This window comes from Xenopus tropicalis, chromosome 7, assembly GCF_000004195.4.
Source record: "Xenopus tropicalis strain Nigerian chromosome 7, UCB_Xtro_10.0, whole genome shotgun sequence".
NCBI classification, from domain to species: domain Eukaryota; kingdom Metazoa; phylum Chordata; class Amphibia; order Anura; family Pipidae; genus Xenopus; species Xenopus tropicalis.
Window position 1 is genome coordinate 120138934 of NC_030683.2, and position 144179 is coordinate 120283112.

Below are 144179 nucleotides of genomic sequence, written 5' to 3' on the forward strand. Positions count from 1 at the left end.
AGGAACAGAGAACAGGGAGCCGGATTTACTCACATCAGCTGGGATTCTCATTGGAGGATTATTTTGCATATTAATATATGTGCATAACAAGCAAAGCAAATAAGCCCTAAGTATCATTTACATGTTAGTGTCACAACATGGCCGCCCACACTGGGAGCTCCCCCCTGTTGCTGGGGGCAGAGTGCCCGTTAGGAGAATATTTTGCACAAAATGGTATTGTTTCCCCCAACCAGAGAGTGGGCTCTATTAACCGGCACAGCCAGTGGGGTACCTATAGGTGCCCTTTAAGTGCAAAAAACCCGAAAACTCGAATGTAAAACTTTGGCATCTAAAATATTGCGAGTTTATGTAAAAGTCAATGGGACTTGTCATTGGCAAAATGAAGCCATATTTTGAATAGGGAAACAATCAAGTTTTTTTTTTTTTTTTTAAATGTCACCTTATAAACCCATTTCTGAACTCCCAGAAAGCACCAGGGTGAGTTGTACCTGACACAATAGCGGCCAATGCCTTGAGTACTTCAATTGTACTACCTCTTCCATCACAATGGGATGCAATCACGCGGAATATTTGCAAAGTCCTGAGTTCAATCCCAGCTAGGGCACTATCCGCAAGGAGTGTGTATGTTCTCCCTGTGTTTGCGGATACTATGCTTTCCTCCCACCAACAATTCATTGGTTTCTGACTAAATTGACCATAGTGTGCATGTGAATGGGATCTTTGATTGTAAGCTCCTCTGGGGCAGGGGCTGATGGGAATGGTGTATAATCTCTGTAAAGTGCTGAGGAAATGGGTTGGCACTATATAAATACAGGAAATAAATAAACAAAGTCAGGTCTGGCATTCAGCACATTTAGCACAACCGTTGACTGATGCAAGTCCCCATGGGAACCCAGGAGATACTGTTTTGGAGTTGGTGGTACCCCAAGGTTTCCCTGGGCCAATAGGTACCATTGCGCTCTATTTGAAACAGGAGGCAGAAAGAACTGATAACTGCCAAGTGCAGCTATGTGGAAGTGTAAAGAGCGCCCTTTGACACAAGTACGGATGGGAATGACCGCTAATTTGCCTTGATTCTGTAATAATCAAGCAACCTACGATTCAGCATTAATCAAGCAACCAATGACTATTTATTATTAATCAGGACATGGCAATAAGAATGATGGGGAAAAAAAGAGGTTCACCATGATAGATGACTGGCAGATTCTCCCCATGTTGCTATTTAAACCCATATTTCTGTCCAAGAGCCACAATGAGCCAAGAGCCAAGAGCCAAGTGTTTGGGATCAGAAGACTCATTATTTGTATGCACAGGGCATCCCAGGAGAATGGAAATGCCACAGGCCATACAGGGCATGTATTTCCGAAGCAGATAGTACTTATTAACCTTACCCTTATACATCCCAACTGAGCATGTTTCTAGGATATTCTTCTCCATCCATAGTACTTATTAACCCTACCCTTATACATCCCAACTGAGCATGTTTCTAGGATATTCTTCTCCATCCATAGTACTTATTACCCTTACACTTATACATCCCAACTGAGCACATTTCTAGGATATTCTTCTCCATCCATAGTACTTATTACCCTTACCCTTAAACATCCCAACTGAGCATGTTTCTAGGATACTCTTCTCCATCCATAGTACTTATTACCCTTACACTTATACATCCCAACTGAGCACATTTCTAGGATACTCTTCTCCATCCATAGTACTTATTAACCTTACCCTTATACATCCCAACTGAGCACATTTCTAGGATACTCTTCTCCATCCATAGTACTTATTACCCTTACCCTTATACATCCCAACTGAGCACGTTTCTAGGATATTCTTCTCCATCCATAGTACTTATTACCCTTACACTTATACATCCCAACTGAGCACATTTCTAGAATACTCTTCTCCATCCATAGTACTTATTAACCTTACCCTTATACATCCCAACTGAGCACATTTCTAGGATACTCTTCTCCATCCATAGTACTTATTACCCTTACCCTTATACATCCCAACTGAGCACGTTTCTAGGATATTCTTCTCCATCCATAGTACTTATTACCCTTACCCTTATACATCCCAACTGAGCACGTTTCTAGGATATTCTTCTCCATCCATAGCACTTATTACCCTTACCCTTATACATCCCAACTGAGCATGTTTCTAGGATACTCTTCTCCATCCATAGTACTTATTAACCTTACCCTTATACATCCCAACTGAGCACGTTTCTAGGATATTCTTCTCCATCCATAGTACTTATTACCCTTACCCTTATACATCCCAACTGAGCACGTTTCTAGGATATTCTTCTCCATCCGTGGGACTTATTAACCTTACCCTTATACATCCCAACTGAGCACGTTTCTAGGATATTCTTCTCCATCCATAGTACTTATTAACCCTACCCTTATACATCCCAACTGAGCATGTTTCTAGGATACTCTTCTCCATCCATAGTACTTATTAACCTTACCCTTATACATCCCAACTGAGCACGTTTCTAGGATATTCTTCTCCATCCATAGTACTTATTACCCTTACCCTTATACATCCCAACTGAGCACGTTTCTAGGATATTCTTCTCCATCCGTGGGACTTATTAACCTTACCCTTATACATCCCAACTGAGCACGTTTCTAGGATATTCTTCTCCATCCATAGTACTTATTACCCTTACCCTTATACATCCCAACTGAGCACGTTTCTAGGATATTCTTCTCCATCCGTGGGACTTATTAACCTTACCCTTATACATCCCAACTGAGCACGTTTCTAGGATATTCTTCTCCATCCATAGTACTTATTAACCTTACCCTTATACATCCCAACTGAGCACGTTTCTAGGATATTCTTCTCCATCCATAGTACTTATTAACCTTACCCTTATACATCCCAACTGAGCATGTTTCTAGGATATTCTTCTCCATCCATAGTACTTATTACCCTTACCCTTATACATCCCAACCGGGCACGTTTCTAGGATATTCTTCTCCATCCATAGTACTTATTACCCTTACCCTTATACATCCCAACCGGGCACGTTTCTAGGATATTCTTCTCCATCCATAGTACTTATTACCCTTATACATCCCAACTGAGCATGTTTCTAGGATATTCTTCTCCATCCATAGTACTTATTACCCTTATACATCCCAACTGAGCACGTTTCTAGGATATTCTTCTCCATCCATAGTACTTATTACCCTTACCCTTATACATCCCAACTGAGCACGTTTCTAGGATATTCTTCTCCATCCATAGTACTTATTACCCTTATACATCCCAACTGAGCATGTTTCTAGGATATTCTTCTCCATCCATAGTACTTATTACCCTTATACATCCCAACTTAGCACGTTTCTAGGATATTCTTCTCCATCCATAGTACTTATTAACCTTACCCTTATACATCCCAACTGAGCACGTTTCTAGGATATTCTTCTCCATCCATAGTACTTATTACCCTTACCCTTATACATCCCAACTGAGCACGTTTCTAGGATATTCTTCTCCATCCATAGTACTTATTAACCTTACCCTTATACATCCCAACTGAGCATGTTTCTAGGATATTCTTCTCCATCCATAGTACTTATTACCCTTACCCTTATACATCCCAACTGAGCACGTTTCTAGGATATTCTTCTCCATCCATAGTACTTATTACCCTTACCCTTATACATCCCAACCGGGCACATTTCTAGGATATTCTTCTCCATCCATAGTACTTATTACCCTTACCCTTATACATCCCAACCGGGCACGTTTCTAGGATATTCTTCTCCATCCATAGTACTTATTACCCTTACCCTTATACATCCCAACCGGGCACGTTTCTAGGATATTCTTCTCCATCCATAGTACTTATTACCCTTATACATCCCAACCGGACACGTTTCTAGGATATTCTTCTTCATCCATAGTACTTATTACCCTTACCCTTATACATCCCAACTGAGCACGTTTCTAGGATACTCTTCTCCATCCATAGTACTTATTACCCTTACCCTTATACATCCCAACTGAGCACGTTTCTAGGATACTCTTCTCCATCCATAGTACTTATTACCCTTACCCTTATACATCCCAACTGAGCACGTTTCTAGGATATTCTTCTCCATCCACCATTGGATCAATAATCAGGCTGGTCATTGTTATGTTTCTGCCGTCCACTACTGGGGTTCGGCGGAAATCAAAGGATAATCAGCTGTCATTAACCATAGACTAAGGAAGGGATTATGGTTATATAGCTAAAATAGAATCATTTTAATTTGCCCAGTGTTTTGCTGGAGACCGAAAAAGGTCAAGCTTAATTACTAAACATGGTCCCCAGTGGAATTGTGGTCACCAATACATTGTGACTGACAGAGGTATGTGTCTGAGCATTAGTTCCATCTTTCCTGTGTAGGCGCTTCTTCTCTGGGGTGGCAGGGCCTATCATTATTGACCTGTGGGATTGGGTGGTCCCACAGGAACTACATCAGGGACCATTAAGCTGGCAATTAGGGGGGGTCGTTAGTGTGTCCAACAAGGAAACAGAACGAGGCACCTCTGTGGGCATTAGTTACCCAGCTCTCTTTTAAATATAGGGAGAATGAGGATTAGTCATTTGTGTAGGTAACTGGTGTGTGGGCTTATTGGCTACACCCGTACCCAGGCACACAAAACTTAATTTTACCCACTTGAATTAATTATTCTACCTCGGATCTGCCAAGAAACTTGGAAGTAGCATCATTATAAATATGGAAGTGACTTGTGTGCCTGGGAAGCAGGGAGATACAGAAGTTGAAGTGAGACCAACAAGGCAATTTGACCTGCATTTACCAACCACTACCTGCATTACACAGTTATAGGTATAGTTGGTGGAGATCACTTCTGGATTTGATGTTCCCCACAGTAGCTGTCTGGATTTCCAGGTCAGGCTGATACCTCGTTGACGTTGTTCTTTCTCCAGATGGAGAGAAGTGGATCCATTTTCTTCTGCAGCTCTTTGTAGCTGCACTAACAGGCACAGTGTCGACCTGCCCGAAAAATGGAATCAGGCGTTTTGGGGCTGATCTCCAACCTGTGTAGCTACACTTGGGCTGAAGCTGTGTCTGTCATTATTTATATTAATAACATTATTTTTTTCAAAAACCCATCAGTTAATAGAGCTTCTCCAGCAGAATCCTACACTGAAATCTGTTTTTTAAAAATGCAAACAGATTATTCTATATTTCATTTTGGAATTTCACATGGAGCTAGTCATATTCTTCATTTCCCATGGTGCCACAGCCATGTGACCTGTGCTCTGATAAACTTCAGTCACAGTTTACTGTAACGCTGGAAGTTGGAGTGATATCCCCCCCCCCCCCCCCCCCCCAGAAGGGAGCAAGATAGCAGCTCCCAGTAGGTATCAGAATAGCACTCAATAGTAACAAATCCAAGTCTGGCTTGGGACTCCTCCACTTACATGGGAGTAGGAGAAACAATAGGTTAGCTGAAAGCAGTTCTAATGTGTAGCGCTGGCTCCTTCTGAAAGCTCAGACTCAGTCACACTTTACTGCTGCGCTGCAACTTGGAGTGATATCCCCCCTCACCCCCAGCAGCCAATCAGCAGAACAATGGAAAGGGAGCAAGATAGCAGCTCCCAGTAGGTATCAGAATAGCACTCAATAGTAAGAAATCCAAGTCCAGCTTGGGACTCCTCCAGTTACATGGGAGTAGGAGAAACAATAGGTTAGCTGAAAGCAGTTCTAATGTGTAGCGCTGGCTGAAAGCTCAGACTCAGGCACAATGCACTGAGATGGCGCCTACACACCAATATTACAGCTAAAAAATTCGTTGGTTCAAGAATAAAATGTTAAAATGAAAAAATAAAAAGTACACCATAAAATTATGACAGAATCCCTGAAAGTAGAGAAGAACAGACAATGGGCCGGATTCAGTTCAATGAGAAAAAGTCATCTCATGGTTTATCATGTGAAAACTCATGGACGAGAGTCAATTCCAGGAGAAAAGACTTTTCTCCTAATTTAGTTCCAGTTTTTTTCCCATAGACTTCAATACAGTTTTCACGTGATATAAGTTTTTCTGAATTGAATTGCATCTCAAGTTGAGTTTTCACATTATAAACCTTTTTCTCACTGAACTGAATCCTGGCCCTATGTGAGAAATAGAAAAAAAGACGCCTGGGACAGAGGTTGGCAGAATGCAGCATATGAAGACAACTGGAAAGCAAAAGGGAAGATGAGTAGAAATAAAATAAATAATAATAATAATATATAAATAATATATAAATAAAATAAAAAGGGGCCTTCCGCATCTGGCAAAACACTTTAGGAACAGTATGGACTCCCACTTATTTTTGGTTTGTGTGTGTGTATATATAGCTTAGAAATAAAGTAACCAGCCATGTTGGCTGGCCCTCCATTGCATTTGGCAGTTAGTGAATCTCTGTACCAGATAAGATGCAGGGCAGGACTGATGTACATCACTATAATTAATAACAGACAAAAAGGTGTTGTTATTTTGCTTTATTACACGTAATACATGTAATGCACACTAAGAAATGAACGTTCCCATAATTCACATGCATGCTTGGTGCATCTACTAGTATATCCAATATATCATTAATATCCCAATTATTAGCTCGTCTTTTTGTATGATCTGGGTTCCCAACCTGTGGTCCACATCTCATGGGCCACTCCATAAGCCCATCCTCCTGGATACACCCATGATGGAACATGTGTAAGTAACATTATCCATTGCATAGCTGATAGACCCTAATGGCCTAACTTCACTATGATTAATATTATATACAGTAGCACACATCAAGGGGATGCAAAGCACAAGATATAAGAGCATACACATACAAACAATAACATTGCAATTGCCTACTCTTAGAAGACAGTAGGGGGTCAGCACTGCTCACAAGAGCTCACAATCTTAAACAAAAGGGGGGGAGTAATACACAAGGTGGGGTTTTATGTAGCTTACCGGCATTAGATGAGCTGCTAAATTGACTAGCACAGGTACAATTTGTATCGAAATTGGATTTAATTGGGATTTCTTTGCATCCTTTATCGATCAGTGGACCCTTCATAGAAACGTGATGGAAGATGTTTTGTTGGGTGAATATAAAATTCAGAACTGCTTGGGGTATTTATGTTGGGTAACGTGTTGTTTGTGCGGTCTGTGCATGGCGTCCAGCTCCTCAGAACCTCACCTGTGACATATGTCTTCCTCACAGGTTAAGGGTCTCAGGGACAGAACATCACACCATTAATTGGACCTCACGATGAGAGATCCTCAGCAACCCCCCTTACCTGTACATCCTGGGCAACCTAGCGAGAGAGAGAACATACACCATTACAGATACATGGACCATGATAAACACCACTGCTTAGGCCTTGGGCCCTAAAACCATTTATTGTTTCCTGAAACCGTTGGATCAATGGATCTTAATGTTGGTTTTATTGTTGGTTGGTATTTATATTGGTTGCATTAATATACAAAATATTGGGATGGAGAGTTCATAGAAAATAAAAGTTCAGGTCTTGTAACGCATAACAACCATCCATGCACATCAGATGTATCAGCTGACCAGGAAATGCTACCTACTGATTTGTCAGAGTGACTAGTAACAAACTTTGTGCCCCTTTATGACATTACTATGCTAGGCAACACTTTTTCAGGAGTTTGGTGGCATTCCCAATATACTTTGCTAACTCTAAACTTAATGTTAAATCAGAATACACATAGGCTGGGATATAAACAAATTGTGATGGGATGAGTAAAAAGTTAAGGAAAAGGTTCCCATGATTTCCAAATGACTATGGGACTACGTGTGTATGGACTGGATTCACCAAATCCCCCGTTTGGTACAGATATTTAGCGATATTTGCTCGCCAGGCAAACAGAAGGCAGATCGCTTTTTTGCCCACCCTGTTCAAGGTCGGAATACGTCATTATTATTACATTGTAATAAGAGTCTATAATGTAACCCTACTGAACTAGTTATTCTTTCCCGCATTTTCACCCCCCCATGACATATTTGTAATTCCTTGTTTCAGTGCAAATGACATATTTTTTGTAGCATGTTTCCAATGCTGCAGGCCAGTGAACACTGACATGTTCTTAACAGTATTCTCCATTTTCTTTCTCGCTGCTCGTTACTATGGCGATCACATACACACCGACTTCAAGCACCCTTTGCTCAAAGTCATGACACAGGAAATGATACGTGACGCACATTGTGCTGTTCAATCACTCTCAAACAAAGGCAAAACCATCAATATTATTTTCTCTATTGGAAGCATCAGTGGTGCTCGGCGCAATCTATATAAGGGGCTATGGCATTCTGCGTAAAGGGTCCTATTATTTCTAGTGGGTATTGTTCCCCTGCTCTGCTATTGTGGTCTGGCTCTCTTGAATTTATGAAGATTTACTTGTTAAGGTCAGTCATTGGTCTAAGAACCTTAAGTGCATTGACATAGTGGATAATATTTATCTGAGACGTAAGGTACAAATGTTTTTATTGTCCCTCAGACATCGATGCAAGGTTTCATGACGGAGAGCCACAGTCGGTATTGGAATACGATTATCAGATCAACTGAGTAGAACATGTAGAAACGCCATTCTGCACTATTGTGTCCCTTCTCTTTAGCATAATATCGTAACCTTAAATGTAGACAAAGGAGTCCTATACTGGACTTGGAACACCCAAAGACTGCGGCTAATCCTAAAGCGTAAGGCTGCAAGGAGACTGCCACGTTTTGAGCATTACCTTATAATCTCCTTAAGAATATCGGGTTTTTATGGAAAAATCTTAATATATGTTCAGAATTGCCATCAAATCTGAGCACAGTTGGAGTTTTAAGGATGGTGGACAAAAGAGGACAATGATTCGCCGCAAGGTGTCTGGGTAGAGCTAATACACATGTCTACAGGTACTGTTTTATTATTACAGAGAAAAGGGAATCATTTAACCATTAAATAAACCCAATAGGGCTGTTCTGCCCCAATAAGGGGTAATTATATCTTAGTTGGGATCAAGTACAGGTACTGTTTTATTATTACAGAGAAAAGGGAATCATTTAACCATGAAATAAACCCAATAGGACTGTTCTGCCCCCAATAAGGGGTAATTATATCTTAGTTGGGATCAAGTACAGGTACTGTTTTGTTATTACAGAGAAAAGGGAATCATTTAACCATGAAATAAACCCAATAGGGCTGTTCTGCCCCCAATAAGGGGTAATTATATCTTAGTTGGGGTCAAGTACAGGTACTGTTTTATTATTACAGAGAAAAGGGAATCATTTAACCATTAAATAAACCCAATAGGGCTGTTCTGCCCCCAATAAGGGGTAATTATATCTTAGTTGGGATCAAGTACAGGTATTGCTTTATTATTACAGAGAAAAGGGAATCATTTAACCATAAAATAAACCCAATAGGGCTGTTCTGCCCCCAATAAGGGGTAATTATATCTTAGTTGGGATCAAGTACAGGTACTGTTTTATTATTACAGAGAAAAGGGAATCATTTAACCATTAAATAAACCCAATAGGGCTGTTCTGCCCCCAATAAGGGGTAATTATATCTTAGTTGGGATCAAGTACAGGTATTGCTTTATTATTACAGAGAAAAGGGAATCATTTAACCATAAAATAAACCCAATAGGGCTGTTCTGCCCCCAATAAGGGGTAATTATATCTTAGTTGGGATCAAGTACAGGTACTGTTTTATTATTACAAAGAAAAGGGAATCATTTAACCATTAAATAAACCCAATAGGGCTGTTCTGCCCCCAATAAGGGGTAATTATATCTTAGTTGGGATCAAGTACAGGTACTGTTTTATTATTACAGAGAAAAGGGAATCATTTAACCATTAAATAAACCCAATAGGATTGGGCGGCAGACTATGTCTATCAACGTAACACTCTAAGTACGCCTGTAAATGATATTTTGCGTATTAAAGGTCAGTTGAGACTATCAGTGTCTGGAGTACATACAAATCCCTCAAAAATCTGAGTATTGTGGAGCTGATATTTCATTATGAAAGATTAATCCATGTGTAAGTGTCAGGGCAGCTGACATCCCTAAAATTCAAAGTGTTTGTGGAGCTATTTTGTTTCGCCGTTAGATCCATATCCAGTTATCAGTGTCTGGGTGCTGTGCTATGAAGATAAGTCTCAAAAATTCTCGAGCACTACTGAGCCCTAAACATCTCAGTACTGTATTGGTGGAGGTATTATATTTTAATATTAAAGATTGGTTCCAACCATGAGTGTCTAAAGTGCCAACCTTTCATCCATAATTATATTTTTTGTGAGTAATAAAGATCAGCCAAAGCATGAGTCTCGCTGTGCCCGACTATATACAAATTGCTAATCGTTAAGTATTTCTGAGATTCGGACTTACCTCTGTATATGGGTGCTCCGGCTCCGGGGAATATTCCTGGAGTCGCTGCCGAGTGCTTATACTAAGAGACACAGAACAGAAGAAGTTATGCTTTTGCAGGACACAGAAGACTAAATGGCACTGCGGTATAGCTATGTGGAGGTCCACCTTCAACAAAGGGATTTATAATTTGGTCGCCACGTCTACTGTCTGCATAAGGATGATCGAAAACCGTGCCTTGGTATTCAGCTGATCCAGTATAAACTGATTTGCTTGATAGTGTTTGGTTATAGTATAAAATAGAGCAGGGCTAGACATGCACCACCATAGAAATTGCAATTGCGGCTGATAATGCGCCAGTGCCCCTCGCAAATGTGTCCTTATTTCGCCTTGCCTCTCGATAAGAGATTTAGGGAGTGGTGGCAGAGTGGTGGCTCTAATTGGATGGCCTAAAGCCATCCTCTTGCCTCTCGCCACCTGAAAAGTGTCTAGGTCTGAGAAGACCTCCCAGACTGTCTGGGGTGATAGAAGTGCATAATGCACGGGAGACTTGTTGGTCAGCCCCCATCAATAGCCATTAGCATGGCCGCAAAACCGACATTCACTGTCACGCAGACAATGGTGAGCTGCAGGGAAACCCAGGGTGTCTGGAAACATTGCTATTATTTATCTAATGAGAACAAAAGGCAAAACTGACATGATATAAAGCTGAGAGTGTATGCACAGTGGGTGTGTATATCAGGGATGAATGTGTAGCATGCATTTGGACATACACACTGTACCACAATGGGCTGTACAGATAATCAGGCAAGACATGTCATTTTCAAAGTGAAACTATTTAAAACAAGCCAAGATATGGCGTATGCATAAACCCTCCGGCGGCACACAGATTCATGCTCTTATAATAGTCATATATATATATAAACTGTTATACCGACAGCCCGATACACACACATACACTACACACAAAGAAATGAACAGTTGAGGAGCAATAATCTGTTTAGCTTGTTGCTGATCATGATATATAAAGCAGGGAAAATGCACACAGAGAGCAGCAGAAAGCCACGATAAAACCACAAAGAGATGCAGCAGAAGGCACTGACACACCTAGGCACACACAGACACAAAAGATGCAGAAGAGGAGACAAGCCGAGTGATATTGCTCAGCAACAATATAGAGACACTCGCCAGGCATAGTATCCATGTTTGCCTTTGACAGACTCAAGAAAACATAGCAATAAAGTGCAAAATATCTATAGGCTATATATATATATATATGTATATATATATGTGTGTGTGTGAATGGCAGACTGGCACAAAGACATACCGTACTATGGCACTGAGAGTAATGTATACTCTAACTTACACCTACAGAGCCCTCTTATGGCACAGACCCATACTTACTGTCCACGTCTGTTGAATAGTAGTAGAATAGAGCACAGATGAACGCTGGACTGCCCTGTATATACATACATGCCTATAGAGAGTGACCCAGACAGCCCAGTGCAAACGTGCTCAGCCAGAGCCATGCAAGCAGACAGAGGCAGCCATGTACCCCAGAGAGTAACCCCAGACAAAGTATGCCCACACTACAGGCACACAAATGTCGCATTGATACATATAGCACTGCGGATGGACATTTTTGCCGTGACACAATGGCGCATATACTTAGCACGCAGGCACTCCCTGGCTATCGGGCACAGAAAGGTGGACACAGAGATAGAGACTACGTCTTCAAATGCCATAGAATTTCTGGCTGTAAAAATAAATAGACTGTTTTCTGTAAAGGGATTGGCAGGTAGACATTGGCACTCAGTGGTATATACACACACAGACACCATGCTGCACAGACAAAGTGACAGTTACGCAGACAAACAGCTGCACTCACCCCAGCGGATTGACAGTCAGTCAGTGACCTCCAGCTGCCAGTGCCACTCTCTCGCTCTCTGCTGCTGCTGCTGCTGCTGTCTGTCTTCTCATCCACTGAGAGCGGTGGGAGCGTCACTAGAAAAGCTACTCTACCCCTCCTCCTCTGCCCTCACTTACACTCTCACCCCTCTCCATGCAGCCTGCTCCCCCTCGCATAAACCTGACAGCTAGAGACACATGCTCAGCCCAAACCTCCATTGCTGCTCCAACAGGTAGTAGCCTGGTACCTGCATGGTATATAGCTAGTAGCCTGGTATCTGTATGTTATACAGGTAGTACCTTGGTGCCAGTATATTATACAGGTAGTGGCTTGGTGCCTGTATATTATACAGGTAGTAGCTTGGTGTCTGTATATTATACACGTAGTAACTTGGTGTCTGTATATTATACAGGTAGTACCTCTGTGCCTGTATATTATACAGGTAGTAGCTCAGTGCCTGTATACAGGTAGTAGCTGGGTGTCTGTATATTATACAGGTAGTACCTCTGTGCCTGTATATTATACAGGTAGTAGCTCAGTTCCTGTATACTGGTAGTAGCTGGGTGTCTGTATATTATACAGGTAGTATCTTGTGCCTATATATTATACAGGAAGTAGCTTGGTGTCTGTATATTATACAGGTAGTAGCTCAGTGCCTGTATACAGGTAGTAGCTGGGTGTCTGTATATTATACAGGTAGTATCTTGTGCCTATATATTATACAGGAAGTAGCTTGGTGTATGTATATTATACAGGTAGTAGCTTGGTGTCTGTATATTATACAGGTAGTAGCTCGGTGTCTTTATATTATACAGGTAGTAGCTGGGTGCCTGTATATTATACAGGTAGTAGCTCGGTGTCTGTATATTATACAGGTAGTATCTTGTGCCTATATTATACAGGAAGTAGCTTGGTGTCTGTATATTATACAGGAAGTAGCTTGGTGTCTGTATATTATACAGGTAGTAGCTTGGTGTCTGTATATTATACAGGTAGTAGCTCGGTGTCTTTATATTATACAGGTAGTAGCTGGGTGCCTGTATATTATACAGGTAGTAGCTCGGTGTCTGTATATTATACAGGTAGTATCTTGTGCCTATATATTATACAGGAAGTAGCTTGGTGTCTGTATATTATACAGGTAGTAGCTTGGTGTCTGTATATTATACAGGTAGTATCTTGTGCCTATATATTATACACGAAGTAGCTTGGTGTCTGTATATTATACAGTTAGTATCTTGTGCCTATATATTATACAGGTAGTAGCTTTTGCCTGTATATTATACAGGTAGTAGCTCGGTGCCTGCATATTAAACAGGTAGAAGCTAGGTGCCTGTATATTATACAGGTAGTAGCTAGGTGCCTGTATATTATACAGGTAGTAGCTCGGTGTCTGTATATTATACAGGTAGTATCTTGTGCCTATATATTATACAGGAAGTAGCTTGGTGCCTGTATATTATACAGGTAGTAACTTGGTGCCTGTATATTATACAGGTAGTAGCTGGGTGCCTGTATACAGGTAGTAGCTCGGTGCCTGTATATTATACAGGTAATAGCTCGGTGCCTGTATACAGGTAGTAGCTCGGTGCCTGTATACAGGTAGTAGCTCGGTGCCTGTATACAGGTAGTAGCTCGGTGCCTGTATACAGGTAGTACCTCGGTGCCTGTATATTATACAGGTAGTAGCTTGGTGCCTGTATACAGGTAGTACCTCGCTGCCTGTATATTATACAGGTAGTAGCTCAGTGCCTGTATATTATACAGGTAGTAGCTGGGTGCCTGTATAATATACAGGTAGTAGCTCGGTGCCTGTATATAATACAGGTAGTAGCTCGGTGCCTGTATATTATACAGGTAGTAGCTCGGTGCCTGTATACAGGTAGTAGCTCAGTGCCTGTATATAATACAGGTAGTAGCTCGGTGCCTGTATACAGGTAGTAGCTCGGTGCCTGTATATTATACAGGTAGTAGCTCGGTGCCTGTATATAATACAGGTAGTACCTCGGTGCCTGTATAATATACAGGTAGTAGCTCGGTGTCTGTATATTATACAGGTAGTACCTCGGTGCCTGTATAATATACAGGTTGTAGCTCGATGTCTGTATATTATACAGGTAGTACCTCGGTGCCTGTATAATATACAGGTAGTAGCTTGGTGCCTGTATATAATACAGGTAGTACCTTGGTGTCTGTATATTATACAGGTAGTAGCTCGGTGCCTGTATAATATACAGGTAGTACCTCGGTGTCTGTATATTATACAGGTAGTACCTCAGTGTCTGTATATAATACAGGTAGTACCTCAGTGTCTGTATATTATACAGGTAGTACCTCGGTGTCTGTATATAATACAGGTAGTACCTTGGTGTCTGTATATAATACAGGTAGTACCTCGGTGCCTGTATAATATACAGGTAGTAGCTCGGTGCCTGTATATAATACAGGTAGTAGCTCAGTGCCTGTATATAATACAGGTAGTACCTCGGTGCCTGTATATTATACAGGTAGTAGCTGGGTGCCTGTATATTATACAGGTAGTAGCTTGGTGCCTGTATACAGGTAGTAGCTGGGTGCCTGTATATTATACAGGTGATAGCTGGGTGCCTGTATATTATACAGGTGATAGCTGGGTGCCTGTATATTATACAGGTAGTAGCTCGGTCCCTGTATACAGGTAGTAGCTGGGTGCCTGTATATTATACAGGTAGTAGCTGGGTTCCTGTATATTATACAGGTAGTAGCTGGGTGCCTGTATATTATACAGGTGATAGCTGGGTGCCTGTATATTATACAGGTAGTAGCTGGGTGCCTGTATATTATACAGGTAGTAGCTGGGTGCCTGTATATTATACAGGTAGTAGCTGGGTGCCTGTATATTATACAGGTGATAGCTGGGTGCCTGTATATTATACAGGTAGTAGCTGGGTGCCTGTATATTATACAGGTAGTAGCTGGGTGCCTGTATATTATACAGGTAGTAGCTGGGTGCCTGTATATTATACAGGTAGTAGCTGGGTGCCTGTATATTATACAGGTGATAGCTGGGTGCCTGTATATTATACAGGTAGTAGCTCGGTCCCTGTATACAGGTAGTAGCTGGGTGCCTGTATATTATACAGGTAGTAGCTGGGTGCCTGTATATTATACAGGTAGTAGCTTTTGCCTGTATATTATACAGGTAGTAGCTTGGTGCCTGTATATTATACAGGTAGTAGCTCGGTGCCTGTATATTATACAGGTAGTAGCTCGGTGCCTGTATATTATACAGGTAGTAGCTCAGTGCCTGTATATTATATAGGTAGTAGCTCGGTGCCTGTATATTAGACACAAAGATGTGCAGGCCTCACAGGGTAGAATAGTGAAGCGTACCCACTGCCCTCTCCCCAGTTATTGAGCGGATTGATTCTGTGCTCTCCCTTGCTGCTACCTTGCTATTCTCTTTTGTCTATTTGATCTTTTCCCTTCCATTCAGCCTTCCCAATCCTCCCTCCTTGGCGCTGCGAGCGCTCGCATGAATTCATCATTTTAGCCGGCTGTTCTCTCGGATCCCTGGCCATCTCTCGCTGGCTTGGTGCTCGCTCCGTACCTCTGCCTACCTGCTGCTCATTCCCATTGCCTCTTTGTCTTCTCCCATTTCATGTCTTGCTGCTTTTGTCTGTCTCTACCTTGCGCTTCTGTTGCGTGACACTCTATAAGCCCAGTGCCTGCCAGAGCAGCAGTTAAGCCCAGGGCAGGTGTATATCTCATACACTATGCTTTCTGTGTATCTATATACATAACCCAAACCTGTTTCACTATTTTGCTCTCTTTCCTAGAGTCTCTGTTCTGCTTCTCCCCCTTTTATGCACATTTTCTACTCCTATTCTCCCTTTCGTGCCACGACATAAGCCATATACCCCTGATCTCTGCCCATTTCTGCCCATTACCTTGTTTTTACCTATTTCCTTGTCTGTCTGCCCATTCTCTCTTCCTTCTTCCTCACTGTTCTTTTCTCCATTCTCTCTCTCTCTGTCCCCCCCTGCTCTGTCTCCATTCTCTTTCGCTCCATCCCTCCCTCCCTCACAGCTTTCTCTCCGCCCCTGGGCTGCCTTTCATTTCCAGACAGGCAGAAAGCGCAATGCGGCTCTACTCAGGATGGGGGAATTTATTAAACTTGTCTGGCTGAAGACATAGCGGAAGGGAGGGCGCGTGTGTGTCTGTGTGGGGTGATGGGATAGAGGAGACACTAGTACAGGGAAAGGGGGGGGCAGGTGAAGGAAAAGGGGGTGATGGAAGTGTGTAGAGGGAACTCTTTAGGTTTTAGCTGCCTTTAAAATGATTAACCCTTTTACTACTGAAGAATAAGGAAAAGGTTCCGTCTCTGCTGTCAGCTTATGTATAGAAGGAAATACAGTCTCTAGTACAAAGAAATACTTTTCATTTGAGTTTTAGGTTTACCTGTTTGGCTGACAGGTAGTGGCCCCTATTTTACAAAATGTACAATGGATAATGGATAAAGACCATGCTTTGCCAGCTTCAGTCTTGTAAAGGAGGTAACTACATAGGTTATACAGGTCATACACAGAGTGACAGTGAGATAAATAGATTAACTAAACAGACAGACAAAAAAGGTGGCGGATAGCGAGACAGGTAAAGCCCCCCCTCAATTACCAGCAGTCAGACTGCATATACACATAGTGAGTCCATTGTGTCCCTACTTCCCTTGTACAAGTGAGGTTAAAAACAGAATACTAATACTGGGCTATGTCCCTATGTCTGTGTGCAGTCTCACACTCTATCTGTGCTCAACTTGTCCCATTGCCTTTTGTCTGCAGTCACTTGGATCAACCTTCAGGGAATACACACACACACATATATATATATATATACACATATACAGCGAGGGCTCAGCCGTTTTACTGTACAATGTAGGTCAATAAAAGATAATGAGAGAATGCACAATATTCACAAGCCCCATTGGAAACACAGTTTTTTTTTAAATAATGATACATCAACATATCTATATATATATATATATATATATACATACAGACACCTAGACATACAGACAGAGCTCAGTGTATTGCTACATAATTGAACCTTCCACAAATGTTCTATAAAAACATATTAGAAATGAAGACTGATAGGTCGGGCAATCCCTACTTCCAGACATCCAAGGAAACCCAGGGTTCAGTTAGGTCTGGTGTGCCTATAATACCTGGCTACCTATGTGTTATCCATATATCCGTTTGTCTAGCTCTATTTCCCCATCGTCTGTCTTATCTACCCTTCTGTCTGTCTGTCGCGCTCAGTGCTGACAGACAGAAGCCCAGCAGTGCGACAGTAGGGTTCAAATGATAATATAATAGTTACATTAAAAAACATTTCAGGTTGGAAAAGAGCAAATATAAATACAAATCTTTAAATAAAATACACACACATGACATAAATCTTTATCATACGATACCTATCCTACTGAGAGGTGCGCTTTAAATAGCTTTAGGTGTGATTACCAAAACCATGTCTGGATGGACACAGTAACTGATGTGTTGCTGTCTAGACGCTGGCTGCTCTACGTGTGCATGTAGAAAGGCAGATATGTAAATAGATGAGTAGTTTACATGCCTGTTGCTGACATATGTTCGTGCATTTGATTGTAGGAAGGAGTCCCAGTGTGAGTCTGGCAGCTCCTGCATTCTCCTGCCTCCTCCCCAAATGGTGAGACTGTATTTGCGGATAACTGTGGGGTATTTCCGTGATGCACATCCCAAGTGAATTCATGCCAATACCTAATGAAGCTTATACAGAATGGACACGTCTGTAGGATTGTGCCATAGCTGTGTATAATTATTTACCAAAGAGAAATGCCGGCTGTGCACTATGAGGGTCTTGGGGGCAGGAATTTATGTTATCTCATTCTTTGGAGATACCTACATATTGGGTGTATTTGCTGGCTGTTATCCACACCCCAATAAACACTCCAGATATCATGTGATTGTGTTTGTCTGTAACTGTATGTGCATCTTTAAGTGTCTGGGTATCAGGGAACAGCTGATGGAGGGGCAGGGACAATCCAAGCGGTGGTCACGCAGCAGATGTTCCTGTAGAGGGCACTGCAAGACTAGAGTCTGGTTAGAAGTGCTGTTGTGCATAATTACACACGGAACAGCTGGGGGCGCTTTAGAACATCTCTAGGAATAAGATCGACATGGTCACTGAGAAAACCTGCAGCCTCCCCCTGCATGGTGTCACGGGCAGACAATGCTTGACTAGAGTGACACTGCGGATGAATATGGCACTTTGTGCCAGGAATCCCTAGCAGAAGAAAGAAACAGTCAACAGTAGAGATTCTGATGCTGTTAAATGTTTATATGTGTAATGCAGGGACAGGGACAAGCTAATGGACTGTGAGTGGGAAAAAATAATGTCTGATGAGCTACTCTTGCCTTATTGCCATAAGACCCATTGTTTTGCGTATATCCTTCTCTTACTATGGCGTTGAGATAAGACCTCCAACCTCCTCCCCCATCAAAAGCTCAATAAGGACACGTTCAAAACCTTGGATCTGTTCCTAAGCTCACCTACAACCATACCACTTAGCAACACATCTTTGTCCTCTATCTGCTTGTTTAACCTCAACCTCATAGCTTGACCACCACACGTCAGCCTCCTCTTCTCCATTCATTCAGTCTGGCACCACCTGCTTTTACTTCCCAAGAACATACCCATCCCTTGTGCAAAGTGCACTCTTCGCAGTCAGGTGACTGATACATGGACGCTTCTCTTTGTGTTTTTCAGTTCTCCATCATGGCCGGGGAGGTGGTAGAGGCTTTGTTGTTATGGCAAAGCCCCAGGGAAAGATAGGAGGCTGTACAGTTATCTCCTTTGGTGTTATCCTCAACTATACAACCTACTACCTCAGCCTGGAGCCCACCGAGCAGAAGAAGCCAGGGTGCCTGGCAAGGAGCCTGGAGGGCGCACATAATTCTTGTCTATCAAGGTGGTACAAGCCAGAAAATATTGCACACACACATCCTCACTCACAACTGACAATAGCAAGGGAAAGCAAGAGACAGAGGATGCCCACCCATTGTGTATTAAAATGTACAGACTCTGCACAATTCACATTTAAAAGCAACAATAGGATAAATGTGTATTATTGCTTTGGATTTAATGCATAAAGTAACACATAATGCGCCAAGAGTGGATAGCAAGAGTGGGCACCATGACAAAAATATATTAATTGCACATGGAACACAAACAATGTCATAAATTAATGGCGCAAAAGCACTGCCCAACCCATCAACAGTGAATGGCATACAAAGAGAGGAAAGAGACACTCCACATGAGACATTAAGGAGAAGAATGTTGGCACCATATATCTTACATGGTGGAATGTGGCCATACATCTCAGAACAAATGTGGCCATATATGTCTTAACAAGTGTGGAACGCCAACGTGGCAATATATCTTAGAATAAGTGTGGAACACTGTGCCTTGGACACCTCACATCTCTGGTAGAACACTGTTCCTTTGGACACCTCACATCTTTGGTAGAACACTGTGCATCTGAACACCTCACATCATGGATGAGAGACAGGTGCCTTTGGACACCTCATATCTTGGGTGAAACATTGTAACTTTGGACACCTCACATCTTGGGTAGAACACTGTGCCTCTGGACACCTCACATTTAGGATGGGACACTGTGCCTCTGGACACCTCACATCTTAGGTGGAACTCTGTGCCTCTGGACACCTCATATCATGGATGGGACACCTCTTAGGTGGAACACTGTGCCTCTGGGCATCTCACATTTAGGATGGGACACTGTGCCTCTGGACACCTCAAATCTTAGGTGGAACTCTGTGCCTCTGGACACCTCATATCATGGATGGGACACTGTGCCTCTGGACACCTCTTTGGTGGAACACTGTGCCTCTGGGTACCTCACATTTAGGATAAGACACTGTGCCTCTGGACAGCTCACATTTAGGATAGGACACTGTGCCTCTGGAAACCTCACATTTAGGATGGAACACAGTGCCTCTGGACACCTCACATTTAGGATGGAACACAGTGCCTCTGGACACTTCACATTTAGAATGGAATACGGTGCCTCTGGACCCCTCTTAGGTGGAACACTGTGCCTCTGGACACCTCACATTTAGGATGGAACACGGTGCCTCTGGACACTTCACATTTAGGATGGAACACAGTGCCTCTGGACCCCTCTTGGGTGGAACTCTGTGCCTCTGGACACCTCACATTTAGGATGGAACTCTGTGCCTCTGGACACCTCACATTTAGGATGGGACACTGTGCCTCTGGACACCTCATATTTAGGATGGGACACGGTACCTCTGGACACCTCACATTTAGGATGGGACATGGTTCCTCTGGACACCTCACATTTAGGATGGGACACTGTGCCTCTGGACACCTCACATTTAGGATCGAACACGGTGCCTCTGGACACTTCACATTTAGGATGGAACACAGTGCCTCTGGACCCCTCTTGGGTGGAACTCTGTGCCTCTGGACACCTCACATTTAGGATGGAACTCTGTGCCTCTGGACACCTCACATTCAGGATGGGACACTGTGCCTCTGGACACCTCACATTTAGGATGGGACACTGTGCCTCTGGACACCTCACATTCAGGATGGAACTCTGTGCCTCTGGACACCTCACATTCAGGATGGGACACTGTGCCTCTGGACACCTCACATTCAGGATGGGACACTGTGCCTCTGGACACCTCACATTTAGGATGGGACACTGTGCCTCTGGACACCTCACATTCAGGATGGGACACTGTGCCTCTGGACACCTCACATTTAGGATGGGACACTGTGCCTCTGGACACCTCACATTCAGGATGGAACTCTGTGCCTCTGGACACCTCACATTTAGGATGGGACACTGTGCCTCTGGACACCTCATATTTAGGATGGGACACGGTACCTCTGGACACCTCACATTTAGGATGGGACATGGTGCCTCTGGACACCTCACATTTAGGATGGGACACTGTGCCTCTGGACAGCTCACATTTAGGATGGGACACTGTGCCTCTGGACAGCTCACATTTAGGATGGGACACTGTGCCTCTGGACAACTCACATTTAGGATGGAACACGGTGCCTCTGGACCCCTCTTAGGTGGAACACTGTGCCTCAGGACACCTCACATTTAGGATGGGACACTGTGCCTCTGAACACTCCACTTTCTTATATCGGGAAAGAAGAATGGCACTTAACATCTTGCATCTAAATGGGAACACTATGACAGAGAATGCCTGTTATTGGCATGGTCTATATCTCATTCAGCATGGAACATGGTGGCATCGATCATCTCATCTGAAATGTTTAACTGTTGTGCAACACACTTCACATCAAGGGTGGTCCTAAGTGGCACCACATGGATTAAACCAGGTTTGGAAAATGATGGTACCTCATCTTTTCCACCAAGAGCAGAACAAAGTCACACTGTGCATGTCACATTAGGAACAGAACACTGTGGCATAACATGTATAAGAAACAAGGGAATTAGATTGGCACTGAACATCTCACATCATGAGAAGATCACACACATACTGCACATTTTACATCAAAAAAGATCAGAATGGAGACAGTGCATATCGTATATCATCACATGAAAAATGCATGTCTCATTAAGAGAGTTTCTCAGAACCCAGACAGAATACTGACCTAATGATGAGGTTTAGCTGTTCACACAGCAAGGGATACAAGTTGCTCTGGAAGTGCAATGATGGAACAGGAGCTTAACGCACTCACTCACGCCGCCGTAGCCAAGCCGACACAGACCCGCACACTCGAGCTTGTGAGAGGGGCACAGCACAAGTTCGGATCTACGGGTTTATGGCAACCAGCAATACATGTACAATACACAGACAGCCACAGTGTGTACCTAGAATTATACAAGGAAAGGAGTCAGACTGGCTGCAGCTAAATACAAGTAGGTATAAAGAGAATGGACAATTTAGCACTAAGGTCACTTAATGCGCTATGGTCATGGTTGGTATACAGCAGTGTTTCTCAACCTTTAATACAGTTCCTCATGTTGTGCTGACCCCCAACCATAAAATTATTCCTAAGACCATCGGAAATATGTTTCCGACCCCTGTGAAAGGGTTGTTCGACCCCCAAAGGGGTCCCGACCCACAGGTTGAGAACCGCTGGTATACAGGATGGAGGGGCTCATTCTGGCCCTGCTCTATAATGCGCCTGAGAACAGATTAGTTTGTATTCTTGGCATGCTTGCTCAACCATTACTGTTATTTGTACGCTATGCCGGGAAGACAAGGGGGTAACAAAACAGGGATGGGCAACATTAGTTATTCCAGCTGCTGCATTGCTCAAAGCCACCCCTGCTAGGGGCACTGGGAGTTCTGCCACATCTGGAGCGAAAAAGTTACCCATGTCTGATTAGAAGTGGTGCTCTGGCTACGGTGTTTAAATAAAAGAACCTAACATTGCTGCATCGGGCAGCCTATCCTTCTCAGCTGGATAACCCCCAGCAGTGACCATGCCAGGCAGCTGTAAATCTATATTCAACCTAATGCCTGACGGCTGTGGGTGGAGGCCCTGGAGTCCCTGCCACGACGATGGGAACGGCTTTGCATTTTCGTGGCCCATATTTTGCCACCTCCCACTGAACAGTTTTTGTCGCAACAGAAAGGAACAAAAGAAGAGAAGCGAGCAGGCAGAGGCAGGCTGCAGACTGACGCAGGGCAGCAGCGGATACACGCAGTGGGGGGGGTTACATCCACGGCATCTTTTCCCCTGTCACCCTTCCATCACGGGATCACACACCCTGCTTTTGCTCAGTTTTTCTCATTCCTGACCTCTCGCTCACACTCTGCCACAAAATGAATCCCTGTCCTTATCTGACAGTCCCTTCCTACATACCCTCCATTCCACTGTAACCCCCACTGCTCCCATTTCATTCCTGCTTTATACATTTTGCATCCACAAGATGTTTCCTTTTCTTTCTTTTGTGTTTATCTCCCTTATCTTGCCATTAATTCTGTCCTTTGTTTGCTATCACCATTCATCTGTATAGGCTTATCTCCATTTAACATCTTCATCACCTTCCTTTCTATAATATTTTCTCCTTTTTAAGTCTTTTTATTCTTTTGTCTTTTTTCCTGTGCACCTATACTGCCCTGTCTTCCAAACTCTTTTCTTCCTTCCCATGGTCTCTCTCAATTTATTCTATTTAAAGGGGACCCTAAAGGTGGGCAAGCGAGCAGATCTTCTCCCGATATCCCCACCTACGGGTGGGCGATATCGGGTGAATTTAGGCTAATTCGGTCGTCTGGCCCTAAGGCCAAACGTTCGAATTATAACAATGGTAAAGGGCGCAGTCGGTTCGGGGACCGCATCAACGAGCCGATGCATTCCGCGATCCAGAGGCGGGCCAAGCCAACCAGGCGCCCTAGGCAACCCAGTCGGCCGCCACACCCCCCACAATATGCGATGGCTCATTGCCCCAGCCACTAATGACAAGTGGTGGGGGCAATGGCAAAGAAGGAGGACTAGGAGTAGGCAGGAGAGACTCCTGCCTGGCGCCCCCTAATAGTTGCGCCCTAGGCAGCTGCCTCTTCTGCCTACCCCTAGTTCCGGCCCTGCCCCGATCAGACTACATTTTTTATGGGATGATAAGCTACCGAATCGGTCTAAGGGACCGATATCAGCAGCTACAATGGTTCCGTGTATGACCACCTTAAGAAATACTTCCAAATCCTTTTCTATCATGTTAGTAGAGCAAAATAAACATTATTTACACAATATAAATTATTCATTTTTTTCCTTTCAGTCTTGGAATTTACAGTCACTGCAAGCAGGGAGGCGCCATTTTGCGTACACTGTATATAAGTGATATAGAGGAAGCGTTGAATGGAAAGTTAAGGAAGGTAATTGTAATTGAAAATCTGGCCTATCAATCATATATTGCCTGCCTCGCCTTTATGCCGGAGGCACAGAGGCGGGGCAGGCAATATATGATTGACAGCTCAGCTTTTTAAATACATTTATGTATGGATGATTTAATTAAAAAAAGAATTTGGGTTTTATATTTCATTTTTAAAGGACTTTTTTATGTGTAGGTGACAGGTCCCCTTTAAGCGATGCGTTCTTGTCCTCCCTCAGAGTTCTTTCCTCCACCGACTCTTTCCGTCCCTGCCTTTCACCACCTGTCTTTGCTCTTTTCCTATTCTCCTACAGCATTCTATCATTCCCTTGGCCCTCCACCCCATGTAACACAATGCCTCATTGGTTTTCTTCCCTTAATCAGCATTCTGATGGCTATTTCTACCTCCACTTTTGTAATCTGAACAAGTTCACAGTCTTTATCACGGATTTTGCATGGAACTATGAACATGCATGGGGGAAGCAGTAGCACTGGGCGCACTGGAATTTCAGCACATCTGTTTGCTTACTTAAGTAATGGTTTGATGTCCCAATGGGAGAGACGCACCAAGGGTGGGAAGAAGGGAATAGGGTGGGGAAAGTGTAGAAATAGGCTGATTGGATCAGAACACAAACTTTCTGACTCAATTATCTTTTCAATTTCACCCCAAGAAACATTCCTGTAGACGCCCAAGCTTCAAATAAGACTAACCTCATTGACTCATTTTTAGACCAAGAATATCAATATACTCAGAAAGGGGTCTTATCCAGAATGCTCAGGGCCAAGGGTATCCTGGGTAAGGGGTCTTCATACCTTAAGTCTACTAAAAAAATCAATAAAACATTAATTAAAACCAATAGGATTATTTTGCATCCAGTAAGGATTTATTATATTTTAGTTGGGATCAAGTACAAGTACTGTTTTACTATTACAGAGAAAAGGGAATCATTTAACCATTAAATAAACCCAATAGGGCTGTTCTGCCCCCAATAAGGGGTAATTATATCTTAGTTGGGATCAAGTACAGGTACTGTTTTATTGTTTTATTATTACAGAGAAAAGGGAATCATTTAACCATGAAATAAACCCAATAGGGCTGTTCTGCCCCAATAAGGGGCAATTATATCTTAGTTGGGATCAAGTACAGGTACTGTTTTATTATTACAGAGAAAAGGGAATAATTTAACCATGAAATAAACCCAATAGGGCTGTTCTGCCCCCAATAAGGGGTAATTATATCTTAGTTGGGATCAAGTACAGGTACTGTTTTATTATTACAGAGAAAAGGGAATCATTTAAACATGAAATAAACCCAATAGGACTGTTCGGCCCCAATAAGGGGTAATTATATCTTAGTTGGGATCAAGTACAGGTACTGTTTTATTATTACAGAGAAAAGGGAATAATTTAACCATGAAATAAACCCAATAGGGCTGTTCGGCCCCCAATAAGGGGTAATTATATCTTAGTTGGGATCAAGTACAGGTACTGTTTTATTATTACAGAGAAAAGGGAATCATTTAACCATTAAATAAACCCAATAGGGCTGTTCTGCCCCCAATAAGGGGTAATTATATCTTAGTTGGGATCAAGTACAGGTACTGTTTTATTATTACAGAGAAAAGGGAATCATTTAACCATTAAATAAGCCCAATAGGGCTGTTCTGCCCCCAATAAGGGGTAATTATATCTTAGTTGGGATCAAGTACAGGTACTGTTTTATTATTACAGAGAAAAGGGAATCATTTAACCATTAAATAAACCCAATAGGATTGTTCTGCCCCCAATAAGGGGTAATTATATCTTAGTTGGGATCAAGTACAGGTACTGTTTTATTATTACAGAGAAAAGGGAATAATTTAACCATGAAATAAACCCAATAGGGCTGTTCGGCCCCCAATAAGGGGTAATTATATCTTAGTTGGGATCAAGTACAGGTACTGTTTTATTATTACAGAGAAAAGGGAATCATTTAAACATGAAATAAACCCAATAGGATTGTTCGGCCCCCAATAAGGGGTAATTATATCTTAGTTGGGATCCAGTACAGGTACTGTTTTATTATTACAGAGAAAAGGGAATCATTTAACCATTAAATAAACCCAATAGGGCTGTTCTGCCCCCAATAAGGGGTAATTATATCTTAGTTGGGATCCAGTACAGGTACTGTTTTATTATTACAGAGAAAAGGGAATCATTTAACCATTAAATAAACCCAATAGGGCTGTTCTGCCCCCAATAAGGGGTAATTATCTCTTAGTTGGGATCAAGTACAGACACTGTTTTATTATTACAGAGAAAAGGGAATCATTTAACCATGAAATAAACCCAATAGGGCTGTTCTGCCCCCAATAAGGGGTAATTATATCTTAGTTGGGATCAAGTACAGGTACTGTTTTATTTTTACAGTGAAAAGGTAAATCAATTTTAAAAATCTGAATTATTTGATTAAAATGGAGTCTATGGGAGACAGGCTTCCGTAATTCGGAGCTTTCTGAAATATCGGGGTTCCGAATAACGGATTCCATACCTGCATGATGTAGAGAGTAATATTCTGAGACAATTTGTAATTGGTCTTGATTTTCTATTATTTGTAATTTTTTAATTATTTCAGTTTTTTGTTCTGTATATCTCCCAATGACCTTAGCCACCGGGAAGTGGTTTGAATGCGAAACTGGAATATGAATAGGAGAGGGCCTGAATAGAAAAGTAAGTTATAAAAGTATCAATAAAACTGTAGCCTCACAGAACAATAGTTTTCTGACTGCCGGGGTCAGTGACCCCCGTTTGAAAGCTATAAGGAAGTTAGAAGAAGACGGCAAATTATTCAAAAACTATAAAAATAAATAATGAAGACCAATTGAAAAGCTGGCCATTCTATAACATATATATGGGTCGTTGGAAACATTTCCCGTTACAGAGAGCCGCTTGTGAAGGTCAGACTGAAGCACAGACACCTATGCAATCCACTGACACCCGATACAAATTATCACCTGCAAGAATATACCCGAGCTTGTAACTGAGAAAGTCTGATTGTTTACTACCACGCAGAGGCAAAATGACTTTCATTACCCCTGGCTAAGGTTACCAAACAAGCCCTTGAAATGCGGCTGCTTATGAAAAATGCATTGTGCTGAACAGTGTTGAAAACTAGGCAACCCTGAGTAAGCATGTGTCTTAACTACCTTCATTAAAGGGCTGGACGGTAACTCTACACTGAACTGCAGTAGTGCCACAGATATCCCAATGGGCACCACCACGGGCAAAACTGACTTTAACCAATCGGCCACCAAGGCAATCAATTTGCCTTTGGTCTTCAATTCTTATTATTTGTTGTTTTTTAGTTATTTCATTTGCAGTTCAGCAACTCTTCTGTTTCAGCAGCTATTTGGTTGCTAGGGTCCAAGTTACCTCTGCAACCAGGGAGTGATTTGGATGAGAGGCTGGTATGTGAATAGGAGAGGGGCTGAAGAGAAAAGAAAGTTACAAAAAGTAAAATAACAATAACATTGTAGCCTCACAGAGCAATGGTTTATTTTGCTGCCGGGGTCAGTGACTCCCCCATTTAAAAGCTACAAAGAGTTGGAAGAAGAAGGCAAATCATTCAAAAACTATAACTAATAAATAATGAAGACCAATTGAAAAGCTGCTTAGAATTGGCCATTCTATAACATACTAAAAGTCAACTTAAAGAGGAACTACCCGTTTAAAGAACCGGTATGAAAGAAAAATCTAACAATTTATATGAATTAGTAATAAACTGTATTAATAAATTCATAATTAACAATGTTTAAATGCATTATCAACTTAATTGTATGCCACTAACCTATATTATCACTTATTTAATGTGAAATTTATTATCAGTTGATTCACTAATGGTACATTTATATGTTTCTTTCCAAATCAAACTAACGGACACTGGTTATGTTATTGCTAAAGGTGGCCATACACACTAAGATCCGCTCGCTTGGGCGATATCGGGCTAATTTGATCGGTTGGCCCTGGGGCTAAATGATCGAATTAGAACGACGGGTCTATTCGGGGACTGCATAAATGAGCCAATGCAGTCCCCGATCCGACCGATTCAGGCCAGATATCGTTGGGGCAGGGCCATCGTTAGTGTCTATACATGGGCTGATAAGCTGCAAGGGACCGATATCGGCCCGCGTATGGGCACCTTAAGGCCACAAGTGCTGCTTTTGCTGGCCCAAATAAATTCTAATCTGGCACAATCCATCCCATGTTTTGTGAGCATTGACATAAATACATCCCTCTCCCCCCGTCAATGGGATAGACCTGCTCAAAAATGCATCACGTCTTGCCCAATAGCAATGTTTGTGCCATTATTTAACTTTAACAGAAACTGATGTAAATGTTGGTGTGACTTGGTGATAATTGTGGCCCTAGTAAATCCATCAAAGATTATGTAGCCTTGATGCAAAAACATGTATGAGGAGATTTTTGTTGGGATATTTCTAGTGCTAGTCATTACCACGCTCTATGGCACATTATTAAAGTGGCGCCTAAGCAGCAAGTTGGATGTACAATCGTAATTTTGTACGTTGTGCTGCTGTTATTGGTCTTATACTCTGATTCCCTACTAGGCTTTCATGAGACCATTCTATGGTACAAGTTTGTTCTAGCCCTGCCGAATCTAAAGCTGAGGACACATAGGTGGAATGGTAATGGAAATAGGTGCTCACACTACAGGGAATGCTATAAATAAAATGGAATACATAATAATATATGCATTATAACGCATGCCTGGACAAGAGTGTATAAAGCTGGCCATACATGCACTGATATTATCGTATGAAACAAGGTTTCGGATGATATTCGGTGTGTATGGTAGATTGACGAGGCGACCAATATCGCAAAAACCTTGGATATCGATCGACTCGTCCATTAGGCAGGATAAAAGATTTCCAAGCAAAGACATGCGTTTAGGGCTGAATGTTTCTACTTATGGTCGCAGGAAAGATCGTTATTGTTACGTGTATGGCCACCTTAAGTCTGGTAAAACCTAATACCTGGTTGTCAAAGACCGGTAGTATAAAAGTTCTACCATGATTAGCTTGTAGATATGAGCCATCTCTAGACATGAGCAGCAGAACAGTTTGATTAGAGAAAGTTATTTTATGTGTGTATCTTGGCAGCAATAAGTTCTGACCCATTATAAATCACATTGGAAAGTAAGTCAGTTAAGTCTTCAGGAGCAGCTCATTTAGCCACTGGACTTTTCATATGAAATATATATAGATTAGTGGTTGTTGCTTTCAACTATACCAGCGGGTCTCAACCTGTGGGTCAGGACCTCTTTGGGTCAAACAATACTTTCACAGGGGTCGCCTAAGACCATCGGTAAACACATATTTCCGATGGTCTTAAGAACCGAGACACCGCTCCTCTATGGTTGGGGGGTCACCACAACATGAGGAACTGTATTAAAGGGTCACGGCATTAGGAAGGTTGAAAACCACTGAACTATACAGTTCAGCTGGGCTTTTGGGGCTATTCATGAATTTTATGTCACCAGAGGTAGCGGGTTGGGAATATATATATATCAACTCACAAACACTTGTGTAAATGCTTACAATTCTACCCTACTAAAGGAGAACTATCCTGCAAGGCGCAACTATTTCAGATGAGTATAAGTACTGCTATATTGATGCGTCCTACTACCTATACTCTCTGTTGCTCTGCATCTGAGCAATGAGATATTTGTTTATTCCAGTACGATTGCACCTATGGGGTGCCATTATATTTCTAATTGCTTGCATTAGAACAGAAGGCAGGTCAGACAGAATGAAAAAGCAATATTCCCACAAACACCAGGGAGTGAGACAGAAAGAGGGGTAGAGGTTGGCACGGGGCAGGGATGGAGAGCTTGTCCTTAATGCTCATCCTGGTCCCTGTTGCTATGGAAGCAGTATTATAGAGAGCCACTGCACAATATATTGGGCACATGCCCAGCTATCTCTCCCCCTTTGTGTCTCTCTCCTTCGTTTGCTGTATCACTTCCTCGCCAGTCGCCCCCCCCCCCCCAGTCTGTCTAGTCCCTTGTGCTTCTCACACCTCTGTTTCTTTAGTTTGTCGCACCTTTCCGTCTCACACTCCTTTTTCATATTTACTGCTTTGTTCAGACTCCATTTCTACCCCTCACTTATTTTTCTTTCTCTGTATTGTGCCAGTGTTACATACTGGTTCGGCTCGCACCCTCTTACGCCTTTCTCTTTTTTTTCCCCTTTTTTCCATTTCTCTCTATTTGTCAGTGCTCTTGCACCCCCCACACCCATATTACTTGTCTCTCTGCCTTTACTATCCTCCCCCTTCCTTATCTCATTAATTCATAACACGCAGCACTGCGTCTGATGCCAGGATACCAGGTTGGCGCCCGCGAGATGCCACAGAAACGCAGTTGTGCCAAGGCAGCCCTTAGAATCTGCTGCTATAATGCGCCATAATAAATATTATGTACATTAAAAACACCACGAGACCATAGATGGAAAGCATATTTCAAGGCAGTGCCTACCCAAGGGGTAGCGGACAATTCATGATGGAAATGGAGCATCACAGTAAAAGAGCCTCTGGTATCTAAAGCCGCTACACATCCTTTTTAAGTTGGACTCTTTCATGGTCTCTTGCTTGTTGCCAGTTTTGCAGATATACCTGTTTTTCGCTCTTCTGTAGGTACGCACCTTGAACATATTAAATTAAAACAAAATAACTGTTTGCACCTCCGGCTGCTTTTATACCTTGCAAGGAAACCCACGATTCCTTTGTCTGCACCGAGATCTGTCTACAGAAATCTGTTTCTGGATCCCACCTCATTAGCCTGTGCGTGCAACCGGAATGCGATTCAAAGGTAAAAAGAAATGTTAAGAAAGTGCAAATCGCACGTTTTCCCTTATTGCACCTAAATGGCAGAGGTGTTAGACTGACAGCGCACATACTGATGCATTAGTTAATGTGTCTATAAGCCTAAACACAGGCAAGATGCAGAACTAATGAGGTGATGCAGGAAAGTTTGATTCTTACAATAGGCCTTGGTAAGAAGATCACATCCAAACTTAAAACCTCTGGCTGGATGGATATAAATACATAATAATAATACTACAGATTGAAGTACAGGTATTGGACCCCTTATCCAGAAACCCATTATCCAGAAAGTTCTGAATTACGGAAAGGCCATCTGCCATAGGCTCCATTGTAATCAAATAATTTACATTTTTAAAAATGGTTTCTTTTTTCTCTGTAATAATAAAACAGTACCTGTACTTGATCCCAACTAAGATATAATTACCCCTTATTGGGGGCAGAACAGCCCTATTCGGTTTATTTAATGGTTAAATGATTCCCTTTTCTCTGTAATAATAAAACAGTACCTGTACTTGATCCCAACTAAGATATAATTACCCCTTATTGGGGGCAGAACAGCCCTATTGGGTTTATTTAATGGTTAAATGATTCCCTTTTCTATGTAATAATAAAACAGTACCTGTACTGGATCCCAACTAAGATATAATTACCCCTTATTGGGGGCAGAACAGCCCTATTGGGTTTATTTCATGGTTAAATGATTCCCTTTTCTCTGTAATAATAAAACAGTACCTGTACTTGATCCCAACTAAGATATAATTACCCCTTATTGGGGGCAGAGCAGCCCTATTGGGTTTATTTAATGGTTAAATGATTCCCTTTTCTCTGTAATAATAAAACAATACCTGTACTTGATCCCAACTAAGATATAATTATCCCTTATTGGGGGCAGAACAGCCCTATTGGGTTTATTTAATGGTTAAATGATTCCATTTTTTTTTTTAATAATAAAACAGTACCTGTACTTGATCCCAACTAAGATATAATTACCCCTTATTGGGGGCAGAACAGCCCTATTGGGTTTATTTCATGGTTAAAAGATTCCCTTTTCTCTGTAATAATAAAACAGTACCTGCACTTGATCCCAACTAAGATATAATTACCCCATATTGGGGGCAGAACAGCCCTATTGGGTTTATTTAATGGTTAAATCATTCCCTTTTCTCTGTAATAATAAAACAGTACCTGTACTTGATCCCAACTAAGATATAATTACCCCTTATTGGGGGCAGAACAGCCCTATTGGGTTTATTTCATGGTTAAATGATCCCCTTTTCTCTGTAATAATAAAACAGTACCTGTACTTGATCCCAACTAAGATATAATTACCCCTTATTGGGGGCAGAACAATCCTATTGGGTTTAATAACTGTTTAAATAATTTTACTAGCAGACTTAAGGTAGGGGATCCGATTTATGGAAAGATCCCTTATCTGGAAAACCCCAGGTCCCGAGCATTCTGGATAACGGGTCCCATAGCTGTACAACAGGAGCTAAAACTGGTTCATCCAAACATAGTATATGTACATTAGGCACACCAATAGCCCATTAGTAATATCACAGGCATGTTAGTAAAAGCAAGCTGCATGGCATAAGCCTGATAAATGACACTACAGAGCTCATAATTATATGTCTTTAAGATATCTGTTTAATTGTTTTAGTCACTTTCAGTCAACCTTTAAAACAGTATTGCAGATATATAGAAATATTCATGCAACAGTCGCCCTAGGGGTACCCAGGGCACAAATAAGCACTCACCCCAAATCCCCCCCTAACTGGCCTTCAGGCTGGGCCCCCTTAGCCCATAACAAGGTTACAGATATATAGAAACATTGGGGTAACAGTCACCCCGCTATAGTTCCAGGGGTACCCAGGGCACAAATAAGCACTCACCCCAAATCCCCCCCTAACTGGCCTTCAGGCTGGGCCCCCTTAGCCCATAACAAGGTTACAGATATATAGAAACATTGGGGTAACAGCCACCCTGCTATAGTTCCAGGGGTACCCAGGGCACAAATAAGCACTCACCCCAAATCCCCCCTAACTGGCCTTCAGGCTGGGCCCCCTTAGCCCATAACAAGGTTACAAATATATAGAAACATTGGGGTAACAGTCACCCTGCTATAGTTCCAGGGGTACCCAGGGCACAAATAAACACTCACCCCAAATCCCCCCCTAACTGGCCTTCAGGCTGGGCCCCCTTAGCCCATAACAAGGTTACAGATATATAGAAACATTGGGGTAACAGTCACCCCGCTATAGTTCCAGGGGTACCCAGGGCACAAATAAGCACTCACCCCAAATTCCCCCCTAACTGGCCTTCAGGCTGGGCCCCCTTAGCCCATAACAAGGTTACAGATATATAGAAACATTGGGGTAACAGTCACCCCGCTATAGTTCCAGGGGTACCCAGGGCACAAATAAGCACTCACCCCAAATCCCCCCCTAACTGGCCTTCAGGCTGGGCCCCCTTAGCCCATAACAAGGTTACAGATATATAGAAACATTGGGGTAACAGTCACCCTGCTATAGTTCCAGGGGTACCCAGGGCACAAATAAGCACTCACCCCAAATCCCCCCCCTAACTGGCCTTCAGGCTGGGCCCCCTTAGCCCATAACAAGGTTACAGATATATAGAAACATTGGGGTAACAGTCACCCTGCTATAGTTCCAGGGGTACCCAGAGCACAAATAAGCACTCACCCCAAATCCCCCCCCTAACTGGCCTTCAGGCTGGGCCCCCTTAGCCCATAACAAGGTTACAGATATATAGAAACATTGGGGTAACAGTCACCCTGCTATAGTTCCAGGGGTACCCAGGGCACAAATAAGCACTCACCCCAAATCTCCCTCTAACTGGCCTTCAGGCTGGGCCCCCTTAGCCCATAACAAGGTTACAGATATATAGAAACATTGGGGTAACAGTCACCCTGCTATAGTTCCAGGGGTACCCAGGGCACAAATAAGCACTCACCCCAAATCTCCCTCTAACTGGCCTTTAAGTAACAAGGTTACCGATACATAGAATCATTGGCATAACTGGCCTTCTGAGAGGAGCCCACGATTTACAACCCTGGGGGGCAGTTTAAAATTTTGGGAAAGCACTGAAATAAGTGTACAAGAGGAATGTCAAACATGTCCCCCCCCCCACCTGCTGTTTTCATAGCCGCCATGGAGGGGTGTGCTTGCTGTTCACAATAGGCTTAAATGCCGGCAGATCTGATATAACTGGATTACCGTAATCTTTGATGTGTTAACTTTACTGTTCAAAGAAAAAAAGTACAGGTATGGGATCCCTTATTCGGAAACCCATTATCCAGAAAGTTCCGAATTACGGAAAGGCCATCTCCCATAGACTCCATTATAAGCAAATAATTCTAATTTCCTTTTTTTCTGTAATAATAAAACAGAACCTTGTACTTGATCCCAACTAAGATATAATTACCCCTTATTGGGGCAGAACAGCCCTATTGGGTTTATTTCATGGTTAAATGATTCCCTTTTCTCTGTAATAATAAAACAGTACCTGTACTTGATCCCAACTAAGATATAATTACCCCTTATTGGGGGCAGAACAGCCCTATTGGGTTTATTTAATGGTTAAATTATTCCCTTTTCTCTGTAATAATAAAACAGTACCTGTACTTGATCCCAACTAAGATATAATTACCCCTTATTGGGGGCAGAACAGCCCTATTGGGTTTATTTAATGGTTAAATGATTCCCTTTTCTCTGTAATAATAAAACAGTACCTGTACTTGATCCCAACTAAGATATAATTACCCCTTATTGGGGCAGAACAGCCCTATTGGGTTTATTTAATGGTTAAATAATTCCCTTTTCTCTGTAATAATAAAACAGTACCTGTACTTGATCCCAACTAAGATATAATTACCCCTTATTGGGGGCCTATTGGGTTTATTCAATATTTAATGATTTTTAGCAGATTTAAGTTATGAAGATCCAAATTATGGAAAGATCCCTTATCCAGAATACCCCGGGTCCCGAGCATTCTGGATAACAGGTCCCATTCCTGTATTTTTTTCCCTAAATGCATGTTCTCTTTAACCCCTGTTCTCTTCAATACAATGATGCACAAAGACTCACCGCCACTCTCACTGCTTTCTAGTGCTGCTTTTCTTTAAGATAAGCACTGGGGTGGGAGAAACAGTTCAAGATTCTTGTGTATGCACCATAATACATATATAGTTGTTCTGCCAAGCACTATAAACCCCGAGTACTGGTGATCTTCAGCTCGGCCGTCCTCACTGTCTCCATTTCTCTCACCTCCCCCTCTGCATGCCACCGGCTGGCATGTCAGTCTGCCAGGGGAACCAGCTCCCTGGCAACGCTGAACCCTGGCACCTCTCCCAACGCTCCCTGAGTCAGGCTGGCTTTAACACCTTCTAGCCTGAGCTTGTTTGGATACTCCGCTAACAAAGCAGTAGGCAGGGTGGTTATGAGATGCTGGCTTGTAGTGGGAGGAGGATAACCAGATGGAAAAAAAAAAAGGATATCGGCTGAATGGATAAGGATGGGATTTTGTTTATCATACATACAAGGGATCTCAGCTGCACATTTCTGCAGATCAAACCACGTGGTAGACACAATATGCCGTCCCAAAGCTCTCTAAGGGCATACATTTCCCTGGGGGGCAGAAACAAATAACAGGACAGCCAAGGCCAAATTAGCTAAACGGGAACCTAGGGTGAGGAAATGCCTCTAACTTAAGAAAGAAAATGACCATTTCAATGGGAGATGTCCAACCTATCTCCCTGCAGCTGTTGAACAACAAAACCCAGTATCCATATACAGGTATGGGATCCCTTATCCCGAAAGTTCCAAATTACTGAAAGGCCATCTCCCATAGACTCCATTATAAGCAAATAACCTGTACTTGATCCCAACCAAGATATAATTACCCCTTATTGGGGGCAGAACAGCCCTATTGGGTTTATTTAATGGTTAAATGATTCCCTTTTCTCTGTAATAATAAAACAGTACCTGTACTTGATCCCAACTAAGATATAATTACCCCATATTGGAGCAGAACAGTCCTATTGGGTTTATTTAATGGTTAAATGATTCCCTTTTCTCTGTAATAATAAAACTGTACCTGTACTTGATCCCAACTAAGATATAATTAATCCTTATTGAAGCCAAAACAATCCTATTGGGTTTACTGTTTAAATAATTTTATTAGCAGACTTAAGGTAGGAAATCCGAATTATGGAAAGACCCCTTATCCGGAAAACCCCAGGTCCTGAGCACGGGGGCCCATACCTGTACTTGATGGCAAATAAGCTGCACGAATACATATTTGTGACAAAACAAACCACTGGGTTTATATAATGTTTAAATGATTTTCAACAGGGTGTGGTAATCCAAATGATAGAAAGGTCCATTTTTCAGCATTCTGGATAACAGACCCCATACCTGTATCACTTTAGACTTCAAAGTGGAGTATGATCTGAAAACAATACACCCTATTTCTAAGTAAGGATTGTTATTAGGGATGCAGCAAATTCATAACTGTTTGATCAAATACCAAACTAAATCTAAATCCTGATTTACCCGTTCACATTGAGAAATCTATTTCTATTAGTATTCTCTAAATGTATCACATTTGTCATTTTCAAGGGCAAGGCTTAATAAAGGGAATGTTCCCAAAATGTTGTCTAGTCTTTGGCACAAGTAAACACCTTTTGCACCAGTGCTGCCATGTGATTGTTTAAAGTATACAGTATAAAGCTGGTTGGTATAGTTCAAAAGTTCTTTTTTGGTATTTGACGACTTCAGAATCAGATTCAGTTCGGCACAACACCAAGGATTTTGTGGCACTGAAATCCTGCAAATACTGCGGCGGTTAGGATTTTGCTGGACCCCAAAAATGTTTTTTTGGATTTGGTGAATCCCTAGTTAGTTTACAAAACAAAATCAAAAGAAAAACTTATGCTGGTATCTCCCCACTCAGTGATTCCAGATAATTAGTGAAAGCGCAGAATTCAGTACCATAAAATTTTACTTTTAACGGGCTGCATTAAAAAGAGCGTTTTAGTCCAATGGGCCCGACAACAAACAGAAATGAGTATTTATTTAAGTTTAAAAGCAAACTGGAGTAGCACAAGGATCCTTATGTTGGCGTGTACTGTATGTGTTTATTTATATCATGCCTTGACATGGAAACCTCCTCCACATGCTCCAAGCAAAGGGGCTTCCAGTGGCCTCATAGTACACCTACTGATTCTCTTCCACCTCCAGTCTTAGGTTAAAGATCACCAATTTTAAAAGTCTGGTTTCAGACAAAATTAACATGCCCTTGTGAGTAACTGGATTTTTTTTCCATGACAGTTGGTCGAACTTAAGGTGCCCATACACCTTCAGATCCGCTCGCTCGGCGATGTCGCCAAGTGAGCGGATCTTCTCCCGATATCCCCCACCTACGGGTGGGCGGTATCGGGAGAATCCAGGCTAATTCGATCATTTGGCCCTGGGGCCAAACGATCGAATTATAATGATGGGTGTAGGCAAAGTCGGTCCGGGGACTGCATCAACGAGCCAATGCAGTCCCCGATCCGACTAGATTTTGTAACCTGCCCGATCGAGATATCGGTCGGGCAGTCTCGTCGGTAGTGCCCATACACAGGCCGATTAGCTGCTGAATCGGTCTAAAGGACCAATATCGGCAGCTAGAATCGGCCCGTGTATGGGGACCTTTAGACCTATTCCAGGGCAGGATAGCCACGTGACTCTTCTAAATACAGGTTATACCACTTTTAATTACACGTTTTGATTACTGTCTTTTGCAGTTTGCCCAGGTTCACAAAAAGGTAATTTTCCTTCTATTCCCAGTGGTAGAAATGGAGACCAATGCTGGATATGAAGGTCTTGAACTTTAAAGGCTGTGTGCTAAGCTAAGTAGAGACAAATCAGCCTTCTCTTGATATTCCAATAGCAATAATAAATTAATAAAACCCGTATACTTACTTAGCATCTTAGGTCTCCGCTGAACAACTGGCAAAGAAAGGAGGTGAGCTGATCTGTGCCATACGATACACTGAAATAAATGATAACAAATATATTAATAACAAGGAAGAGGTAGGTATATTACATAGTACAAATGCTGGAAACAAATGAGATAAGTGCATGAAAATAGGTCAATATATCTTAATTTCCCCCGATGGATGAAGTGCAGAGATGTTCAGCCAGAGAGGTGTAGTTCAGCAAAAGCTAGAGAGCCACGCTTTAAACATCACTGCAGGGTTGTCAGTTGCTGCCATTAAATTAGCGTTATTACATTTTCATTATTCCTCAGGGTACATGACACCTGGGAAAGAGACTGCAACAGTTGCTGTGATTTGTAGGTTATTGGAACACAAATTAAATCTGCAAAATGTTCCCACCATTTAGCTTAAAGGGGAAAATAACTTATACATGAATTATTAATATCAAAAAGTTACATAATTAAAAAACATAAATAAAAGGTAATGGCCAATGAAATTAAGCAATTCTGTTTATAAATGTAATTCTAAGCGGCTTTCCAACGTGCATTGATTACACATTTTAATGGGTTTAAACGTATTTGTAAATGTAATTGCTGATGAAAGCATTCTGTTTCTAAACCTTTATATTCTGACTCTTGAATGAATCTCATTCAGGTCCCTTAATCAGCCGCTGCTTTGGGAGTCTCAACCCATAATGTATAGAATATAACAGTTAGACAGATACTGCTTTTAGTAGCAATAATATTTACAATGAACTCTATAACCATTGCAAATTTGTAATGAACTTATATGAGAAAGTTGCTTATTATTCAATAGAGCTTCAGGTTTCAGATAGAAGAACATTAGAACCCGCGCTAGCCACCTGTCCTGTATTATCGAGAGTGCTGGGCAGGTGGTGTGCCCCCGGGGTATACTTTACTCTATCAGCGCTGTGTGAGCATAGGTTAAACGCACAGAGCTGCAAACAGTATTCTGATTGGTGCAGCAGGTGAACCTGGGACCTGTCAGGACTCCGGTAAACTATTAAAATAGAATATATGCTGTGCCATTAGCTTACAATCTAAAAAAAAAATGCAGCTGAGGAAGTAGCTGGCACAGGCTAGAAAACTCATGTAGCCAAGGCCATAAAGGAGAAGGAAAGGTAAAAACTAAGTAAGCTTTATCAAAAAAAGGTCTATGTAAATACAGCCATAAGCACTCACAGAAAGTGTCCTCTATCAAAGAAACACAAGATTTTTTGTAAACATGTTCCAGTGTCTGACTTCCGCTCTCAGAAACAGCCTTAATTCCTGGGGCCAGAGTCTGTGCAGTTCTCTCCTCTCTCCCCTCTCCTGCTACCCCCTCCCACTAGAATGCTAAGAACTCCCCCCCCCCCCCACTTAGGAATGTGTGATCCGAGCTATAACGGCTAGAGACTGCAGGAAGGAAGCTATTTAAAATGGCAGCTGCTATTTTAAGCAAAGTGAGAAAGCTTCTAAAGCCGTTTACTCAGGTATGGTAATGGTTTCTGCAGAATAAATATATTGTTCTAGGTGGCACTAATTTGGCAAATCTATTGGCAGTAAAATGCCAAAATGCCTTTCCTTCTCCTTCAAAGGGCCAGAGTGGAATGAATAGGGCTTGTCCTGAACATGCTATTGTCTTAATGATGAAAAATCTACCTCTACACAGGGATCAAACATGGAGTAGCTTCAACAATCCTGTTTGCCCTGTTTTAGTCAAGAAATAACGTAAACCACAGATCATTTGTGATAAAAAGAATGGCAAAAGTATATTCAGCACAAGCCCTTTTTATTAGACCGCTGTTAATTAAGGGGGTTACTGCCTTTTTAAGAAAATAATCTTTAAAAAAAAGGTAACAGATTAGCCAATTAAAATACAAGAAAACTTTGATCCCTCTGTCCTATTTAGTCAGTCTTGGCACAGTGGTTTCATGAAATTATTAGGTCAGATATAATAGTTTCACAGGATACAGCAATGTGTCAGCTGACAATATCCTTTCAATAGCAGAGAAATAATAGTGGCATAAATGTGATTTTATTTTGAGCTGCTTTAAGACTAAATGCACTTTACGAAGAAATATGACAACGTTTATCGAGAAACTAGACACAAAAGGCATCTCTGTCAAGGGGCACCACAGACTGGCAACATGATATCCATCAGATATTGTGTACTACAGTGTCCAGGATATATATATGTGACTACCAATCACACGTTGTTTATATTTATTTGCCAACAAAATGTGTATATGCATTTTTATTTATATATATGAGTATACTAATATCATATGAGTATTAATATACTCATATGATATTTTTATATATATATATATATATATATAAATATATAATATATCATATTATGATATATAATAATATAATATATATGAGTACAACAGTGCAGATGAATGCATAGTCGCATTCAAGGTTACATGGGTGAGAGGAAAGGGAAGAGGCCCCTGACCCCTAACGAGAGTAACTTAGTTACACATTAATAAAAGCAGCCCGTCACTTTGGCATATTTGGACACGTTTTGAGTTTACTTTTGACAATGGGAAAAAATACTTTATGAAGCAACCCAGGGATGGAATTCCAGAAGTAAGCAACAGAGAGAGATAACGATTTTAGAACTAAAGCCTAATAATTAATATGGCTAGGACTACTGTATATTATATACTGAACTTACTGTACCAGCAGAGTGGATCAGCAGTAATGATCAAGACCGTTAAAGTTGTCCCCATGACCTCCCCATTTTGGATCCTATTGTGTCAAGTCAGTGGCACTGCACATGCTCAGTGTGTTCTGGGCTGCTGTTAAGAAGCTAAGCTCAGGAGAGTGTCAGAAACAGCTACTGATGCTACAGGGCTGAATATTACAAATCAACTGAGGTTCACTGGGTTAGCCAATGTGTTAGCCACTGGGCCAGCACTCATGTACACTGGAAAGTGCACCAACCCAGGGTTCTATTCCTTGATTGCTGTGCTGCCACATATACCAACAGGATAAAGAAAATATGTTGACATACAAATAGGAAGAAAAACCATTTTCTTTAAAATATACTTTTTTGTACAGGTGTGGGATCCCTTTTCCGGACAGAACAGTCCTATTGGGGGCAGGACAGTCCTATTGGGTTTATTTCATGTTTAAATGATTCCCTTTTCTCTGTAATAATAAAACAGTACCTGTACTTGATCCCAACTAAGATATAATTACCGCTTATTGGGGGCAGAACAGCCCTATTGGGTTTATTTCATGGTTAAATGATTCCCTTTTCTCTGTAATAATAAAACAGTACCTGTACTTGATCCCAACTAAGATATAATTACCCCTTATTGGGGGCAGAACAGCCCTATTGGGTTTATTTAATGGTTAAATGATTCCCTTTTCTCTGTAATAATAAAACAGTACCTGTACTTGATCCCAACTAAGATATAATTACCCCTTATTGGGGGCAGAACAGCCCTATTGGGTTTATTTCATGGTTAAATGATTCCCTTTTCTCTGTAATAATAAAACAGTACCCCTTATCGTAGGAAATTACCCCTTATTGTAGGAAAAACTATCCAGTTGGGTTTATTTAATGTTTAAATGCTTTTCTAGCAGACTTAAGGTATGGAAATCCAAATAACGGAAAGATCCCTTATCCAGAAAACCCCATGTCCAAAGCATTCTGGATAACAGGTCTCATACCCCAACTAAGATATCTTTAATCCTTACTGGGTTTATTTAATGTTAAAATGATTTTGTACTTAACTTAACATATGGAGACCAAAATTATGGAAAGATCCCCTATCTGAAAACCCCAGGTCCCATACCTGTACAATTCTGATGAGTTTTGCATACTTAGATCCCTCAATAACATGTCCCTGCCTCCCACTGGCAAATATTGGAAAGAGTAGGTTGCAAGGGGTGAGAGCTTTGAAAAAAAATCTGAGAATGGAGAGTTGTTTTCCTCCATAGCTTTCCTTGGCCACGCAAGCTTGTTTTGCCGCACAGTGGAGCAAACCTCCTGTCGGAATGTCCTGGATAACTTGCTCTCATTCTACAATAACAAAGCAGAATTTCCCACTGCATGGTGCCAGGGACTTCTTACAGAAGATAATCGGCAATAAAAGTATTAGAAGTTATTTTCTCAGCCGTGTTAATTACTTTTTAATCTATATAATAAATTCTCATTAAGTATGGCAAAGCCTGTATCAAGTGAGTCACTAAATTAGTTTTCTAACAAATATAAAACCTTCTGATGTTTATTATCGTCCTATATTGTGCCAAGATATTTTGCAGCTGATTATATATCATACACAAACGTCTTGCAGGGAGTGCCCTGGATAGAATCGAACCCAGGTTAATGGAGAAGGTAGCCTGGGGCAAAAACTGTGGCTGTTGCACTACAACTCACCGGGTCCCATTCAGTTTCCTTGGGATTGCAGTTGAACTATATCTGGAGGGTGCAGAATTGTCACTATCTTAACATTCTGTTGCTGTGCCAAAAAAATAGGTATACACCGAATCCTTAATTTTTGGCTTGAATTTTTGTCTCTTGGGTGGGGAAGTTGGGTGGGGCACAGGAAGTTATAATGATAGCCATGCAGAAATAATTGTCCAGCTTCTAACCAGGCTGCAGTAAGGCGTGGCACACCCAAGGGCATGTAAAAGCTTTCATGCTAAGACCTATAAACATATAAACTATCAAAAGGTACAGCCGTCTAGACAAGCATGCATAAAATTGGACCGCGCTGTAATTACTAAGTGCTTTCTAACAGTTGCTTAATTCAAATTTTTAACTGCATTGCTTTCTCTAAATATAGATGCTGCTTATAATGGTGTAAAGGGGAAGAAAGTCTAAACTAATGAAGTAGGGCAAATATGATGTACATTATGTTTTGAGAGTCTGTACCAGCCCAAGGCAACCACAAGCCTTTAGCAGGGAAGATCTGTGCCCCCCATAGATGCCCCCAATAGCCCCCATCTTCTTTAGACTGATTCAGCAGCATATCTGCCCGTGTATGGGCACAAACAACGGGCCTGCCCGACCGACATCTAGCCTGAAATCGGTCAGATTTCAATTGGCAGGTTTGATTTTTCAAAACCACGTCAGCTCATTGATGCGGTCCCCAAATGGTAGGTGCCTGTAGCCGCCGTTCTAATTCAATCATTTGGCCCCAGGGCCAAAGGACCGAATTAGCCCAATATCACCCACCCATAGGTGGGGATATCGGGAGAAGATCCGCTCGCTTGGTGACCTTGCCAAGCGAGCGGATCGAACCGTGTATGGCCACCTTAACTGCTAAAACAAGCTCCTTTAGCTGCTTTACTGTAGGAAGTAGGTTACTAATCAGGTACACTTCTTCTTGGAAGCAGGGCAGCAAATCAGAGATAAACCAAAAAATGTATTTAAAAAAGAATATAAACAAAATACGTAAGTGCATCTGTATTGCGCAAAGTGCAAGAAGTGGGTGCAAAATCCGCTGCTATTTGCACATAGCCCTGCTTCATGGGCACACCACCCCTTTTTTGCTCCTAGAATAGAGCAAACAGCACTTTTCCGTAAATGCAGCGCTCCTGCATTGGTACGTGGCATCTCCTGGAATGCCCCATAGTTAATGGCCAATGGCTAAAGTTCAGAACACAGCCATTGCTCCACTTGTAAGTGCTGTGTGCCTTAGTGTTTTTGCGTGGCCAGGGCAATAATAAATGAGCGTAGGAATCCAAACTCTTAAACTCATTTCTGGATTCTGGTTAAAAACTGATTCCCTATATGACTTTTTACCTACAGCACTTATCACAATTACTTTATCACAGTGAGAAGTCAAAATTGGATGTTTATATTTCGACCCAGATAGTGGTTTAATCCACAAAGGTTCTTTTCAGATGGGAAACTTCCTACATTCCTTCACTTATCTCCAGTATGTTTATAACGGGAGAATGGCACGGTTATACTTAACCACATGATCCGCCTGAGCCTTTCTGGGTAATTTAATAGTTTTTCTTAAACCAGCAAAATAAGTGGAATGTTTCTTTAGCCTCGGTATGAATATTGCAGCCAGCCAAGAGCTAATATAACATGTTTTGATGCAATATTTTAAGACTGGCCATGGATCCACAAAAGTTAAACAAATAACTTATCCTTATTCAAAAGGGGACTTTCTCCTGTCCTAAGTCAATATGGCCAGAAGGCATGTCTGTTGGTAGGCCTTGTTGCTATGGCACTAGACGGGATGTCTAACCTTACACCCCAGCATTGCTTTTACAAACTCTCTGTTTATCCTCTGCTATTTCTGACTCTCGCTATGTTTATGAGCGTGTTTCGCAACAAAGAAAAGAAACCATCTCATTCACTTTCAAGCCAACAGAAAGAGTGCAGCCCCAGTCACATTATACAGCGTTGCAGAGCATTACGGAATTTCAAAACAAAACTTCTAAAAGTCTAGGGGGGGGGAAGGTGGATAACGTTAAAGAAAAACTTTTGAGTTAATCATTTTTATGACACTGTAATTCCACGTTGCCGGGAAAAAAAATGATTGGGTTGAATATAAATAATCAGGAATAATAGGGCTTATTTACTAGTGCAAACAACAAATTCTGCTCAATGCCCAGCGGGTTCTGATCACTGGCGCAGGTCTTTGCACTCTATTGTATCCAATAGGCTGTTATTAGAACAGTTTGCATTGGTCGTCACTACTTTCATAATACATATAAAAAATATATGTATAAAAATATTTGAAAAATAGATAACTCTATCAGTCTATAACAGCAATCCGTGACAAAAGAATCTTGCATATTATATACTATCACCTGTGGTAGCTGGCTCTCTACAGAAGTGAAGAAGCTATTGATTTTAACTATCATCCATAATTTAAGAAATAAAGTGACTTTTATTATCCCCTAACCTTAGGTTTGGGGGCACCCATGATGCCCCCAGATTATACAGATCCTAGGCTATTTTATAAACGATTGATGATATGATTTTATTTTTTGTAGCCTTTTATTGATAAAAACAAAATACCAATAGAACACTAAATTATGGTTAAAGATTCCTGTGCCAAAAAATGAAATGAGATCTTGTATCCCCCCCCTATAAACCCCTTGGGGAACTGAGCACGTTCCTGCTGGACTTAGGGGCAACACAAAGACCCAATAGGCTGAAGTATTAAACATTATCTCCATCTTATTGGGTCTTGTACTGCTCCAGCATGGAGGCTGTATGTTTCAGCCAAATATAGGGGTGGGGTGGGAGGTGCAATTACTACAAAAAGATAGCAAAGGGAAATTTATAAACAGATATTGACTAGAATGTGTTATTATCATAATGATTTATTGTGCACAGTTTAGCAAATCTAAATCTTAAAGGGGTGGTTCACCTTTACATTAACTTTCAGTATGTTATAGAATGTCCTATTCCTAGCAACTTTGCAATTGGTCTTCATATTTATGTTTTTTTATTCATTTTTTCTACATTTTTTCCGTTTTCAAATGGGAGTTACTGACTCCAACAGCCAAAAACTATTGCTCTGTGCACTTACAAATGTATTAATATTGTTACTTTTTATTACTTATCTTACTATTCAGCCCCTCTGCTATTCATATTCCACTCTTTCATTTAACCCACTGCCTGGTTGTTAAGGTAAACAAGACCTCAGCAACCATATAGCTACTGAAATTCCAACTAAGCTGCTGAACAAAAAGTTAACAGAAAAACCACAAAAAATAAAAAATGAAAACCAAGTGCAAATTGTCTTAGAATGTTAATGTCTACATCACAATACAAGTTAGTTTCAAGGTGAACGACCCCTTTGATGTGCAAATTAGAGTTCTAAATATGTTCTGTATTTTGCCAAATCTTTACATAGCCCACTCCACGTATTTGCTGCATTCCTAAATTAAAGAAAAATAAAATTGTGGCTTTGAGAAATCAATATTTAATGACTAAAACAATGCTTTAGTAACTTCACTGGTAAAGGCAAGCAAACCTTCAGCCATTTGTTAGAAAAATATGGGCAATAGAAGTCAGTCGGAAGTGTTTGGATGGAGGTTCATTGCTGGCACACACCCCACTCATACTGTATAATTAAATATAGAAGGCTCCTTGTGTAGAAATGAGTATTTATATGATACTTCCAGTTAAAGAGAAGCCTGAAGACTGAACTGTATTCCAACTTTATAAACTCCCCATCTCAGACAAATTATTGGATTTGTTTTGAGCTACTAGAATGTAAAAAAAGGGCACGGCATGATGTTTGGTATAAACCCCATGTTTTATGAACAAAGGCTTTTGTCTTGAGTGATTCCTATGTGTAGCAATATGGGGAAGAGGTAAGAGCTGAAGAAGGAAACAGAGCCTTGCTGGATATTTACTTGAAAGAGGAACTAACACCACTATAAATTATTTTACAAGGCTTTCTAACCTCGCCTCAGCCCTCCAGGCCTAAAACCTTAAAGGGAAAATATAACCTCATTAGATAGAACGAGCTCACCGAACATTCATTCTTTGCATTCTCACATATAAGTGGGAACTGGCATGTTGCACTGCTGACGGTATTGCTTTGTATATTTCTGCAGAAGGGTGGCAACCGTAGGGGTGATTTACAAGCCAGCCCTGTCCTTACTGACTGCTATAGGGCAGGTGGTTTGTATAGGGCCCCTATGTGGTCTATGCCCACCTAACTCTGCCCTACAGTATGTAGCATCCCCCACCTGCCCCTCATGAATACAATGGGGGGGAACATAGTTCTTTTAACAGATTTGCTTTTTCTTTGTAATAATCAGACAGAATTATGTATTTGATGATAAATAAAGCTAGAATAAGTCTGTGGTGATCGCAAAAAAGTCGCAGGTATATATTTTTTACTTTTTTTTTCTCTTTATTTGAATTTTTTTGTAGCTTTAAACCCCACGCTAAGAAATCCAAAGGTCCCACACATTTTAGATAATAGATCTCATGTTTAAAACCAGGGCCAGTTAACCTGCTTACTCACTTACCCAGGCGCGTGGGACAACTGGTACAAAGTCTTGGACACCCATTACTCCGGGTGTTGGAACAAATGAATGAATGAGCAAGCGTGAATGCAGCTGGGCCCCTAAAATCATGTCACCCTAGGCCTGAGCCTGTGTCGCCTTTCCACAAATATGGCCCTGCATAAAACAAGCTCCTATTTAAAATGGTACAAATACTATAAAGAACCAGATTATACATTTAGTAGCCAAATGTATATTTTTTAACTATTACTGCTTTTAATACATGTTTATCAGGAAACACTACTTATTCTGAATACAAAAAGCCACAAACATTAATACAGCATCAGTGACCCCACAGTGAAATTCATTTTAAGTCCATCTAAGACAGTGGTTCTCAACCTTCCTAATGCTGCGACCCTTTAATACAGTTCCTCATGTTGTGGTGACCCCCAACCATAAAATTATTCCTAAGACCATCAGGAATAAGTGTTCTTCGATGGTCTTAGGCGACCCCTGTGAAAGGGTCATTCGACCCCCAAAGGGGTCCCGACCCACAGGTTGAGAACCACTGATCTAAGAGTAAGACATTTTTGCTAAGAATATTTGCCCCTATAGTACTTATTAAATAACATTATATTATTATAATGTAGTGCATCTATTAAATAAAAAATATTCATGAAGGGTTGAGGCTGTGGCACTTTAGCTATCCAACATTTAGAAGGAGGTAAGGAAAGTTTCTTGTTAGGTGAAACGTTATCATTTCTTGATTCTCCATCTTCTAACATTCCGTGATCTACTCCAACAACTGGGCAAGAACACATTCCTAGCTGAGACAAAATGGAGGCGAAGCTCAGCAACCAATAAAACACAGACTTCTCAGACAAAGACTTCAATATTTGTAAACAGAGGCAGCGTAGAGTCCAGAGACGCACAAATCAGCTTTATGCTCAGATATAAAACAAGTCAGTATCTGCTTATAGCTCACGTTCTCTAATCCCTCTCTCTGGAAGAACTCAGCATGACAGTGTAATATGTTCCCGATTTCCAGCATACATATCATATACAAAGGAGTGAGACGTGAAGCCTAAGCTTTCTTTAGGAGGTCTAAGGACATTACAAGACCCTGCGGAGAGGCTGATGTATTCCGGGGGAGTATGAAGATACTCCATATGCTTTTACAGTTCAACTATCCTGGCAGCAAGCATAGCAGCAGCCTGAAGAAGGAACCGTGACACAACATGTATAGTGAAGCCGCTTTATTGGCATTTAAAAACATTTATAGGAACCCACAGAGGATGGTTTGCATGGGTCTCATTAAATGCAGCTCTAGTTGGAATGCTGGGAACTAAAGTCTACAAAAAACCTGCATGGCAAAAAGCTGACATATTTTACTATAAATAGTTTTACAGTGTTAGTGTCCATATTCTAATAACTCCGCTGGAATTTAGGGAATTCCAAAGTCATGATAAGCATTCCAGTTAATATGAAGTGAGCTTGGTCAGCGTAACTAGATGTTTGCAGACCACGTATATTGGCAGACAGAAAGGGGTACAGCTAACACACAGATAAAATACTGCTTTTGTACTATATTGAGTCCACCTTATGTCTGCAGTTACAGTATATGTATCTGGTATTTGTTTGGGTCATGCCTCAAGACAATTTTTTGTCAGCGTGCCAATACAATAGGCAGGCCACACTGTAAAATCTTTCAAGCTCCACTTCTACCATCCTGAATTTGTCTGTATTGTTCTGAAAAACAAATTATTGGGTGCTACAGCAAAATCTTTTTTAGGGGCTGCTTATCCACAAGACCTTGTGGAACATGATTTGTTTCACTGACATTTAATGAAAATGAGGATTCACATGATTTTCAGATCCCGACAACTACCTTTTTGGGCAGTGGAGCGGCAAATACCAACTGGAGAATACAGGGGTGGCAAAATACAAGCAATCCATTCCATTGTCCTTATAAACCATTTTTGTATTCACAATTCTAAAATTGCATTCACAAAAGTACACACTGGAAATATATAAAGCAGTAATGTGTTTACAAATGGGTGTGCGGTATATCAAATATAGTGAAGCTGAACAATTCTTCCTACATGCTTGCCAGGCATAATGCCTATTTTTGACTCTGAGCCCTGGGCAAAGATGCTATTTGTGGTCGGTAACCCTAAACAACTTTATAGTAATAATGCCCCAATACACACAACATATTTGTAATGCTAAAGCTGGAGAGAGTTATTGTATGCAGTATATTAAGCGGTCAGGTAGAAAGTCCAGATGTAATAAGAAATGACCTAATTAAATGGAATATCCACAGTGTCTATCAGAATCAGAACTATATTTAGTACTGTTATTATTACTGTAATTATTATTATTTTATTAATCTGTACATCATACATGGAGGATGATCTGCTTTTCTCAGCCTGTGTTTCTTCTATCATCACACAGGCTGAGAAAAAAGGCATCATCCTCCACGTGTGATTGTGCCATTATGTGTAAGGTGTTCGAGACAAGAGCAAATTCCTAATATAGAAGTAAAATTAAACATATTTCATTTTATCCTTCATATAGTGTGTGTGTATTATGGCTACCTGGCCTGTGGGTGCTGTGCGCTCAAATGAAATAAGCCAGGGGGGTTCCAATTAAATTAGGTCTTCCTATTTATAGTTATTATGTGATGACTTTTCTTTTGCCAAAATAGATCACAGTGCTATTATAGGAAATATACATACTTTTTTATTTTAAAGAATTATGATGTTGGAGGTAAAGTCCTTGTAAGTTGAATGGTGCACTCATTCTTACAACAGCGACAGAAAGCAACACACATACCTCATTTTCATGTGCAGTAAAAAAAACAGAAACTCACCACCCATCAGTACAAGAAAACATACTTCTTCACTAAAGGTTGCAGCTTCTAATAAGAAACATCCCCAAATAACACAGGTACCAACAGATACTAAAACCTTCACACTTCAATACACCACAAGATTCTTAATCCCAATCCTCTATCAATTCATGCCCCCCACGTGTGTGTATAATTGTGGGTTAGCCATTTTGTACTGCAGTTTTCTTAAACTTCTAATAATAAATATGAACTATTTGTACCCATAGGCCCCCTGAGGTCCCTGTAGCTGCACCCCTTGCAGTTATAGCTCTGAGCTGTACAGCCCCTAGATCAACTTTGTACAAAATTGAATTATTTTCAGTACCCTTATATTTTTTTGCTAGCTACAAAGGCAAGCAAAAAATAATATCTACTGTATCTGTGAGTAATTATGTGTGAACACTTTACAATTCTCACTGTAAAAACCCCTTTCATACCTTATGAGAAACCCACTACTTCCAATCCCTTCCAAGTAATTAATGAACAGAGTAAATAAAAATAAACCCAATACAGGCCACTGCGGCACACCACTTAAACCCTAGTCCAATTAGGGTAGACACCGTTAACAACTACTTTCTGTATAAGATCAGCCCATTTTCTATCCATATACAAATAGCACCACCGAGTCCAACAGACCTTAGTTTAGAAAGCAAATGTTTATGTGGCACGGTATCAAAAGCCTTGGAAAAATCTAAATAAACCATCTACTGCAACATATCTGTCACACTACTTACTAGATCATAAAAAGCAACTCAATTTGTTTGAGTTGATCTGTCCTTTGGAAACCCTGCTAATTTCTCTTTACAATGTCGCTCTTTACAACGTAATTTTGAATGTGATCTCTTAACAAAACTTAAAATACATTCTCCACTACAGATGTCGAATTTACAGGCCTATAACTGCCAGACGGAGACTATAAACCCCAAAATATTGGCATTTTATCAGCTTTCCTTCATATTGTTGGTACCATACCAGATAAAAGGGATGGAGGGACCCTGAGAGAACTATAAACAGTGGCTTGGCTACAAGTGAATTAAACTGTTTTTATCAGACACTGGAGGCTGATATGTTTCAGTATCATGTCCTGAATTAGCGATTAAAAATAAATGTTTGATCTATTCCTTCAGTGAATTCTGTGCCACTGAATTTTCAAATGTATCTTCTGAAGAAAATAAATGATTAATGACATTTAAGACTTGTTATCAATATGTTTAAAATGTTTAGTGAACCCACACTCTGAACCCGAATCGATTTACTGTTGACATACTTTTACACTTTGTGAATTAGTTTTTCACACAAATCTGTCAATCGATTCCCACTTTTTGGATTTTGCCTTCTTGATTGTTGGATTACTGAATTTTTAAAATGTATAGGTTGCAAAAGAGAATGACCATTGCATATTTTGCCCTAGGTCCGTGGGTTTCTAGTTCTGCTACTGCGTTTTCACACCTACTTTGACAGCTATTATTTTCACTTGTATTATAGTTAACCTGTATCACTAAAAAGCACTGAAAATGCACCAAAATTACCTAAGAATACAGGCGGCATTGTACAGAGCTGGAAGTGCAATACGGGAAGTGGCGAAAACATGATTAAAATATAGTCATGGATTGGCATATGTGTTATATATATATATAATACACCAATAGGTCCGCACTCCCTTTAATTAATCCTTTAGGCAAAATGAGTGGGTGCTACATAGGGTTGTACCTTGTATATTTCTCCAAAAGTTATGTGCACTTCAGCGTAGATCAATTAGCTTTATTAATAACTTACATCATAGCTCAAACATCAACGTTTCGGTCCGGGTCTAGGACCTTGTTCACGATGTCCTAGACCCGGACCGAAACATTGATGTTTGAGCTATGATGTAAGTTATTAATAAAGCTAATTGATCTACGTTGGAGTGCACATAACTTTTGGAGAAATATATATATATATATATATATATATATATACAGACAGTGAGCCGCACACACAGGGACTTTGCAAAAAAATCACAAATTTATTAGAGCAAAGAAAAAGTCCAACGTTTCAAGCACCAACTGTGCTCTTCCTCAGGGATAAACCAAAAGACTGTGTAAACTCACCCCCCTAAAACTGTGAGTTTACACAGTCTTTTGGTTTATCCCTGAGGAAGAGCACAGTTGGTGCTCGAAACGTTGGACTTTTTCTTTGCTCTAATAAATTTGTGATATTTTTGCAAAGTCCCTGTGTGTGCGGCTCACTGTCTGTATAAAAAATATTTTTTTGCCAGCACCTTGGGCATTTGAATTCTTTTAGGGTGTGCTCTATTTTGTTCTGTATATATATATATATATATAACCAAGTCCAGATTGGGGAGCACACCATGAACATATAACAATACCTGGGTGCCAGTGGTAAAACAATAACAAGAACAGAAAATGATGGCACTCATAGGGTTTTCACAATAAAGGCAAAATGAAAAAAAAAACACTTATCAGATGCAAATGATTGATCAATTAATCTCACCATTTGCATCTAAGTGTTTTTTTTTCATTTTGCCTTTATTGTGAAAACATTATTTTCTGTTCTTATATATATATATGGCACCAAGGCCCAGAAAAAAATGTCATGGCAATTATTATTAGATATTAAAGTGCACCTATCAGGGAAATGATTTCACCCACTGGGAGCACAGTCTAATAAAGCCTGCACCCCAGCTGAGGGAAACAATACTCCCCGCCAATATTTTCCCAAGTAGGTGCCCTGGTATTATAGTCAGTGACTAGAATCAGCTATATCTTACACAGATTAATTTAATAAAAATAATTACAATGTTTACATAATGTCACCTTTTATGTATAACTGCACCATTTAACAAAAACATTACTTTTAGTTTAAATAAATGCTTCAGCAGTTTGAAAAAATAAATTATTTTTAAATTAGGGACATTTCCATGGTCATTATTGGGTACTGTATCAATAACAGCCTTGACAAAAATTTTTTTTTACAAAAAAACACTAAAAAAGCTAATTAGTTATAAGTCAAAGATATTTTCTTGTTTATTGTACCAATTGTATTTAAAAAAAAATAAATCAACCCACAATGACCTACTTGAATGCTGATAGGACAAGCAAGCTTTCTCTCTTCAGCAAGTCCGGAACTACATTTCCTATAATCCTACGCGATAGCTGTAAAGGTGTGGCAGGCTGGGAATCAGAGTCCCGCAGCGGATAACCAATCGCTGCTCGAATTGAAATAGGCGCCAGATCTGCCCGTCTGCTTATCACGTGATCTGCGCCCTGATGAATCTTGGGAATGATTTCTGCCGCGGAGGCGGCAAAGAATGACGCGGTCATTGAAAGGTAAATTGTGATACCTCACAGCGCGGTAGTTTCATGCTTTTGTCAGATTATTTGATCTTAAACGTGATACTATAATATAATATTATTGTATCAAAGGAGCTGGAGATAAAATAATTTAATTTTCTGCAGGTTATACCTGAGAGACCCATGTATTTGCCGGCAGCTCATTAGTAATAAATCAACTTTGCCTCCTGGGAGATTAGTGCTTGGAGCCCTAAGTGACACATAGCTCAGTGTCATCCTACTAAAAGATGCTAAAGGGGTTGTTCATGATTCCCTTTTCTCTGTAATAATAAAACAGTACCTGTACTTGATCCCAACTAAGATATAATTACCCCTTATTGGGGGCAGAACAGCCCTATTGGGTTTATTTAATGGTTAAATGATTCTTTTTTCTCTGTAATAATAAAACAGTACCTGTACTTGATCCCAACTAAGATATAATTACCCCTTATTGGAGCAGAACAGCCCTATTGGGTTTATTTCATGGTTAAATGATTCCCTTTTCTCTGTAATAATAAAACAGTACCTGTACTTGATCCCAACTAAGATATAATTACCCCTTATTGGAGCAGAACAGCCCTATTGGGTTTATTTCATGGTTAAATGATTCCCTTTTCTCTGTAATAATAAAACAGTACCTGTACTTGATCCCAACTAAGATATAATTACCCCTTATTGGGGGCAGAACAGCCCTATTGGGTTTATTTCATGGTTAAATGATTCCCTTTTCTCTGTAATAATAAAACAGTACCTGTACTTGATCCCAACTAAGATATAATTACCCCTTATTGGGGCAGAACAGCCCTATTGGGTTTATTTCATGGTTAAATCATTCCCTTTTCTCTGTAATAATAAAACAGTACCTGTACTTGATCCCAACTAAGATATAATTATGATATAATTTGCAGTTGGTCTTCATTTTTTAATTGTAGTTTTTTGATTATTTCATGTTTTGTTTTGGATTTAGAGCAGCTGTCTGGTTGCTAGGGTTCAATTTACCTTAGTAACCAGAAAGAGGCTTGAATAAGACACTGGTATATGAATAGGGAAGAACCTGAATAGAAAAAATGAGTAATTAAACGTATCAATAACATTAAAATTGTAGCTTCACGGAGCAATGGTTTTTTGGCTGCCGGGGTCAGCGACCCCCATTTGAAAGCAGCAAAGAGTCCGAAGTAGAAGGCAATCAATTAAAACACTATACAAAATAAATAATGAAGGCCAATTAAAAAGTTGCACAGAACTGGACATTCTATAACATACTGAAAGTTTTAAAGGTGAACCAGCCCTTTAATTCTGATGCTGACAGATTAGAGGGAGGGAAACCTTAAATTTGATTTAAAAAAGGTACATTTTCCCCATAACTAAAAATAAAACACTGCACACATATAAATGCATTTGTATTTGTGGGTTGCATGTACAGGTATTGGACCTGTTATCCAGAATGCTCAGGACCTGGGGTTTTCCGGTTAAGGGATCTTTCCGTAATTTGGATCTCCTACCTTACAATTACTTACAACAATAGAAATTAGTTAAGGAAATCACATTTTATATTTTACTGATAGGCCCTGAACTAATATACAAATAACAGCAAAGAATTCAGTGAAAATAAAACCACATTTTAATGGCTCAAAGATTTTTTCAAAGCATAATACAAAACAAATTCAGATATATACTATACCAAACAGTGGCATCCCAGTACATCCCAGTGCCTCTCCTAACGCGTTTCGCACAAAGTGCTTCATCAGAGGAGGTACTGTCTGATTTTTGTTCACAATTGACATTTTTTTCTCATTTTTGATTATGAAAATCAGGTTTTGGATTTGGCTTATCTGATTGCACCAAATACAAATCCCAGGAGTCTATGGGGTAGGCGACATGAACAGGTAAAGAATGGAACATAATCATGGTACATGCTGTATGGATGAGGAAAAGCAGCCCATAATGGAAAGAGAAAACATACCTTAGGTATAAACAAGCATTACAGGCACTTATTTTTCTATAAATGCTCGGTAAGCCGTGTTGCTATATGCTACTTGGCTCCTGGAGTACTTTGCACATTTGTGCTTGTGAGTCAGAGCAGCCATGTACGACTCGATTTGCACAGTGTCATCGAAAATGTAGTGTGACTTTTTGAACACAGCATCTATCAGACATGAGGGTATCAATTTCTTTTTGTAATAAATTAACAGTATGGGGTTTGACTGATAATTGGTTAGCATGATGGGAAAAAAAGGGATTGCCCCTGTAAAGGAGGGAATGTATGAGGAAACAGGACAGTTTAAAGATCCCAATCAGCAAGATAAATTCCTTTTAATATCAAATGTATATATTTTTCTTATTAAGTGTTTGAAGTGTCCTTAGCATTTAATGCATTGCAGAGCATTTTCTTAATAATGCTGAATCATTTAGAAGCCTTTTCAGGTGGATCAGTCAGCTTGAGATTTTGCAGCTATTATTAACTACAGCTTCAAAGAGAAAGAGCCATACACTATATTCTTGAGTATGCAGTATTCTATATATATATATATATATATATATATATATATATATATATATATATATATATAAGTTCTGTCTCAGATTTGACAGTGATTTATTGCTTAGCTAAGTAACATAATTTACACTCATGTTAGTGTGTATTAAGGCACATTTTTACTGCCTTTGTCACAAAGGTAATCTATGGCAAATTAATTGCTTCCCATTGATATTTGAAATGTGACAAAGGGCTACTTGTGGGACGTGATACATGAGTAAATTGACACTCTAATCTGTGAACTTGGCTACAACAATTAGTACTTGCTGGGAAGATGAAGAAATCTCTCTGCTTCTCAGGTTAGGAACCTTCACATACTTTTGTCTGCTTGCCATAGATTTTAATGTCACCATTTCCTTGATAAGGGGTGTAAACTCAAAAATAAATAAAAGAACATGCGATAAAGCAACTTTCCAATATATAATCATTAATCATCTACCATGGTTTTAAAGTTATGCGTATATGTAATTGCTATTGAAAGCTGTGTTTGTTTTAAGAAGGGGACAATGTAGCAGAAGTCAGCCCAGCCTGCTATTCAATAAGTCTGTGAATCAGCTGCTTCTTCTGCATTGTTTCAAGAGTGAGTACCACTGAGAAAAGAAAGGAACAGACAAAATAGAGATTGCATTCACGGATAACTTAAACTTCATTGAAATTTTGTAATTAATTCTATATTGTAAATGTTCTTTAACATTATCTTACATTCTCTTTCTTTAGGTACATGATTTAATGCAAGGATAAACACTTATTAGAACCTGAGGATGTTGCCACGTTCATGGTACATTGCTTATAGTATCAGCTATATACAGGTAAGTGGAGAGTTTTCAAAAGCGTAGAACTGAAATTATGCCAATCCAAAAGATTTAAAAGTTGGTAAACCCAACTTTAAAGTGGCTAAAATTTCTGCAAATTGACTCCCTTTGGCTACTACATGCCTGAAGCTGCACCGGTGAGTGTTGCCAGGGAGTTTCCTTGGGGAATATTTTCTTGTCATTAGGTAAACAATGAACTGTGTACATTAGTGATGTGTGGGTTTTGACCCACGGGTCAGGTGGGTTTGGGTTGAAATTTGGGACCACAGTTGCGGGTTTGGGTTGGATGTAGTTTGGGCATCTTCTCTGCTATTGTAGATTTCATGTCTTGGAACTAGAGGCACGCTCAGAAGTAGCATACAGATGTGGGTATGGGTTGGGTCCTACAGTGGCAGCAATTTGTGGGTTAGGGTAAGGTAGGTAAGGGTTAAGGTTTTCTGGGTTTACTGTAGGTTGAGTTTTTACTGATCTGCGCATCACTGGTATACATGCATTGCTGGCTATAGTCAGCGCAGTAACTAGAACTAAATTATCAATAGAAACACTTTTATAATCTGTGTACTATGTGAGCCTTCTCCCCATCCAGTAGCCAAAAACTGATCAACACTCGTTCTAGCTACTTCTAAATATCACCCCAGTTAGTTAACTTTGTGGCCTCAGCCTTGCATATTTTTTTTCAAGGAAATATAAGTATATAGCTGTATTAGTCACATGTGTCCACAAATGCAGACATGTAAATACTTTTTTACATTGTGGATAGGATTGCAGCATTACTATTTATTTGCTAATTTATAAACTAGCAGTGAATAAATTTCATTTTGTGTAGCAGTGTGAATATTCAAACAATGAAACAGATTTAGCATTATCACAGGAACTGTGGAGAGGGCTTGGCTCTAAGGAGATAACAGTACAAGAATGTGTTTGCAGTTTGATCCAAGGATATTAAAGGGGCAGTATACCCCTTTTCAACATTAGTTTAATGAGTATTGTGCTAAACAAAAGGTCCTTAGCTGTAGCCTGTTAGGCTTTGTGATCAGGAGCATCATATTATACAGAGGACTTATTGGTAAACTGGCAGTTTGTTTTGATAGTGTTTGGATAATCAGCAAGTAAAATATGACTTTACTTTATATTTCAGATTTTGCCCTTTTCAGTGGAAGAACCAAAAAAAGTACATATTTTCTAAGCAATACAAAAGGCAAAATGTATGTTCAGCACGGGCCCTATTCATTGCATTAATGTTAAGGGGGGTATACTGCCTCTTCAAGTGGAAAGGGTTAAAGAAGCTGTACATCCAAAAAAGAAATTCTAAGCTACTTTCCAGTGCAAGTATGAAATCTCTTATCCAGAAACCCAGTATTCAGAAAGTTCCCAATTACAAGTTTTTCAGTGATTTATTTCTAAATGTAATTCAAATTACTGTAGTATCTATCTGTCCAGTGTTATTTTTGTGCTATAAAGGTGGCATGGGCATATTTAAGCTGCCTATGTATGGGACCCCCCCCCCAAACAATATCTTGCCCAACCTGAGTCTTAGCTGGAGGAGAGCTGACTATGTTATGGTATGTATGCCATAATATAGTGAGAACCAACAGTTTGGGAACAGATAAATACTGATTTTACAATCATTTAGAAGTAACTGAAAACCATACAATATATTGATACATTGTTTAGAATTCAATTTGCTCCTTACTAGCTGAGTTGGCAGGGGGATATCTACTACTACTAGCTTTACAATTTTGCCAATATTTTCTATAATTAGAAACATTTAACTGTAGAAGAAAATCAGAGCTGTATTATAAGGACACTTGTATCTTTGGAATTGCAACAGTGCTGTTCAGCTGAAGGCTGAGACACAAGTGCCACATATGTATGTACCATATGTATATAAACTCTTTATGTAAACATGAAGGTGTAATAGCATTGCAAAGTAGGACAGACAGAGAGAGAAGATTACAAGGACCAGTGGCACTAGTGATTAGGATTATAATATATCATAACGTAGCGTTGAAAGCAGTACTGAGCATTTGCCATGCTTCAACAATGATCATTCCCACTCCTTGACATTCATTGTATCTGAGTTCTCTCAAGTTTCACCCTTTTCAGCGTTCAGGAAACCTCACTTTTTTGCCTAGAATTAAAAGCTAAACTTCACTGCATAATTTGTTGGGTGCCATTGGTTTGCCAGAATGCATCCTACAAGTCGGCTATAGTTGCATGGGTCAAAAAAAATAATCGGACTGATAGAAAAATCTGATGGGTAAACTACATGGAAGCTTTGCCATCTAACCCAATGCGCCTGTAGAAAGGGAATGCTGCATCTACATCAGACAAGGTAAAAGGCTAATGCTATCTAAAAGACTCTTTTCTCATTGAAATACATTGTTGGACAGGGTCGGACTGGGGGGTGCAGGGCCCACTGGGGCTCCTGCCCCAGGGGCCCTGCAGGTGCCCCTGCTGGCCGTGTCCTGTAACCCCCCCCACAATCCCCCACGGTGTCCTCCACCCGACATTCTCCCCTGAGCACGCGTAAGTTTAATGCGTCGGGGGAGGAATGGTCGGGCAGGGGTCGGGTCTGGGCCACCGGGGCCCACCAGGATTTTTCCCAGAGTCCCGGCGGCCCAGTCCGACCCTGTTGTTGGATGTAGATGCAGGAACAAAACATACCATCCAACTTGAATTACAGCTGTTGGGATCAGACTTTGTAGGATCTTATAAAATCTTGTGCCTTTGCATGACAAAATCTGACCCACAGAATCTGATCAACATCTCCTGTGTAGTAAAGCACTAACACTAAACCACATGGGAGATTTTGATCACAAAATCTTGTCTCAAGATTTATCCAGCTTAGTTATCAATAAGTATAAGGTACTCTCATCAGCAAGTATAAAGCTCTGTCTTATTACAGAGGAAAAAAAAATGATTAGTTAGTAACGTGCCTTGGAAGAACTGGGCCCCCCTGCTGCAAAAAAATCTTTAGAATGGCCCAGCGCAAACAGTCCCTCCTCCCCAACTTGCTACCTGCTCACACTGCTTCACTACCTTTGTGGGAAGTTCAAGGCAGGAGAAGGGCTGAGGAGGGGGGACTGATACAGCAGGCCTGCATTCCTGCTGTGTATGTTGTTACACCACTTTAATCGGTTTAAAATAAAGAACTGATCACTTTTGTTACCTGTACATTACACTGGAAGAAAATAAATACTTATTGCTATTATTAAAATTATGATGCTATTTTAATTTTATAAATCTAAATAATGGTTGATCTTATAAAGCTTTATTGTGGTTAGTATTGTCCCGTTCTTGTCCTAGAAGCTTGTTTGCTTGTCCCTACCAAGTATTCGCTTCTGTTTTGTGCCAGAGGCACACCTGTGTTTTGTCTCCTGATTGAAAATCACATGAAAATCATTTTTGTTTTGACTCTCGCACGTATTTCTACTGTAAAATTAGATGGGGATGATCACATGCTATTTCCACATGACTCCATAGTACGTGTAGTTGAATGCAGTGCAGTGATAAAGACATATATTGAAATAGATGTGCAGTTTATAAGTCATTTCTACAATCATTAAAATTAAACAAAGTTTGAAGGATAGAAAACGATAGAACTAAAGTGTTGAATAAAGCTGGCCATACACTGAAATATCTAGGCAATATGGTTGAACCTGATGGACGTACGTCTTTTTTTCCACCTAACTTACTATGTTACTATCTGCTTATTTTGGAAGGTCTCCAACTGAGTGGATCTTTCCGACCTTGACATGGGCAATATTGGATTGATCTGATCATATTGACGGGATACAGCCCGGTGGGATGAGGACCACATGAAGCAGCCAATGTGCTCCTCGTCCCAACTGATTTTTAAAGCTGGCTGATCCAAATCTGGGCAATTTTCAGGCAAATATTGGTTGGGTAGGCCAGTCTGAGGGCCCCATACACCCAAAAAGCTGCCAACTCAGACCACTGGCCGCTTTTATAATCTTCTATATGGCCACCTTAACTCTGTGTTAATTATTTGTGGTCTATAGCACAGAACATCACTGCAGAGTGTTACTTTCACAAGGGCACACAAGCTGAGATTATTGAATTTGAACCTAACACTGAAATTTAATTTCACGTCAGACCCATTCTATTTGAATGCAGCAGAATCTTCAAAGGCAAAACACACCAAGATATGATAAATGCTTATAAAAACTACTGTCATATGTAATAAGTTTACTTATTCTTGAAGGTGGACATGCAAAATATCACTAAACACAATCTTGTTAATTTCATTTGGAATAGGTGGGACCTAGGGTTTCCCAGGTAATAATGGCTTCTTTCCTGAAGCACCATGCATTAAATCTACTAAAACACTTAAAATGTTACAGACCCCAGAAGAAGTAGTTTACCATCAATACTGTGTTAGTTAAAATTGAATAGATCTCATACCTCCATAAGGTTGTGTAGGAGTGGGGTAAGAAGGACTGATCGCTTACAAGCTTTGTGACTATCTATACTATAACCAACTGTTCTCCCTGGCTAAATTTAAGGTTATATAATTGCTTTTGGAATGTGACCCACTAGGTTTACACACAATAAAGGTTCCCAAAGTCAAGAAAATGAAATAGCCATTATGCAGATGCATTGCATTTATTCACCAGCGCCTGTTTCCATTTAAAAATGCTAAAAATGACTATTACCAAATATGACAAACATTCCATTTTCCTAGAAAGTCTGTGCACACATACATACATAGTAATTGCGCATATGTTGAATGACCATTACATATAGCCTTCCTACTGTATGTTCTAGTGGTAGAATGACTGACAAGCCTATGAAATTTCAACAGCGGTAGGCTTATTGTATGTGGTTGCTCTCTGAAGGAGACAAGCGCCCAATTGCATTATTTGACAGTGTGGCTTGCAGAATATGGACAGCAAAATCTAACAAGATAAGAAGTTTGACAAGCCGATGTTGTGGTTGATGTTAAATACAGTGCAGATCCACTGACTTATCTGTGCTTACAGTTTTTAAGTAAGTACACTCAAAATATAATTTTGGGCACAATTTGGGGCAAATTTGAATGATTGATAACAACCAATTAGCAACTTGGGCCATTTGCAATAGCCCATTACAAGCACAACCTTTATTAAACCTACTACTTGGCAGACAATGCATATTTGCCTAGGGTTAAAAGCCCCAGTTGCCTTGATAAAATAAGAAAGACCCCCTGGATTGTAGCAACTTTGTTGCACAGATTTTAAAGGTTTCTACAGTAGTTAAAAGAAGTTTAATAAGCTAAAAAAAGGAAAAGTGAAAACACTGAGATGTTTATCATGCTTAGTCATTTAGAATTTGTTCTTTTGTTTGTATTGTACTCTGCCAACAGATTCAGCTGCAATTGCGATGGGCTCCCAGAGATGGCCACTTCCCATCCAGGTGCTTTCCTACCCTTGCCAGGTAAAGCTCACATGGGAAAGTAATGGGAAGTTCACTCAGAGGTAATGCTTAGATATAAGCCTTAAAGGGGGTTGTTCGCTTTGAGACATGCACACAGGGTCAGACTGGGTGGTGCAGGGCCCACCGGGGCTCTCGCCCCAGGGGCCCTGCAGGTGCCCATGCTGGCCGCGTCCCCTAACCCCCTCCCCTCGCAGGGTCCCCCCTAACCCCCCGCAGGGTCCCCCACCCGATGTCCTCCTCTGGGAGGAACAGTCGGGCAGAGGGAGCGCCGGCAAGGGTCGGGTCTGGCCCGCTGGGGCCCACCTGGATTTTTTCTGGTGTCCCGGTGGCCCAGTCCGACCCTGCATGCACACCAAATTGTTTTTTTTGGAGGGGGTAAAGAAATTTCTTTTTAAGAAAGAAACCATAATGCTACATTGAATAAAGAGTTGTAGGGTAGATATTCATGCACCTCTTCTGACTGCTCTTTTTATTCGATTCTCAATTCGAAGGCCACATCGGTGTACTTTGTTTTTGTGTATGAACTACAAAAACTGGTCCAAGAAAATACATGGTTTTTGCCTTTGATGACCACGATCTACTGAGTTTATCACTGATTTACAGCCTGTTGCCTCCTGGCTGTTGAACTTGGTTTGTCAGCAGTGTCATGCTTAAAGGATGTAGTGAGCTGATTTACAATAGCTGGTGAGCAGCAGGTCGAGGGGGGGAATGAGGTATTCAGTGAGTGTTTTACACGTGTACTTGCATTCATGCAATTTATTCAACATTTAAGGAGTAAAACCTGCATCCAACTACCGGTGGGTTTGCTTAAAAAGAAAAGTTCAGTGTAAAAATGAAACTGGGTAAAATGGACAGACTGCACAAAAAGAAGAATATTTGTAATATGGTTAGTTAGGCAAAAATGTAATCTATAATGGATGGAGTGGGCAGATGTCATAATAATAATATAGCCAGAACACTACTTCCTACTTTACAGCTCTCTAACCTTTTAGTTAGTCAGTGACTTGAGGGGGGGGGGGGGGGGCATATGGGACATAACTGTTCAATTAGTTTGTGAATACTCAGGTCAGATTCCCATATGGCCCCCCCTTAAGTCACTGATTGGTTACTGACTGCTAACAGTAGTGTTCTGGCTATTATGTTAGACATCTGCTCACTCCAGCCTTTATAGATTACATTTTTGCCTAACTAACTATATTGAAAACATTTTTTATTTTGCGCAGTCTGTCTATTTTGCCTATTTTCATTTTCATACTGAACTGCTCCTTTAAGATGTGTGCAGTTATTTATCTGCCCTGAGGCTGCTGTATGTTCCAGTCTTAATGTTTATGGTTTTAAATCATTATCTGATATATCAGATAACGTTTAATCAGTTTGTTCCAACAACATCTGCTTTTATATTACATTATAAGCCCTGAGTTGGTTTAGAATCTTTTGCTTGGGTATCTGTTCATGATGCAAAGCTGTATCATTCCTGCAAGGTACAGGTATAGGATCCGTTATCCAGAAACCTGTTATCCAGAAAGTTCCGAATTACGGAAAGGCCATGTCCATAGATTCCATTTTATGGGGGGTACTGTCTATGGGGGCACTTTCTTTTAGATAAACACGCCAATTCACCAATATATAATTAACTGTTAAAGATCCATTGCTTGAATATCTAACCTTATGAGAAGTCACATGTGGTTATTTACTAAGTGCTAAAACAGATGCAAACCATAGTATTTTTGCACTTTTTCACCCTGCCCAGCTCGATAAAATCTTTTTAATTCAAAGAACCTACTATAACATCCATTTAACACTTTAGGAACCTCCGTTCTAATTCTGTAAATGTAGCAAATGCAGAATTCTATCCCTATAGGAACCTGTGCCATCCTTGTTTGACCTTTGAGAGGGAAGAAAGTTGTTTGTGTTTAGATGTATTGATGTACTGAAAGCTAAAACAATACAATTTTAAATAAAAGCATTAGTTAATGGAGCTCAGATGCCTACTATCATTTGTAGTAACGAAATATTGTCCTGATCTTATTAACTGACCATTTATTCTTGGGAGAGAGAGGTTTTATTTCAGAATTGAGTCAATTACTATCAGAAAAACAAGAAGATGTAATATAAGAAAATGACTGCTTTACAAACTAAGGACAGTCGGCATTAGCATTGCTTATTATTGCAGCATTACATAGTTACATAGGGTTGAAAAAAGACCAGAGTCCATCAAGTTCAACCCTTCTAAGTAAACCCAGCACACACAACCTATACTTACCAATCTATACACTCACATACATAAACTATATATACAACTACTAATAGTAACTGTAGATATTAGTATCACAATAGCCTTGGATACTCTGCTTGTTCAAGAACTCATCCAGGCCCCTCTTATCGGCATTAACAGAATCTGCCATTACCCCATCACTAGGAAGGGCATTCCCCAACCCCCTCACTGCCCTCACTGTGAGGAACCCCCTACCCAACATCCCCCGGCAGGGCATTCCCCAACCTCACTGCCCTCACCATGAGGAACCCCCTACCCAACATCCCCCGGCAGGGCATTCCCCAACCCCCTCACTGCCCTCACCGTGAGGAACCCCCTACCCAATATCCCCCGGCAGGGCATTCCCCAACCTCTTTATTGCCCTCACCGTGAGGAACCCCCTACCCAACATCTCCCGGCAGGGCATTCCCCAACCCCCTCACTGCCCTCACCGTGAGGAACCCCCTACCCAACATCCCCTGGCAGGGCATTCCCCAACCTCACTGCCCTCACCGTGAGGAACCCCCTACCCAACATCCCCCGGCAGGGCATTCCCCAACCTCACTGCCCTCACCGTGAGGAACCCCCTACCCAACATCCCCCGGCAGGGCATTCCCCAACCTCACTGCCCTCACCGTGAGGAACCCCCTACCCAACATCCCCTGGCAGGGCATTCCCCAACCTCACTGCCCTCACCGTCCTCACCGTGAGGAACCCCCTACCCAACATCCCCCGGCAGGGCATTCCCCAACCCCCTCACTGCCCTCACCGTGAGGAACCCCCTACCCAACATCCCCCGGCAGGGCATTCCCCAACCTCACTGCCCTCACCGTGAGGAACCCCCTACCCAACATCCCCTGGCAGGGCATTCCCCAACCTCACTGCCCTCACCGTCCTCACCGTGAGGAACCCCCTACCCAACATCCCCCGGCAGGGCATTCCCCAACCTCACTGCCCTCACCGTGAGGAACCCCCTACCCAACATCCCCCGGCAGGGCATTCCCCAACCCCCTCACTGCCCTCACCGTGAGGAACCCCCTACCCAACATCCCCCGGCAGGGCATTCCCCAACCCCCTCACTGCCCTCACCGTGAGGAACCCCCTACCCAACATCCCCCGGCAGGGCATTCCCCAACCTCACTGCCCTCACTGTGAAAAACCACCTACCCTGCTTCAAATGGAAGCTCCGTTCCTCTAATCTAAATCTGGTGCGTTGAGCTTTGAGACTTTTATAACTGGAGATATGTAAGTGTATATCAGATCTGGAGGTGGACCCCATACTTTCCAAATAAGACGTCTCCAAAATAAATATACAAATAATTTAATATATTGGAAAGGAGAGTAATGCAGACGCAGACATTTTTGTAGGTATAGTGGTGCTAGCGCTGATACATTTGGTGGGATTTGATGCAGATACTGATGTATTCAGTAGGGACATTGACAATAATATACTTAGGTGTGAGAGATAAAGTAGTTGATGTAGTTGGCAGTGGGAAACATTGCATTTGATTTGGTTTGTATGGCTTCAGAGGCAATGAAATATAGAGTGCAATATCATGTGTTCACCATGCTAAGCTAATTAAGCCCTGGATGAAAACAATGCTGCTGTCAGAACCACCCTTTGAAATAATCCCTAATAATATGAGGTTCTATCAGAGAGCAGCCAGAGAATGCATCCGTAGTCAGCAGATAAAGTCTGTTTGGCACATAAGGCCTAGCAAGTCAAGCCCCCATCTGATCCCGGGGTTTTTCATATTTAGAATACTCTTGTGTCCAACCCAGGCAATTTTTAAATACTTACTCTATTGGTACAGTAAATCCCTTTCATAATGCTGCTCAAATAACTCTCTCTTTATAAGGGTTTTATTTTTATTAGAAAATGCCTAACCCAGTCAAATTCTGGCCCTGCTAAATGTGTCAGGGTTTTGGGGGTATTTGCTATATTCGCTCATCAATAAGAATTTTTACATGGTGCAGAGAAATTAAACTAACTAAGGTAAGCAGGTATAGACTTATGCTAGGGATTGTTTATGCAGGAATATATAGACATTTCTACAGTAAGCAGGGGCATAACTTCAGCCAATAAAAAATCTTGGATCACAGGGGAAATGTGCAAAACATTCTTTAGGCAGGTGTAAGGGCACCTATACCTGGGGGCACATTAAGAAAAAGGTAGTACAGGTATCGGATCCCTTATCCGGCAACCCATTATCCACAACGTTCCGATCTACGGAAAGGCCATCTCCCATAGACTTCATTTTAATCAAATAATTCACATTTTTAAAAATGATTTCCTTTTTCTCTGTGATAATAAAACAGTACCTGTACTTGATCCCAACTAAGATATAATTACCCATTATCGGGGGCAGAACAGCCCTATTGGGTTTATTTCATGGTTAAGTGATTCCCTTTTCTCTGTAATAATAAAACAGTACCTGTACTTGATCCCAACTAAGATATAATTACCCCTTATTGGGGCAGAACAGCCCTATTGGGTTTATTTCATGGTTAAATGATTCCCTTTTCTCTGTAATAATAAAACAGTACCTGTACTTGATCCCAACTAAGATATAATTACCCCTTATTGGGGCAGAACAGCCCTATTGGGTTTATTTCATGGTTAAATGATTCCCTTTTCTCTGTAATAATAAAACAGTACCTGTACTTGATCCCAACTAAGATATAATTACCCCTTATTGGGGGCAGAACAGCCCTATTGGGTTTATTTAATGGTTAAATGATTCCCTTTTCTCTGTAATAATAAAACAGTACCTGTACTTGATCCCAACTAAGATATAATTACCCCTTATTGGGGCAGAACAGCCCTATTGGGTTTATTTCATGGTTAAATGATTCCCTTTTCTCTGTAATAATAAAACAGTACCTGTACTTGATCCCAACTAGGATATAATGAATCCTTATTTGAGGCAAAACAATCCAATTGGGTTTATTACTGTTTAATGTTTTAGCAGACTTTAGGTAGGAGATCCAAATTACGGAAAACCCCAGGTCTGGAGCATTCTGGATAATGGGTCCTGTATTTGTACTTTATAATGATACGTAGGGGATCCTGTAGCAAATATAATATGGGCCTATGGGTTGCTAATTGCTTTACTGCCAATCAATTATAGAAATGAAGGAAAGAGGGGGTTTATATATATATATATATATATATATATATATATATATATATATATATATATATATAATCAGTTTACTACATAAATTTGGGGTATCATTGAGAAATTGGAGCAACTCTTTGACATGCTACTTAATTGTATTGTAAGAATCCTTTGGAAAACTACTTGCTGTTTCAGAAGAGAATTTGTCATTTCAGCACATTTAGACCTTAATATAGTACGGGCTATTAATATAATGAGAAATTAAAACTATGAGAAATCTTGCAACCAGTGTCTGGAAGTAGTAGTTCACCAGTAGCTAGGGAGGTGTAAGTTGAAAATTTCAGCCCATGGGTTCTAATCCAACTGACATGCTGGGTCGAACGTGACTCCTTTAACAATAAATGTAGTAACAAAAGTTTTTTTTAACTCCTTTATGGGTTCAGAGATCACAAGGAAATAGGTGCTGCCTCTCCTCCTAACTGCCATCATCTATCGATTTCCTTACAGTTCCTACCTGTTACTAAGTAACAAAATGCCTTTAAAATTATAATGCATGCAACAGTATAGCTAAATGCACAGTACTTTATCATACATATACACATTACTTTTGTAATACATATATTCATAGAATGGCAAAACTAACAAAGATTAGCGAGCTGCATTTAGTGTACAGATATCTACTCCATGATTTAATACTATGCCATTTTTAAAGAAACATCTCACTATGTGAAAAGTCACTATGTGAAAAGGATAACATGCAATACACGCAATTTATCACAGGAATATAATTCTTTTTTTGTTGGAATTCATTCGGTGGCCTATTCTAATTCTAGAGCATTGATGAGTTTTATTTTACAATGGATAGAGCAGTAAGATGTGGCCTTACCAGAAGTTACTGACCCCCAAAGCAAAATCATTTTAGCTTCACCCCCTAAACCATGGGCAATATGGGGGGTCTTTGGCTCGCCATCAGTTAGTATCCCCATTACGTGCTAGGTACTGTGGAACCCTCAGTATCTGTTGGCTCTATTTTACTGTAAGCTGGAACCTCCATCTGCAGTTTGGGTACAGAAAAGCACTTTTTAAAGAATCGACCTCCCCAAGTCCCTTAGCAGAGGGATTAATACTACCTCTCCTGTGCTGTATTGCTGCACAGCCTGTTTCAGTTTGATTCAGATGATTGCATCTTATAAGGAAGGGGGGGGGGGGGGCACGAGATGAGGCAATACAATGGCCTATCGTAATATTCATATTAAAACGATTGGCGCCATAGAATTTGTGGGACCACGCAATGCCGTTTAAATCCGGTGCTGCTGCTGGGATCTGCTGCTATGACTTACCAAAAAAAAAATCTAGCTGTTATTAAAGAAAGGATGCTTAAAGAGGAAATGTCGCCTCATCCCCAGCAACGCCACAAAGCATGTCTTTGCTGTCACCACGTGCTCCGTACAATGGTTGGAATTTCTTATTAGAATTAGCACCCACGACTTATCAAGGGGGGACTGAGTAGCGCCCCTAGATGCGCATAAGCAGAGTCGGTGCATTCGTGACACCCACTTATGATTGTGCATCTTGTGAAGCTGCCGTATGAGCCTGCTGTTACACCATACATTGACTCCCCCCCTTTTGGTTTCCATTCTAGCAATCTGGTTACTGTACAGTAGTATCTTCTTATAAAACCATGTGCCCATGCTCAGAGCTGGTTGGCAGCAGCTGAATAGGACATACTTTCATTTCTCTACTACAGACCCTAATTTAGTCAGTGGCTATAATGCAGAGATCACGTGATACCTCTAACGTATGAAACCCCTCTCGTATTCTAAAATGCACCTCGTCCTCACTTCCACGTGCCCCTATCCTATATGGCACCCCATTACCATAACTACCCACCGTGCTTTTCTCCTGCCACGGCTGTACTTTTTATACTTTTACCCACTGCATAAAGGTGATGGCTAATATTTGGCCCACTCTCTGCACTACGGCTACTCTTATAATCACGGCAGTGAATAAAGAGAATTATTTCTGTGACTACTTCCCCCCCCCCCCGGCCCAGGTGATCGCAGACGCAGATTTCACTAGTTCTAGAAGCCTCGCCTTCCCTTTTTTTTCTACCTTTGGATGAGAATAGAGAAGAAAACTTACATTTAGTCGTCCGGCCTATACGTTTAAGGGAAATCCATGTTAGAAGCAGCAGTTAAATCGCAGTATTATGTTGCAAGGATGGAAGAGGTACATTTTTCCCCCTCAAGAAGAAAAAAAAAAAAAACAGACTTGCCCTTGTTACAGGCTGACTTTTTAACCATGTCAGTGCTAGAGAGATGTGCAGAGTATTTACCCGCAGTTCTTCCTTGCACTTAACTAGGTGGAAGAATGTAAAAAAAAAAAAAAAGCACGTGTTTCTCTCTTTTGATTGCTTTCCAACTCCTTCCCTCGTTCTCTGGATAAAACCTAGCCAGCTCTATTGCCTTTCGCTTCATCTGACTTTCTGGATGGCTGCTTGCTGTGTATTAGTGGGAGAGGGGTTGTGGGAGGAAGAAGAGGGAGGGAGGGATGTGGGGAAGGGGGTGTTTGAAGGGAGGGCTAGAAAAGGCATTGGCTTTGACAATGTGTAGAGGAGATTGGAAGGGGTGGGAAGCAGAGAGAAGACGAGGGCGGGAGAGGGGAAATAGAGAGGCAGATAAAGGCAGAGGAGAGATTGAAAAAAAAAAAAAAGATGAGGTGAAGGTGAAAGAAGGAGAGAGTGAGAGAAAAGGGAGGGAGGGGAGGTTTGAAATTCCAGGGGAAAGAGAATTAGGAAAGAAATGGAAAAGAAACAGAGATATATAAGTGCTCCATCATAACAGTCCAGATTCTGCTGCTTTATATATAATGTAATATTTATTTCAGCGTTTAATGGATATTTTATCATTGTGTCCAGCCTTGCAGCGTTACGCACGACTTTTACTCTAAAGCAGTTCTGCTGTCATCCTGCCCTTCCCCAGCGGCACATCCTCGCAACATCTGTGTATGAACCTATTGATGGGTCCTCTGGCGGCAAACTGCTTACCGCTCTCCATGAGCGTGCAAGAAGGGGATTAAGGTGGAGCAAGGTTAGTGCCTGAGAGGATGTCCCTGTCTGTTCCCATTGCACCATCCAACCTAATAGGGGTTGCAAGGGAATCTTGGGAGAAGAGCACGTGGCTGCCATTCAATGCTTTACCCACCATAGCACCAAACCCACATGAATAAAAGTGAAAGATGGGGGTTAAGCAGTTTTTGGAACCCCCTAAAATAGCTAATAAACTTAAGGAATAGAGTAGGAGGCTTTATACACAGAAAATGACACATGCAATGCAGAATGCCATTATTCTACACCAAAGCCCTTACATAGATGTTTTCCTTGCTGCAATATATATTATTGATTTCAATAAGTGACTAGAACTATTAGAATTGACTTCACATAACTCTCTTGTTTGCGGAGAGGAATGAACGGCTCAGCTCTTTATCAATAATTTAATATGCAGAACTTAGTTTTGCCCAAAGGGTTTAACTGTTTAAGGCATCAGGTTGAATTCAGCCAGGATTTTTAAATAATGCAGTTAAACACATTGCGGTGTATGCATAACTCGGTTGCGAAAAGTCAACATAAGCTTAGGTGTATTCCATAGATGGTTTGATATTTAGGGTCACTTTGACAGTCACCTGTTCTACTGAGTGATCTCTTTGTGGTTATGTTCGTGCCGTGTCAAATGCTTTCAATCATTAAGAGCTAGACTGTCACAGGCTAGGCATTCCTCTCTGAAAACGTGAACGCATATATATGTAATAAAAGACAATAAGTTTGCCCAGGTGCAGTAACCCATAGCAACCAAGATGACCAGTTTACATATCACCAGACATTTGTTTAATTATTTGTGTTAAAAAGCAAAGGGCAAATTTGTAGACTAAATGATGGCAGTTTCAAATGGGCATCAGGTAAGTATCTGGAGCAACACAACACATGCTTGTTGGGTGGATAGTGCAGGTTGTATAGAATGCTCTAAATCCTTAAAATTTAATGTTGGGTTAGAAAAGATTTTTGCTAAATACTAAACCCTAAATCACATTTTAAAATATAGCAAATTTAGAATATTAGGTCATCTGATAATCCGTTATTATTATGTCTTATATAGTGCTGACATATTCTGCGTCCCTTTACAGAGATTATACATCATTCACTTCCATCTCTGTCCCAGCAAAGGTTACAATATAAAGTCTCTACACTATGGTCAATTTCACCAGGAGCCAGTTAAGTAAAACATTTTCCCCCCAATGGAGGTGTGGACTAACAGAGCCTGCATTCCAGATGGGGAAAAAAATGTATTTTGTTCAAGTGGGAACTTAATCACCATGCTGGGGCACACATGCTCATATTAAGAGAAAGTATCTTGGCTTGCTCAGTATTCACATGGCACGGGAATCGGGCAATGTGACTGTACAATTTGTGTTAGCCGGGGCAGTTATGCACATACTCCACCATAGTTGCCCATAACCGGAGTGGGCTCTCAATGTGGGCCACAATGCTCAATTGGGGGATATTCTTGAAAAAAAATACTTCTGTTTCCTCCATGCAGAGTGCTTATGGGATAACAAAAATGTAGCCCCCTTGTTTTGCTATAGAAGCTGCCAAGAAACGTAATTATAGATGCAAGAGAATTCCCCACTGAGCATTCTACTGACCAAAAATCTCATTATAAGTGCAAGAGAAGTGACCAATGAGAATGCTGATTCCCAGCACTGTGTCAGGCATCTCCCTGTTATCTTACATATAGAGATAATTGTCATTTTTCCCTTTATTATATGGCACAGGGATCAGACATGGGGATAAAGGGACAGACTTGTTCAGTGCTGGGAAACTGTGCTTATTACTCCCAACTCCAATTGCAGGAACAGAGAACAGGGAGCCGGATTTACTCACATCAGCTGGGATTCTCATTGGGGGATTTTCACATTTAATGCAGCCGCTGGCCCTGGGGTTTTGGGGGAAAGATTTATTGTGCAATATTGCTTTAAGAATACAACCCTGATGTTGCTGGACTACAGCTCCCAGCATGCCTCACCCTTCATTATATGTTACATTATTCTGGGATTTGTAGTCCAGCAACAGCTGAGTAAAGTTTGGTTGAGCAGCGCTGTGCAGCAGGGTTTAGTCCCCTTTAACTTCCTATATAATGTTGGAGTATTAGAGCAGTAAATGAAGAAAATTCACTCAGGTGCAGGGAAAACAGAAAAACACCTTGCAGATAGTGCCCTGGCTGAAATGGGATCTAGAGGAACAGGGCTGCAAGGAAAGCAGTTCCAACTTCTGCCACACTCTGTCAGATACTTATTTTTTCCGAGTCAGTTGATGATTTCTAGGGTTCCAATTCAGCTGCACTAAGCATTTGGTCAAATCCTAATTCTGCAGAAGGTGCTGATATTTGGGAGAATCCTGGATTCGGTGTATTCCTAGCAATGATAATGTCTGCTTTACTGTTACTGCGATAATTTAGTTATAAATGAATCACATTGTGGGAGTTTTACGGCTTGGGGGCTTCTTACATGCATTCAGCAAACTGATGAGTGATAGTTGTGAATAGTTACTGTTTGTGTCTTTTGCAAGTATAATATTACCCCTAATGTGTGAGCAGTGCCTTCTGTTCCACGGTATTCCATACTATTTACTTTTCTTTTACTGAAAAAACCAGAACTAGATTCAGTTTTTATAGCTGAATTCAGTTATAGGGTTGGTGTCAGTTCAGTCTTTTCCTTTGTTGTTTGACTCTGGAGATTCAGCCTGTTATTTGATCAACTAGTTATATTTAGTGCGGGGATATGAAAGATTTCAACAGGCCATTGTCTGGGACATGCCAGTCCTTTCTTAGAATTCATATAAAAAGTGCTTGGCTGCAGGATTGTGTATTACGAAATCTGCGTACTAACAGCTTATATGGACAATATCAGTCAGATGGCATCTTCTCACAGGCAATTTAGCTGTGCCAACTGGCTTATGTTATAGCAGTGGATACATTTTATCTTAAACTGCCCACCATGTAACCACCTCAAAAAACAAATTAAGTTATCATAGTGAAAAGGGTCTAAAAAGACACAAACCCCTTCTAAAGGTGGCCATACACGGGGCGATTGTAGCTGCCGATAGGGACCGATTCGGCAGCTTTATCGGCCCGTGTAGGGGAAACAACGTCTGGCCTCCCCAACCAATATCTGAAATCAGCCAGATATCGATTGGGCAGGTTAAAAAATTCAGTCGGATCGGGGACCACATCGGCTCGTTGATGTGGTCCCCAAACCGATTTTGCCTATTCCACTTGTTATAATTCGGACCGAATTAGCCTAAATTCCCCTGGTATCGCCAACCCGTAGGTGGGGATATCGGGAGAAGATCCGCTCGCTTGGCGACCTCGCCAGGCGAGTTGATCTTTTTGTGTTTGGCCAGCTTAAAACTTTGTACCGTTTGATCCAGAGACAAAACCTCAAGCAAACTGGTTGCTATTGAAGCCTCACAGGGAACTGTAAAATTCTAATCTGTCTCTAAAGGTATTTCTGAATGGTTAGTTTCTGCAGATGAGAAAGTGATATGGCCTGACCTGGCTGCAGGTCATATTTTATGGTGATTTTACTTAGTGGATAGCAATTTGGAAGCATTTATAAGTAGTTATGAGCAGTTATGATGTAACTGTGACCCTAAAATTATTCATTGGCTATTTTCTGCATTTTAATGGCATTACCTTTGTTGCCTTGATTTGGATACCTGCTAGGCTTATACATTGTAGGGCGGGGGTCCCCAACCTTTCTTACTCGTGAGCCACAGTCAAATGTAAAAAGACTTGGAGAGCAACACAAGCACCATAAAAGTTCACAGAGGAGCCAAATAAGGGCTGTGATTGGCTATTAGGCAGCCTCAATGCACCCTATCAGCTTACAGGGGCTTTATTTGGTAGGAAATCTTATTTTTATTCAGCCAAAACTTGCCCCCAAGTCAGGAATTCAAAATAACTCCCTGGTTTGGGGGCACTGAGAGCAACATCCAAGGGGTTGGGGAGCAACATGTTGCCACTGGTTGGGGATCTCTGTAGGGGATAATAGTGCCCAGAGTAGGGGTGAACATGCCTCCTCACTACCTGCACTAAGTATCTATGCTTTGCCATTTAAACATTACTGATGCCTGTACCCCCTTTTACAGTTGTTGCTAACTTCCTAACCTATATCTGGTGTTGGGAATACAAGCACAGTATGTCTCTAGCGGAAGCAGTACTGTACTGAAATTCCTTGTAACATTTGCCTATGGGAAACATTAAATATTAGTAACATTTTCAGTAATGTTTTCCCCATTAGATATGAGCAAGTTTTAGTTTTTAGCTGTTTTTGTTACATGAGGGATCACTGGACCCCACAGGCACATGAAAGCATATTAAAGGGGTGGTTCACCTTTTAAATTAACTTTTAGTACAAGAGTGCTTTTCTAATTTTTTTTTTGTATTTAAGGTTTTTTAATTATTTTGTGTTTTGTTCAGCTGCTGACTAGTTTGGAGTTTCAGCAGCTGTCTGGTTGCTAGGGTCCAATTTTACCTAGCAATCAGGCAGTATACCCCCAAACAATGGAGGTCTCTATAAAAATATATTGCATAAACAGCTCATATGTAAAACCCTGCTTCATCTAAATAAACCATTTTCATATAAATATACTTTTTTAGTAGTATGTGCCATTGGGTACTCCTAAATAGGATTCACAGTGCACACAAACAAGCCAAGGCACACATACATGCTAGGCCCCATCAGCCAATGAATGGGCAGTGTTCTGCCTTTTGCTCCCCCACTACTTCCTGTTACAGTTAGAGCTGCATTACTTCCTGTCAGCTGATCTCTGAGGGAGCACACAGCCCATCACTAAATGGCGGCTGAAGGGAAAGGATGTAAAAGGACAATATTTACTGATATATAGATTCTTTAATAGGTTTTAGTTTACTTAGTTAAACTTTATATATAAAGTTTATATTATGTTATCTGTTGGTTAAGTATTCATTCTGGGGTTATAGTTTTCCTTTAAAAGAGAGGCAGGAATAAAAATAGAGGAGGGCCTAAAAGATAAGTAATACAAAATAACAGTAAAACTGTATCCTCACCGCAATAGTTTTTTGGCTTCTGGGGTCAGTGACCCCTATTTGAAAACTGGAAAGTTAACCTGAATGTGAAAAAACTCTTTATTGCAGGTACCTGTATGAGAGTAGAAAAATTGCATCAATCACATACAACAGAATGGCCGGTAATGTACACTGAGTACATCAAACCCCATTGTTGTGTTAAAGCTGATGATTTGTACAGTGGGCAATTTGTATAGTAATAATAATTAGGTCCCTATTGAATGTATACATCGCAACTGTTATTTGATTACCAGCTTCCCTCTGACCCCAGGAACCCGGATGGCCCTATGGGGATATACTGAATGACATACTAGAATTGCAGAGCCTATTATACAAAATAATAACCAGCTAATATTTACTGCTTTCTGTTAGCCAGGTTCACTAACCGCAAGTGAAGTTCTTGATTGAAGAGCGGTAGTATAAAAGCCACATAATATTTAACTGTGTTTTATTTTAATGTTGCTTAAGAGATCTTACACATGGGTCTTTTATCATGCTTTAAAGTGCATATAAATGCAATATACTGTATGTATTTAGATGACTTTGGCATGCTTTTCAGTGGACACCCATTCCAACAGAGCGTAAAGGTGGCCATACATGGGCCAATTGTAGCTGCCGATATCGGTCCCTTGGACCGATTCGGCAGCTTATGGGCCTGTGTAGGGGAAACAACAACTGGCCTGCCCGACCAATATCTGGCCTGAAATCGGGCAGGTTAAAAAATTCAGTCGGAATAGGCGCAGTTGGTTTGGGGACCGAATCAACGAGCCAATGCGGTCCCCAAACCAACGGCACCTATTCCAGTCGTTATAATTCGATCATTTGGCCCTAGGGCCAAACGACCGAATTAGCCTAAATTCCCCCGAAATCGCCCACCCGTAGGTGGGGATATCAGGAGAAGATCCTCTCGCTTGGCGACCTCGCCAGACGAGCTGATCTTTACGTGTATGGCCACCTTAAGAGCCCTAAATTGCTTTGTTGTGAAACACTTTCAATGAAATTCAAAGCAAAGCATAAAATTCGATTTCAGTCACATTCAAACCCAAGTAATTTGTCAGACATTGAAATATTAAAATATATATTATCTAAAATCTTTTTAGAATTGGGTTTTTCTATCCCCTGGTAGGGGTGAGTATATGAGTATAGATCTAGTATAAACGCTGCTTCATAATTGACACAGATTTGGGCATATTGTTTCTTGATGATGTTCATTTAAATAGGAAAGAGGTAGAATGGCACAGCAGAGCTCAAAAAAGACTGCTGTAATTTTTTATAGCTATATTGAAGGGTGTGCATTTTTCATGCAATATTTTATTAACTAGTCATTTGGCCCACACAGCATTTTATATGTCAAGGCAAGGCACAAGCACTAGCAAAACGCAGATTTGTCATTATTACTCATCTATTCACTGATTCATCTAAACTCATTACTGATTCATCTGTGTGCTTGTCTGGGCATTGATGGCATGGCAGGCAAGTCAGAAAAAAAGAAATGGGTGGAAAATGGCATGCTTGGTGTTTTGCCTCTGCAGTTTTTATTTGGGTAAAAATGTAGGAGACAATACACCAAAAACCCCCTTGTAGAAAATTGGAATCTTTGTGCCTTAGGCACTCAAGCATACAGTTGTCAAAGTATGTACCTGGGGCATATTCATGTGTAGCTACTTGTGACAGACTTAAAAGGTGTCCATTGACATATGCATGAAATCAAAAGAATAGCCAGCTGCTATGTGACTGAGCTTGTTAGGATAATCAAATATATATAAGCCATACCAGGAGGAGAGAGAGAGACGGGGATTGTTGGTGTTGTGGACCTAAGAATGATGGGTCATGTTAGGCATAGGGCAAGCTTGGGCATAGGGATAGGCACGGGCATAGGGCAACTTTGGGCATAGGGATAGGCATAGGGCAAGTTTAGGCTTAGGGCTAGGCATAGGGCAACCTTGGGCTTAAGGCTAGGCATAGGCAAGCTTGGGCATAGGGCTAGGCATAGGCATAGGCAAGCTTAGGCATAGGGCAAGCTTGGGCATAGGGCTAGGCATAGGCAACTTTGGGCCTAGGGCTATGCATAGGCAACCTTGGGCACTCCAGATGTTGCAGAACTAAAATTCTTTGTGTCTCTCCCTCATACAGATCTGGTGGAAAGATGCTAGGAGTAGATTTGTATTATACAGATGTACCTATCTCTACTTAATCACCAGTCACTGAGGATCACTTTGAGTCAGTTGTGTGTGTGTGTGTGTTGACTCATTAGGGTCTCATTGACAGATGTTAGCTTTTCGGACGTCCTGGATGTTGCACGAGTGTGACATTAGCATTATGTCGCATAGCACTCTGTATGTGCCCTGTGTCTTCCATATTTACACAAGAGCAAGACCAACTTCAGCTGTGCTTAGTACTAGAATTGGATTTATGAAATTGCAAATTGGATGTTTTCATGGGCCCGCTGAACTCTGGTGAGCCGCTTATTACAAATAACTGTTATATCTGATGTGTTGGTCGTATATATAAATGTATAATGGTCAGAAATGCCCAGCCTGTGGCCCTCTGACTTACTGGCAACAACTTCCAGTACCCCTGTTTTATTTATTAAGGTTTTTTGTTACTGTTTCAAAATGTGCAAATTCTATACAAGGGATGTAATAACACGGTAGTGGAATTAATCTTACAAAAATGAATGGAAATAAAGCTCTGCTGACAGTGTTGCCATATGGCTTTGCCCCTCAGTATGTGTGTGCTCATTATAGAGAATGGGAACGGCTTTGGAATGCTAAAGCAGCACTTAGAAGATTAATCTGTAGTTTGTAATGTCAAGGTTATATTCTGATGGTCTTTGTTTGTCCTACTTATGTCTTTTCTGTTGCCATTGTTCATAAGGCTATGCGTTCTATTGTATCAAGCACTAATAAGCATTGAAACATACTTGCCAGGGCCAGTTACAGGGCAGAGAAGGCATTTGCCCATGCTGTCAAAAGGCCTCTTGATCAGAAAATGTCCGTGGCAAATGTACATGCTTGATGGGACATGTTTTTTTTTTCATCCTCAGCTGCTGGGCTACTGAGAAATAGAATGGTAATGTCTCTTATAGCCGGGGTTCCCAACCGGCGGTCTGCTTTATAGTGGGCCGCCTCTGTTCCTGGCCGTGCTGAGTATCCGCATATAAAAAGGGGGTTTTGAGGCGCCGATCAATGCGTCGCGCATATAGACGCTTGGAGTAAGTATAAAGACGTAGTAGAACGCGCACACCTTTTAATGGTTTCCTTTTAAAACCAGAAAGTTATTGTTTTAAAATTTTTAAATGGTCTTCCATTAGTCATATATCCTCAGAGGTATTGGTTGTGGTTCATGTGATGTGAACACCAACCTTTACTGGGGCAGTCTTACATGGTCTGACTGGGGCATGGCTTTGGCAGTATAGGTGTCCGTTTTCAAGGAAAACTATACCCCCCAGAAGTATAATTTCTCAGGGCATATTTGCAGGACCCTCTTTAAGTCTGAACTGGTTTATAGACTCCAGTTTCTGGGGAATTTCTTCCCTCTCTTTTCTTGTACTGAACCTAGAACATGCCCATCTGCTGTGCTATCTGTTTCTTTTATTAGGTTTTGTAGATCTGAATGAGATTGTATGCATGGGGACCATTTAATCAAGTCTTTGAATGAAATTCCTGAATTTGGTTGGTGTAGTCATATGTTGTGGAACGGCAGGTCTGCTAGAACATAATTTATGTGTTTATACTGCAGTTTTGATGGACTATTTAGACTGTGTAAAATGTATCTGTTTTACGTTTGTATTTTACAGTCAAGCCCTTTTGTGAAGGCTTCCTGAGCTGCGTACACACTTACATTGATTCTCGTACACTTGAGTAGAAACCACCATATTGTTTGCCTCATTTAAGCCATTCTTTTTTGACAAAGATAGTGAAATAACATTCCTTTTGGCCAGTAGCAATGCAGTTGTTGCTATAAGTAACATGGGTGCATTGCCACATGGTCTGCACCCTTATTATTTGCTGTGGAAATGGGAGGAAAATACTGCTTTTATACACAAGTAATAAAAGGAGAGTCTGTAAGCCCTGCCCTCTATGCTGTTGTGTTTGGTTTTTGTCATGTTAGAGTTGGGATTTATCCATTCTTTCCCCAGACTTGGGCCCCAAGCTAGTAAACCCTGTGTGTGTGATGATGCTGCAGGAGGAAAACAAGTGGAAAATATTACATTAATGGAAATGTCCATGTACTAGTCTAGGAAACACTTTAAAGAAACACCCCTGACACATAGGGGCACATTTATCAAAGTACAATTGTTTCCGAATACAAAAAAAATTGTATTTTTTCCAAGTTTTCGTAGTGTGCGTATTTTTGCGACTTTTTTATTAATTTGCGCAAATTTCATTTTGACCATACAAGATCAAATAGAGGAATGACAGCTACAGCATGGCACCATCAAAGACAGAACAAACCAGAGTATGGGCCCATTACTGACAGAAACAACAGGATTCATTTGAGCTCACCAGAAGCTATTACAGCACAGTACCATTAGAAACAAAACAGACTGTTTTAGGACCTGAACCACCAGAGTACAACCTGCAGTATATGCCCTGAATTGCCGGCTTCATCAGACAGACAAAGTTGTGGTATTAAACAATTGCTTATCATGTAATAATGCACATAATACCATCTAATATATCTTTGTGGAAAAATGTATGTTGTTAGTATGTTAGAAGTCACAGAGGTGTTCTGTAAATGAGGCAATTTCTTGCAATACACAAAATTCAGTGAACACAAGCACCAATTATAACTGCTGGCATCACTAAGTACTGTTTATAAGGTTACAGGTTATTTATGGCTTTTGATTATTAATTACCCTGTAATGATATGTACAACATACTGTAATTCATAAAGATATTAGTCTTTTATATGTCCTTAGAACTCCAAGGTGACTTGTGTTGCCTTTCTCTGTTTTAGTAGGGGGCACATTTTCTCTTCTAATCTAAATCTAATGTGTGACAGTATTCAATATATTATAGTTCATAAGTAGAAGCCAGGTATGGTCAACCAGCAGCAAACTAGCCGTTTAAGAACTACAACCAGCACCCTATGATAGAAACTGAAATTTTCCAATGGGAGGGCCTCAGGTTAACCCAGTGCTTCAACATAATAGTAAAAGAAGTGAAGTGCAAGAGCTGGCATGGCCAACCAGCAGCCTGGAATTGCTGATAAACTACAGCTGCAAATAATGATCAATAGCTAAGGGCTGGAGGTTGTAGCTGGAGGGCTGCAGGTTAGCTACCATTTGGCTGAACAGCAGACATCATTTGTTAAATAACTACAACTCCCAAAACACCACCAGGTAAAATTAGCAACCAAGAGGCTGCAGGTTAACTATTTTATTGACTACAACATTTTTGTAGTTGAAGATGTGCATTTGCACCCTCCTTTCTATTCTATTTGGTTTGGTGGTTTAAGGTTAGGGTGGGGGTTCATTGCTAAAAAAAGAGAATATAAGTGATTGAAGAGGTGGTGATGGTCCTGCTAGATAGTTGCTCCTATCATGATCTTAGGTTGGATGGCTGACTTTGTCTACCTTTCCCTTTTTTTTTTTTATGGTTTCTTCCAACATTGGTTTAGGTGAGGTATTTTCCCAACAAAAGTACCTGAAATTACATTTGCCTCCAGATAAATGGAAATTGCTGCATGTAAAACCCTTAACATTTGCTATACTGGTATATTCACCTGAAAACAAGGGAAGAAGACATTTTTGTTGAAGTAGGCCATGTGACAATTTCCATTAATATGGAGGGCAAGGTATTTCTCCAGCTTGGCTGCCACTCTAGGCGCACATTTTATTCGGCAAAAGAAGAAATGTTATGAATTAACATATAAACAGGCAAAAGCATAGTTGCTCACTTTAAACTGTGTTGCTGTGGGCACATATGTCCCCCAATAACACCATGAGTGCTGTGGGTGCAGAGAGCTAACCACTCTAACGCTGATTGGCCATAACGGTGCCCGTCAGTGCTGCTGTCACATTAAAGGTAATGCACATTTTAGTTTAACATTTAGTAAGTTATAGAATGTCCTGTTCTTGGCAACTTTTCTATAGGGCTTTTGCAGTATCTTCTGCCCCTTTCAAGCTTCCAAATGGGGATTAGACAAACATCTTGCTCTGTGATGCTATATCTTTATTGTTATTTATTCCTTATCTTTCTGTTCTGGCCCTCTCCTATTAATCTCAGTCTCTCATTCAAATCACTGCCTGAATGTTAGGGTAAATTGGACCCTGCAGAAACTGTAGAGATACTGAACAAAAACGAAACCACAAAAATATAAGATTGTCTCAGAATATAGGTCCTACACCCTACCTTACTTCTAGGACATGGTAAAAGAAAACCCTGAAGCTGTCTCTATGTCCATCTTAAATAGTGCTGGGTTCCTGAGGCTAGTTTATGGTCTGAAAGGGTAATTTAGGCATTGATAAAATTAGCGTTAGGGTTTTTTATTCCAAGTCTTCCCTAGATCAAGTAATGCTTGCCATTTAGACATTATTTTTGGGGGCATCATTCATGTAGATTGACCCTTGTTCACAAATTGCCACCTTGGCCTTAGCCATTGCATGTTTCTATTGCCACTTAGTAGAGGCCAAGCTTCATGCCAGCATACATGCTGTGTAAGACAGGAGCTGGTACAATGTGATGCTCGTTAAGTCCCAAGTGGCAAAAAATGCCTACTGGAGTCTAGTGGCACACTAGACTTTTTCTCCAACTGTGTAAAACTAAGGTTGCCACCTTTCAGCAACTTGCTCTCCGGGTAGGGGGGTGGGATAGTAAAATCACAGGTCGGGGCTAGTGATGTTGGGGCGGAGCCAGGATGTCATGGAGCGGGGCTATGATGTGGTGATTGGCCGTGTTATCCTGTCTGGATATCCATATTTGGAAAACTGGGTAGACCGTTTTGACCTGGACAGCCTCTCCAAAAACTAGGCAGTCCTGGTGAAATAACCATAATAAAAAGGCAGGTGGAGAAAAGGCTAATCCATTCCATTTTGTAAGCCAAAGTATGCATTTTTGCACCATATAGGAAAAAATCTCAAAAAATGGATTGTCCATTTTCTACACAGGTGGGGTGTAGTGTGCCATTGGCCTAAGGATTTGCTCTGGGCACTCTAACCTTGGGGGCGATGGGATGATGGCTTCCCCTGCAGGGAGATCATAGTACCAGAATGATACCAGTGCACATACTGGCACAAAAGCTATTCCCGTGGGCACATACTGACCCACCTGTTCCTGCTACATATTGGATGTATAACTTGAGCACATAAAGCATATACAAAATCAGTGTGTAGTAGTTAAGCTGAGGGCAGTGTGAGTGATAGCTAATCCCCTCTTTAACTTTCGCTTAGTGTAAAATACACTGATCGACGCTGAAATATTTTGGTTGCTGGGAGTTGCAGTCTAACAACACTCACACCTGGCAGTTTGAGGGTTAAAAAAATTAAAACCATAATATACCCCGGTCAACTACCCTTTTGCTATATTCCTCAGTTTATTCTCTAATCACTTTACCGACGTCTCTCGCTTTTGCTTTTCCTTTTTCCGATCCGATTTTCCCCGTTTCACCCTTTCAGCGTTGCCCGCTTTGCGATCCTTACCATCCCTGCCAGTTTACTTGTTTTTCTTTTTCATCCCTCCTTTCTTCTCCTCTCCCTTGGCCTGTTCTCTCTTGTAACCACAGAAACCTGTCTGCTTGTCTCTGTAGACACGTCCAGCAGCGCAGTGGGCCTCCGACTATGCTCGCTAACCCAGCCTTTTACGGGCCGTGCCAGGCAGACGCCATTTCAGAGCTCCCTGAATCCCGAGCCGTACAAAATGGTGGCAACTCTCCAAGTGCAGCATGGGAGCAGCTGTAGGGAGCCGTCACAGTGCCCTTTCTGCACAATGCTTTCTACTAGGCCTCACAAAGTCTCGCTGTCGTAGCACCGAGGTTGGCAGCAAAAAAACTTAGCAGCCAGTATATGATAACAGCCAGAAGGCATAGCCCTGCCTTTGCCATTTTAGCACCGCACATAAAGATGAGCAGCAAAACCCATTTTTCCTCATAACGCCAAGTCCGTACAGGAGCAGAATGTTCAGTACTGATGTTTATTGTTGTAAACCCTTTGCAGGCAAGTGGGGCTGCAGTGAATGCTGGTTAACCAGCTAGACACCTTAGCACTTTACTCTTGGTAACCCAAACAGTTAAGGATACATCTGCATCAGTGATGGCTCACTGCTCCGAGAATCATGCCAACAGTGACAACATTCAGTCAGATCTCCCAGCACTTCTGCCCAGGCAGTGTTAATAATGTTTGCCTCGCAGGAAATTAGCAATGGCGCCGACAAGCAACGTGCGGCCCTCCAGCTGCTGCACTGCTGCAGTTCCTGAGCTAACAGATAGCTAATGGTATATATGATATAACTATTATTCTTCATGGTACAGTATAAGATGTAACAAGATCATGAATACTTCACCGTTTTACACACAACCTTGCTCACTATGTCAGGGTAGGGGGGCCATTGCCTCCAGCCTTACAGGGGGCTTAGCAATGGCTATGCACCTGAAGGAAAACAATGCAGCTATCAGGAATTCAGTTTCAAGGCTGCCTAGGGCAACAATTAAGTGCCCCAAATCTGACCCTAACTGACCTTGGAGTCACAGTATAGGTATGTTGGGTCAGTATAGACCATGTTGGGCAGTACAGGGTACACTGGCTAAATAGGAAGTGAATAGACTCCTTTTTACCTCCTGGTGTCAGGAAATGGATACAGATGGGTAATGGTCACCTTAACTGTTCTGCAGGCTTCCCACCCAGCCACTGCTATAGGCTCCCCCTATGAGGGTCTGCCCAACTAGTTTAAGGACCACTGACTCGGCAGCTATTTCATTTTCTTTCCACAAAGGTAATAGTATATATGTATGTATATCTTTATTTATAAAGCGCTACTTATGTACACAGCGCTGCACAGTAGATACATTAATACAAACGGGGTTATTAAGATAATAATAGATACTGTAAATACGACGTATAACAATAAATACAAGATATAGTTGCAATAAGTTGAGTCAAAGACACAAGAGGATGGAGGTCCCTGCCCCGTAGAGCTTACAATCTATATGGGAGGTATAGACTGTATAGAATAGTGTCTGTTCCACATGGTTTTATCTCCAGGCTCTCCATATGTACCTAGACCCATGCAGGTATTTCATAGGGCAGCCAATTAAATTAGGGTGTCTTTGCCTGTGGGGCATCCTACCATGTCATTTATGGGTCACCACATATTAGCAGCCATGTATATTTTTGTGTTGCAGCTTATCTAGAGATCAGTCAAGAGGCCTGTTGCCATGCATGTCTGGGAGGGGTAAATATTCATTTTAGGTATAAATGAACTGGCTTTTGTCTTGCAAACCTGAGCAAATGCATCTGGCCTTTAGTAAATCTGAATGAACTAGTGGGGGATGGGTCAAGGTAGGGGGTGTTACTGTGGCAGATTAGGATACTGAGGTCAGAGGTGAAATCAAGGCAGCTGCAGACAGTCTGGGACATCAGACAAGGTCAAAAGCCACCGAGAGGTGACAGAGAGTGAGACAGACAGCAGCTGAGCCACTTGCATGCCCCATCAGAAAGGAAGTCACCTCTGACCTACTGGGCCTTTCCTATCTATTTTCAGGGTTAGTCTGCGATTCAGAGACCCGAGGGAACTAATAATTATTCCTGTTCTCTTCTCCTCCCACAGGGTGATACGAGAAAGATTTGAATGGCACAAGCTTTTTTTTTTTTTCCTCCCAGGACAGGGTGGCACAGTGACACAGACCTGACGCTTTGCAGCTTGTCCTATTAAAAGAGGGTGACAAAGCCACATTGATAAAGGGATTGTAAACTGCTCTGCCGGAAGTCACACAGTTATGCGAAACAATGGGAGCTGAACCACACAAGCTCTATCTTGTGCCCCTCACAGGGTAAGTGGTGTCAGATAGCTTGTGGGCTATACTGGAATTTGTTCTAGAATTCTCTGTCCATAGAGCAAGCTGATTTGAAATAGTCATTTCTTTACTGCAATGGCAGTGATATGTAGTTCCTTTATTACTATATAGGCAATAGCACACAGAGATTCTGCTCCTGTGCAAATATACGTTTCTGAAAGTAAAAAGCAGCCCTTTCCAAGTATGTGCATCCCTTACAGCTAAAAACAAACCTGAGGGGTTTAAGAAAAAGGACAAATATAAACTAGAGTTACACTAATTTTTCAGTTTCCTCTAAACGCCTAATACAGGTATAGGATCTGTTATCTGGAAACCCATTATCCAGAGAGTTACGAATTATGGAAAGGCCATCTCCCATAGACTTAATTTTAAACAAATTATTCTGATTTTTAGAAATGATTTCCTTTTTCTCTGTAATAAAACAGTACCTGTACTTGATCCCAACTAAGATATAATTACCCCTTATTGGGGGCAAAACAATCCTATTGGGTTTATTTAATGGTTAAATGATTTCCTTTTCTCTGTAATAATAAAACAGTACCTGTACTTGATCCCAACTAAGATATAATTACCCCTTATTGGGGGCAGAACAGCCCTATTGGGTTTATTTAATGGTTAAATGATTTCCTTTTCTCTGTAATAAAACAGTACCTGTACTTGATCCCAACTAAGATATAATTACCCCTTATTGGGGGCAGAACAGCCCTATTGGGTTTATTTCATGGTTAAATGATTCCCTTTTCTCTGTAATAATAAAACAGTACCTGTACTTGATCCCAACTAAGATATAATTACCCCTTATTGGGGCAGAACAGCCCTATTGGGTTTATTTAATGGTTAAATGATTCCCTTTTCTCTGTAATAATAAAACAGTACCTGTACTTGATCCCAACTAAGATATAATTACCCCTTATTGGGGGCAGAACAGCCCTATTGGGTTTATTTCATGGTTAAATGATTCCCTTTTCTCTGTAATAATAAAACAGTACCTGTACTTGATCCCAACTAAGATATAATTGATCCTTATTGGACGGAAAACAGTCCTATTGGGTTTATTTAATGTTTACATGATTTTTTAGTAAACGTAAAGCATGGAGATCCAAACTATGGAAAGATCCCTTATCCGGAAGGCCTAAGGTCCCAAGCATTCTGGATAACAGATCCCATACCTGTACTGTCAGTTCACAGCTGAAGCCTAATTGGTACATTCAAAGAGTAAAAGGGAAGATGTCTGATGTATGGCCACTTTTTGTCAGTCCAGTGATTTGATAACTGATTCATCCTTTTCTCCTACTTGCAAATGTACATTGCACAAATTAATATACATCCTTAAAAAAAGCCAGCAAAGTACAGAATTACAGTTTGTCAACATAAAGCCTTCTAAAAATATAATGGTAGAACTTCCAAAGTGCAGTTATATATAATTGGAAAGCATCTTAATGTTTAATAGACATTAACAATGTTTAAATGAATAGTATTTTTCAGTGAGATATTATAAAATATTGAAATTAAGCAAAATCTGATTTATAAACTTATATGATTATAATAATCATTTTATCCAACACATCAATGTCACATCTTGGCCTTGGTTTAAGTAACTAGATATTAAAGAACAAAATCCATGGACATGGACACAGACTTCTCCTCTCCTAATGCACTTTACACACACAACACACCAATTTTTCCTCCAGTTCTACTAATTTCCGAATGAAGCACGTAATCCTTGCTTCGCTTCTGAACCCCCATCTCAATCAATTTGGTCCGTCTACCTAAGGTGCAGTCGCAACAAATTGAAGGCCCAAATGGAAAGAACAGCCTGCGTTGGAGAATTTTAACGACTGAGGTCTCCATTAAGAGACCAACTGCTACATAACTCATATACAAGGATCAATTCTTATCACCTCTCCAATAAGTTTTTCAGCCTCCTCAACTTCCAGCTTGATCAAAAACTAAAGTGGGTCATAAGTCGCCTGGATTAGGCAATTCAGGTTGGTACACAAGAATGAACAGCTTTGTCCACACAATGTTTAGATAGCATTTTATCTTCATTATGAGTACCTTGTGCATTGCAATTAGGCACTTGCTGTTATTTTCATACAGAGTAGGTGCAACCTGCAGTGAAGGCTCAATGCTTATAGCTACATTAAAGTGAATGAATAAATGACATGGAAGTATCATTGAGAACATTCAAAGAGTGGCGTATACATTTAATCACCATTGGCACAGCACCCCCCCCCCTTTGGCATGATGGTGTGACCTTAGCCTTATGCTTAAAAATTACTTTTGTGAGAGTACCATTAACCAAGTAGCCACATGCATGTGTAACTGCCAACACTTTGTCCTTGCAGTCTACTCAAAGGCAAGTGTTTCTGCAAGTGTACTAGTCCTCTCAAAAATACTATATATAATAAATATGCCCGTTGATCTTAAACAAAGGGACATGCTGGGAAATGTGTACACTGCATTATCTATGCTTTACTGTTTAATTGAAGAAATATAATTTTCATAATTGCCGTACAATCGCAACAAAAACTGTATTGAATAGAATAAGGTTTTTTTTTTAACCTTTAAAATGAGCTTGTAGTGTGGTATGGTAGAATGCTAAGGCAGTTTGCATTGGCCTTCACTAGCTTATTTTTAATAATTTTGTTTTTTGTTCTGAAGCTGCCAGGATGTGGGCAATCAACCAGTTTTTAAATCCAAATGGAATATAAATATTAGAGGGCCTGAAAAAAAAAAAAAAGCAATAAAAAAATAATAGCGACAGAAGCGAGGCCTTACAGTGAACCTGTATTTTTGGTTATCGGGGTCGCTGACCCTGACATCCAAGTTGCACTTTTGGTTGCAGTCTATAAAGAGGCAAAAGACCAATTGAATATTGCTTAGAACGGGTCCTTCTATAAGTTAATGTAAATGTCAACTTCCCCTTTAATGTGATTTGTAATGTGACATCAAGTGATATTATGTAACATTTTGTTGTGCATGTCTCTGCATGCAAGTAGGGATGACTGTCTGCAGACTGTCATATGATCAGTTGTCTATGTACCTTTTACAGTATGACTCCTCACAGTGAATTTCTCTGCTTATTTTCCTGCAAGCGTTTCAGTCTATCCTGTATAATTGCATTATACAGAACAATATGTATTTATTAAGATTGAGGGACGTCTGAGATGCAGCCTGGACAGATTAAAGGGGAGCAGAAAAACGTAGCATGTAATGTAATAGAAATGCACTCGCGCATGCTTGTTTGTGTTGCGCCTCATTGCTCCCAAGCAAACCCTGCATACCACTATTTATTCTCTTGTATTTGGCACATCTAGTTTGTGTTGGGGGCCCAAGGGGACGTCTCACTTATATAACATTTTGTGTTTAATTTAAGCAATGTGTTAGTTTTAAGCTTTTAAATGACATGGGTAAGCAGTCTATATAGATAACCATTATGGCGAAAGCCCAGTTTCCCTTACTGTATTATTTCAGCCTGTGTTTCCAAAAGTGGGAAGGAGAGCTTGGGGGTAGTGTTTGGGGTGGAGGCTCACAAAAAGGCCATTTATGCGGAGAATTGGGTCTGTTTGCCCTGTCCTAGATACACCACAGAGTCCTTCTAGAAGGTCAGTTAGGGTTTAGGTTGGACACTTGTTTAATATCTTTAGATTTCCTTGTAACTGGCTGAATGGCTGATACATCATTTCCCTGTATTTGCTAAGGGGAGCACTGACCTACAATGGGACTTGAAATGAAATCAGACACTGATTAAATCAAGCAATATTCCATTTTGTTTTTCCTATGTTATAACATCAAGCCCCTTGTCCTTGACGATAAGTAAACTGGCATATATCTATGTTTTTGTAGGCATATTGTTTTTTTCTAACATTAACTACTTTTCACAGGAAAATCTATGCAGGAAACCCCAGTTGCCATGCATTCCTATTATAGTAGATACCATACTTTTATATGACTGACATTACCTACCTTAAATAAGGTGAGTATCTAATTCATGTGGTCCCTCTAAACAGTCTTTGTCCTTGTATTGTGAGAGTTTGATCCTAGAAAAAAAAAATTAAAACTCAGATTTAATGCATAATTTTGTGTTTGTAATTTATATGTCAGAGTTTAACCCAGTATATAGCTTGAGACAAATTACCCCACAATGAGAAATCTATGCAGTTCATGGTTTTAAGATGCCAATTTAAAGCATTGACACCTCTGCATCAGGTCCAGACTGGCAATCTGTGGGTTCTGGCAAATACCAGAGGGGTTGCTGTAAGATGCCATAGACAGTCACTTTTAGTTGGCCGGTGGGCCCTATTTGGGCCTCTCTGTACTTGAAATGCAAGGGCCTGTTTTGAATTCCAGTCAAGTCCTGCTCTACTTTATTTCTGCTATGTGTTGGACGTTAACCTTAACATTTGTGCCCTATTTCTTTTTAAAGAGGAAGCAGAACTACCACTGGTGAAATGGATGCAGGTGCTTTGGGCCCAGTTACACGAGCTCTCGCACAGAAAGACATTGAGTGGGGTTGTGCCGACACCTTTCCAGTCCCATGGTCTCAACAAGGTAATAAGGATGTAAAAAAGGAATATATCTAACATGAGGATGCACTTACTTCATCATAACTCTTCAGTATACATTTTTCATGTATTTTTATTTAACAGATAATGTTTAAATGTAAAGAACAAGTACAGCTATGAGACCTGTTATCCTGAATGCCCAGGACCCGGGGATTTCCGGATAACTTACAGTAAGTCTGCTAAAAATCATTTAAACATTAAGTAAACCCAATAGGATAGTTCTGCCCCCAATAAGGGGTAATTATATCTTAGTTGGGATCAAGTACAGGTACTGTTTTATTATTACAGAGAAAAGGGAATCATTTAACCATTAAATAAACCCAATAGGGCTGTTCTGCTCCCAATAAGGGGTAATAATATCTTAGTTGGGATCAAGTACAGGCACTGTTTTATTATTACAGAGAAAAGGGAATCATTTAACCATTAAATAAACCCAATAGGACTGTGCTGCCCCCAATAAGGATTAATTATATCTTAGTTGGGATCAAGTACAGGTACTGTTTTATTTTTACAGAGAAAAGGGAATCATTTAACCATTAAATAAACCCAATAGGACTGTTCTGCCCCCAAGTACAGGTACTGTTTTATTATTACAGAGAAAAGGGAATCATTTCACCATTAAATAAAACCAATAGGGCTGTTCTGCCCCCAATAAAGGGTAATTATATCTTAGTTGAGATCAAGTACAGGTACTGTTTTATTATTACAGAGAAAAGGGAATCATTTAACCATGAAATAAACCCAATAGGGCTGTTCTGCCCCCAATAAGGGGTAATTATATCTTAGTTGGGATCAAGTACAGGTACTGTTTTATTATTACAGAGAAAAGGGAATCATTTAACCATGAAATAAACCCAATAGGGCTGTTCTGCCCCCAATAAGGGGTAATTATATCTTGGGATCAAGTACGGGTACTGTTTTATTATTACTGAGAAAAGGGAATCATTTAAACATGAAATAAACCCAATATGAATGTTTTACCCCCAATAAGGATTAATTATATCTTAGTTGGGATAAAGTAGAAGATACTGTTTTATTATTACAGAGAAAAAGGGAATCATTTTTAAAAATTAGAATTATTTGCTTATAATGAAGTCTATTGGAGATGGCCTTTCTGTAATTCGGAACTTTCTGCATAACGGGTTTCCGAATGTGTAATCAGTTCAGCTCTACAAACTGCATTTACTATAAACATGCTCATGGAACCTGATTGCTCTTTTGGCAGCAGCTATAGTTTAAACCAGTGCTGTCCAACTTCTACGGTGCCGAGGGCCGGAATTTCTCTAGCATACATGGTGGAGGGCCGCTAATGGAAGCCAGTTTTGACCACTCCCCTTTTTGAAACCACACCCACTTCAAAACAAACCTATTTTATCACAATGGTGGTAGCACAGCAAAATCCCAAATGCTTGGTCCTTACTGTGGGGATATCAACCATCATTCATATGTGAAAGAATTATGTCATATTAAGATATACCCTTAAATTCCATATGCCTCCTCCTCCCCTGTGGATAGCAGAGCAACCCCCAGTACATAATTACACACCTTAGGGGCCATTTAATGGCTATTTCCAACTGCTAACAAACTCCCACATCAAACCCCTGCCAGGTTCACCTCCCACAAGCAGCATAGGGCAAGCAGAGTATGGCACACACAGGCAGGACTCTGCCTGTTCTATGCTGTCTGTGTGTGCCATACTCTGCCTGTCCTACCCTGCCTGTGTGTGCCATACTCTGCCTTCCCTATGCTGCCTCTGTGTGCCATACTCTGCCTGCCCTACCCTGCCTGTGTGTGCCATACTCTGCCTGCCCTACCCTGACTGTGTGTGCCATACTCTGCCTGCCCTACCCTTCCTGTTTGTGCCATACCCTCCCTGACCTATGCTGCCTGTGTGTGCCATACTCTACCTGCCCTATGCTGGCTGTATGTGCCATACTCTGCCTACAGTACCTATGTCTGAGGTGTGAAGAAGTGAACAATGGGAGTGATTACAGCCTGAGCCTGAGGTGTGAACACTGCAGGGGGTGAACAATGTAGAGATTAAAAGGTGTGAAAACACAGGGGATTACATTTTTAAACAATACAGAGGGATTACAGCCTGAATCTGAGGTGAGAACCATGCAGGGGGCCAGTTAATCTCAGTACTGATACCATTTAATGCTTACTCAAAGGTAAGCCATCAAAGCAGCCAAACAGGTGGGGGGCCACACAGAGGGGGGAAGCGGGCCGCCAGTTGGACAGCACTGGTTTAAACTATAGTCCCTATCTTCCCTTGGGCTACTAACCTGGAAATGAACAGGTATTTTGTCTCCAAGACTTTCCTGACAATTGCCAGGAAATGGCATGGAACACAATTGTCTCAAGGTGCAATATAGTAAAAGGAGCAGTTTTAATAGTTATTTGTAGCAACCGATCGGAAGGTACCATTTTCTGGTCTCTCGATTGAAAGCAACTGAACGGTTTATATGGGTTACTAGATGACAAAAACCAGTAAAAAAAATAAATAATTTTGCTATTAGTAAAAGGACCTTTTCTTTCTTTATTGTGTATGGCCTGCTTTAGTTATGTGTGTTTTGTAGGTGTTGTGTGGATTTAAGACTTTTAAATCTGGGAAGCCATTTAATTGAACACTTAGAGGGGTTGTACATGTAGCAGTATTTGATATTGAAAAGATGAAGATGGAAGGGCGTGTGGTTTAGCCATGCTTTTTGAACTGTAGCCATAATAACTGATATATAAAGAGTTAACAGGGGACATGAGTACAAGAACCAATGGCCAATGAGCTGATAATATGCTTGGGGAAATAGTGCCCAGAATACTAATAACAGTCCAGTCTTTCTAAAACTAGCACACATATTAACTGCATTCAAACTGTGCCTAACATGTCCCGGCAATGCAATATTTGTTTATACCTTTCTGTTTTTGAAATAGGCAGAATCAGCTCTTTTCCATCCAAGGCTCTGTTTCTCATAAGGCTTTTCATGGTCTGTTAACTAGATGACTTTTGCTGCACTGTTTCAATAGTCAGAACCAGCAGTGCAGCGAATCACTAAGGATTGACAGGTGCTGCTTTCAATAGCAGTTACATTGAATATTTGCCCTTTGTGTTTCTAACCAGTTTAGGATATGTTTCAAAGGCATATCTAATGATTGCAGTGCTCTTTTTAGTAAGAAATATATATTTTTAATAAAATGTTACAAGGCTAAAAGACTAGGGAGCAAATTTATTACCGGTGAAGCGCTGGGTTCAGGTAATAATCGATTTTACGTATAACAGGTTGTGCAAAAAAAATACCTACACAAGGAGAAAGTAAGAAATCAATTTCAGGAAACACAAGCAAGTTAAAGAACTGACTCCTGTTTTTTGCAGTCGATGAACGTGATGTTCAACTTGTAGTAAATATGCCCCAAAGACAAGCCTAGAATATATGTGTAGACTTGCCAAGTTCTTCTATACAAACTTTCCTTTTTGCCTCATCTATATATCATTGTGTGTTTGCCTTCATATTGAGGATCTGTCAGTCCAACTACATTGCATGATGGCCAGTACTGTCCTATTGTAAAGGTTATTATAAAACAACAATGTTATATGCGGAGTTAGTGGGGAGTGTATATTTTATAGCTGACCAACCACACCCAAGCCTAATTTCACCATGTACAATGTCAAATAGAAGAACTTGACTGGCCTGTACAGATACTCCATTTCAACAAGCCAGGCCTGATCCCCAACATCAGTGTCCAATCTCTTCACTACTCTTGGTGCTGGCTGGAAGCAAATCCTGCCAATCAGTCCAATCAGAAGAGCAGATTCCAGTTTATCATCAAGAGAGGACCAACATCATATTAATCTCCTTGGTTTGGGAATGGTTTTGGACAGGTAGGTGTCTAGATACTTCTGGTAATATAAACTACCACTTCTGAAACCAAACATTTTCTGAAAGATATTTAACCATTTCATTTTTTAAATTATACAAAAGAAGAGGCAGACTTGTACAAAGACTAATATAATATAAAAGCCAAAAGATACACATAATAATAGAGATCAGTGCAAGAAGTTACATCAATTGATGGGGGTTTTAAAATTGCTGTTAATAGTGTTAAAGCCACCATTATTATTTAAATATATCTATAAAGTGCCAACATTTTCTGCGGTCCTGTACAAAAGAAGAATATATATATTAAAGTACAGAAAACCTATGAATTGGTTGGCATCATGAAAGCTTAAGATGGCCATACACGCTGAGATACATTACATTACATTAACATTTATTTATAAAGCGCCAACATATTCCGCAGCGCTGTACAATAAGTGGATACGCTCATACGGGTGGGCGATATCGGGCTAATTCGACGGGCATAGGCGCAGTCATTTCGGGGACCGCATCAACGAGCCTATGCGGTCCCCGATTTTACTAAATTTTTAAACCTGCCTGATCGATATCTGGCTGATCTCAGGCCAGATATCGGTCGGGCAGGCCCGTCGTTAGTGCCCATACACATGCTGATAAGCTTCCGAGTTGGTCTAAGGGACCATTGTCGGCAGCTAGAATCAGTGTAGGACTGGCCCACCAGGATACCAGGAAAACTCCCGGTGGGCCCTCCTGCTCCTGACCATTTGGCCTGTTTCATGGTCATTCCCTATTTCTGTATGGGGAAGAAACAGGAGAAATAGATGGAAGAATAGATGCTAGCGGTAAATAAAAGAGGCTAGGGGAATAAAGAGGTTGGGTGAAGAAAGGAGGAAAAATCGTTTTGAGAGTGGGCCCTTGGGTCTAAGGTTTTCTGGTGGGCCCCTGGGGTCCCAGTCCGACACTGGCTAGAATGGGCCCGTATATGGCCACCTTAACTCAACCGATAAGGTATTTAGGAACTGCCATTCTGTAAAAAGAGAAGTGCAGATCAAGAGTTGAATCAAACCAGAAAGCATTTTAACATGTTATCAAGCAGTACTATAGTTCACTTAGTAGCCAAGGATAAAATAAAAAAGAGACTGATCTACAGACCAAACAATGACCATAGCTATTCTGACCCATTAATTATGTTTTAATTCAGTTTTGCATTTAATGCTGAACTATTTTTTTGCTGAACTCCAACAGTTTGGGGGAGCAATCTAAGCATAATAATGGGCACGGTGTTGGTGTGTTATAGTTCATCAGTAGAGCATTGCCCCTATATTTTGTACCAGAAAAGAACTCCTCACACCTCTATACAAAGTCACATGTGATTCACTACATAAAGTCACCAGCTCTGATTAGTCAGTGCAGCTCTGAGCGCTTCCCCAGCAGGGCTCTTGTACATTACTAGAAAGATGTAATCCCTGCAGGGAGTGTTTGAAAAGAAAAAAAAAATCTATAATTTGCCCCTTTTTAAAAAAAATCTGTTATATGGAAAGGAATGTAACATATTTTCTGTATTATGAATAGAAAAGTACTTTTTTGGAGTTGCTGTTATTTTGCAGGCTGGGGCTACTGGAAATTGCCTTTGTCGTTTGCTGCAGAATGATGGTATTTGCCATTGATTAGCGATGAGAGATTTGGGTGTTAACATGTCTACGCTGTTAAACAGTGTACGGAGGAAAGGTAAGGCAGAGATAGTTTTGTATTAAATGATCTTATTGACCGTAACCATTGCATGTGGTTTTGTAAGTGTTACTATATACAGGTATGGGAACTTCTTATCCAGAATGTTTGGGACCTGGGGTTTTCCGAATAAGGGGTCTTTGAGTAATTTGGGTCTCATTTAAACATTTAAATAATCCAGTAGAATTGTGTTGCTTCCATTATATCTTAGACACTGTTTTATTACTAAAGAGAAAAAGAAAATTATGTTTAAAAATGTGAATTATTTACTCAAAATGGAGCCTATAGAAGATTGCAATCTAGTCATTCTGAGCTTTCTGGACAAACACTTTCCAGGTAAGGGATCACATATCTATACTAAATTAGCTGTATAGCTCTGTGAATGAATTTTATTTTATATAATTTGTTATAGAATATGCTAACTAGAATAGGAGAGGTGGATGTTTTAAGAACTTTTTCCTGACACTGAGTCAGTTCTTGAAACATTCACCGCTTTGCAAAAGCTTCTAAATATGACAGGCATGTTTCATTCTTCAGCAGTACACCACTAGCACATAAACTAACCACCTTGCATGTGAGACATGTCAGCTCTCTCTCTTTGCCTATAATGGGCACTGGCTAGAAAACTCGTAGCCAAGGCCTTAAAGAAACAGTTCAGTGTGAAAATGAAACTGGGTAAAATAGACAGACTGTGCAAAATAAAAAAAAAATATTTTCAATATAGTTAGTTGGGCAAAAATGTAATAAAGGCTGGAGTGAATGGATGTCTAACATAATAGCCAGAACACTACTTCCTGCTTTACAGCTCTCTAGGCTGTTAGCAGTCAGTGACCAATCAGTGACTTGAGGGGGGGCCATATGGGACATAACTGTTCAGTTAGTTTGCTTTTGAATCTGACCTGCAGGCTCACAAACTAACTTAACAGTTATGTCCCATGTGCCCCCCCCCCCCAAAGTAACTGACTAATAACTAAGAGGTTAGAGAGCTGAAAGCAGGAAGTAGTGTTCAGGCTATTATGTTAGTCATCTGCCCACTCCAGCCTTTATAGGTCTTTCTATTTTACTCATTCATTTTTACACTGAGCTGCAGGTTATACAGGACTGCCTATAAACCAGTGCACTGTGGGAGATTGTAGTATAGTCACAATTACACATGGGTGGTTATCCATGTGGTAGGGCTTTTATGCATCCCACTGCACAGGAATGCATGAGTTAATATAGCTCATTTGTGTCCATGTTTCCTATACCCATGGCACCATGTTGAACAGCTGAATGCAGTTAAGCACAGTGCTATAGGTGCAAGGAATATATGCCTGTGTGTGAGGGCCCTAAAACTGATTTGTTACAAAGAAATGGTTGTAGTGAAACAATTAGATTTGACTGCATTGCATAAAAGCTGCATTTGGGTTCTAAATTGACCCCTGCAGCTGTTTAACCTGATGATGCTGTCATATGACATCATTAGGCGAGCCATATCCTGGAGTCTTGCCCTTCACTGCTGTCATCCACTGCCCAACAGAGTGGGAAGGAGTCAGGAGTGTTTTCTTTTTATGCTGTTTTTCTAACCCTCCCTACTGCAGCTGCACTTAAAAGTCGTGACTGTGGGCACAACCTATTGGTGAATTGGCCTGCTTATCATCTTATGTTAAGTGCCCACTCTGCCTTTGCCAGATGATTGAAAACTCAATCTCCCTAAATGTCACTCGGGCCAGCTGTAGAGTGTATTATTCATGAGCATCTAGTTTAAATCAATGAATAGAATTTAACACAGCCAGATTTTTGTCTAGGCTTTTACTTGCCCTTTATTTCACAGGTTAGTCTGTGCAAGAGCATTGTGCTAAAGTGTTCGCTCAGGGTGGCTACAGTAACAAGCCTTGTGGCAATGGATCCCGTTACAAAGCAAATGTTTGTGGTGCTGGGCAGACACAAAATGGTTTCACCTGCCAGTTTGTAGCTGATTTAGGGCCGTGGCAGACGGGGAGATTAGTCGCCCGCGACAAATCTCCCCGAAATGCCATCCCACCGGCAAGAATGTAAATCTCCGATGGGGTCGCATACGCGGTGCCAAAATCGCTGAAGTTTCCTCTCAAGGCAACTTCAGCGATTTTGGCGCTGCGTATGCGATCCCACCGCATTTTGGGGAGATTAGTCACGGGCGACGAATCTCCCTGTCTGCCATGGCCCTTTAGGTTAAAAAACAGAGAGAACACTGGACTTTCATACATTGGCCAGTAATCCTGTAGATGCTACAGAGTGTCTGAGCAAAGACAGACGGGGCCATAAGTTGCTGCGATTTTTAAAAAAACCTAGTTGCCACGATGGCTACCTCTGTGCAAAAGTATACAAGTCGCCGAAACTGGATTTCTAAAAATCGCAGTAACTAATTCTTAAAACTATTATTAATACACAAATGCTGTCCAGGTTTGCTCATTTTCTTTTCTAATTCTTCAAATGAAGAGATCAAGTTAGGTTTGGCCAACCTTGGTGAAACTACAACTCCCAGTAGGCCCCTGGGATTACAAGTACATTACATTAAAATTAGATAGTCTCTAGCTCTCTCATTTAAAATGTTGAAATTCACAACCTGCATGGCAGCGTTAGCATTGCACATATACGCTGCAGACTGTACTGATTTCCTGGCAGCCATGCAGGTTGCATCTCAATTTTTTCACTAATAAGCCATTCAGCATAAGGATTTGGTTTGTGTCTGGTTTTATAGTGGTGAGTTGGTAACCTTAGACCCCCCCCTTTTGCAAGAATAAATATTACACAAACCTCTCCCTCTAACGTGAGTCCCAGGAGCCCCTCTCTCCCCGTGCGTTGGCATCTGTCCTGCAGCTGTGGCTTAGCCACTCCGAGCGCTGGCCGGACCTTCATTGGTTCTACAGAATAACAGGAGAGAGAAGCGGTTACTGGCACAGTGTGATGGGCTACAATTGGTAAAACTCTACAGGTAACTTCCTAGGAGGACTCTGTGGCAGCTAAGGGGATGCTGGGAGTTGTAGTGCATCCAATAGTGCCCACCCCCCAGTATTTATATCCATATTCTGTAAGAGTTAGTAGGGCACTAATAGAGGAATGTTGTATGTATAATTCACAGACCATGGGAAAGATGCCCAGTTATCCCGTGGGGCTATTAGGGTGGGCAGCAGGTGAGAGTCAGTAACTTTACCCCTTCATGTACCTCTCTGCTTTTCCTACATCCCCCCGGCCTTAGCCCAACCCCTGCTTCTTTTCTCACCTCCTTTATCTCTTCTTTTCCACCTCCCCCACTTTTCCTGTATTCTGTCTTCCCCTTAATCCTAAACCACAAACTTCCCCCTATACATGAGCCCCCCATTTCTACCCATTGCCAACCTTCCCCCCTCTTACCTACTCCCTCAAGGAAACCCCAAAACACCCCCCAACATTCTTTGCTTTTTAAGCCCTCTCTGTCCTCTCTCTACCTCTCTCTCTCTCTCCTTTTTCTCTCCACCTCTCCTCTATGTCTCCCTCTTTGCTTCGAGAGGCTGCTTTGGCGTAGGGCCAAGGGAAAAAATTCCATCTCCTGATCCAGTGAAAAGCCGCAGGGAGGGAGAGAGAGAGAGAGAGAGGCTGAGGGGGGGAGGGAGAGAGAGAGAGACATGGGGGAGGGGAGAGGTGAGAGGGTGTAAAGGGGGGGACAAAGAAGAGAGGGAGTGGGAGAGGCAGAGGGAGAGAAAGATAGAAGCATGCAGATACAATGTTACAGACCATAGGGAAACGAGGGAATGAGAAATCCTTCCGAAAGAGTCATTCGGGTAGCCCATAGGTGAGAAGTAGGAAAATAAAGTTCAAGAGTGCCTGGTTAGTATAGTGAGCGCCACGCCAGTTGTTGCTGAACTGCAGCTTCCAGCTTTCTCCTGACAGCCAGCGAATCTTGTCTAATTATACTTTCAGAGTACTTAGGGGCATGCAGGCTGAGTATTCTTATGTACAAGCAGGCAGGTGGTTTAGCTTGAGTAGGTCTCTGGGATTTGTAGTTTAACAGCAGCCAATGAATGTAACTGATACAGAGACAGGTGGTATGTGAGTCAGACGCCGGGAGAAGGAAAATGCTGCTTTCTGGGTAGATTGGTACTCAGTCATGTAAGAAATACATAGGCCATTCTACCCCTGGCAGTAACGCACATGCAGCATTACCCACGAGACAGGCGCAGTCACAGAACCTGGCACATCTAGAATATTGTGCACCGAATCATTTCTACATCTGATAATCGGAATTTGCAACCAGAATCGCCTCACTCAGGGAATTACCTTTAATTGGTTATATTTATATCCATCCATTGGACTTTCACAGGCTGGAATGCAAAATAAAAAAATAAAGGATTCTGTATATCCTCTGCTGAATATGTTCTATATGTTGGGGGTCATAATAAGCAGCCAACCTGTCATCTGTGAGCCTGCCGGCATTTTCACCCCCCCCCCCCCCCTTCCATTGTGGCATATTAATATTGATGGCAAATCAACAGGACTGGCACCAACAAGCGTACTGCAAATAGATGTACAAACGGGCACAGGAAATGGGTTTAGAATTCTGCCATATCCCATGAATTGTTTTACAAATTTCATCCTCCTTTGTCACATTTGTAGCCTTCATCTGTGCTATATGTAAACCCTTATGCGAGTGGGATTCTATAGATAAAGAACATTTTTGATGACTTTTAAACCGACCCCAATTATACCTTTTCCAACATGAGCTTAATAAACTCTATGTATATATATATATATATATATATATATATTTTTTTTTTTTATAACAGAGCATGTTTGGTTTCACAGTTAGTTAAACTAGAACTAATGATCTCTGTTTAAACAACTCCATCCCTTGCCTGATTCTGTGCCTTTCTTGGCTTAAGGTGCCCATACATGTAAAGATTCGCTCGCCTGGCGAGGTCACCAAGCAAGCGGATCTTCACCCGATATCCCCACCTACGGGTGAGCGATATCGGGGGAATTTAGGCTAATTTGGTCGTTTGGATCGAATTATAACAACTGGAATAGGTGCAGTTGGTTCGGGGACCGCATCAGCTCGTTGAATTTTTTAACCTGCCTGATCGATATCTGCCCGATTTCAGGCCAGATATTGGTCGGGCAGGCCAGTCGTTGTTTCCCCTACACGGGCCGATAAGCTGCCGATATCGGTCCCTTGGACAAATATCGGCAGCTACATTCGGCACGTGTATGGCCACCTTTACAGGCAGAAGACCATTAGGCAGGGGGTTGGAAATTTGACCCACCATTGCTGGTTAGGGTTGGGTACGGGTCTCTGCTCCCGTGAAACCTAGGAAGCGTGCAGAGCAGAAAGACGCAAGTTCGGCTTTGGTGTGAGTCCCACAGTGGTAACATTTTGTGGGTTAGGGTTGGGTGTGGGTTAAAGGTCTTGTATGTCATGGTTGGGTATGGGTTGGGTTTTTCTGACCCATATATCACAAGTATTTTGCCAGTAAAAGTGCTAGCCAACCTTTGGGCCTGTTTGTTGATTGGTCATATGCAGCTTTGGCAGCCAGACTTGTCTGAGCCGCTGCTCCTTTCAGTTCCATGTTTGAGTATGACCCAGCCACCTTCCAAAAAAAATGGCATCATCTGTTTGGATTTTCTGTTTGTACAGACCAACTGTGGTCTCATAACAGGATGGCCTGTTTATACTGAGTTGCCATAGATACCCAGATGGTCTGGGAACATCTTCAGAATAGGGGCAATCTGTGAGACCAAATCTGAGCATTCATGGCCATTGAGAATCTGTTGTGGCTGAACTTGTGTGTGTGTGTGTAAGTGGCTGGATTCTAATGCGTTTCTTGTATGTGTAATGTATTAGATACATCTTATATACATATGTACTGCACCCGTAAATGGCTTGGTTGCTAGGGAAGCCATAATGTAGGAGGCATATGGTTTTTTTGCCCTTTGTTGGGGGTTCTGCCGCAAATTAAGGGGAAAAAAACTGGTGTAATGGCATTTTGCTGAGTATTCATCCATAATTCAATCCATAATGAGCAATGGGAGGCAGGGATATATCAGGGCTGCCAACATTGTTCAGTACCTATAGTTCCCCTCTGCCAGTATGTGGGTGGTTAAGGCCGATGGATTTTGGTTATGTCCCTGAGCTAAGGGAACATGCGTATGCACCCCTGGCCAGTTTTCTTCTGCTTTGTCACAGAAATGAATCAATGCCAGGGTAGCATTAAAGGTGGTCTCACTGCAGAGAAAGGGTTAAGATGTTGCCCTTAATAAAGCTGTACTTGGAAAGACAAAGGCGTTGCGGGAGGGTTAATGGGGGTGACTGGCAGTAGCAATATGAAAGCTGTATACTGCAATGCACAAATATGATGTAGCCGCACAGCTAAGGGCCGAATGCTCTGCAGAGTTTGATTAGGACACAGTGCTCTACAGGGAAGAGGTTGTGCAAGTGGAATTCCCTTGATAGGAGACAAGAACAAAGCCGGTGAAGATGTTTGGCCCAGCTGGGAATAACCAGACAGGATCTTTCTAGGACAGAGAGGAGCTAAATATAGCGATAGTGGGGGAGGAGAGAAACAGGAGACGGGAGGGTAGAGACAGCATTGGCGCTAGAGAGGAGTCAAAAAGGCAAGGTAGATGGAGGGAAAGGAGATGGGGAAAGGAGAGAGGTGGCAAAACTGGGAGAGAGAATATGGAACAATACAAGGAGGAGGGGAGACATGCTCTGAGCCAGAGATAAGGGGTGGTGCTCTCTGTCCTTGTATAACTCTGTCACTAAAGCACTGCCCGCTGTACTGCCCCCTGTGCTGCCCGCTGTGCTGCCTCCTGTGCTGCCCACTGTACTGCCTCCTGTGCTGCCCGCTGTACTGCCTGCTGCACTGCCTCCTGTGCTGCCCGCTGTACTGCCCCCTGTGCTGCCCGCTGTACTGCCTCCTGTGCTGCCCGCTGTACTGCCCCCTGTGCTGCCCGCTGTACTGCCCACTGCACTGCCTCCTGTGCTGCCTGCTGCACTGCCTCCTGTGCTGCCCACTGTATCTGCACAACATTCCTGCAAGCATGAGGCAGCATCTCTGTGTCAAGGCAAGGTGGGGTGAACAGGGCAATTATTTCCACTGTCATCCTTCTGTCGACCTCAAACCATATGTAATGTCCCATTTATTGGCACATAACTATAGAGCTTCACTCTGAATCAGCTTTTTTTCCTTACAAAAAGCCTATAGCAGCTGTTTAGGAAAAAGGGCAGTGCACCTAGCATTTCTTACTTTAGAATAATAATGCGCATTTATATCCTTTACTATAAAAAAAATCTTATGTAGCATGTATGCTGCCAAAGCATATTACGTGTGCATTACTCTTGCCCAGTGTGTTATGGGCCAGAACTGCAGAAACTATAAACTGTCCATAACACTTATACTAACAAAATCCATAGATTTCATCATCTCATCTACTCTAGTATGCTAATACAGCAAGTACATGAAAATGGTAATAAAGATACTATTGACTTCTTTTGTTAAGTTCTGCAAAGTCATATTGGGGGTCATTTATTAACTGCTCACGGGCAGTAACCTATGGCAACCAATCAAATCGTTGAATTCATTGTTCTACCTGCAGCTGGCTGAAAAAAGTCAATCACTGATTGGCTGCTATGGGTTGTACTGCCCATGGGCAAATTTGCCCATAGTTGATAAATTAACCCCACTTGTCTTTGGTGGCCATACTCCTATGTGGGCCATGCTTGAGCTGGCTTGTCTCCTTCAGACTGAGTTGGCAGCTTATTGGCCCATCTATAGAGCCCACTAACAGGCCTGGCAGATATTAATCATTCTTGTTTGAAACATCTGATTGATGCGCTAGTTTCCCCACTGGTCCCTAGGGCCAACAATTAGATTTAGCTCTGGGCTAGAGATTCCTGGCTTATGGCATTGGCGACTACCTGACCTTAACTGTCCAGGGTGGGTGCTGCACACACTATAATATTTGAAGCCGTATATAATTTCTCAATCTAGACATTCCCAAGATATCCTAGGTGACTGTACCTTGATTTGCTCAGGCTAACGGACTGCAGGCTTTATATCCAAGCTGCAAATCTGATAAAGGCTACATACTCTGGATATTAAGGCTTTTATATATCTTTGGAAGCAGTAGTTCTTGAGCTGATCAAGGCTTAACTTTAGATGCTTGGAGACTGTAGATGTTAAGCTGCTCATGGCTAGATGGAAAAGATTACAGAGTCTTTAACTAGAGACTGCCTAGGAAGTATCTGAAGGCCTCTACTTCCAGTAGCTACAGGCTCAGTGTACTTTGTTGTATAAATTGTGTATTCCATTCCAAAAATAGTGCTTGCAAGTTATTGGAAGTTTGAGACTCCAGATTATTTCTTTTCTATATATTTCTGTATCTGAGGCTGTGTGCCTTATGTGCATGGGACTGTTGCCTTCTTCAACCTTTTTAATTGGAGGCTGTGTACACTGGTGTGCATGTTGTGTATATGAGGAGCATTTAAACTCACAGTAGGTTATTTCATACAAGCAAGAGCTTTTCATCTCAAATGGGTTATTAAGCGGTTCTATTTATTGTGCAGATATACAGTAGAATGTAGACTGATATTACTTTGTCATTATGATTTAGGGCATTTGTGCTTTGGTATGTTTGAATGTATGCTCAACATGATCGCAACCTATACCCTCAATTTGAATAGTAGCTAACCGCATAAGTGATGGTATGTACTTTAGTATAAAGCATGATGTGTCTTCCTGCTAATACTGTTGTTCAGGTTAATTGCTACTACAATTTATGTGTATGGATCCTACAGCTGCTAAGTGTTGTATTCTCAATCATACTCACCTCACAATGTGCTTCATAATAAACACTTGTGCGTACTTGCCTTAATAAAAGGAACATTTTCCTACCTAGTCAGTCCAATTTCCCAGGGTGGGGTGGGTATTTTTTCTTCCCAGTTCTTTGAAGAAAAGATTAGGGCAGAAACCATACTTTCTGTCCTTTGAAGCTGAGTATGGTAAGGAGCCCAGCAGTAGCGGTTCTATTGTATTCTATCACTATAAGGCATATTCCTAGTTCCTGGGATGCATACTAACTTAGCTTCTCAGAATTGGATTTTTTAATTTATAGCCATAACTTCTTGTTGGCTGTTAATCTTGCTTTGCTTAGCAGGGGCTGTAGGCTTTGTTGCTATTACTATTATCACAAGCTGGTTAGGGATACAACATGGAGGCTTAGGACACTTGCTTTGGTAGCTGTAGTCTTATGTTGCTCAGAACAGGGGAAAAAGGCTTTGTACCCATGGTTGCATACCTTGGCCTGCTCAGGGTTAGAGATAGCTTTATGCCTATGGCTTTAAAGCAGTGGTTTTTATACATTATGTACAAACTCTTTTTAAAGGGACAACATTTTGTCAGTTCACTATCAACTCATGCAACCACAGTTACAACTACTGAAGCAAATCCCTTATTGGCCTACTAGATGTCTCTCTGCTAGATGGCAGCTCTACCACCTGAGTACTCCTTTTGTATTTTGTCTTAAGCTGGCCATACACGCACTGATATTCGGTGCATGTATGGCGACTCGAAGAGGTGACCGGTATCGCAAAAGGCTGCGGATATCGGTCGATCGACCAGGTTAAAAGATTTTGATCGGGGGGGCGCCCAAGCAAATTCTGCGTTCAGGGCTGAATCGCCAGGTGGAGGTAGAATTTCAGTGGAGGGTGGGAACAATCTTTTGTGTGACCAATGGTTATTGGTACGTGTTTGGCCTCCTTTAGGCTCTGTTATGTGTTTATTCAGTCTTGCAAGGTACAGTTCTTGTAATAAAAGCTACTCAAGGGCCCAAGCTCTATATCCAAGTTCCTCACTGGTATCAGATTTGTGTTTCTTGTTCTCACATGTACATCTGAGCTGCTGTAAAGTAGTATGAGCTGTATGTTTCTATAATGCTCTTGTTCTGTTATGTAGACTATTCATGAACTGTTGACTTTCCATCTGTCTTACATGTGTTCTATAGAATGAGACTTACCATGAAACCAATATCTGGAACCTGACAAGCTCAGTAGCATACTTGAGCTCGGACTCAAGTCCTCATTAAAATATAGTATGAGAGTGCAGATTTGACATTTTTAACCCATTATCCAATTCTTTGCAAGCAGTAGCCACCATTTTCCACCATTTATTAGTACAACCTGTCCCAGCCATGGCAACCCTTAAAAATGTCATCTGCCCCATGACCTTCTAATCTGCAACCAAGTTATTATTCTAGTAACTTAAATCTGTTTCATAATCAAGCCTGTCAAATAGGCAGAGTACCAGATCCTGCAACCTGTCAACTATGGTATCATTGTCCTATTGTTAGTAAAGCTAATCCTGCACAAATGTCAAAAGCAAACAGGCCCGAGTGGAGCCGCCCCTGTTCTACCATCCATCTTTCCTCCCATAATTCCAGTCCTGGGAATGATAGTCTGTGTCTCTGTCTGTATAGTGCAAGTTCAGTGCAACTTCTAGAATGACAAGGTTTAGACCTGTCATATCCATCAAATTCTCAAGGGTCTGTTTCTCGAAATGTTGCCAGTTACTTAAATTGCTTCTGTATATTACAACATATTAATTAGCCATTACACCCTTTAGGTTTTTATTAATCCAGTTGACCTTTCTTATAATAAAGGCTTCAGATACATGTGGTAGTTTTCTAATAGCATTATACAAAATTTTATGCAGCTGCTTCTAGAAAAGGGGTTGCTCTAGGGGTTTGGAGACCATTTTTTCCTTCCTTTTTATTTTTCTAGCAGTGTTCATATGTAACATGAAAAATGAACATACTGTGGGCTTGGGCGTCAGCTAGGCTTTGGAAATGGAATAAAATAAAGAGTAGGAATAGAATAAAGACTGATACTTCTGGGATGGTGCATGTCCTAGTGTAGATAGTCTGATAAACGTAATTGGACTGCTGTTGTAGGACTAGCTCATTAAGTAAAGGGTTAATAAGGGAAGTTGAAATAGCAGCTACTCGTGAAGCTATATACGGCACCTGCATATAACCATTTATTGACCCCATAACCAACCCAGTCCTCAACTAATATGTTCACTCATTTGCTTTAGTCATTTAAATACAGGAGATGCCTACACCAATAATATTTACTAAATAACTGATTTTATACAAATGGTAAAAGGGTCCAAAAGAAGAACATACAAAGTTATAGGGGTAATTATGACTTTACCCCATAACCAGTCAGTGCTGAAGGTAACATATGCTTTTAGTGTCGGCAATCGCTGTATTGCTTGTCCCATGATTTATGATACAAGGTTGCTTTAAGTTTGTGTAATCTGTGCAGCCTTGGATCACCCTACCACCCAGTCAGATAGCTGGCTGCAGCACCTAGAACCATTAAATGTCAGTCTTTCCAGGTGTCTCTATTACTTTCCAAGTCTATTAGGGCCTCAGTGTGAACATTTGAAGCAGGGAGGTGCCCCCTGGCTACATGGAATGAGAGGCATCTGGAGCACCTGATGCCTGGATGTTGTCAGCAGGGGGTGGGGAAGAGTTTGGGGGCCTGTAAGGGAATATCTGAGAGGGAGGAGTTTGGGGGGCCTGAGAGGGTAGCAGGGAGGAGGACTGTTTGGGGGAATAAGTGATTTTTGGCCTCCTACTTAGAGCGGGATGTTGAGCGTTAGATGACTGATCAGTAGGAGGAGATGGAGAAAGATGTGGAGGCATTGGATGAAAAGAGCTCAAAAGAAAATGAGCGTATGAGCATTGGAAGAACAATTTCAAGGGGTGTAATTTAATGAATAGGCAGATGAGAGATTGGGGTGGGGTTTGGGATGTGAGCAGGGGTGGGGGTCATAGCATTTAGAACCCTTGGTTGGAAGTGTGGTGGCTTGCAGAGCAGCATTTGTAGGAGGGATAGTATAGGTAAAATGGAGTTTAGTATAACAAAACTGGTAGCTGGTGGATCTTGCTAGAAATAAACTGACAATTAGCAAAATGTGAGCAGTACTTGGCAGACCTTGCCCTTAGGCAAAGTGGTTACATGGGCAGTGTGCTGCCATGTTGTTTGAGGAGTTCCCGTCAGGCTAGGAATTCATGCAGACCGACTTCTGCATTGGGGAAAAGAGCTCGTTAGCTCTAATAACGAACATGTTAATGGTGCAGACACATTGCCTTTGCACGCTGCTGGCTCGTAAGGTACAGGGCACCCCCGGCTGTGAAAAGGTTAATGCCGCAGTATAAGGTAATGTCCCACAGCAAAGAAGGGGCTGTATCTGCAGGCTGACTGCTGGCACTGTGCCTTTAGATTGCAAGCCCTTGTGGCCAGGGGCCTCATTACATGTCAGTTTTGTACATTGCTGCAAATGTGTCAGCACCGACTTAAAACTGAAACTCTCTAATTGTTCTGCAAGACCTGTCAAGCAAGGAATGAGTTAAATATACAGACCTGTGCCCCGCGGGGCATCTCTGGAGATGTTAAATATGCAGCAAGGATGGGGTTAAATCTGCCTGATCTTCTGCAGGGAGTTTGTTGCAGGCCAAGGATCAAATCTGCAATCTCATACTATAGGCTGTGTGGGCTTGCTGCCAAGGAATGAGTTAAAATGAGCGGCAGGCCCCTCTGTAGCATAGAGGTGAAGCTGCTGTACTGTATGGAGTGCTGTTTGGGGCCCAGTGCAGAAGGGAAGGGGTTACCTGAGCGCAGGCCTGTGTGTATAAGGAATGTAGTGCTTACCTCCCTGTGCAGCTGGGCTGGGGATGCTTCTGCCTGTTCCTTACGAGCCGCTCTCTTCCTTCTCTTTCTCATTCCTCTAATCATGCCTCTCTTCCTTTCCCGCTCTCTCCTTCTTTCTTCCTCTACATCTTTCAGTCTTTCTCTTCTGGTCACTTGCACTGTTCTTTCCTCCTTTTTCTTACTTAATTAGCCTCCAGCCCTGCGCACTCTCTCACTCTTTTTCCCCTTACCCAGCCTCCCTCCACCCTTTCTGCCCTGTCTGTTTCTTCTCCCTCCTTCTCCATCTCTTTCTCTCTCTCTTTTCTCCCTCCCTCTGCCTTCTCTCTCTCCTCTCCTCCCACTGCCCTCCTCCTGGTATTCCCCTCCCTTTTCCTCCCTCTCTCGCTCTTTTCTTTTTTTCTTCCTTCCTCCGTACCTCCCCTTTGCACTTCAAATTTCTCTCACACATTCCCTCTTCCACATTCTGTCACTCACCCCTCGCCCCTCCTTTTGCCTTTTCTCTCTTTATTAATACCCCTCATTGTTCCACCCTTCCTTCTGACCAGTCTTTTCTTTTGCTTTTTTACATGTTCTTTTCTTTATCCTGTTTGCAGCTTTCCCCCTATAAGATACACATTAGTGGTTTTAAACATATATCTGCTATGAACCTTTCTTTCATTCTTTATTCTTATTTTATTTGTATTATTATTTATATAGCGCCATCAATTTACGCAGCGCTTTACAGAATAGAGGGGTACAAAATACAGAACATTTGGGTGAAAGTATTTCTCTCTTGTAGTAGGTAGGATTACGGGGATCCTTTTGGTACAGAATGCTGTACAATGTACCAGGATACCTTTCAATGGATTTTTCCCAGAGACAGCATTCCAGTTTGCATAGAATTGGATATCAGGATTAGAGCCGGTTGGCTCCAACTGCCCTAGGTGCTGGCTAAAGTTATTAATAATAGGACAGATTGCCGCACACACAGGGGCTTCAAGAAAAAAACAAAAAAGTTTATATATATATATATATATATATATATATATATATATATATATATATATATATATATATGAGAGAGAGAGATAATTATTATAGGACGGTGGCAGCCTTGATCTAATAGTATTCCCTCCAAAGCACTGTAATCAGGTCTGGCTGAGCTCTGTACCGATAACCTGCAAACAGGCGGCGCCTCACTCTTTTATGGGGATCCTCCTCTCACATTAGATTTCAGGGTTTAAGCTGCAGTCCAGTGAAAGCACCTCGACGCATCCGCTATAAACGCGACGCTGTTGCGACTATCAGCTTGTTATTTGCCTTATAGAGATCCACTGCTGTTTCATTTTCACGTCTGCTTGTGCTTGTTAAATCTGTGCCGTAAAGCCTTTTGTGCAAATCTAGTATTATAAAGATATATTTATATATATATATATATATACATACATTGAGAGGGATGGTTGCGTTGTCGCCTTCCTGCTGCTAAACCAGGCCGGGAAAAAGACCGCAGAAGGGGGATTTGGCAATATAAAGGTTAAAATTCTGTCTCGCGGGAGGTCACTTTGGGACGCTGTATATCTGTTTCATGTCCCCGCCCTGCTGCAAAATCTCGTCTCTGCCAGGCAGATTAACTCAGACAGTTAACCTTGTCAGTACTGAGGCAACCTCCCAGTGGGCTTTAACTGGCTTTAAGGTTGCCACCTGACTTCCAATTTTGGCCCGCAGATAGGTTTGCTTAAATACATGTTTATCTGAAAATAGGAAAAGGCAAAGCAAACAGGATGGCGCGCATTGACAAGCAGCACCGGCTCCTCCGATGTCATGGCTCGGAGCCAAACAGCAAGCGTCCGCATGATAGCGCAGGGATGCGCACCCTAGCTCTTATCCCATTATCTCTTTGTGTCTCTGGGACATGTGCTGTTCTGTCTAGTACAGCCCATTGAAACAAACAGTTTTGGTGGGCACACCACAATGGCTAAAACAGAAATAGCTGGCTTTAAAACAAAGACAGCAAAATAGAAGAAAAAAGGGTGCAAATGAGAATCGGTTCCCCAAGCCCACATAGGGGCAAACAGAATATTAATACAAATCAATCAATTACTCAATGCACACCTACTAACCACAAAAAGGCAGCAAATGGTATATTATATATGGTAAATATTCACAAAACAGTAAATACAATTACAATGCATAATATACATACCACCAGCTGGACAAAATGTATTAGGGTCGGGGTATTTAAACTTGCATAGAATGCCTGCACATCAGAATCCCCTTGACAAAGGACTGTGTTCCGAAACGTTGGGGTTCTCTCAATCCACGCGTGTCTGCTTTTTCTGTTTTTATTTTATTTTGTCCAACTGATGGTATGTACAGGTCCTTCTCAAACTCCTATCTCAAAAAATTAGCATCTTTCATCCGACCAATAAAAGAAAAGTGTTTTTAAAACAAAAAAAAGTCAACCTTCAAATAATTATGTTCAGTTATGCACTCAATACTTGGTCGGGAATCCTTTTGCAGAAATGACTGCTTCAATGCGGCGTGGCATGGAGGCAATCAGCCTGTGGCACTGCTCAGGTGTTATGGAGGCCCAGGATGCTTCAATAGCGGCCTTAAGCTCATCCAGAGTGTTGGGTCTTGTGTCTCTCAACTTTCTCTTAACAATATCCCACAGATTCTCTATGGGGTTCAGGTCAGGAGAGTTGGCAGGCCAATTGAGCACAGTAATACCATGGGCAGTAAACCATTTACCAGTGGTTTTGGCACCGTGAGCAGGTGCCAGGTCGTGCTGAAAAATGAAATCTTCATCTCCATAAAGCTTTTCAGCAGATGGAAGCATGAAGTGCTCCAAAATCTCCTGATAGCTAGCTGCATTGACCCTGCCCTTGATAAAACACAGTGGACCAACACCAGCAGCTGACATGGCACCCCAGACCATCACTGACTGTGGGTACTTGACACTGGACTTCTCCCCAGTCTTCCTCCAGACTCTGGCACCTTGATTTCCGAATGACATGCAAAAGTTGCTTTCATCCGAAAAAAGTACTTTGGACCACTGAGCAACAGTCCAGTGCTGCTTCTCTGTAGCCCAGGTCAGGCGCTTCTGCCGCTGTTTCTGGTTCAAAAGTGGCTTGACCTGGGGAATGCGGCACCTGCAGCCCATTTCCTGCATACGCCTGTGCACGGTGGCTCTGGATGTTTCTACTCCGGACTCAGTCCACTGGTTCCGCAGGTCCCCCAAGGTCTGGAATCGGTCCTTCTCCGCAATCTTCCTCAGGGCCCGGTCACCTCTTCTCGTTGTGCAGCGTTTTCTGCCACACTTTTTCCTTCCCACAGACTTCCCACTGAGGTGCCTTGATACAGCACTCTGGGAACAGCCTATTTGTTCAGAAATTTCTTTCTGTGTCTTACCCTCTTGCTTGAGGGTGTCAATGATGGCCTTCTGGACAGCAGTCAGGTCGGCAGTCTTACCCATGATTGCGGTTTTGAGTAATGAACCAGGCTGGGAGTTTTTAAAAGCCTCGGGAATCTTTTGCAGGTTTTTAGAGTTAATTAGTTGATTCAGATGATTAGGTTAATAGCTCGTTTTGAGATAGGAGTTTTGGGTTTTCATGAACTGTATGCCACAATCATCAATATTAAAACACTAAAAGGCTTGAACTACTTCAGTTGTGTGTAATGAATCTAAAATATATGAAGTTCTAATGTTTATCAGTACATTACAGAAAATAATGAACTTTAACACAATATGCTCATTTTTTGAGAAGGACCTGTATATTATGCATTGTAATTGTATTTACTGTTTTGTGAATATTTACCATATAAAGAACATTATACAGTATGTTAAACATACCATTTGCTGGCTTTGTGTGGATAGTACAGCCCATTGCACAGCACTGAGTGCTACCCTCTCTCATATTCCCTATTTGTAACCTTTTAATTCTGTGCTACAATATTAACACTGATATGATCTTAAATCTTTAATTGAATACAAAAATAACATATTAGCTTTTAGCATGAACATTGTTATTATGTGCTTTATAGTCCCTGCCCCAGTGGCGCTTCCTAAAATTCCCTATAACATTCATGACCACGTACATACTAGTACTCTGAGGAGACCCATACTGACTATATGTAATATTCTGATTATTATCTGCTCCATTTCTCCATATACATTTGGGTATTGTGATGCTCTAGTAGTGTGCGTACAGGGTATTAACATTAAAGTGGGCCTTTACCCAGACAGCAGAGCCTCATAGTCTGTAGGGTAACTAAATATTTCATACATTTCCCTGTACTTGTTATCTGTGTTACCAAGTGCGCAGACACCATATTTCCTTGGTAAACTTGCTGCTGTTCCATTATACGGAAGATCATTCTTGTCATAGAGGCACAGTGGTTTTTAAAATTGAGGGGCTGCACAAAGCAGCGGCTGGGGCTCATCTTCAGGCCAGTTGGGTGAATGTTTCTTTATTGTCCCAGATACTCCTTGTGAGTTAAGGTCCCCATACACGGGCCGACTATAGCTGCCGATATCGGTCCCTTGGACCGATTCGGCAGCTAATCGGCCCGTGTATGGGCAGAACAGAGCAGCCTGGCCGACCGATATCTGGCCTGAAATTGGCCAGATCTCGATCGGGCAGGTTAGAAAATCCAGTCGGATCGGGGACCGCATCGGCTCGTTGATGCGGTCCCCGAACCGACTGCCCCATAACCACAAATGTAATCCGATCGTTTGGCCCCAGGGCCAAACGATCGGATTATTTTTTTTTTAAGTTTCTTGCTACCCGATATCGCCCACCCGTAGGTGGGGATATCGGGTGATGATCCGCTCGCTTGGCGACATCGCCAAGCGAGCGGATCTTATAGTGTATGGGCACCTTTGATGGGGCCTCGACATAGTTTGTAACACAAAGGGAAGCAGCTAACCTAGTAGTTCATAGATGTAAAGGTGCCCATACACGGGCCTTTTCTAGCTGCCGATATCGGTTCTTTAGACCGATTAGGCAGCTTATCTGCCCATGTATGGGCCCGACCGACATCTGGTCTGAAATTGGCCAGATCTTGATTGGGCAGGTTTGATTTTTCCATCAGATCGGGGGCAGTATTGGCTTGTTGATGCTGTCCCCGGACCGACGGCCTATACCACCATTCTAATTTGATTAGATTTCGATTCGAATTAGCTCGATATCGACCACCCATAGGTGTATGGTCACCTTAAGGTTGCATTTGAATCTAGGTATTTGATTTTTATGCATACTGCAGGTCTTTTTGCTCAATGTTTTTATTACTTCATTCTTTCATGCAACAGTCTTATGTGCAGTACATTCTGGCCTATGGAATTCTCATTTATGGAATGTAAGGTTTGTCTGTTACATGTACATGTTTTAATCAAATAGATGGGCCTTGAGGTCACACACTGTATTACAGTACTTGAAACTGAAGGAGCAAATGGCAAAAACCAACGGGCGGCTCTTGATAAAATTCCTTTGTGAATGTGATAAAGGTGTTAGATTGTAAGCTCTAGTGGGGTATCTAGTGGGGTAGCTCTCTGATATGAATGATGAACTGGATCTATAATGTTCTGTGAAATATGTCAGAGAATGTTGTAGTATGTTGCAGGGTAAATAGCTTTCCTAGGCCTGGATCAAAGGGGTTGTCCACCTTTACGTTAACTTTTAGAATGATGTAGAGAGTGATATTCTGAGATATTTTGCAATTGGTCTTCATTTTTTATTACTTGTAGTTTTTTAGTTATTTCATTTTCAGTTAAGGAGCTCTCCAGTTTGGAGTTTCAGCAGCTACTTGGTTGCTAGGGGCCAAGTTACTTTAGCAACCAGGGAGTGGTTTGGATGAGAGACTGTATTCTGACCCTCTCCTATTCATATACCAAAGATAAGTAATAAAAACTAACAATAACAATTAAATTGTAGCCTGAAAGAGTAATTGTTTTTTGACTGCCCGGGTCAGTGACCCCTGTTTCCAAGCTGAAAAGAGCAAATAATTAAAAAAAAAACTATTACAAATATATAATGAAGACCATTTGAAAAGTTGCTTAGAATTAGCCATTCTATAACATACTAAAAGTTAACTACCACCAAGGCCTGGGGCAAGGGATTCTGAAGTTACAATTCTGAAATTGTAACTTTTTGTATTCAATAATATTTGCTACAGTTGTTTCCAGGTCTTGAATAACCACTTTGTGATGTGTAGACACAATAAAACAAAATGATCAGTATCTTGCTTCCTTTTTGTTGCTCTGTGCTGCAACACGGCTTATTTAGCAGAAACCATCAAAGGGAATTGGAAGAAGAACTCCAGATTTGAATTTTTATTCAGGGTAGTGGTTACACAACGTGTTTCGGGTTAATACCCTTTATCAGGTATACAAAGACCAAAAGCATGTGTTCCTATTTAAAGCCAAAATGACCTGTGACCTACGGAGGTGCATAGCATTCTGGGTAACCATTTCAAATGATAGAACATCAACAGGCTAAACTATTGCCATAATCGTAACCGTGTGTGTCCAAGGCCACCAAAACAACAACTTCCTATTCCCTTTGAAGGTGCAGGTTGTGGTTATCACTTCTGTTTTATTGAATGGTAATGGCTTGCAGGTTGTGGGCCACCCTATGCAGATAGACAAATATGTGTCATTCGATATATAGATATAACCATATAGCTCTTGTAATGGTCACATCTGTGCTACATAATAATATATATACTTATTTAATATAACCCAATGTATTGTCAGCCTGATAAGTCAATACTGGCCTGAGGGGGCAAGAAGAGATGCCTTCCTTTATTATACTGTATATGGGAGTTATAGCTTGAGGAGGGCTGGATTTTACCTGATAAAGCCACTGGTAGAACAGCTATGGGCTGTTGCTATGATTTGAGGAATGCTATGCGCTGTGGCTTTCAATTCCTTATTGCCCAGTGTCACTTTAGCATGATAGAGGATTTATCATTCATGGGCAAATATGACCCATCATAATAAAGCACTACACAAGCCAGTATTTTAACACCTTTGCTTTTATTTCAGCTAATGCACCAGTTCTGCTGGAAATTGCTTATAAATAACAACGCTTTAGTGTTTATTATTTATTGTTTTTATTGGTGAATAAAATGAAATTAACATCAAAAAAGTTACAATGATCTTACATTATACCGTATGAAGTATAAAGAAACAAGGTACAAAACGTGCCAAAAGCACTAGAATATGAAGAAACACTGTTGTGTTGTTTCCATAGCAGGTTGGTGAACAATAAACACAGTTTCACCAGTTTAACGCTTTAGTGTTTACATGTATTTATTTTCGTATTCCTTTCAACAAACAAACAACATAAAACCCAGAAGAAAAACTATAGCTCATCCTAAAATGAACCGAACAAAATTAGTGGGAACTTTTGGGTTTCAAGCAGATGGTTATAGCTCCTGAAACAGCCCATTTTTAATGAATTCTCTTATAATATTTTCATGAAATATATATTTTTTCGAACAGTATGTACCTTTTGGATAATACCTTATTGAAACAGTGCTATTTAAAGTAATAAAGTCTGTCCCTCTGGCTCTTACGCTTCTTTCCTGTCACATTTCTCTCCTGGATTTTTTTTTCTGTCAAGTGTTTATGTGGCAGCACAGATCATCACAAAAATATAAAAAAGAATTATTTATTGCTACTTAGAAGCCTATATCCTAATAGACTATACATGCTTGTATATATACATGATGCGTTGGTATATATATATATATATATATATATATATACACATATAGTTCTTTATTTGGTAAGTAAACTCACCTCAGAAGAGTTGCAGGCCCCAGTAATATAAGAAGCCCACGTTTACATTGTCTGTGTGCACCACTCTAAACATGGAAAAAAGAAAAGCAGAGAATCCTCTGAGGAGATGAGACAGAAGATTTGAAGAAAACATGGACAATCTCAAGGCTCAGCGTTCATCTCCAGAGCCCCAACTGTTCATGTGACCGCTGTATGAGATGTTTTTATACAGAAGTTTGAGGCCCATGGTGCTGTAACCAGTCTCCCTGGACATAGCCCCACCAGAAAAATGGATCAAAGACTGAAGAGAATGAGTCTTTTAGCTGCCAGACAGGTTCAAGCTGACTTTCAGTATAACAGCTTCAACTTGTACCATCTGTCACCTACTCGGTAAAAGGGGGGCTGTATAGTAGAGCCAAGAAGAGCCCACTGCTGACAGAGAAACAAGAATGCTTATCTGGGGTTTAATAAAACACCAAGCCAAAATCCTTAAAAAAAAATCCACAAAGCCAAAAGATACTTGGACGCAAGTCTTTTTTCAACTTTGAATATTATGTTTTAGGAGACCGATAAGACATTGAACCTGGGTGCATTTAGTCTGTGCATGGCATCATGAAGATTACCAAGGCATTTCAGAGCACAATATTGAACCCAGCGTCGGAAAGCTTGGACTAAGTAGCAGATCATGGGTCTTTCCGCATAACTGAACTAAAGCACACTTCAGAAAGCACCCAGCAATGGTTAAACTAAATCAGTTTGCAAGATAAGATAGGTCCAAACCTCCTATAGAGAGATGTCTTCTTTCCAAATGGTGTGCTACCAAGGGCATATTTATTATAATGTGTAAGCTAACATTACCAGTAATGTTGCCCATAGCAACCAATCAGATTTTTGTTTAATAATTTGTAGGCGACAGCGCCAATCTAATTGCTATAGGCAACATCACCAGTAATGTTGGCTTACACTCTACGATAAATATGCCCCTAAGTGGTATAATTATCAGAGACTTAAGTGTAGCTTGTCTGATAGAGTGAGAGTCTGCCACTCGCCATTTATCTCTGTCTTTTTAAAGGCATATAAATCAAAGGGTGAACTTTTACTTTCACTCATTGATAAAAACTCTTCAAAAATTCCCATAAAATGAATAAAAAGCAGTGGAATTTTCTTTCTTGTGGAAAATATAAATAATTTACAAATATATATACATATATTAATGGCACGTGATTCTTTCAGTGCCGTGGCCATATTATTTACTGTCCTCCTTTTGAGGGCTGTCATATATTAAATTGAATTATTATTCTGCTTTTGAAGAACTTTTCATAAAATTCCCTTTTTGCTTGTCACTCTTTTTGCTGTCCCCCTGCACGAGGAGATACCAACTGTGGATAAATTGCAAAAGGAATATCTATGGATCATGCCTTATCAAAATTCTCCTCTTGCACATTCATAGCAATAAAAACAATCCAAGGGTCTGAAAGAGTATTAAGATTTCTAGAAAAGTTTTGGTCCAAGTAGATCACAGAAGGATACTAGAGATGGTGCCTATTATTTACAAAGCACATTGATTAAAATGGAGAAAATGCAAGCTATGTGACTGCGGAAGACACACAGACACACAGAGCTACTAGTAGCAGATACTTGTTGTGGCTACTAACAGACAATGCTGATCATTTACTGATAATTGTCTTTACGTGTGTTTTAGCAGAGGCAATTCCCAGCATTGTCTATGGCAGGGGATTTTCTGGAGTTTAGTAGCCATGAAAAAGTAGCTGCTATTAGTAGCTCAGTGTGTCTTCACCCTAAGGATATCCAGTGCTACAGTAAACATAAGGGTGAAGACACACAGAGCTACTAGTAGCAGCAACTTGTGACTACTAAAAGAGACAATGCTGATCATTTAGTGATAATTGTCTCTAAGTGTGTTGTAGCAGAGGTCATTGTTAGTATTGTCTATGGCAGGGGATTTTCTGGCATTTAGTGGCCATTAAAAAGTAGCTGCTACTAGTAGCTCAGCGTGTCTTCACCCTAAATCCTTGCTGGACCTCACGTTAAAGTATGGTGATCCAAATTACAGAAAGACCCATTATCTAGAAAGCCCCAGGTCCTGACCATTCTGGATAACAGGTCCTATACCTGTATAAAGTTAGTATGGATTTTTGATTCTAAATGACTAACAACTTGGGCAGTGCTTTAACAGACCATGGGTAAGATATGGGTGCAAGGCGGTATGGGAACAAGATTACGAGGACAGTAGTGCCTGGAGAACTGTATAAAAAAAGAGCAGGGGTCTCTGAAGACCAAACATTTTCTTTTTGACAGTCTCTGATGTTTAGTATATCCCTGTGAGAAAACTATACCTGCTAAATAACGGGTATGGAGAAAGGAGAGACCATTTTGTAGCCAATTAGTTGTTTAATGAGGAAGAAGAAATGGGGAGAGTGAGCAGGTGTCACTGTGAATTGTAAATTGAGGATTTGGACACACTGAGCAACTAACATGAACAGCAGGGAGTCTGCGTAGTGTGCTGTAATCTACTATAATTGTATAGGAAATGTGAGATGGATGCTTTTTGATATATTTTTGACAGCTGCAAACATCTTTTCATTGCCGTATACTTTATCATCTGGCAGTGCTTATTCTGCTCCTTAATTTTCTTTCTACTTTCTTGGCCGTTGACAGATAAAAATCATTCCCGTCTGCTTCTTAGTGAAGTTCTTGGTACTGCAGCATTGACCTGTCGGGGCCTCGAGAACTGCACAAACAAGGCTGTGCTGCTAGCTGTAACAGCCTCAACTCTCCTGGAACCTTGTTGGTAGGATATGGTTTTAATTCTGTGTTAGGCAATATTGTTGGGGATGAGGCCTGGCTTGCAGCATTTCAGTTCATTCCATAGCTCCGTGCAGGTCAAACAGCTTCTTATTATACTGTTGAATCAGAAAAGGACCTTCCACCAACTATGGCCACAAAGTAGGAAGAGCAGATTTGTCAAGAATGTCATTGTATGATGCCGTGGCATCTGTGTCCCCAGTATTCCTGTAGGTATATTGGCACATAATGCCAGAAATTCCTGCAGTAGTTTGAACTTAGCCCTCGGTATATTTATAGGCACAGTGGCAGATAATCTCCCAGTAATGCTGTAGGCACACACTCCCCAGCAACCTTGGAGGCACGTAATTCCAAACTTGGTACATAATCCTAAATATTTTTTATACTTTATATATATATTCAGCAGTGCTTTATTTAGATTATCATTCACTTTAGTCTTTGCCACAGTGGATCTTACAGTCTAAGGTCTCTGTCACAGTGGGCACGTAGCCCAGAGAACGTCTTCAGGCACATAATTCCCAGCATCCTTGTGGGCACATAATCCTAAAGTATCACTGGTGTGTTCTTCAGCATGTTAGAGAGAATATACATCAGTCCCTGCCAGGCCCGGATTTGTGGCGAGGCCACAAAGGCCCGGGCCTAGGGCGGCATAAACATAGGGGCGGCATGTCGCCCCGCCGCACGCAAATTTTAAAATTTTGCTCCCATACGGAGCAATGGGGACCTCTCCCCACTGCTCCGTATGGGAGTTTTAACTTTGGCGCTCGCACGGCGGGTGGGGGCGGTAGGGGGCGCCGAATGGGGGCGGCCTCAGGGCGCGTCATTTAGAAATCCGGCGCTGGTCCCTGCTACCAGTGGAGCTTACAATCCAAGGTCCCTGTCACGTTTACAGTCAGTTTAATCAGGACCCAGTTACCTGCCTGTATGTTTTGGGGTGTGGGAAGAAACTGGAGTAACTGGAAGTAACTCATAAAAGTGTCACGTTTACAGTACCCTGGTTGAAACCATTGCTTGTAATCTGCTACAAACGCTATCCCCAGCATTTTTGTGGGCACACTGACACACAGGCCTCAGCAACTATGCAGACACTTAGGGGCCATTTACTTACGCTCAGATATTTTTTTTCCTGATTAGGATTTTTAGTGCTAAAAGTTATGGGGAAAAAAGTCACAACTTTTTGCAAGATCTACTATGCATCCAAGCAGCTAAAAAGTTTAATCTGACAATTCGCCAGCTAAAACCTGTCGAGATCTTGTAGAAGTCAATGGCAGCTGTCCCTTCCCTTTTTCTGGAAGATCTTTCTGTTACTTAGAAACTTTATAGGTTTTGGATTTGTGACGCTGGGTTTTTTTATGCGACTAGTCGAAAAATTTGACTTTTTAGTAAATGTAAGACATTTGCGGAAAACGAGTTTATTCGAATTTTAAAAAATACAAAAATGAGAAGTGTTAAGAGTTTTAGTAATTGGGGACCCCCCATGATAGCAGCAAAATTAGTTAGTTTTTTTTTCTCAAATACAGGTATAGGACCTGTTATCCAGAATGCTCGGGACCCAGGGCTTTCCGGATAAGGGATCTTTCCATAATTTGGATCTCCATGCCTTTTGTCTACTAAAAAAACATTTAAACCCAATAGGATTCTTTTGCCTCCAATAAGGATTAATTATATCTTAGTTGGGATCAAGTACAGGTACTGTTTTATTATTACAGAGAAAAGGGAATCATTTAACCATTAAATAAACCCAATAGGGCTGTTCTGCCCCCAATAAGGATTAATTATATCTTAGTTGGGATCAAGTACAGGTACTGTTTTATTATTACAGAGAAAAGGGAATCATTTAACCATTAAATAAACCCAATAGGGCTGTTCTGCCCCAATAAGGGGTAATTATATCTTAGTTGGGATCAAGTACAGGTACTGTTTTATTATTACAGAGAAAATGGAATAATTTAACCATTAAATAAACCCAATAGGGACTGTTCTGCCCCCAATAAGGGGTAATTATATCTTAGTTGGGATCAAGTACAGGTACTGTTTTATTATTACAGAGAACAGGGAATCATTTAACCATTAAATAAACCCAATAGGACTGTTCTGCCCCCAATAAGGGGTAATTATATCTTAGTTGGGATCAAGTACAGGTAATGTTTTATTATTACAGAGAAAAGGGAATCATTTAACCATGAAATAAACCCAATAGGGCTGTTCTGCCCCAATAAGGGGTAATTATATCTTAGTTGGGATCAAGTACAGGTACTGTTTTATTATTACAGAGAAAAGGGAATCATTTAACCATGAAATAAACCCAATAGGGCTGTTCTGCCCCCAATAAGGGGTAATTATATCTTAGTTGGGATCAAGTACAGGTACTGTTTTATTATTACAGGAGAAAGGGGAATCATTTAACCATGAAATAAACCCAATAGGGCTGTTCTGCCCCAATAAGGGGTAATTATATCTTAGTTGGGATCAAGTACAGGTACTGTTTTATTATTACAGAGAAAAAGGAAATCATTTTTAAAAATTAGAATCATTTTCTTATAATGGAGTTTATGGGAGATGGCCTTTTCGTAATTCGGAAATTTCTAGATTATGGGTTTATGGATAAGGGATCCCATGCCTGTACTAGCTGTTTTAAGAAAAACTGCAACAATATTCCCACGTGTGTTTTTTCGCATGCCAGCAAAAATAACAATATTCCATTCATTTTTCAATGAGACTAAAAAAATTCAATATTTCAATGACAATTCTCATTGACTTCTGTCGAACCTCACCAGCTTTTATTTGTTAAGTTTTTTCTGGCAAATTTATGGATTTTCTTTCTTTTAACTATTTGAGGTTCAGAAGAATATTGTCAAGTATATTCAAGTATGTAAAGTATGTGTTTCTTTTGTTGCCGTTTTTTTCTCGATAAAAACACAGACTTGAATTTTGATAAACAGGCTAACTTAAGCTGGCCATACACGTGGCGATCTGACGATGTTTCGTGCGACCATCGGTCACACGAAACATCGTCAGATCCGCCACACACCATTCAGGGCTGAATCGGCAGGTAAGGAGGTAGAAACAATAGGATTTCTACCTCCTTCTGCCGATTCAGCGCTGAAGGGAGATTTTGGTCAGGCGCCTTCTATGGCGCCCAATCAAAATGTTCAAACTGCTGATCAGCGAGTCGGCCGATATCAGCAGCTTCCTGCGAGACATACCAACATACCATACACGCACCGAATATTGTATGAAACGAGGTTTCGTACGATATTATCGGTGCGTGTATGGCCACCTTAAGTCTTTAAAATTACCATGGACTTTATAATTGTTCTAACTTGTCCTGGTCTGTACAACCAGACTGCACCCAGCTTGATTTGAGTCACACAATGGTAAGTAATTGGTAATTAATTGCTTCTACTTACAGTGGGAAGTAATTACTTCTATTTTCTCTGTGCATCTTCTACCTTCTGTGTGTATCAGCATGTAAACTGACATAGGCACGGTTTTATTTTGATGAACCAATGTGACCTCTAGTGAAAAGATGAAATATATAGAGAAACAATAAGAAACACCCTGTATTATATAATGAGTAGAAGTTGCAAATTCTCACGGCCAAGTAAAAATATGACGCTGTAGACTTAATGCTGTTATACAAATCACCCAACTCCAAGGTGACTGCTCATATCCTTATATATTATAGGGCTAGAAGTAGGACACCCTTTCTGGAACTGACTGTTTAAACCAGACCTATCATTTCTGACAAACATGCCGCTACATTGTACAATTATTGGCAGTTCTGTGTTTTCTACTGTGCCTGTAGTTTAGGGAAGGTCCTGTATTTCAGCAGCATAATAACCCCAAAAAAGGCCATAAAAATGGGTTTGAGAGAAGAAAAAGCACTTGACTGACCTGCACAGAGCCCTGACCTAAGCCTGGTCACCTCTAGGATGAATTGGAACACCAATGTGAGACAAAGCTGATCACCTAACATAAATGTCAAACTTTTTACATATAAATGGAAGCATACCCAACTTACAGTGTGCCAACATCTAGTGGAAAGCCTTCCTTGAAGAGTCAAATCTGTTAGTAAGCAAAAGGGTGGACTGACTTTGGTTTGTGAATGAGATGTTGGACAGGCATTTGTCCAGATACTTATATCCATGTAGTGTATATTGAAGTAGGGTTATGTTTTATCTTAAAGTACATGAGTTAAATGTGCCTTATGGCAAACCTAATCACTGATGATATTGCTAAACACCATTTATAAGGATGTATGTGAAAGGTTATAGTGAATAAAGTACCCCCTATTGTAAAATATAGGGATATTATAAGTCACCTAGGAGTTCCATGACCATATAAAAGCATGAGGCTGAAGATACAAGGGGTACTTGTCACGTGACATCACTAAGCTCCATTTATAACTGATGACATCACTAAGCACTGTTTATAAGGATATAATTTACAGTTTGGTCCCTCAGGGAAATGACCAAACTGTATATTATAAATATATATAAAAAATATGTTGTTCACAAAAAAGACCAGCAACACAGGGAATTTTAATGAAAAACTAAATGTGTATTCAGTAGGAACATACAGCCAACATTACGTTTCGATCCCAATTGGGATTTTTCTTAAGAGTATATATATATATTGTGTTGTTATGAATTTCAAGTAGCAGATAGCTTCTGATAAGGACACAGAATATAGGCTCTGAAAGCCTTAAAAAAGGTGAGGTAGGAATCATGAAAAGGAAAGACCACAGAAGTTAAGAACGTGAAAAAAATAGAACTATGCTCTAAAATGTTAGTGCAATATAAAAGATACAGATGCAGTGACCTAGTATTTGCTATATGAAAATCTAAACCAGAGCAGTTCTTGAGAAGGAGCCTGAAAACCAGATGTCTGCGGGTCCCAGGGGGCTTGAAATTGAGAAAAAGCAAGCATAAGAGACAAATGATAGTGTATACATTTCAGAGCGAAGATCTGCAGCGGTGAAATATTTTTGAGCACATTGGAATGACGAGGGTACATAATTTGCCCCTTTGCACAATTATCACATGGGATAAGTTTTATTTAGCTAGCAGTAAGGGAGATGCACCTGTACTATGAGCAGAGGAGACCACACTTTTGTAACTTTTGTAACTTTCGTGACTTCCTAGAGCAGAGCCTCAGACCAAAAAGTTACCACATCCTTTTTCATGAGTATTAACCAACAAGTGAAGGTGTCTTAAGGTCATAACCCTTAAACGTAGGGTTGAAATTGGAGAGGGAGTTTAGGACAGTGCGCTATGATAAAATGCTTTTTAAATGTTGACTGCTGCGATGCTGAGTCTTCATTATGGAACTTCCTCACTACTTGGTCTTGTGAGTTTGTTTAAAATTGTGGATAGAGTGTTTACAGGTCTGCATATTTAAACAGAACTGTAAATATTCTCATATATACGTTATTATTATAACACTGATGATTGAAAACTAATCTTTAAAGTGATACTGACACTAAAAAACTACTCTTCAAAATATTAATGTACATAAGTTTTTTATAGGTGATGCTGATCATTTGTCACTGATAGGGCTGCTTTTGTAACTGATTGTTACTTGAAGATCCTAAACCTGACTGTCCCTTCTCAGCCTGTCAGTTACAGCTTCTATTGCCAACAGACTCCTGCTACACAAATATGGCAGCCCCCTCATAGAGGAACATGGGGGACCAGATAGGGAATGTTAAAGCATTGAGCAAATACTTTTAAAGCAAAATTATAAATAGCGTGCAAAGACAATGTTATCATAGATGTAAAAAAAGATTTAATTTTTGGTGTCAGTATCTCTTTAAAGAAAGAGGGTGAAAAAACATCTTTGTATCTCTCTTCTGGACAGGCCTGGATTACAAAACCATGTTGGGCAAGGTGGTGTTTGGTGTTACATTTGGGTCATGCTGAAGTGGCACCATGAAAATTGTACCTATTGCACAATTGTACGCTGGCAGGCTCTTCTGTGGTGGGGCCATGGCTTTCCGAAGCCTTCCTGGAGCTGAACCTTTGCTACTGGGTGCTGCTGAGGTAAGATAAAATGGGCAGGGGTACCACATTCTAGGCAGGACGTGGTGAAATGGGCATTGTTGGAGACTATCAGTAGCAAAGTGTGCATCTCCCTAACACTGTGCTTCAGCTGTAGACCTAAAACAGTGGAGAGATTACTAATAAAAATGCGACTACAAGTTGCGATTACAAGTTGATCCAGGGACTGGTCCGATTGCCATCTTGGAGTCAAGAAGGAATTTTTTCCCCTCTGGGGCAAATTAGAGAGGCTTCAGATGGGGTTTTTTGCTTTCCTCTGGATCAACTAGCAGTTAGGCAGATTATATATAGGCATTATGGTTGAACGTGATGGACGTATGTCTTTTTTCAACCCAACTTACTATGTTACTATGACTAGCAAAGACTATGGAGTTTTTTTTTCTTTTTGCTTGTTGATTTAGACCAGAATTTTGTAAGAATTGTTTAACATTTACACAACTGCAATGTCTTACAGTCCTTGCCCATCCTCTTTATAAAGGTGGACACAGCCTCTTTATACAAGATTAGAAACTTTTAAATGGTTGGGACCACCCAAGGACATAGCTTTGATACACCGTAGTCATGTAATTAGAAGAGGGAATGGGGCTTACTAAAGATGTATAACTACACCTCAATTTTTCAATATTTAAAAGAAGTTCCACGGTACCGACGCTTATACAAACAGCAGCTGCCTTCATAGGTTTCCTACATGAAACAATTTTATTGCTACACTCTTTAATAAAACAAATTATACACATTATTGAAAAACAGCATATGGTTTTTTTGAGAGACAAATGCCAGGTGATCTTTAAATTATATTATCATAACTGTTAAACAGTGGAAATGTAAAGGTAATTATTAGCGGCAAAACGTTTTATATATTAGGAAATGTTAAAAAAAACATTGGCAAAAATGTACAAAATTTAGAATTATAGAAAGGTTCTTGTATAGAACTTAAAAGAAATGTTGACTAAGGGGCTGATTTATCAAAGTCCGAATTTAAGATGTTTTTAAGTTCGATTGCCAAAATTCGTATTATTAACGATAATCTCTGATTATCCTATCGGGGTCGTAGGTAAATATCGTGGTATGATCAGAAAGTTACGAAATTTTCGTATCCGAAAATCAGTGCATGAGTTTGGAAGTCTCCCATAGGGCTCAATGGCACTCTGCAGCTCCAACCCGGCCCAAGGAAAGTCTCCCATAGGGCTCAATGGCACTCTGCAGCTCCAACCTGGCCCAAGGAAAGTCTCCCATAGGGCTCAATGGCACTCTGCAGCTCCAACCCGGCCCAAGGAAAGCCTCCCATAGGGCTCAATGGCACTCTGCAGCTCCAACCCGGCCCAAGGAAAGTCTCCCATAGGGCTCAATGGCACTCTGCAGCTCCAACCCGGCCCAAGGAAAGCCTCCCATAGGGCTCAATGGCACTCTGCAGCTCCAACCCGGCCCAAGGAAAGTCTCCCATAGGGCTCAATGGCACTCTGCAGCTCCAACCCGGCCCAAGGAAAGTCTCCCATAGGGCTCAATGGCACTCTGCAGCTCCAACCCGGCCCAAGGAAAGCCTCCCATAGGGCTCAATGGCACTCTGCAGCTCCAACCCGGCCCAAGGAAAGTCTCCCATAGGGCTCAATGGCACTCTGCAGCTCCAACCCGGCCCAAGGAAAGTCTCCCATAGGGCTCAATGGCACTCTGCAGCTCCAACCCAGCCCAAGGAAAGCCTCCCATAGGGCTCAATGGCACTCTGCAGCTCCAACCCGGCCCAAGGAAAGCCTCCCATAGGGCTCAATGGCACTCTGCAGCTCCAACCCGGCCCAAGGAAAGCCTCCCATAGGGCTCAATGGCACTCTGCAGCTCCAACCCGGCCCAAGGAAAGTCTCCCATAGGGCTCAATGGCACTCTGCAGCTCCAACCCAGCCCAAGGAAAGCCTCCCATAGGACTCAATGGCACTCTGCAGCTCCAACCCGGCCCAAGGAAAGCCTCCCATAGGGCTCAATGGCACTCTGCAGCTCCAACCCCGCCCAAGGAAAGTCTCCCATAGGGCTCAATGGCACTCTGCAGCTCCAACCTGGCCCAAGGAAAGATATAATTACCCCTTATTGGGGCAGAACAGCCCTATTGGGTTTATTTCATGGTTAAATGATTCCCTTTTCTCTGTAATAATAAAACAGTATCTGTACTTGATCCCAACTAAGATATAATTAATCCTTATTGGGGGCAGAACAGCCCTATTGGGTTTATTTCATGGTTAAATGATTCCCTTTTCTCTGTAATAATAAAACAGTACCTGTACTTGATCCCAACTAAGATATAATTAATCCTTATTGGATGCAAAATAATCCTATTGGGTTTAATTAATGTTTTATTGATTTTTTAGTAGGCTTAAGGTATGAAGATCCAAATTACGGAAAGACCATCCAGAATACCCTTTGTCCAGAGCATTCTGGATAACGGGTCCCATACCTGTACTGATAATTCCTATGTGAACATCAGGAATCACAAGTGTACAGAGGTTAGGCATCTCTTTTGTGTGAATGCAGGAAACTATGTTTATTGCAAATTAATGCTTTCGTTAACAAATGTGTTATAATTGCACAACTTTACTGATTTTGCCTCAAATGCAATGCAAGACACAGATTTCCCTGGCCTCTTTGTTACTGCAGCATGATCCAGACTTCAGGTTACGTCATCCATGTGATAAAATTCTTCAGGTCACTTCTTTAAATAAAGTTGCTGAGTTTGAATATTTGACTAGATGCAGTAATTGCTTTAAATCACCTCTGGGGAAATGTGGCGTATACAGGGCCTATAGAGGAAACAGACCCGACGGTCATGGGGGGCCTGGAACATGGGAGTAGAGTTCTGGCCATTATATTATACATCTGCCCACTCCAGCCTTTATAGATTACATTTTTGCCTAACTGTATTGAAAATATTTTTTATTTTGCATAGTCTTATCTGGTTTACCCAGTTTAATTTTTAAACTGAACTGTTCCTTTAACGAGAGCTTACTTCCTAAATTCCTACTTCCTAAATTTACCATCACAGACCCTGCATTAGCAAGTTTCTCACAATCTATATTGCATGTACCACTGTTGTGCCGAAATTCAGCGAATTGTGGGTAAAAAACAGCACATTGCTTGAAGATTTTCCCATTGCATTAGTAAATGAATTCTCTTGCATATTACTCAGATTACAGTGGCTTGCAAAAGTATTCAGCCCCCTTGAACTTTTCCACATTTTGTCACATTACAGCCACAAACATGAATCAATTTTATTGGAATTCCACGTGAAAGACCAATACAAAGTGGTGTACACGTGAGAAGTGGAACGAAAATCATACATGATTCCAAACATTTTTTACAAATAACTGCAAAGTGGGGTGTGCGTAATTATTCAGCCCCCTGAGTCAATACTTTGTAGAACCCCCTTTTGCTGCAATTACAGTTGCCAGGCTTTTAGGGTATGTCTCTACCCGCTTTGCACATCTACAGACTGAAATCCTTGCCCATTCTTCTTTGCAAAACAGCTCCAGCTCAGTCAGATTAGATGGAGAGCGTTTGGGAACAGCAGTTTTCAGATCTTGCCACAGATTCTCCATTGGATTTAGATCTGGACTTTGACTGGGCCATTCTAACACATGGATATGTTTTGGTTTAAACCATTCCATTGTTGCCCTGGCTTTATGTTTAGGGTCGTTGTCCTGCTGGAAGGTGAACCTCCGCCCCAGTCTCAAGTCTTTTGCAGACTCCAAGAGGTTTTCTTCCAAGATTGCCCTGTATTTGGCTCCATCCATCTTCCCATCAACTCTGAGCAGCTTCCCTGTCCCTGCTGAAGAGAAGCCCCCCCAGAGCATGATGCTGCCACCACCATATTTGACAGTGGGGATGGTGTGTTCAGAGTGATGTGCAGTGTTAGTTTTCCGCCACACATAGCGGTTTGCATTTTGGTCAAAAAGTTCCATTTTGGTCTCATCTGACCAGAGCACCTTCTTCCACATGTTTGCTGTGTCCCCCACATGGCTTGTGGCAAACTGCAAACGGGACTTCTTATGGTTTTCTGTTAACAATGGCTTTCTTCTTGCCACTCTTCCATAAAGGCCAACTTTGTGCAGTGCACGACTAATAGTTGTCGGACAGATTCCCCCACCTGAGCTGTAGATCCCTGCAGCTCCCCCAGAGTCACCATGGGCCTCTTGGCTGCATTTCTGATCAGCACTCTCCTTGTTCGGCCTGTGAGTTTAGGTGGACGGCCTTGTCTTGGTAGGTTTACAGTTGTGCCATACTCCTTCCATTTCTGAATGATCGCTTGAACAGTGCTCCGTGGGATGTTCAAGGCTTTGGAAATCTTTTTGTAGCCTAAGCCTGCTTTAAATTTCTCAATAACTTTATCCCTGACCTGTCTGGTGTGTTCTTTGGACTTCATGGTGTTGTTGCTCCCAATATTCTCTTAGACAACCTCTGAGGCCGTCACAGAGCAGCTGTATTTGTACTGACATTAGATTACACACAGGTGCACTCTATTTAGTCATTAGCACTCATCAGGCAATGTCTATGGGCAACTGACTGCACTCAGACCAAAGGGGCTGAATAATTACACACACCCCACTTTGGGATCAAGTACAAGGTACTGTTTTATTACTATAGAGCAAAAGGAAATCAGTTTTAAAATTCTGAATTACTTGACTAAAATGGAGTCTATGGAAGAGGGACTTTCCGTAATTCAGAGCTTTCTGGATAACGGGTTTCCGGATAAGGGATCTCATACCTGTATCATCCTTACTTTATTTGTATGCAAAAGCACCTTTTGTGCTGATCAGTTTTTGTATTTTCTCAAACTCTTTTACTAAACATCACTTGTTTTCTGCGTCCTTGGTAATGCTTTTGTTTTACACTGTTCTTTGCTAAATGTAAATTATTTTGTTTATTTTAAAGGGGTTGTTCACTTTTAAAATGATGTAGTGAGTAATGTGAGACAATTTGTAATTGGTCTTAATTTTTTATTATTTGTAGTTGGTTTAGTTATTTCATTTTTAGCTCAGCAGCTACCCACTTTAGAGTTTCAGCAGCTATTTGGTTGCTAGGGTCCAAGTTACCTTAGCAACCACGGGGTGGTTTGAATGAGAAACAGGAATATGAATGGAAGAGGGCTGGAATAGAAAGATAAGTAATACAAAGTAACAACATTAAAACTGTAGCCTCACAGAGCAAAAGTTTTTTGGCTGCTGGGGTCAGTGACCCCTATTTGAAAGCTGGAAAGAATCAGAAGAAGAAATCAAATAATTAATAAACTATAAAAAAATAAATAATAAAGGCCAATTGAAATGTTGTTTAGAATGGGCCGTTCTATAGCATATTAAAAGTTAATTAAGGTGAACCACCCCTTTAATATATCTAGGAATGGCATCTTGAGCCATGTTTTTCTGCATACTGAGGGCACTGGTTACCAGTAGTCTTTGTTAATAACTGATTTTAAAAATGTGATATTGCTGAAGGTTAAACTGTTCTCTATGAAATGTTCAAGCAGGAGACTGACGCAAAGTTCTTATAACCAAAGTTCTCTAAGTCAAACGGCACTGTACAGGTATGGGATCCCTTATATGGAAATCCATTATCCAGAAAATTCCAAATTACGGAAAGGCCATCTCCCATTGACACCATTATAAGCAAATAATTCTAATTTTTAAAAATAATTTCCTTTTCTCTGTAATAATAAAACAGTACCTGTACTTGATCCCAACTAAGATATAATTACCCCTTATTGGGGGCAGAACAGCCCTATTGGGTTTATTTAATGGTTAAATGATTCCCTTTTCTCTGTAATAATAAAACAGTACCTGTACTTGATCCCAACTAAGATATAATTACCCCTTATTGGGGGCAGAACAGCCTTATTGGGTTTATTTAATGGTTAAATGATTCCCTTTTCTCTGTAATAATAAAACAGTACCTGTACTTGATCCCAACTAAGATATAATTACCCCTTATTGGGGGCAGAACAGCCTTATTGGGTTTATTTAATGGTTAAATGATTCCCTTTTCTCTGTAATAATAAAACAGTACCTTGTACTTGATCCCAACTAAGATATAATTACCCCTTATTGGGGGCAGAACAGCCCTATTGGGTTTATTTCATGGTTAAATGATTCCCTTTTCTCAGGAATAATAAAACAGTACCTGTACTTGATCCCAACTAAGATATAATTACCCCTTATTGGGGCAGAACAGCCCTATTGGGTTTATTTCATGGTTAAATGATTCCCTTTTTCTCTGTAATAATAAAACAGTACCTGTACTTGATCCCAACTAAGATATAAGTACCCCTTATTGGGGGCAGAACAGCCCTATTGGGTTTATTTAATGGTTAAATGATTCCCTTTTCTCTGTAATAATAAAACAGTACCTGTACTTGATCCCAACTAAGATATAATTACCCCTTATTGGGGGCAGAACAGCCCTATTGGGTTTATTTAATGGTTAAATGATTCCCTTTTCTCTGTAATAATAAAACAGTACCTGTACTTGATCCCAACTAAGATATAATTACCCCTTATTGGGGGCAGAACAGCCCTATTGGGTTTATTCAATATTTAAATGATTTTTAGCAGACTTAAGGTATGGAGATCCAAATTACAGAAAGATCCCTTATTATCTGGAAAACCCCAGGTCCTGAGCATTCTGGATAATAGATCCCATACCTGTACCAGGAGTAGGAAAAAGCAAATTTTGGTAAACACATTTTTTTGTTTTCAGTGTAAGAGAACTAAAATTGCTCTCTTAATTATTGTGACAAAACAGTAAAGTGATTCAGAGAGGGAAAAAAACCAACCCACACACTTTTCATTGGGACTTCTCCCAGGTAATTAGGAGGCAGTTGTTTTTCCTTACTAGCTAGCTCTCTTTGGTTATTTTATCCCCCTCCTTTTCTGTTGCTACACATTTCTGGGTCCACGTACGTCCCTGTTTCTGTGCCCTACTTTCACAGCTCAGCCTACTGTATAGCCCATGGAATAAAAGATGTCATGTCCTGACCCGCTTTTGTACGTAACATGATGTTCGCCCATAGCCATGCGATCCGAGACGACAAATCAGATTTGAATTGTATATAGGACACCAAGAAAGATGGTGGTAAGTATATGCACTTTTATAGTCAGATAAGAGTGGTCGCCTAGAACTGCCTACCTGAATCGGGGGGATAGTGTTGCAGTATGATAATCACCTGTTACACATTAGAATTGTGCTATTCAACCATATGTTTTCTAAACTGTAGTTTGTTTTTTTTTTAAAAAGCTAGTTATCTCAAACAATAGATAATAGGTGTGACATGACTGCAAGGCTACTGTGTAGCTGGGCTATCTAAAGGTGGCCATACACCTTGATCTTCTCCTGATATCCCCCACCTACTGGTGGGCAATATCGGGAGAATCCAGGCTAATTTGGCCCCAATTCAATTTTTTAACCTGCCCGATTTCAGGCCAGATATTGGTTGGGTAGGCCCTTCGTTAGTGCCCCTACACGGGCCAATTAGCTGCCGAATCGGTCTAAGGGACCGTTATCCTCAGCTAGAATCGGCCCTGGCCACCTTAACTTTAGGCCTTTTGCAAAAGCACAAAAAGTAAAAAACTGAAACCAGTTGCAAATTATGTCAGAATATACACCTCATTCCAAACATGAAAGAATTTACTGGTGTCTGTTAGATGTTTCGGTTAGTTTCCAAAGTAATAAGATAAGCAAATATACTGAATCATTTATTTTATAGGGGACATCCAACCAAAATATGTTTGCATAAAGAAGGCAATTTAATAAATACATCATTGATCGAATTTTTTTAATCAAAAAATGCTCAGGAGTTTATGTGAACAACAAAAAAATCTGGTTTTTAGTAAATCTGCCCCATAGTATTGTGATTTGCAATGTATTCAAGTATCCTATACCTTATTACCCCTTCCAAAAGCTTTCCTACTACTGATGTCAGACTAACAGGCCTATAGTTTTCAGGCTGAGAACGAGATTCCTTTTTGAATAACGGCACCACATTAGCAATCCGCCAGTCTCTCGGCACCATGCCAGACCTCAATGAATCCTGAAAAATTAAGTGAAGAGGTTTGGCAATCACAGCGCTCAGCTCATTTAATACCCTGGGATGAATCCCATCCTGTCCTGGACCTTTGTTTACCTTTTATTACACAAAATTGTTTGGAAGTAAACATCCCGTTTAAAAATTAAACAGAAAAAAGTCTTCGCCCCTTCTCCCATTCTAATATAAAATTTTAATACAGACTATAACACAGCAGGCGAGCTTTGTAAAGGAAAAGGACCACTTGAACCTAAACAGAATGGCTGCTGAGTCCTACAGTCTGAAAAACACTGCTGGAAAATTCTGATTGCGAACCAGGTCATATTTTCAGGGACATCAACCCTGGCAATTTGCAAGTGGACAGGGTTAGACTGGGCCACTAGGGCACAGGGAAAAAACCCAGTGGGCTTCGAAGGCCCAGACCCGATCCCAGCAGGGTGCTCCCCAAGGCACTGGTCTCCCTCCCCCCGAAGTGCTGAAGGTAAGTTTAATTTATGCATGTTCAGGGGAGGACCCCCCAGTCAGACACTGCAAGTGGAGGTACAAAAATGGCTGCTTTATCTTGTTATTTAACAGGTAGTGACGTCAGGAAGGAATTTTTTCCCCTCTGGGGCAAATTAGAGAGGCTTCAGATGGGGTTTTTTGCCTTCCTCTGGATCAACTAGTAGTTAGGCAGGTTATTTATAGGCATTATGGTTTAACTTGATGGACATACATCTTTTTTCAACCTATGTTACTTTGTCATTGCGAAAGACCAGATGCCTGGAGTAATATTGGGCATCCGCTTTTCTGAAGCCACTTATTTGACGTCAGGGTAACTTCCAGGTAAATCGAGCTGAGTTGACATGCCTGTATTTGCACTTGATAATGAAAATTCTTATATTTCCATTTGCTATGATTTTGCTAAAGGCCCCATGCTTGATTTTGTAGGCGGATTTTAAGTGGCTCTCACCTTCAGTCTTCTCGCAGTTGTTTCCAGGGTAAAACTCAAACACATCTTGTGTATTCCCCTGAGGATTATCATGAGCTGATTTGTAGATTAAGATTCTTTGGAAAACTACGTCTCAGACTGTAAGGTGAAATAGGGTCATTGACCAAGACATTATTCTCACCATATATCATAGAGGGTAAGAGGCACTACTGAAGAAAGTGAATTGTTTATGTGGAGTCAAACAAAGTTGCATGTCAGACAAGTGTTGCTGTTAACAAACAGTGCTTGGAAAAGCTAGTCAAGCATTGCGTGTTTTCGTCAATAGCTGGCCACTTTTCATTAGAGTCTATGGATACTATTTAACTAGTTGCTCAAACAGTCATTAGTCTGGCAGCACCTGCTCATGTACATAAACACAATCTTGTTAAAAAGAACAGTTCCAGGCCAACATGCCTATGCTATTTGCTGCATTGAATATCCCAAGAAAATGGGAAAGTAAGCCCCGCTTATAAATAGGACATATACTTTTTAGGGATGTACAATTCCTGCACTGTTAGGCTGAGGTCCCATGGAGCGGTTGAATCGCTCACAATAGATCTCTGCGATCACAATTGACTGACCATTATAGAATGCCTTTCCACTGGCAACAATAGGAGTCACCAGTGGAAAGCCTGCAGGAGGAAAATTTGTGCAACCTAGGAATATCAAAATGACCTCTATTGTTGCCGGTAGAAAGGCATTTTGGAGCAGAAAGTTGCCCACGATAGTAGAGATCTATTGCATGTGGCTAAACCACTCCGTGGGATATCAGTCTTACCAAGATTCAGCTTTGCCCGAATCCTTAGGGGCACATTCATCAGTACGATTGTTTCCGAATACAAAATGTTTTATTTTTTCTAAGTTTTCAGTCAAAAAAACCTGAACCATTAAAATGTGCTTAAATTGCAATATGCTTATTAGGGTTTAGATATGGTTTGAAATTTGGCTAATTCTTTTGCAGAGGATTTGAATTAAATCTAAATTTTTTGGGCCCCAAATGCCAAGCCAAATTGAAATGATCAACAAGCTAGTGTACACTATAATATTCACACCCCTCTTCCACCAGCTGCCTGTGGGTGGGGGGGGGGGTTACTGGCAGCTGTAGTTCAACATTATCTTATAAGTCACAGGCACCCCGATCATGAGTAATGAGAATATAAATGAAAGATGAAGGTTTCTTTTTGTAAAAGTTTGAAGAACATTTCCTGGCCAGTGGGATTCCTCCCTGCCCTGCCATTTATCCATGCCTGAATGGATTCATATGTACAGTTATATTTACTATGCTGGCATTAGATTATATCCAGTTATGCTGAGCAGAGACTAAAGCATGCTGTGTGACCCAGAACTTGACTGGGATTGACTGAATTCCAAGAATTCATGAAAAAATGATGAAGACAAAAGCTGGAAAGGCAGTGTAAATGTAAACAAAAGGCTGAACTAGTGTGTAGGAGATAAGGGAATGGGAGGTGTGCAGTTATAAATGTAAGGCAGGGTGCATTGTACAGTAGTACATTCAGCAACTTCTAAAGAAAAAAAAAAGAACTTTCTACTGTTCTGATTAGGGGTTTTAGGGATGGTAGAAAACTATGAAAATAAAAACTCTCACACTAATAAAAATCTGTGCTTTGAGCCAATCAGTCTTTGAGACTAAGGGGTTATGTAATAAAAGTTACTAAGTTTGCCCAGGAGCAATAACCCGTAGCAAATCAGCAGGTAGAATTTACGGGTCGCCTGTCAAAGAACACATCTTATTTGTTGCTACGGGTTACGGCTAATGGGCAAACTTAGCCTTTTACTACATATAGAGGTAAGAGAGGACCCACCCACTTTGCTAATTAGTGCCATGGCTGCAGTGTACAACGATTAGTTGTCCCTTTATCACCTGTCACTACCTACATTATTATAACTTTTAATGCATACTAAGGTGGTGTTATTAAAAAATATAAACCTCATTTCAAGTGTTTATATAGACGCATAAAGAACAGTCTGCCAACTAGTGATGTGTGGGTCGAGAAAAACTCAACCCACACCCGATCCGAACCCGACTTCTGGCCTTTATTTATAGGCCTGCGCCCACCCTGCAATGACATCACAAAAGGGGCGTGGTGTGGTGGAGGTGATACAGAAGCCAGAAGAGGCAGCCACCAGTGTTAGGTCACAGACGGGGAGGGTTAGCAGAAGAGCTCAACCTGAACCCACCCGCCACTAGCAAGTGATTTTCAGAGGTCGGCCCGAACCCTCCCGACCCGTGGGTATCGGGTCAGCCCACACATCTCTACTGGCAATCCCTCCTGTATGGAGCACCCCTATGTCCAGTCATGCTTTCCCATACCCTTACGACCCCTCTATGGTAGACATGCAGTTCATTTCCCCTTCACATGAAAGGGACCGTCAGGACTTGCCTGTGCTCAAACTCTGGACCTTGTTTAGCCACTGGAGACCTTGGGGATCAAGTCCTACACATATTGTTAAATACTTTTCAGTTACTATTTGTAACCTCCTCCTTCCTCAGTAAGACCTTTTTAAGCCTGTTACAAGCAACTCCTGGTTGCTTGATCATCAAAGCCTTTTATCTTGATCCACTGCCCGTACCTGCCTGAGTCCTGCCCGTGTTCCTGCCTGCCTGTCCTGCCCGTGTTCCTGCCTGCCTGTCCTGCCCGTGTTCTTACATGATTCCTGCCCGTGTTCCTGCCTGACTCCTGCCCATGTTCTTACATGATTCCTGCCCGTGTTCCTGCCTGATTCCTGTCCGTGTTCCTGCCTGCCTGTCCTGCCCGTGTTCTTACATGATTCCTGCCCGTGTTCCTGCCTGACTCCTGCCCATGTTCTTACATGATTCTTGCCCGTGTTCCTGCCTGAGTCCTGCCTGTGTTCTTACATGATTCCTGCCGGTGTTCCTGCCTGATTCCTGTCCGTGTTCCTACCTGAGTCATGCCCGTGTTCCTGCTTGATTCCTGCCCGTGTTCTTACATGATTCCTGCCGGTGTTCCTGCCTGAGTCCTGCCCATGTTCCTGCCTGAGTCCTGCCTGTGTTCTTACATGATTCCTGCCTGAGTCCTGCCCGTGTTCTTACATGATTCCTGCCCATGTTCCTGCCTGAGTCCTGCCCGTGTTCTTACATGATTCCTGCCTGAGTCCTGCCCGTGTTCTTACATGATTCCTGCCCGTGTTCCTGCCTGAGTCCTGCCTGTGTTCTTACATGGTTCCTGCCTGAGTCCTGCCCGTGTTCTTACATGATTCCTGCCCGTGTTCCTGCCTGAGTCCTGCCCCTGTTCCTGCCTGAGTCCTGCCCGTGTTCTTACATGATTCCTGCCCGTGTTCCTGCCTGAGTCCTGCCCGTGTTCTTACATGGTTCCTGCCTGAGTCCTGCCCGTGTTCTTACATGATTCCTGCCCGTGTTCCTGCCTGAGTCCTGCCCCTGTTCTTGCCTGAGTCCTGCCCGTGTTCTTACATGATTCCTGCCTGACTCCTGCCCGTGTTCTTACCTGATTCCTGCCTGGTTCAGCGTGCTATACCCTGTTCCTCTGCTCCTGACCTCGGTTGGATCTCCTGGTATTGACCTTGGCCTGTTTATTGACTTTTCTTTGTCTTCAGCCTGCCCCAGACCACTGCCTGTTATTTGGACCCTCTGCCTTCTATACAGACCTGTGTTGTGTTGCTGCCTGCCTCTGACCACTGGCCTGTTGTAAGGACTTTAGTTGGCAGTGTCCCGATATTTCTCCAAGTGATTTAGATATTTTCTTATTTACTATACTGTATGTCTGTCTGTTACAGATACAGTCTGCTAGGAAATATGGGTTATAAGAATGGTCAGCCTTTACTACATATTATTGTCTGTATAGCTTTTATTTCTTTTTTTAACCAGGGCTTGAAAGTCAATGTAACGACAGAAGCGGCAGTATTGAAAGAATAATGATGGATTCAAGGCGGTTTGTTGAGTACAAAGGAAAGGGGATTCCACCTGCTGTTTTTTGCGGTCAAGGTCAGTACCTTCGAGAAACATATGGACATCTTTCTAGAGAGCAAAGATATGTATCAAGTTACAACTGTTAACCTAATTAAAAGCAGTGTTTATCCAAGGAGCAACTGCACATTTTCTGAAGACTATAATGATTTTTTTTGTACACCGACTGAAAAGGTCTTAAAGGGGACATACACCCAACCCAACACCCCAAAGTCATAACATCTTCGAGTGCTCTTGGCACATTTGCCATCAACATTTTTTAGTTTTGTTTTCATGATGTTTAAAGCGGTTCACTGCTAATGTGAATTTGTAACAAGGGGTCCCTTTGCTGTCCTGTATGAACAGCAATAGCTTAGTTTACTGATACAGGAAGTATCTCCTGACACTTCTCAGTTCTGTCGCTATGAGAACTTTGAGAGGGGATAATTTATCAAAAAACGCATTAGCATTTTTTCCACAATTCGAGAAAGAACGCAGCTAAAAATGTGAATACAAACATTCTCGAGAATATTCTTAATTGGGATACTAAACCCTGCTGCACAGCGCTGCTCAACCAAACTTTACTCAGCTGTTGCTGGACTACAAATCCCAGAATAGTGTAACATATAAGGGCAATTTATGCATGCTGGGAGCTGTAGTCCAGCAACATCAGGGTTGTATTCTTAAAGCAATATTGCACAATAAAACTTTCCCCCAAATCCCCATTAAAATGCAAGAAATCCCCCAATGAGAATCCCAGCTGATGTGAGTAAATCCGGCTCCCTGTTCTCTGTTCCTGCAATTGGAGTTGGGAGCAATAAGCACAGTTTCCCAGCACTGAACAAGTCTGTCCCTTTATCCCCATGTCTGATTCCTGTGCCATATAATGAAGGGAAAAATGCCATCATTATCTCTACAAGTAAGATAACAGGGAGATGCCTGACACAGTGCTGGGAATCAGCATTCTCATTGGTCACTTCTCAGTGGGGAATTTTTTGCAGCTATAATTGTTTTTTGGCAACTTCTATAGCAAAACTAGGGGGCGCAGTGGGACAGGGTTATGGTTGGGTTTACACCCCCTTTAGGAACCATGAATAGTCAGTATTAATTACAGAAACAATCAGCCTGTCAAAGCTGACAAGGTTCAATTGAAGTCATAATGGGGCTCTTTATTTTCCCAGTTCATTCAAATATTCCATTTTTTTTTTAAGGCTTATTGAAAATGAATAGAACAATGTGATTCTCGTCAGCATGCAACTTTTTTTCTGCGACAAAATGCATCATGGTTATTTTTTTCAATGATAGAATTCAGCAAAAAAGCACCTACAGGTGTGTCCTGCTTTAATAAATCAATGTTTTCCCCATCCGTCCTGCCACTGCCCCCCAGACAGGGGATACTCTGGTTATACATTCATGAAATCAACTGTGAATAACTGCTTATGTAATAAAAATTAAAAAATAATACATTTACATTTTTTTTTTGTGCTCTTTTATTTGGAGTTCATCTGCTCGCTTCTTTAGATCAGCAAGGTGCCACAGGAATGAATGGAGCTCCATTGTGAATTGCTGTATGAAAGAATTGGTACAGGTAAGGGACCTGTTATCCAGAATGCGTGGGACCTGGGGTATTCCGGATAAGGGATCTTTCTGTAATTTGGATCTCCATAACTTAAGTCTACTAAAAATCATTTAACCATTAAATAAACCTAATAGGACTGTTCTGCCCTCAATAAGGGGTAATTATATCTTAGTTGGGATCAAGTACAGGTACTGTTTTATTATTACAGAGAAAAAGGAATTATTTAACCATTAAATAAACCCAATAGGACTGTTCTGCCCCCAATAAGGGGTAATTATATCTTAGTTGGGATCAAGTACAGGTACTGTTTTATTATTACAGAGAAAAGGGAATCATTTAACCATTAAATAAACCCAATAGGGCTGTTCTGCCCCCAATAAGGGGTAATTATATCTTAGTTGGGATCAAGTACAGGTACTCTTTTATTATTACAGAGAAAAGGGAATCATTTAACCATTAAATAAACCCAATAGGGCTGTTCTGCCCCCAATAAGGGGTAATTATATCTTAGTTGGGATCAAGTACAGGTACTGTCTTATTATTACAGAGAAAAGGGAATCATTTTTAAAATTTACAATTATTTTCTTATAATGGAGTCTATGGGAGATGGCCTTTCCGTAATTCGGAACTTTCTGGATATCGGGTTTCCGTATAAGGGGTCCCATACCTTTATGAACAGCACACTCGATTTTGGGGCACAGGAAAACCAAAAAGTGGGACTTTTTAGCTAAGAAATGGCACTTATATAATATCAGTGATAACAGACCTTCCCATTTTGACTCAATAAGTTTTAATCCTTGCAAGGGCCCACGCCCTCTATGTAAACAATGTGTAGGTAGCTGTTAGGCAAAGGTCTCTTCAGCCTATTTTGAAACAAAAGAAATCAAAGCTGCGCCAAGCCCTGTTCCCAACATCTGTGTTTTATTTTGGCCAAACACCTTAGGTAATTGCATTGTGTTTTATCAGTGAAGTGTTTAACCTGAGAAATTCAAAATGCTGGGAATTGTCTCGAATTGCTTTGTGTTTGGACAATGAGAGAGAACATAACAACCCTCACTTTATATTTATTTTGTAAAATTTCACCAAAGGATCTCTTTTAGTTATGAAAATCTACTGAAACAACGTTTTTCACCTGCTAATGGGTTTTTGTACATTATCAGTACTTTCCTGTATTTAAGATAAATGTTTGTGCCCCTTTTAACAAATAATGCATTTTTATTTTGCAGTTTCTGCCGTTAACTATTTTTTTTCTACAAAAGTGTATTTAACTTTTCATATTATTCTCTGTTAAATACTTGGAAAGACTGCTTTTAGGGGCAGATTGAATAAAACTAATATTTCAATTTTTTTGTAAATGTTAAAATTCGAATAAACTCATTTCCACAAATGTCGTACATTTACGTAAAAGTCTGAACTGAAAAAGTCAGCGTGGGAAAAGTCACAAAGTTTTAAAAAGATCTGAATTTCTTGACTTGTTGCATGGAAACTGCAACTTTTTTGAATTGCTGCACACAAAATCAGCGTAAAAAATCCCCCTTAAATTTCGAAGCAAAAGAAGAATCCTCCAGGGAAAGGACATCTGTCATTGGCTTTTACGAGATCTCGGTAAAGGTCCCCATACACCATAAGATCCGCTCGTTTGGCGATGTCGCCAAGCGAGTGGATCTTCTCCCGATATCCCCACCTATGGGTGGGCGATATCAGGGGAATTTAGGGTAATTCGATCATTTGGCCCTGGGGCCAAACGGTCGAATTATAACGACGGGCATAGGAAAAGTCAGTCTGGGGATCACATCAACGAGCCAATGCGGTCCCCGATCTGACGAGATTTTGGCCGATCGGGCAGGCCTGTCGGAAGTGCCCATACACGGGCCGATAAGATGCCGAATCGGTCCAAGGGAACGATATCAACAGCTACTATCAGCCCGTGTATGGGGGCCTTAAGTTCTAGCTGGCAAAATATCAGATTCAGATTGCTAGCTGTTTGAACACATAGGGCCACCTTTACTAAAATGCGTTTTTTTCTGGGCTTGAAACGCAATATGGTATAATTTCGAAGTAACCACGATAGTTTCTGTAGTTCTAAAATGTCTTGACAATGCTTTTATCATTTGTATGGAAATATCTCAATTGCGTTCCAAAAAAAAAAAAAAAAAACTTTTCGCATACATTCCAAAATGTTCTAGAATTTAGTAAAAATACAAATATATCTCAAAATTGTTTAGTAAATGGGCCCCATAATAAATCTCGATAAAGTCACAACTTTTCTTTTCTGAATCGGGGGCGAAAAAAAATCGGATGGTTAGTAAATGGGCCCCTTCAATGTAAGAACACTCCTGGGCTGATTTACCAACATGGGTATTAAATTGCACAAGTGCAGCTGCCAGTAGCAACCCATTAAGTATTTACTTTCATATTCTAAAGGTGGCCATACACGGGCCGATTGTAGCTGCCGATATGGGTCCCTTGGACTGATTCGGCAGGTTATCGGCCCGTGTAGGGGAAACAACTACGGCCATACCTGAACCGATATCTGGCCTGGAATTGGCCAGATATTGATCGGGAAGGTTAAAAAATTCAGTCGGATCAGGGACCGCATTGGTTCGTTGATGCGGTCCCCGAACTGACTGCGCCTATTCCAGTCGTTAGAATTTGATCATTTTGCCCCAGGGCCAAACGACTGAATTAGCCTAAATTTCCCCGATATCACCCACCCGTAGGTGGGAATATCGGGAGAAGATCCGCTCACTTGGTGACCTCGCCAGGCGAGCGGATCTTCACAAGTTCCATGCAGGATGCTGCCGCTTTGCAGAGCGATTTGACAAAATTGGAAAACTGGGCAGCAAACTGGAAAATGAGGTTCAATGTTGACAAGTGCAAAGTTTTGCCCTTTGGTAGAAATAATATAAACGCAAACTATCTACTGAATGGTAGTGTGTTGGAGGGATCCTTAATGGGGAAGGATCTAGGGGTTTTTGTTGATAACAAGTTGTCTAATTCCAGGCAGTGTCATTCTGTGGCTACTAAAGCAAATAAAGTGCTGTCTTGTATAAAAAAGGGCATTGACTCAAGGGATGAGAACATAATTTTGCCCCTTTATAGGTCCCTGGTAAGGCCTCACCTTGAGTATGGGGGCAGTTTTGGGCTCCAGTCCTTAAGAAGGATATTAATGAGCTGGAGAGAGTGCAGAGACTGCAACTAAACTGGTAAAGGGGATGGAAGGGTTAAACTATGAGGTTAGACTGTCAGGGTTGGGGTTGTTTTCTCTGGAAAAGAGGCGCTTGCGAGGGGACATGATTACTCTGTACAAGTACATTAGAGGGGATTATAGGCAGATGGGGGGGTTCTTTTTTCCCATAAAAACAATCAGCGCACCAGAGGTCACCCCTATAGATTAGAGGAACAGAGCTTCCATTTGAAGCAGCGTAGGTGGTTTTTTCACGGTGAGGGCAGTGAGGGGGTTGGGGAATGCCCTGTCGGGGGATGTTGGGTAGGGGGTTCCTCACGGTGAGGGTGGTGAGGTTGGGGAATGCCCTGCCGGGGGATGTTGGGTAGGGGGTTCCTCACTGTGAGGGCAGTGAGGTTGGGGAATGCCCTTCCTAGAGATGGGGTAATGGCAGATTCTGTTAATGCCTATAAGAGGGGCCTGGATGAGTTCTTGAACAAGCAGAGTATCCAAGGCTATTGTGATACTAATATCTACAGTTAGTATTACTGGTTGTATATATAGTTTATGTATGTGAGTGTATAGATTGGTTAGTATAGGTTGTGTGCTGGGTTTACTCGGATGGGTTGAACTTGATGGACACTGGTCTTTTTTCAACCCTATGTAACTATGTAACTATGACCACCTTAACTTGTAGTAGACTGTTGTGCTTCCAGGTAATGTGTTTTGAATCGTGTTTGCCAGCTGAAAAAGTTATAGGGTAGAACGTTTGATATGAAGCATAACAAAAGTGGTGTAAAGGTGATACCTTTATTGGCCAACTACGATCTTTGAAGCAGGAACTAAAATGTTCTGAAAGCCTCCTGTGATTATCACCCTACTTAGCCAATAAAGGTGTCACCTTTACACCACTTTGGTGTCTTCTTAGGAAAAAGCTGAGCCAAACGTAATTGCCAATGAGGTATGTTTAATATTATTCTCAAAATGGTTGATGCAAAGATTCTGTTAGCAGTGGAACAATTTAATGCAATTAATTGCATATTTCATCATTGTTTCTCGTGCAACAATAACATAGCCAGCTTCCAATATTATCCAGGGAACAATGTCATGCACTCAACCTATAAACACTGTGTTATCAAGGGAACAATGATACAGGTTACATCTATGAACACCGCGTTACCAAGGGAATAATATAATATGCTACATGTACAAACATTGTGTTCTCAAGGGAACAATGGCAAATACTGCACACATAAACACTGTTATCCTGGGAAGAATATCATATACTAGAACTATAAATGGTACAGTATAAGGATATTTGAGCAGAAATGTGCATAGTAGTATGG

General features: G+C 41.1%; 1 protein-coding gene, 2 long non-coding RNA genes and 3 other non-coding genes across 6 annotated transcripts; 1 reads left to right on the forward strand and 5 right to left on the reverse strand.

Moving 5' to 3' along the window:
* Positions 1-7193: 7193 nt before the first annotated feature.
* On the reverse strand, positions 7194-7255 carry mir125a (microRNA mir-125a). Its single transcript, NR_049675.1, has one exon. It is a non-coding gene; the product is annotated as a microRNA mir-125a (primary transcript).
* A 10086-nt stretch (positions 7256-17341) lies between these two features.
* LOC116412248 (DBF4-type zinc finger-containing protein 2 homolog) lies at positions 17342-21473 on the reverse strand. Its single transcript, XM_031906024.1, has one exon. It carries the CDS (start codon positions 21229-21231, stop codon positions 20488-20490), a length of 744 nt encoding a protein of 247 aa, XP_031761884.1. The 5' UTR covers positions 21232-21473; the 3' UTR covers positions 17342-20487.
* Positions 19130-19218, reverse strand: mirlet7a (microRNA let-7a). The gene has a single exon (NR_049652.1). It is a non-coding gene; the product is annotated as a microRNA let-7a (primary transcript).
* A 628-nt stretch (positions 21474-22101) lies between the features above and the next one.
* Positions 22102-22177, reverse strand: mir100 (microRNA mir-100). The gene has a single exon (NR_049671.1). It is a non-coding gene; the product is annotated as a microRNA mir-100 (primary transcript).
* Positions 22169-108763, reverse strand: LOC116412249. Its single transcript, XR_004223614.1, has 5 exons — positions 108473-108763; positions 98539-98645; positions 89586-89659; positions 38088-38157; positions 22169-22218 (listed from the first exon to the last, which is right to left on the reverse strand). It is a non-coding gene; the product is annotated as an uncharacterized LOC116412249 (long non-coding RNA).
* On the forward strand, positions 85426-90169 carry LOC105947962. Its single transcript, XR_001924850.2, has 4 exons — positions 85426-85592; positions 87391-87604; positions 89504-89595; positions 90046-90169. It is a non-coding gene; the product is annotated as an uncharacterized LOC105947962 (long non-coding RNA).
* Positions 108764-144179: the final 35416 nt, after the last annotated feature.

Bases quoted from the DNA above. Each gene is read 5' to 3' on its own strand.
- LOC116412248 (XM_031906024.1), bottom strand. From the start codon at position 21,231: ATGAGGTGTCCAGAGGCACAGTGTCCCATCCTAAATGTGAGGTGTCCA.